Raw genomic sequence first — 144,179 nt, forward strand, 5'->3', positions numbered from 1 at the left:
TGGTGTTCTTTGCTTTCATACAGTGTCAGCAACAATCTTCTCACATTTTCTGAAACATGTCTGCCTTTTACAAATCCAGATTGGCCTTCATCTATGATATCCATCAGTGCATTCTCAATCCTCAAAGCTAATGCCTTGGCGAAAATCTTGTTGTCCGTGTTCAATAAACTGATCGGCCTATAGCTGCCGGTTTTCACTGGTGATCGTCCCTCCTTCAGAAAAACGGAGATTGAAGCATGTCTTGTTGAACTTGGAAGGCACCCATTCCTCAAAGAGGCGCGCAGCATCTCTAGCATCAAAGCAAACACCTCTTCTGGGAAAATTTTGAAAAGTTCAGCTGGTAGCCCATCCGGGCCTGGACACTTCCAGAATTCAGCGCATAAGCAGCCAACCTGAGATCCTCCACGTTCAAATCTCTTTCCATACACTCCAAGGATTCCAAACTCACTTTCTTCAGATGGCAGTCATCAATGAATTGACCAATTGTACGCTCAGATAAGTTGATCTCTGAAGAGTACAGGGTTTTATAATACGACAGAAATGCTGCATTAATCTCCACAGGATCAAAAGTCACCAACCCATCCTGTCTTTCCACTGCATTGACAGATCTGCCACTGTCCATAACCCTCAACCGATGTGCCAGAAGTCGATCACATTTTTCTCCTTTTTCATAGTAGTTGCTTTTGGTTCTAAAAAGCAACCACTCAGCCTTCGAAGAATACAAATCTTCCAATCGTCTCCTTTTCTGCTTCAATATTTTAATAGTCTCATCTGAAAAGTTTTGCATATTATTTCTCTCAAGATCCTGAATGTCCACAATAAGCTTTTTCACTTCTGCATCTCTCATTTTTTTCTTTTTGCTGGACAAACCAATCAACAATCCTCGCATATATGATTTGAAGGCTTCCCACACAAACTCCACCCTGACTTCACCAGTCCAATTCACAGATATAAAGAATCTCGCTTCTTGAACAATTTTGTCCACAATTTCATCGTCGTCCAAGAGGGAGACATTCATCCGCCAGGTGTTAGACCTAGGAACCGGGAAGGTCAATCGCAAGTCTATGGAGATTGGAGCATGGTCCGAAACAAGTAGTGATCCGATGTTACCCCTTTGGAATGATTGTGTACAGAAGCCAGAGGTCATAAAGAGGTCAATTCTCGAATAAGCATTATGCCTTGCAGAGAAGAAAGTATATTGTCTCGTAGAAGGGTTTTGCAATCTCCAAACATCTGTGAGGTTCCATTCATCAATTAGTCTCTATAATGCTGTTCTTTTCAGAGCGTTGGCATTGTCCACATCCCCCACACTTTTATCAAGTCCAGGTTCTAAAACCACAATGAAGTCCCCTCCCAAAATCACATTAATCGCATTTACATTCTGCAACATTTGCGTTAAAGCTACAAAAAAACTACCATCACCCCCATTCGGAGCATATATATTGCAGAAACAATACTGAGCATCCTGAATATGTGCAGTGACACATACTATCCTTCCATCCCCATCCTTCACACACTTCACCCCAGTGATCTGGAGATTCTTCCTAAAAAGAATACACACACCCCTAGAACCAGTAGTGAACGATGAACCATAAACATCACCAACCCACTCCTTTTTCCACTTATATATATCCGCATCTAACAAATGAGTCTCCTGAAGCATCGTGACATCCACCCCCATCTCCCCTAGTTTACTCAAAATCACCTTCCTCTTGACAGCACAATGTGCACCATTCACATTCCAAGATACCACTCTGAAATTCCTCTGATAAGTGTAAGACTAAGTGCACCTGCTGCCTTTCAATATTTTATGAATGACGTTTTTCGAGAACTCATCGATGTTTGTGTCATTGTATATATTGACGACATCCTGGTGTACTCCTCCTCGGAATCCGATCACCGAAAACATGTTAGAACTGTCTTGGAGAAACTGCGCCAGCACAAACTGTTTGCAAAACTTGAAAAATGCCTTTTTCATGTTACGGAAGTTGAGTTTCTCGGATTCGTCCTAACACCTAAAGGAGTCCGAATGGACTCACGGAAAGTGGATGTGATCCTCAAATGGCCATCTCCTAGTTCTGTGAAAGGAGTTCAAAGTATGCTAGGTTTTGCCAATTTTTACAGAAGGTTTATCCCGGAATTTTCTCGAGTGGTTCAACCCATCACGGCGCTCCTACGAAAAAACAGACGCTTCGAGTGGTCTAAGGAGGCAGAACAAGCCGTTCTGGAACTAAATACCAAATTCACCTCCGCACCTGTGTTAAAACATCCTCGTCCGGACCTCCCTTACGTTGTGGAAACCGACGCTTCTAGTTTAGCCATGGGGGCTGTCCTTTCTCAAAGGGATCCAGTTTCAAATCAACTACATCCCGTAGCCTTTTGGTCCAGGAAATTCTCGGCTCCTGAAGTGAACTACGGAATCACAGACAAGGAACTGTTGGCTATTAAATCACCTTTCAAAGCTTTGCGTCACTACCTGCTCAGCGCAAGACACACCGTTACAGTGATTACAGATCACAGGAACTTACAATACTTGAAAACGGCCAAAGCTCAATCTTCTCGTCGACTCCGTTGGGCTCTGTTCTTTGCAGAATTTGAATTTATAATCACATATCGCCCGGGTTGCAAGAATGGCAAGGCAGACGCTCTATCTCGAATTGGAATGGGTGACATTGCCTCAAGTCTAGAGCCAGTTCCGATTATTCCCGAACAGAGGATGTTGGGTGTAATCTCTTCTCAAACTATTGAGGATGTTCAAGGTAGAGTTAAATTGCTTTTCGACGCTACAGCTTTACAAGAATGGAGCCAGAAAGGCTCAAACTATTCTATTAGTAATGATTTACCCTATTTCCAAGGGCGGTTATTTCTGCCTCACAAGGAATTGCAAGAACTCGTTATAGCACATTATCATGATACACTAATGGAAGGACACCCGGGCATCGCTAAAACAGAGGAAAATATCAAACGGCATTTCTGGTGGCCATCCTGGCGAAAGGATATTAAATCCTTTGTGATGACCTGCGGAGTGTGCGCCCAAAATAAAAGTCAGAAGCAAAAACCAGCCGGTCCTTTACGGCCCCTGGACATCCCTCCGGCACCGTGGCACACCTTATCGATGGACTTTATAACTGACCTGCCTCCTAGTCATGGGTATAATACTATCCTGGTGATTGTAGACCTCTTCTCCAAGATGGCTCATTTTATCCCATTGAAGGGGTTGCCTTCAGCCCCCACCTTAGCAAAGGAATTTCTTGAAAATGTTGTTCGTTTACATGGCTTCCCATCCATATTGGTTATCTGATCGGGGAAGTCAATTTATTTCTCATTTCTGGAAAAAGTGTTGCCAAATGGCCCAAGTTGATGTGCGATTATCCACCAGCCACCATCCTCAAACCGATGGTCAAACCGAAAGAACAAACCAGACCCTGGAACAGTATCTGCGGTGTATGTTACCTCAATCTGAGGGTAATTGGAAGGACATTCTATGGATTGCCGAGTATGCGTACAACAATTCTGTGCATTCTGGAACGGGTCAGACTCCTTTCTATACCCTATTCGGCCATCATCCCAGGACTTCAGACCTTGAAACCCCTCAAAGCCTTGAAATGCCCGCCGTGGATCATTTACATGCCACAATAACCCAAGCCGTCAAGGAAGCGAAGACTCATTTACAACAAGCCAAAGAAAGGTACAAGGAAAATGCTGATTTACATCGAAGTAAAGTACCTCCTTACAAAGTAGGAGACCAAGTGTGGCTTGCAACTAGACATTTACCGCTTAAAGGTCCACGAACTTTTAACCCAAGATATATAGGGCCTTATCCAATAAAAGCTATCATTAACCCGGTAGCCTTCAAACTCGATCTGCCACCTAATATGCGAATCCATCCCGTTTTTCACTTATCCCTGTTGAAACCAGTACCACCCGGAACCAGGTTATGCCAACCACCAGAACCAATTCCAATAGATGGGGAATTGGAATTCGAAGTTAAGGACATATTGGATTCTAAGATGTCCAAGTCAAAACTCTTTTATCTGATTGATTGGAAAGGATATGGACCTCAGGAAAGATCTTGGGAACCAAGTGAGAATGTACATGCACCTCGACTAATACGGAATTTTCACCAGAAGTTCCCAAATAAACCGAGGCCTCCAGGTTGGACACCCTTGGGAGGGGCCTTGGGGGGAGGTACTGTCATGATGCCTGCCTCCAAGGAGCCAAACCAGGCCCGGCACCCTCAGAGACAGACAGCATGCATTCAAGGGAAGTCCCAGCAGCCCCAGATGGGGGCCCTTTGGACTCATTCCTGGCGCCGTTGGCATCAGGCTCATAGTGGACATCAGTCCTGGCGCCATCGGCGCCAGGCTCATACAGAAGTAGGTTGGGAGTAGTGCTTGGGGTAAACTTACCTGTGCAGACCATGCTGCAACTTCCAAGACTGGAAAGAACTATTTTTCTAGGGACTACTTGATCTCGAGGGTGTGACCGGTGGAGGAATACATATTTCTGGGGGAAGAATACATACCTGGAACTACTTGAAAGGCTATTTAAGCCACACCCAAGCAGCAGACCACACTTCGCGTTGTTCTGCACTCAGCAGCTGGACGCTCACCGTGCCTGCTCCGGCCTTGGTCCTCCATCACGCCTGCCAGCATCCTGTAAACACCTAAAGAAGAAAAGGGAAGAAAACAGGTGAAAACAAGAACCTTACCTGATACATCTGCACTCCGGATTCTGCACGCCGACGATCCTGCAAAGAAGGCAAACATTTTAAACGCGCGTCGCGCGCAGCACGCTGCATTTCACTCACCTGCACGTGGCGTTTTCGAGTCCTGCGACGTCCATCCGGAGCTTCCACCGCCATCCAGCACCTATTGGAAGGAAGGAGAAAGAGAGGTGAGAAGGGAAACACGAATCTAAGTAGAACTTACCTGTGGTTCAATTCCCTCTCCGCCTTCGGGTTTGTGCCATACCTTCGGCATCTCAGCACCCCGGCCCCTAAGGGGAAAAGAAACAGACATTGTATTAGTGAGTGCATGTGAGAACATTAGCAATACGCTCACTCAAGACTTACCCATTTGCAAGAGAGACACAGCAGCTCTTTTCGGGTCGGCGCCTTACCTCCGGCATTGCCGTACCCCGGCCCCTATGGGGAAAAAGACATTGGACATTAAAGGAGATACTTAAAACTGCAAAGGAATCTCTCATCGGAATTCTTACCAGAATTTGGCTTCATCCAAATCGCCTGCAGCCCGGAATCTTCCCCAGCACCTGCGAAAGAAAAGAACAGATGAGTGAATATAAACCCAAACTTGCCATAAACATTTGCGGTACGACGGGAATGGACAAACTAGTTTAAACTCATCAATCCAGTGAAGTAACTGGAATCACAACGCGCCCCTGCATCAGAAGCAGGATGGAGAGCTCGTCATTTTGGTCCCTAAGGTGAGTCTTCGCAGGGAATCCCAAAAGGGTTCACGGAGGGAGAGAAGGGAAGTGGGAGGTTGTAACATCACCCGCAGACTATTAACCCTTCCTTTTCACACACAGTGGGATATTCCTCCGAGCCAGAAAAGCCAGGTTGGGGAATCCAGTCCAGTCCATCTTCCGGGTCTTACGCATCTCTGCAGAAGAGGTCACAGCAGTCCCAGCCACGCCCGCGCCTCCGTGGGAGCCAGGTGAGCGTTACAGACTCCAGTTCCTAACAGTTAGCCCATGAGGTACTTTTGGCTGGTCACTTGAGTTTCAAGAAGACCAAGGAAAGGCTCTCTTTGTACTTCTACTGGCCTAAGTTGGGGTCAGATGTAGACAAGTACTGTAGGAGCTGTCACACTTGCCAGACCTCTGGCAAGAGTGGAGCCAAGAATGTGGCACGCTTGGTGCCTCTCCCAGTGGTGGAAGTCCCATTTGAGAGGGTAGGAATCAACATTGTTGGTCCCTTACACCCTCCAACATCTTCAGGAAACAGGTTTATCCTGGTTGTAGTAGACCATGCTACTAGGTATCCTGAAGCAATACCTATGAGAGCTCAGGCTGTGGCTAAGACCCTACTTGGTGTTTTTTCCAGAGTAGGTTTTCCTAAGGAGGTTTTCTCTGACAGGGGATCCAATTTTATGTCCCATTACATCAGTGGTCTTCAAACTTTTTTGGCTCGGGCCCCCCCTGAGCCACGTTTAGGCAGGCCGGGCCCCCCTAAAAGTGCTGGATGGACAGTATGTAGAAATCGCTATGAACTTTTGCGTGCCGTCACCGCACCCTACTCCCAGTACAGACCCTGGGCTCTCCCCCACCCTACTCCCACCACTATCCCAGTGCTGCCGCCCATCCTGCTCCCACCACAGTCCCATAACACAAACATACACACATCCATACACATTTAAATAAAAAATAAATCGCCATAAACGTACCTTCTGCAGGGGCCTGCGTGTGGTTGCTATAATGCCCCGCTCCAGGTTGCTCTGCCCGTATGTGCGAGGAGGCGCAGGAGCACCCCCTCGCACATACATACATGCAGTGCCCCAGCCAGCATTTCCAATGAGCTATGCAAGGCTGTCGAAGCAAAACACCCCCAACGTTGCATGGCTCAGTGGTCATGTGCGGCTGGGGAAATTAACTGTCAAAGGCAAACAGTGTTTCCCTTTGACAGTTCAGCTGGCCCAGGAGCACTCCCTCAGCTGGATAAAGCAGTTGAAGGAGTGCTCAGTGTTTCACTGCGCTGGCTCCTCGGCTCCTCCATAATGGGTGAGGTGGCCAGTGCGTGGATGCCTCCTCACCCATTATGGATGAGTCGGGAGGCTTGGATGGCCTATAGGGCAATTGGGCGATGACTGTACCAAAAATGCAAAATGCTAGTGTAGGCCAATCAAAATGGGCCACTTTTTTGGCCAATGTGGGTCAGTATGAGGAGTTGCTTCACTATGCAGCTAGTAGTTTTGACCATTGTTGCTGAATAAATATTCTTTAAATATCACAATTTGTTTACATTTGAATAAAAAACAACCCCTTGGGTACTATTCAGTCTGTGACTAAAGGACTGAATATCCATTTGCAACTGCTGCCCATGTTTTCATTGGCGCCTAAGACCGTTTTATGGTCCATGTGATATTCCCCCTCCCATTTCCTCCAATCTAAAAAAAAAAAAAAAAAACATTTAATTTGTTTTTTTTTTTACACATTTCATGCTGGGCTCTGGCACCCCCCCCCCCCCCCTAGGAGGCGGCTGCGCCCCCCTGGGAGGGCGCACCCCACAGTTTAAAGACCTCTGCATTACATGCAGGCCATGTGGAAAAACTGTGGAGTAACTTACAAGTTCTCAACTGCCTACCATCCTCTGACAAATGGATTGGTAGAGAGGTTTAACCATACAATGAAGAGCATGATAGGTGCTTTAGAAGAACCCCTTCAGAGAAAGTGGGACCTTCGACTGCCATGCCTTCTCTTTGCATATAGAGAAGTCCCTCAGCAGGGAGTAGGATTTAGTACCTTTGAACTTCTTTATGGCCATCCAGTTAGAGCCCCCCTGGCCCTGATTAAGGAGGGGTTGGAGAGTGCTCCTTCCCCCAAACCAGTGAGAGTCACTGACTATGTGATAGGTCTCCGGAGGAGAATGTCACACATGATGGCAGAAGCAGCAGATGACTTGAAAGCAGGTCAGGCCCTGGTGATGCATTGGCATGACCAGAAGGCAAACATGGTTGAGTTTACTCAAGACCAGCTAGTTCTAGTTATGGTGCCTACAAGGCAGAGGGCCTTACAGGACAAGTGGATAGGACCCTTCAAGGTTGTGGGTAAACTTGGAGAGGTCAACTATATGGTGGATTTAGGCAATCCTAAGGAGGCTCCCAGGGTCTTTCAGACCAACCGTCTAAAAGCTTATGTCTCAAGACCAGAAGTGGGAGCTTTGCTTCTAGCTTCAGCTCAAGAGGAGGAGGAGAGTGAACCTCCACCTGACTTACTCAGAGGCTAGCCTTTAGATGAGAAAATAGAAGGAGTCAATCCCTCTTCTAATTTGACACCTGAATAACAGGAGGAGTGCAAGTTTCTGTTAAATCAGTTTGCCTCCCTGTTTTCACTATCACCAGGCGTGACTCCTTGGGGCCAGCATGATATTCTCACTGGTGACTGTTTACCTGTTAAAAGCAGAGGTTACAGGATATCATATCATGTAAGATCCCACATAAAGGAGGAGGTCAACAAGATGCTTGATCGCGGGGTAATAGAGCCCTCTACAAGTCAATGGTCTAGTCCAGTTGTTCTAGTACCAAAGGCAGGATCCAAGGAGTTGAGATTCTGTGTGGACTATAGAGCTCTTAATGCAGTCACAAAGACTGATGCCCATCCTTTACCAAGGACAGGTGAACTGGTGGATAAACTTGGTTCAGCCAAGTACCTCAGTACATTTGACCTCACTTCGGGCTATTGGTAAATAGCACTGACAGACCATGCCAGGGAGAAAACTGCATTCTCAACCCCAGCAGGCATCTACTAGTTTAAGGTAATGCCTTTTGGATTAAAGAATGGACCTGCTACATTCAAATGGATGGTTAACCAAGTTCTGAATGGGATGGAGGACTTCTGCATGGCATACTTGGTTGACATTGCAGTGTTCAGCCCTACTTGGAAAGAACATGTTGACCACTTAGGATATGTTTTGCAGGCTCTTGAGCAGGCCCATCTGACCATAAAGGCTAGTAAATGTCAAATTGGTAAGAGTAAAGTGGTCTACCTTGGACATGAGGTAGGAGTAGGTAAAATCAGGCCATTGCCTAGCAAAGTACACGCTGTACAAAACTGGGCCACCCCTACTACTCAAACTCAAGTGTGAACCTTCCTTGGCCTCACTGGGTACTATAGAAACTTCACAGAGAACTATGGGACCATAGATTCTCCCTTGAATGTAGTCTCCTCTCCCAAGTTCCCTAAAAAGGTGAGGAGGAATGAGGAGTGCACTCAAGCATTTGAAGGCCTATAGAAAGCCCTTTGTCAAGCTCTAGTCCTAAGAGCTCCAGGCTATAACCAAACTTTTATTGTGCAGACAGATGCTTCAAATACAGGTATAGGTGCAGTCCTTAGTCAATTGGATGAGAAAGGTAGCACCCCAGTTGCTTCATCAGCAGGAAGCTGAAGGACCCTGAGACAAGGTGGGCAACCACTGAAAAATAATGTTTTGCTATTGTGTGGTCATTGAAGAAGTTTAGACCATACTTGTATGGATCTACTTTTGTGTTTCAAACTGACCACCAACCCTTAAGATGGTTGATGTATATGAAAGGGGAAAACCCAAAACTACTAAGATGGTCAATCTGCCTGCAAGGGTTTGATTTTACCATTGAACACAGGTCTGGGTGTCACCACCATAATGCTGATGATCTCTCCAGGATATTTGACTGACTCGAGTAAGGAGATTCATCCAGGAGTGGATTAAATACTCTTGTCCCTTAGTCTGGGGGGGACGAGTGTTAGGTAGAATTCTCAAAATGTGCTTATTTCCCTTACCTTTTGAGACCCCCAGCAACTTTGGTGGATATCTAGGATTTGATTTTTCTACCTGGGAAGAGTGTGAGCCTTTTTTCCCACTCTTCCATGTATTTTGATGTGTGTTTTACTTTTGTGTTCTTTGGTTATGGTGTTTTAAACAAACTCCATGGCATCATCTTTTTCTGTGTGTCACACAGCACCTTCAGTGCAGTGGCTCGGGGGTGTCTTTCAGACTCCCCAAGGTTTAAATACCTTCTCTGGGACTGACTACTGTTTCCCAGAGCATGAAAAGTTAAATTGACTTTACTAATCACTTTAAATTTACTGACCCAGCACACACTATCTTCCTATAGAATGCTGGAGGGGTTGCCTAGCTTCCCCTGAGTCAGAATACTCATGTAACAGTCACATGTTACCCTTTCCTACTTGAAATGACTAGTGGCAGTGGTTTAGATCAAACTACCATGATTTTTCCCACCCACAGGTCCTTCTTGTGTTTGTCTCTGCGTGCCAAACCAGGTTTGGCCCCTTTGTTCGTTGGCATTTGGCGGGCTTCAGTGCTGAAGCCCTCCTCTGGCGCCAGGGTGTCTGGGGTGGACAGGATGTGAGGGAGGTGCCCGAAACCCCCTGTGCTTAGTCTCCTGGGAGACCTGAATGCACTGTGGCATGATTGGCCGGCTGGCTGTCCGGCAAGGACAGCCACCCTGCTGTGTGAGTGACAGCCAGGCTGGAATGAATGGTGGAAAACTGTTTAAAAGCAGGTCTCTGGGACTTGGAAAGCAGAGTCGACCACTGGAACGAAACAATCGAAGAGGAGAGAAAGGAAGGGAACTGCTGCAACTCCTGGACAATCGGTGAAGCCCAGCTGCAGGTCCAAATTGCCTGAAACTCCAACGACAGAGAAGCCCTTCAAGTTAACTTCTTCCCTTGAGTTTGGTGGGACCAACCAACTCACAAGCCACCTGGACACCGTCCCCATCTGGTCAAATTTTCATCAGAGTGTTGTTGAAAACTGGATAGCCAGAGGGAAAGAAACCAGCTTGTGGACTTTAAGGCACTCACACCTTACACCAACGTCTTGCTGCAGCTTTTGGCCTCTTCCCTGGGCAGTGCAGAAACCTCCCAATGTCCTCCTTCTTGTCCCCACGACTGAAGCTCAGGAATAGCGAGATCTGCAGGAACTGCCAGGGACAACTGCCTCAGCTACAGCTTTCTTCATTGACAAGGTACTGTGCAAACGCGGTGCGGAAATCTTTTCGGCCATCGAGAAAGTGTGTGAAACTTTCCTCAACTACAAAGGCTTGTCCTTCCCTAAACATTCGTCAAACTTTTTGCCTAGCCAAATTCTTTAAAACTCTGTGGCAAAGACTTAATCGTTACTTACCAGAACTGTGCTATCCTATACAAAATACTCTGAACCATTGACTTTGGCCCAGGCCTATTGAGAAGAATTGCTGGTTGTATGTAACGGAACCCCTTTGCCCTGCCTATGAATGTATTTGGGCTGTCTATTCTTATAACCTTGTCTTTTTCCCCCTTTATTAAGTATCTGAAGTGCCATTCTGCTCCCACTTCATTTTGGAGCTAAACTTGTTCATTTACTTACCGGTTGGATTTTTGTGGTTTATTAGTGTGTGATATTGAGCTGCTGATGCTAGTGTAATATTTTCTAACCGACAGAGTAAATAAATGCATATCCTTTTACTAAGAAACCTTTAATCTGTGTGTATTTGAATCACTTTATTAGTTGGCCTTTGTGCAACTTATTCTACTGCTCACTCAACTCTTGAGATAAGTCTGGCTGCTCAGCCCCTGCTACCTCATAACTGTGTAGTACAGGCTTGTACCAAAGGTGAAATTGTACTGACACTTGTAGTCTTAATTGCATGTAGTGTTCCCCAAGGGTACTGCATGTGATTCTGCCTAACAGGCCTGGCCGGATTGGGCATCGGCGTGACCTAAAGGAAGGGCAGGTGATAGTCAAGGGCTACCTGCCCCAAACAAACAAAACATCATGAGGCCCTGCAATCATATACTTTGGGCCACTTAGCACGGTCTCAGGTGGTCCTGTTTGCAACCAGTATGCATAATGTAAATAGAACACACCCTGGTTCAGTTTCCAAATACACTACTGTCTGTGAATAGAGTCTATTTCGGGATATAAGCGCTTCAATCAGCAAGTAAATCAGCTGAATTTTGTAAATAAATGACCCAGGCCTAATGTGCTTGATCATTTCGAAGTGCTCATTTAGGGTTTCAGCTCCCCTGCTGTCTGACTGTCCAGTGGTAACTTATAGCTATTAACCCCCTGCTACGAATGTATAATGGTATGCACACATTCCCTAGGACACCAGTCTTCTCAAACTAAAGGCCATGTCCCTTTAAATGTGCAATTGCTGACCAAAGACAGACCTCAACGTGTTAACTTATCCCTCACATCTTCAGCCATCCCTGCAATCACACATGAGAGCACCTCAGTAAAAGGGGAGGAGGGCAAATAGCACCAATGCAAACTACTTGCTACTTTACATAAAATCAAAGAGCATTTTGGGAATGTAACAATGTACACAATGTTCTAGTTTTGACATACCTGTGACAGTGATTCAAACCTGCAACCCATCTACGCACATAAATTAAATAAGTAAAAAGACCAGTGTGCATATGAGAAATTCAACCACCCGCATGGTGGGTGTAGGCGCGCCTGGGCTTTTTGAACGTTTTAATTAAATGGAATGATGGTAGACCAACCTCAAGAAAATGTGTGGTGCTAATCCACACCCATTTTGTCAATGCTTACTGCACAACAAACGCATAGACCTGTGGACACAGCCTACAGGCACAGTCCCCCCTGTCCTATGACAGCCAGGGGTACACGATGCATCTCCAGAAGGGGAGGACCACATCTTCCCACTGCCATGGCCAACCTGCTTAACTAAAAATGGCACCATGGGTCCGCCCTGCTCTTTTGTTGGGCCCTGCAGCTGGTTTCAGCGATTTGCATACCAATTAGAGGGTAATTCAAACAGGCCCACATGTGATCTGGCTGCAGAGGTTAACAAAGGAGGAAGGAAACCCCAACAACCTTTCATATGCCACTGTGTCAACCTGAATCCAGCTCCTGGCCTCAGTATCGATGACATTGAATTGTCATGTCTGGGACTGCGTGTTTACAGTAGTTCACCCCACAAGGGGACCCCATTCATAAAGTACGAGAATGTGGTTTGCAGGAGCCAGAGAGTCTGGACTCACCGCAGCTTCAAGGGAAACCTACCACTTTAATCAGGAACCACAGAGAGATCCATTAACCAGAGAGGCTCTTTGATCCACTGTCACTCACTGCATGGTATTCCTGGTGATGCTGCAGAAACCTGGCCCGTGACTTGATAGTAGAGCCCTTAGTTAGACCTAAACCAGGGCCTCCTCTCTGTTGAGGGAAAGAAAACTCTTTTTAGCAATATGCCCCCAGACTGTTCAGAATAGACAGTCAAAGGAGACTGATCACTCAAAAGAGCGGGAACACACACCACTATTGAAACCGGCTGTAAAGAAAACACCAATGTTTTAATATCAGGTAATGATAATGGGTTAAGCACTGTTAGATTGCAATAAGTAATACCTGCACTAATTAGTAGCTAAGTCTTCCTCTAGGTAACCTGACCATGGGGACAGAGTGGAAAATGTAGTAAGTGTTAAGCTCAAATAAGCAGAAGAAGGACAATGAGATAATTGGTATCTAGTAATGATCCTCGCTTCTTACCGTGTTGAAAGACAAATAGATTTAAAGGAGAAAAGAGAAAGTCCACAACGACTGGTACAAAACAACAAATAGGTATTGTTAGTAGGGGTACTAACCCCGACGGCACGCGGAACACATTAGAGTTGGGGTGGTGCACGTCCCTGCAGAGCGTCCTTGTGTGCACATGAGGAAAGGTAATGTTTCAGGAGGGTCAGAGGATGCAACCAGACTTGTAGGCAACGAAGACAACAGTAAAGTAACTTGTAAGCACGGGAAGACAACAGTAAGGTATACCCGGGTAAATAACAAAATACTTGCGGTGTTTCTTTAAGCTGCTGCAGAGAGGGAATGTTCAATGCCAATCTGTATAGTCATAAGCAGGGTCCGGTACACAGGAGGTAAAGACCAAAGAAAAATTCCTATCCAAATAGGGTAGTCCAAAGGCAGGCGGAAGGTCCAGTACACAGGAAGTGGAAACCAAGTACAAAATCAGTTCCAAAAGAGGGCAGTCCGTAAGCAAGCGGAACGTCTGGTACACAGATAGATCGATATAACCAAGGGAGTCCAAGATGAAGTCTAAGGGCGAATGCAGTTAAGAAAACAGGGGATGGTAAATAAGGAGGAGCCAAAAAGAGTCCAAAATAACAGGCAAGGTTCAAAGCAAGGTACGAGGTTCTGATCATAATTGAAGACGGGACTTCACAGGAAACAAAACCGCAGTAGTAGCTTCAATAGGAAGCAAACTTCCGCGTTCCTTAGAGCGTGAAATACAATTCCATGTGAGGCTCCATGTTTCCTATAGGAGGAAATGGAATGTAAACCCAAGGATGATGGGAATCGTAGTTCTGCCGCACTACAGCCCATATTACTGCAACCTCCAGCGTCTATGGAAAGGGGCTGCAAAGCGCCATATTCTCTGGAATAGAAATGCGCCATGCCTGGCTGAACGTCACCAGACATGGTAACGTTTAGATGTCACAGGAGGGGCCGGTGCCCCTGCATCATAACATCCACAACAAACAGGAAGACAGGTTGGACTTAGTATCATGTGTTTTCACCCCTTTACCTTTCCTGTTGCAAAGCACTCTGGTTATGACCTCACACATACAGGAGATTGTTGGTGGCTACCCCAGGATTGGTTCATTAAGGTAGATTTAGCCTTCACCAATAACTGTGACCCATTTGCCCTTATCAGAGGGCCAAACCCATCTTTTGGCAGATCATCTGAAGACTTTGCAAGGAGTAGCAAGAAGAACTCATCATTGGACCTTGGCTGAAGATACGGTCTCCCTTACATCTTCTGCCAGTGAAGGAAGGCCAGGATTTCCAAAGAGGGAAGCAAGATCCCTGCCAAAACAACTCCCAGTGAACAGAGGTAGATATTCCATCCAGATGACCCTCCACCCGCTACAGAACTGGTACCCAGCAAGCACACAGCGTGCCCTGCACGGCTCTGCAGGAAGCTTCCTAGGTTGGAAGTGCCAGAAGGTCTCTGAACCCTAAACCAAGAACAATGCAGCTGCCTGCAACACACTCCTTAGCTTTGAGCTGTCGGCCTTAAAGGATGACATGAGCCCATTGAAGAAGCTTGGAGAAGTACCTCGACAAGCATCTACCGCGTCCGCCTTAAAGGACATTTTGGAGCCAGTCGAGTTCCTCGAGCTCTCAAGCCGCAGTCATTTAAAGACATCCGAGAACTGCCGACCAGCACTGAGATGATGATTCCTAACCCCAAGCCGCTGTGTAGGCCAGCCTGCAGCTGTTCGCCCAACTTCACCCAACTTCACCGACAGCAGAAGCTACATTGTGATTCTGTCCCCTGTCACTTCCCGGAAGGCCCCTAGAGACATATTAAGACCCATTGCTCCCTTTGCGCTGAATCCAAGTAGCCTTAAACTGTTGTGGTTTTTAACCATACCTAATACCCTCCTGTCAGTATCCAGAGGGCATCCCTTTTCCTTCTTGAAACTGTCTGTCCTGTGCATTCCTTTTCAGGATGTGTTGTATTTCGTAGTGTTACTAGAACTGTCTGTTGTAACAAATATAGTAGATATTTTTGATACAGCCTTGACTGGACAGTCCCTTTTATCATTGGGTAATATTTGTATTTTCGCTGTGTTGCAACTAACCAAAGATCCATGACCTTTCGGAGATAAGCCTGCCGTTCCATCCACGTTGCCAAAATTGGACAAGGTTTTTTATAATTTGCTTGCGTTTCCAATCTGTTCGGATCCCTTCTGGTGTCCTAGAGGTGTGGGGCTGATTGATGGTTTAGAAACCGATATTCATCCCTGGACCACTGGTGCCCGGAAGTTGATTCGTCACAGTGCATTATAACACCCTACCAGTAAAGTGACAGCAAACCACAAGTCATGTATACACATTTGGAAGGATCAGACTTCGGGAGTCAAGTGCTGGCTGTCCTGATTTAGCAGGCAGTGTCCCTGCACATGTGTACCTCAATCCCTACCACACACGAGTGCTCTGCATTAAAATCAAGTCAGGTTCTACTCGTGGGGGGCTAGGAGAGTCCCAGGCAGCACCCAGCTGAATAAGTCTTTCTGGAGACTGGCAGGCCTCTGCTCCAGCTCACCCAACTCCTTGGGTATTGCTATTAGCTTACACTTCATCAACTGAAACATGAAAGGCTGAGTGTTATGTCTGGGATCACACTTGTCACCTGCTGATTTCAGCGATGACTGCAATAGTAACAAAGCACACTGGGGCTCATTTTCAAGTCCCCTGGAGCGTAAATAGAAGCGCTAAAGTCAGGCATAAAGGTCTTCTGCCTGTCTTTACCCCTCCATTCATGTGCTAGGGGACGTTCATTGTTTTTGAAGGCGGAGGGCATGAGCGAAACGTGAGTTATGTTTCCGCCTCCCACTTGCTATCCACCTTCAAAAACAGCCTGATTTTACGCCAGCATGAGACTTTCATTCTGGCGTAAAAACAATTATTTCCTATGGAATACACCTGCTTTTTAACAGCAAATAAAACAAGCGGATTCCATAAGAAATCCTTGTAAACGTTGCCTGCGTACATGGCTGGAGGCGTTAATGTACTTGCATTGTGAAGTGCAAAAGGGGTGTGACAAGGCTTTCTACAGTCTGTCTCTTTACTCTTCATTTGCACTCTGCAGTGCAAATGATGCAAATTGCCAGGTTGTCGGAGTGTGGGGGTGCTGTTTGTGCACAAGTAAAATGAGCTCCACTGAGATAGCTCAGTAATGGAGATCCGACAGGCAGCGTTTCAATTGTTTCACCTGTACTTCCTTTAAACCCAGCAGATGAGCGTGTGGGCCAGTAGCAACATCTAGTCCAGGAAAGGATGTGGGGGTTAAATAGTCCATCCTTGACTAGTCACCCCAAGTCCCAGGACTGAGGCAGAGGACCACAGTACTGCTTCCAAAGCGCGTCCTGCTTGCCTGGTAGAGTTCAAGAAGTGTAGGCCATGTGCTCTCTGCACCTGTGTTAATATTTAACTCACTGGTTAAGCATGATGTTGCTCTATGTTTTACTTCCGGGTTATTGTACGTATGAACCTTCATCCAGTGGCACCCGGGGAGTGACTATCTGGGAGCAGCTTGGTCGAGTCTGGCGTGTGTTAATCAAAGGTCATGTCTCACAGTGCCTGCTCTTGATTGCATCGCCAGGACCCAGGTCGGGTCGTACAGTGCCTGCTCCAGTCGCATAGCCAGGACCCAGGTCGGATCGCACTGTGCCTGCTCCCGGTCGCATAGTTAGGACCCAGGTCGGGTCGTACAGTGCCTGCTCTCGGCTGCATTCTGTGAGTATACCTGGCAGACTAACATATTGATATCAGAGCTGCAGTCAGGGACGTCATTTGGGGGTAATCAGTGGTCACAGCCACGACCCTGTGGTCTCCATTGCTACCCCTTCCGCCTCCCTTGCTACCCCAGTATTAAAAAGATATATATATATATATATATATATATATATATATATGTATATATATATATATATATATGTATATATATATATATATATATATATATATATATATATATATATATATATATATATATATATATTCTTTTTAACCGAAGCTCCTGGGCACTGGAGTCTCTGGAGCACCCGCAGCCTCTGCAGTGTGAGGCCTCTGCCAACTCAGTTCTGGGGGGCCCCAGCCCAGTCCTCACCCATCAGGGTGAAGGTTGGACCGTGGCTTGTAGCAGGAGAAGGAAGCGCTCAGTAGTGGTTGGAGCTGACTGTGACATGCCACGTTCAGCTCCAACCCCATCTCCAACGGCTTCCTTGCGGCTCATATACAGGAACCAGAAAGCTCTCCCAGTTTCCTGGTTCCTGTTTCCAAGCAGCACAGAACAGCCGAGGGTGGCTTGGAGGGATGGATCGAAGCTGGAAAAACACTTAAGAAGGCTTTTAAAAAAAATGGGATGTGCATTTTGCATGTGTGAAGTGCGTGTCAGATGTATGTATGTGCTATTGGGTAGTGAGTGGTAGGTGAATGAGAAGAAATGTGATAGTGTGTCTATTTAAATTATATGGGTGGATGTCTGCCGGTGTGGAGAATGCAGTGAGAGTGGATGTAAGAGAAGGTGTATGAATGAGTGACTGATGGATGAATGAGTATGAATGTGATAGTGTGTTTCAATTTTCTGGATGGGTATGTGTCTGTGTGGAGAATGCAGTGTGAATGGATGCGAGAAAAGGTGTATGGGTCAGTGAGTGGTGGGTGAATGAGTAGGAATGTGATAGTATGTGTGTTCTTGGTGGGTGCATCATTCCTGTGTGGAGAATGCAGTGCAAGTGAACATGAGAGGTTTATGGGTGAGTGAGTAGGAATGTGTCTGTGTGTTTGTGTGTGTCTGCGTGTGTGTGTGTGGGTGTGTATGTGAGAGAAGGTGTATGGGCAAGTGACTGGTGGGTGAATGGGTATGGATGAGATTGTGTGTGTGAATGTTCTGGGTGGGTGGGTGCATGAATGCAGTGTGAATGAGTGTGAGAGGAGATGTATAGGTGGGTGAAAGGGGATGCACATGTTTGTGTGTGTGTCTATAAGGCCCTTAGAGACTGGGGGTCACTAGAACATGTTTGACACATCCTTTATTGACTTCGCATGTTTTACTGGTATTTCCGCGCCAAGCCAAGTTCATGTGTATCATTACCTGGCTAGACTGGCATTTTGGTACAGCGAGTCTAGCCATTGCTTACTGTGGCATGACATTTATCACTCTGCACCTTTGATAAAGCAAGCATGATAAGTAGTTTTACGTCGCTAGACTGACATTTTGATGTTGCGGCCTGTATTTTTCTTACTGCAGCATGACTTTTTATTAACTGAGCATCTATGATGAAGCAAGGATGATAGGATGATAAGTGTCCTTATGGGTGTAGACTGGCTTACATCAGTGGTCGAAGTGGGCGGGAGCGATTGGGAGTGGTGCTCCTCTACTTTTATTATTTAAGTTTTACTGTTCCTATACTTTTATTTTATTTTAAAAAGAAACAGTTACAGAATGGTTCACTTTTAAAATAAAAGTGTAGGAAGTAGTTGAAACTTGCAGTTCAGTGTACTGCATTGGATATTCCCTTAAACAGCAGGCGTGTTTGTTTGCGGGTTTGTTTTGTGCGTTGGAGGGGTCGTGGCGATAGGATTTATAGTGATCCGGCAGGCCAGAAGGGAACATAGTTCCACTATTTCTTCTTGGACACTTCGACCACTGACTTACATTGGAACCAGTTTGGACATGTTTTCCTATTGTGACATGTCACTTTGAATGGCCAAACCAATGGGAGTATTTTCTTATGTAGGAGTATTGGCATATATTAGCAGAACCAGCTTTGCGCCTAGTGCCAGTAATGATACTATAAAAAACATTGCAAAGCGAACAATACGTTCTTATATGGGAATACTAGCATATGTTGGTGGAGCCAGCATGGAAGTGTCTGGGCACAGCCAGTATGAAAATAGTTTTTACACTGGCATATATTAAAGGGACCGGCATGACAATACATTGGAAATGTACTTGTGCACTTTTGGTTACTTGAATGTACTGTACTTTTTTTGATGAGTTACCCTACACACTACAAAACCTATTGCAAACTGTGCCTTTTACCCAAATGTTCACAGAAAGTGTGCCGTGTAATGCACCATTTTAACCCATTATTAAAAAATAATTCTCATGGCATGTGGACGAATCCCCCAAACTCGTTTTTGTTAGTTCGGGCCCCCTCACTATGCTCGGTCGCAATCACATACGTGTCCATATTTACACCGTCACCAACCACCAGTGGTGACTGGTATATTTGGGGACCCGGCACTGCCCCCTTCTTTCTATGCTAGGTGAAACATTTAAGCTTTGATTAAAATATATATGTACTTCTTTCACTTGGAGTAGTGCATGCCCTTGCAGTGGCATAATCTTCATGGACATTGGACACATGAGGAGGTCCGACCGGCCCGGGGTGTGGCATGCCCTGTGCTTTGTTAAGGAGCTTGGGAGCAGGAAGGAAGGGCCCCCATATTTTGTGCTATACTACTGATTGGGCTCAGCTCACCTTGAACGCATTCAAGTGTGATGTGAATGGTTGAGTGGGGCTGCAAACTCAACCAGGACACTGCTCTGGTGCAACACTGTTTAAGAAAATAAGCGCTGGACACAGAGTTTCAGAAGTGAGAGAGCCATTAAATTACCCACCCCTGCCCACCCAAACTCCTTCTTGGAAAGGGCTTTGTGGAAGCTTCATTCACGGGCCAGTCCTGGGGCATCATTGAATAGCGCACCTCGCACATAGAGCTCTGAAAATCATAGATGCATTGAGCCTCACTCTTGAGGGAAGTTCAGCCTGCCTCCCCACACCTCACCCTGTTAAAAAAGATTGAAAAAGAGTCATGTATCAAAGCCTAGGACATTAAGGTGTTATGTTCATATCTGGGTTGTGGAGGACAACATGTGGTTGCTTGTTACATAACTTAAAGATAAATGCACACAGAGACAGATGGCCTCAGCCTATCACCACACAACAGTTTTCTTCTATCTCAAAGCAAACTCAAAGATACATTTATACCAAGGGAATTTTGTTGATATTAAATTCTGGCCAATGATTTAATTTTCTGGCCTTGCTCGTGCAGCATTTTGCTACTGGGTAAACAGAGAGTGCACACCTCCCCAGGTCAGTGCTTTTTTTGGCTCAAGGTTACCATGGTTCTAGTTGGGGTGGCAAGACAGGCCGAGTGGCATCCCTCTCCCAGTCTCTGACATTGGCAAATCGTCGGTGCCTGTGGGGAAATGGTATACTCCATTGGGGGACAGACTACATAAGCCACCAGTCAAGGAGTGGTGGTGGTTAGGTAAACCATACTAAGTTGTCTGTGTTTGTTGGTCGTTGTCCTAGGTATTGTGTGTCTTGTGGTGGTCTGCAGCTACCATTTGGGCAGGTGTCCAGGTGAGGCTTACTGTCATTACAAAGGCAAGGGAAGCCCTTACTCTAAATCCACAGGGTTGAAATTAAGAAGTGCCAGATGACCGGAAGGGTAACTTGGAAGCCACATTCATTATTTATTTATCAAATGTGAATGAACTTGCTCCCAGGTGACCCAATTGAAGCTATTTAATTATTTATTTATCAAATGTGAAAGTACTTGCTCCCAGGTGACCCAATTGATGCTATTTAATTATTTATGTAATAAATGTGAATGAACTTGCTCACAGGTGACCTGACTGATGCTAGTTAACTATTTAGTACCTGAGATAATGGAGGAAGGACATTTAAGTATTTATTTATTCATATACTATTGGAAAGCACCTCAACTAGGGGGCCTTGTGGTGTAATGTTGCCCGTGTATACGGAGGATCTGTTAAATCAATTCAGTTATTTATATAAAAGAAAACAAAGAAAAAGCTGTTCAAGCTTATCCAATGAAATAAGACTGTGGGCCTCATTACACGGTAGGTGGTGAACCATGGCGCTATTAGCGCCATGGTTCATGCCGGTAAAATACCGGCACCACCTTGGTGGAAAGGGGAATTACCGCTCTATTCCAAGGTTGGCGGGGCGGTAATTCCCCCTTCCACCATTGCCCTTCCCCATTCCCATTTTTGCCCCATAGGGCATAATGGGAATGGGGAAGGTGCTAATTACGGTACCGCAAATTTGCGGTGCCGTAATTAGCACCGAGGTCCCTTTGCGGGTTGGTTTTTAACGCCTGCAAAAAGCAGGCGTTAAAGTACCAAACTGCAAAGGGACCTCGTAATAAGGCGGTAAGGGTTAACGGTCACCGGTACCATTACGTGTAATGAGGCCCTGTGTCTGTTTATTTAACCAAGTGCACTAGTGCATCGGTCAGTTATCAGGGCTTGTCTGCCTTGCGGGAGGACCAATTCTCTCTCAGGGCAGCTCTCATCTACGGAGGTCTGCCCTAGGCCTTCATAGTAGGTTCCATCAATCATCCCCCTGGCTTTCATTTGCACATGTGTGCAGTAGGTGTAAGTATCCCCATACTCAGGTCTTCTACAGGTTGCTGTTTACTTATTCCTACAGAATCAAGGGGAGAAACACCTTACACCTTCGTTAGAGATTTTGGTTACCCTGTTACTGCATTATGTATATTTTAAGTACTGTATTATGTATGTTTTACATATAGACCGCACGTCAAATCGGGAAAATTACATTCCCCAAATGTGTGATCCTGGACAAATCACGCTTCCCTCTGTTCCTCGGTTCTTATATCTGGCTGAAATGGGAGCGCCTGGAAACACAGGTGTTAGATACATCTGAAGGTCATGTGCCATCGCTTCCTGTGATGTCACCTGTGCAGTCAAATGACATCACTTCCTCTGATGTCATCAGAGGTCAAGGGGCATGTGATGTCACTTCCGCTAGCCCCTGCATTTTGGTGAAATGACGTCCCTGGCTGCAGTGAGCCTGCACTGTATACTTTTAGGACTGTAGCAGGGGTCTCCATAAACTGAAAAAGATTTATTTAAATTCAGTGTTTTCTTTTGGTTGCTGCGACCAGGCCAACGTTCGATGTTTTATAAGCTATGGCCATTGCATTGTAAATAAGATGTTCTAATAATACAGCTTAATGATATGTATTATATCAATTGTGTAAGGATGAATGGAAGAAAGGGTCCTGCCAGAGCTCTAATATATGGACACAGGTTCCACATCTCTGGATATCAACACGTGTGTGAACTTGGCACTATGGCATGAACTTAGTCCATTTCACCGCTTCCCCACCCCCATGTTCCGATATACACTCTCCGTAGTCTTCCCCAAGGCTTAACGTGCACAAGGGCTAGCTGGAGCCGAGTCCTGGAAGTCTTCAAAAACTGCTATCATTCTATTTTGTGCACCCGCCTCTCCTTTTGTTTCTTAATCACAGACTCTGACCCCCTCAGACAGGTCTGCGAGGGTCACAGCCTGTGATTAAGAATCAAAAGGAGCAGCGTGTGCCCCGCCTTTCCTGCCTGGCCCCACTGACGGTCCAAGACGCCATGATACCCCTGGGCGCAGTCACCCAGGGGTATCATGGCGCGGATCTGCGTGATGTTTCGGTCACGGAAAAGTCAGTGACGTAAATGTTTGCATGGGAAATGTATGCACCACCAAAGGTTCGTACATTTCCCATGCGAACAAACACTGCAAATCACTACATACCCACACCCCAACCCACACCCACAACACACCCCCCACCCAAACCCTCAACACACCCCCACCCACACCCACAACATAAACAAACCCTACTTACCTATATATAAATGTATAGTGAGCGGGGTGTTGCGGGGACACCCCAACAGCCCCTGTTTATTTTTTATTGTTTACATTTTTCTCAGGTGTGCTGCGGGGCTGTCCCCCGCAACACCCCGCTCACAATACCACACAGTATAGTGAGCGGGGTGTTGTGGGGGACGCTCCCACAGCCCCCATTTATTTTTTTATTTTTTACTTACCTGCAATGTATGTCACCAAAGGTTCGAAGTTTTGGTGTTCGGACCTTTGGCGGTGTACATTTTCTGACTTTTTGTACAGTCAGACCTTTTTTTTCGGTCCAATCGTACAATTCCTCATGGCGCTAGAGAGGAAGGTCACTCATCCACCCGCCCATCAGCATCAGAACAGATGTGTTTTTAGAGCCTTTCTGAATACCAAATGGTTGGTAGATTTTTCACTGCCATTGGGAGGTCATTCCATAGTTGAGCAGCAGCCAGCGAAAGGGCCCTGCCAACCAATACATGAATGGTTAAACAATAGCACACAAAGCAAGCCAGCCGACTCTGATTGCAGTGAGCGATTCGGCAGATAGTGGGTAAATTTAGCCCGCAAATATTCAGCGCCCTGATTATGCATTTCCCGATGGACAATGCACAGCACCATAAACACAATTCGGCTGAGCCACAGAGACCCAGTGCAATGAACGTAGCAGTGGCGAAATGTGGGCCCCATAAGGTGTGCCCATTGCCACTTGCACGGCCAGGTTTTGCAGGCGCTCGAGCCATTGGACTAAGCCCTTTGGCTGAGCCAGATAGAGGGCATTGCAATAGTCGAAAAGGCTCAATACCATAGCCGCAAACCACTGGCACCTGCAAAACGGCCGGCAGCAGGGGGAGCACCGTTTTCAATATATGGAGATGGAACTGGCCCGTTTGACACACCGCTGACACTTGCCCATCCATCAAAAGAGAAGCCAGCATGACTATTTCCAGATTCTCCACTTTAGCCGCTGTGACAGGAAGGCCGAGAGAAGATGGCTAGAAAGAAGACACCCAGAGTGAAGTATCAGGAGTGGATCCGACCACCAGCACCTCCATCTTGTCTCCATTCAACTTCAGCCAATTGCGGTTCATACAATCTCCCACAGCCGTCAGGCACTGATGAACACACAAAGACACCTCAGCCTGATCAAGATCTAAACACAACAGGATCTGAGTGTCGTTGGCATTCGAATAGCACCTGATGCCAAGGAAGTGGATGAGACACAACAATGGCCAAATATAGATGATTAAGAGAATGGGAGATGAGGCGGAGCCTCGCGGAACCCCGCAACCAAGGTGGCTGGACCCAGAGAAAAAAGGAGGGAGAGAAAGGATTTGAGTTCTGTTGGCCAGGAATGACGAGAACCAGGCTAGCTCCTGACCAGAGATTCCAATATGGGCCAGGCGTGGGCCAGCAGGGTAGGGGGGTCAACGTTATCAAATGCTGCTGACAGATCAAGTAAAATCAGGGCACCAACCCCCCCACCCCCAGCGTCCACCAGCCTGGCAAGGAGCGGGTATTGAGCAACATCACGGGAAGAGCCATTGTTCTCTGAACCAGCTGAGCCAGTCGATGCAAGCTAGATGGCAGACCTACATCAGGGCAATCCTTCCAACCGCAGAGAAACTAAATGTCTGAAAGTGCTAGCATCAAAAGTTCCCTCGTAGAATAATATAGAGCTTCATCCTGCACGGCCGTTGCACAGACGGGCACTGACCGACTTGCCTTAAGCGCGCCTTTGATGCGCTGACGGCGCAGCCCTGCACCCGTCCGCTGTGCGGGCGATCGATGCAGCACATATGATGCAGATGAGTAAAAGGGAGCGAGGCGAAGAATGCCCACTTACGGAGACAGAAAGAGGACTACACACGAGCAGCATAAGCACAATGAAAGCAGTGCTGAGGGGCTTTATATGGCAGTCCTCAAGGTAGGAGCAGCCTCACCTCTCTACCAGACCCGCAATCATGCACATAGGCTGCTCCCCCTTGTTAGAGCCACCCCACCTCCCACGATTGCTTGTCCAACTTAAAGTACTGGTCTTCCCCTTTTTTTTAGTTTTATTTATTAGGTGGTAGGGGGGCCAGATAAAAAAAAGGGACAGGCTATGGACATAGAAGTATGACTAGAGTAAACACAAATAGGACTCTGATAAAACTGTAGTCCTACTTCAATGTCTCTGGCCTATTGCGGGGGTGTGCTCACAGGCACACTCCTCTCCTTGGAGGAGTGCGGCCAGGGAGGGGAAGGGGGAGGAAATAGGGGCGTGAAAAGCATTCATGCCCCCATTCATGTGCAAGAAGAGTCACGCCGGGCCCGATTTCGGGATTTTGGAATCGGTTTCCAGTAAAAACGGGGATCCTAGCCACCCATCCATCCAATACCGGGACAGGTTTTATAAAATTAAAAAACTCCCTGGAACCCGGGACAGAGGGCGCTTTCCCAGGAAAACCGAGACGTCTGGTCACCTTATAAGGTGGTGATAAAGTGCCACCTATAAACTGAAACCATAGCATCGGAATACAGCTATGAGGGATGTGGGATCTGAGAAGAGACTCAGGACTGTTGTGGTGTATGTATTTACCCACCCATTGACTGCCCACAGCCATGCTGATCGCAATGGCAATTCCAATATGCTACTGCCCCAGCCCCGAAAAATATCATCCTCTTAGGATTTCTTTGAGCTTGCTTTATCAAGCTGTGTGCTGTAACTGCCTGCACGTGTTATTTCAAAGCAGTCTCCTGAGATAAATAAATCCATAAAAGCATAATATACATTAAAGCTGATTACAAAATACAACTTTAAAATATAAAAAAGAGTTCATCTGACCAATGGCACAATTCCTAATAAAAACATTTATGATGGCTTATACAAATGTATTAACATTTTTGTTGAGAGGTAAAGATAATAGCTTCTTTTAAAATTAGTTTTCGTCAATAATTAACTGATCATTTGTATAATAACCCCATAATGGACGGCCGATTGGGTTTTTGTTGGTCTCTGCGGAGGCGTTGGGGCATGGTTGCAGCCCTCCCTGAACTTGAATCACCCCCTTCAGGCCTCTCCCTAAGTAGAAAAGCTGTGAGCGGTGGTACATGGCGATACTGCTCCTGTGAATTATGGAAGATAAGCTCTCCGTCCTGCTACTTCTGGTAGGGGCGCGTCGAATGGGATCTAGTTCCTTCACTGATCCCTGATAAGGATTAGTCCAGTCCAGCTGCGACTATGCTTCTTCTTATGATTGGTAAGTCTTTCTTGAGCTCTTGTGATGCTGTTCGTTCTGTTTAATGTCTTTATATGTTGCTCCTATTTATGCCCGCAATAATGTCTCACTTCTGTTTTCTTTCCTTAGATGGAAATGCAGACTCAATGCAGTTGTGAGACGTGAGACACGGCCGGATGGACAATGGATGCTACCGCAATGTTCGACAGCAGGTTTAAGTGATGGTTTAAGGAAAAGCGCGAAGTATGGCGAAGGGCAACCTTAAACTGACTGTTTTTTCGATGTCTTACCTTGTCTTCTGTTTTTCTTTGCAGGCGCTGCTGTCGACGATGGAGTGTGTCGTGCTGCGGTGCCAAGATGAAGATTTCAGCGTTCCGGAAAGTGTAAAGATGAATACTTGGTTCGCTGAAGAGATGTACAGGTAAGAACAGCTTCCCCCAGTTGGTAAGTATGCTGGCAGGAAGCAGGATGTCCAGGAAGCAGGATCTTCAAAGGTAAGTCTGACCTCAGGCGACGGTGAGCGTTACGCTGCTTGCAAGTGCAGAATAACGCGAAGCGTCTGTCTTGAGGATCGGGGCAGCTTATATAGCTGAGATCGTGGGCACACCCATTAGAGCCGGCTTACCAGCCACACCCTGCCACTCCTAGAGAGTGATCACGTGCGAAGGAAATCCATTAGCAGCCACACCCAAGAATACACTTGAGGCTGCTTAATGGATGGAATGTTCAAGGTTAATGCATCCTACTTAATGGATGGAATGTTCAAGGTTAATGCATCTGAAGTGCTATGTCCATAATAAAAGCTTTTTGGTGTTAAATGGATGTTCTAGTTTACTTTTGTTCATGAGCCTGGCGCCAAAGGCGCCAGGACAGTGTCCATCCAGGTCTCCTGTGCATGCGACCCCTGCACGCCTGTGCCCCTGACTTCATGACCATGACAGTTTTTGCCTTATACACTTTATAGTAGGTTCCCTGGCACATCCCCAAAGCCTTTTTTAGATGCTTAATGCACCAGCCGAGCGCCTTTTCAGTATTATATTAGATTGCTTTTAAGAACTGGGAATGTGATCTCATCGACCCGACTTCTCTGCTATCTTTGTATTGATGCCCCACTGTATTGTGCCATGTGTCACCAAGTGGACCAATAAAGAAAGTAAAAAAAAGAAAATAATAGAATTGGGAATGCCAATATCCATTCTTATTATTCCGGTGTCCAAATAATCAAAATGGTCCAAATTTTCAATTTTATCACCATCCAGCACAAAAACAACTGAGTGGGCAGCTTTTTCCTACAACACATCGTAATCTTGATCTTCGAAGCATTCAGAACTATGGGCCTCATTATGAGAATCGCAGTCATTACCGGCATGGTGGTATTAGCGCATCTGTTCACCCTCAACGCCACTAATAGCGGCTGATTACGAGAGCGCGAGCACGCACAAACCCCCATGCCGGTAATGGCTGCACCGCCATGCCGCTAAAGTCCCCCCAATCCCCCAATAGCGCCATCACGGGACCTGCCGATACCGCCTCTGCCCAGGAGCAACCCCTTAATAACGGACCCGGCAATACCATCGTGCAAATACTGGGCTTGTAATACCGGACCCGGAAGTAACGTCATCGCGCCGGAAAGGGAAATGCGCCAGCGGGCATCTTAAAAAACACAATCAATTGCAATCCTCTCAACACAGCAGTGCTACAGAATGGAGAGCAGGCCCAATCATCCCATCATGTCAAAAGCAACTCGGAAGTCCACCCACCGCTTGTGCAAGAAGCGCTTCTCTGACGAGGAGCTCAACATGCTTGCGGATATGCTGGCAGCCCATGCGGATGAGGTGTTTGCACATAACTTGAAACATGAAGCCCAACTGCGAAAAAAACAAATATGGGAGGAGGTGGCATGGAAGGTGACATCGGTTGGAACCACCCCCGGCATGGTAAAAGACTGCAAAAAGAGGTGGGACGATCTACGTCTCCGGGTGTGAAACATACTAGCATCAAACCGCAGGGAGGCCATGGCCACAGGTGGCGGGGATCACTCACCCACCAAATTGATGCGATGGGAGGAGACCTGCAGCACCATGATAAATATGGAGTTGATAGAGGGTTTTGGTGAAATAGAGACGGGTGCGACGACATCGGGAGATAGAGGTGAGAGACCCCGTAAACCCCAGTAAACTAAAGCATGATGCAGCACAACAGATGTGAAAGTGAACCAAGCCAATGCATGGGCCATCATACACACATATAGACATCCATGTCCAGGTGGCCGTCCAAACCCTGGCACAATGAAATGCATGCTGCGTGCCAATACCATTACCAACAGACACCCAATACACAGGGATCAATCACATGACACACATCACGCAAACTGCAATACAACGGTATGCAACCTAGAACACAACAGTCTAGAAATGAGAGTGCACAGCGTATGCCAAATGGCACCCCCACATTGCAAGTACCCTGAGCGTCACACCTACAAGAAAGCAATGCATGAAATGTGAAATACTGAACAGCACCAAATCATGCATCTTGCACGTACCACCATCACTGATGTCCTGCATCTCTTGTACCCCCACAGGCACAGAAGCAGAAAGTGATGGCCAGGAGTCTGCCCCAAAGGCCACTACATCCACTAAGGGTACCAGGGCCAGACAAGCAGCCAGTGGATCTTCCACTTCCAGGGCAACAACAACACCCAGAGTGCAACTAAGGCCAGCAGTACAGGCCAGGGCAGCAGAGGAGGAGACAACACCAGGCAACGATACAGCCACAATTAAGTCAACTACTCCTGCAGAGGCAGAGGGTGATGGAACCCAGTCAGCTACCACAAGTTCCATAGGGGAGGTAGCAGCCATTGCCCCCCTCAGCAACGTGGAGGGCCACGCAGAGGAATTCTCTGACATGGACAACAATATCCAGGTTGAAAGTCTGCATACACCCAGTCCCCAGCCCACCCCCCTGCACTCCACACAGGGAACACCAGTATGCCCCATGCTAGAACATGCCACATTACTGGCCAGTCCACATCTGTCCACGCATCAGAGGGCAGTCCAGCATTGGGCCACCCTGCCGCTGCACCTTCCACCTCCACAGCCCCCACAGACATGCAGGCCCGCCTCACGAGGGTTGAGGCCCGGCAGGACTGTTTGATTGAGCTGGTCAGCCAGTATGTGGTGGAGGGAGAACAGACCCGCCGCGAGATTCGGGAGGCAAATGCGGCTTTCATCACTGCCATGAATGCCAACACCATAGTGATCAGGGACAGCTTAGCTGCGGTCACAGAGGTCCTTGGCAGGATCTTGGAGAATATGCAGCAGCAACAAACAGCGCAGGCAGTGGCACACCCATCCACCTCCAGCCCATCCACCACACCTGCCAGCTCGACTCCCTCTAGTCCTGTGCGCATGGTCAGGCGCAGTGCACGCTAAACGGACATGCTGCCCCGGACCCGAAGAGAGGCCGGAAGTAGCAGGACCATCCTGCATGTGCCAAGTGCCACCTTGCAAAACTCCTGAATGGAACATTGTGTGTTTGATGACAATGGGTGAGGGGGGGTGGTGTTGGGGGTGTTTAGGGTGTTGGAGGGGGGTATGGGGTGTTGGAGTGTTGAGGATGGGGGAGGGGGAAGGGTGTGTGTGAGGTGGAGGGTTCTAGCACTATATTGTTAATATTCCAATGCACCCGTTGTATTAAAAATCATTTAATGACTGGACATTGTTCATTTTGTGTGTGTTTATTCAATTCTTGACAGCGCACAGTGCTCAACTCCCCACACACCCTGTGTCCATATCCACACGACCCCAGTGCCCAGTGTAGTACTAACACAGACCCATCAGCATCCCTGTGGTTCAGAAGAAATCATCAATCAGTGATTGGCGCACAGCACAGCCATCCTGTGCATCGCGAACTGGCAGGGGTGCTGCTCCTCCTCCATCATCATCATCATCATCATCTTCCTCCTCACCCGATGCATGCAGGTCAATGTCAGGTGGCATTGGTACGTTTCTCCGAATGCACATGTTGTGCAGTATGGCACAGACCATGGTGATCTTTGCCACCTTCTAAGGCCTGTAAAGGAGTGCTCCACCAGACCTTCTGAGACAGTGGAACCGTGCCTTCAACAGGCCAAAGGTCTCCTCGATCACAACACGGGTACCGGTATGAACCCGATTGTACTCCTCTTCGTGCCTGCCCTGCGGGTTCCGTACAGGGGTAAGTAGCCACGGCTTCAAGGGATAGCCACCATCACCTGCATGGGGGCACAATGAGGTATGTGTCAGTTGATATCAGACCAGTCGCCTTAGTGATCACTACCATGGCTGCAGCTATTCGGTGTTGACATGCACGTGTCCCTGGATGCATGCACACAGGTTCATTTCACACAATGTGTATGGTAATATGTTCTGCTGGTGTGCTTTGCTTTGTCACTTGCATGCTGATGCAGATGTACTGTATCACTATGGTGTTGGCATTCATGGCAGTGATGGAAGCCGCATTTGCCTCCCGAATCTCGCGAATCTGTGGATGCAGGACAATGTTTAAACACCCATGTTGGTGATGTGTGGTACTCTGTATGTATTCCCAATAGAGGCATTGCCACAGGTGTGATCATGTTCTGTCATCCATCGCTTGACATTCCCATGGTGGCTGGCTTGTACGTCTGGCATATTGTCATTGTTGTGCTGCATTGGTCTTATGTGTGGCATTGATGTGTCATGTTCAGGTTGGGATGTTCAGGGCTACAGTGTTTCGCTGTATGTGCATTGTCCACTCAACACCGAAACTCATCCAGGTGGAGTATGCGTCCCCCCCAATCCCACCCAGGTGGAGTATGCGCCCCCCAATCTCACCCAGGTGGAGTATGCGCCCCCCCCGTCTCACCCGCCCACTGCACTGCCATGGGTCTGTCAGGCAATTTACCAAGCAGCCAGGCACGCCGTCCGGCATGTCGCTCCAATGAGCGGGGTAGCGTGGAGTTCCGCAACACCATGGCATCATGTGTGGATCCGAGATATCGGGATATTGGGATATCGGGATATCGGGCACAATAATGTGTGATGATCTTGCTGGAGTCACATACCATCTGCACATTGATGGAGTGGTATTGCTTGTGATTGCGATACACCGCCTCTATGGCATGAGGGACCACCAATTCTACATGGGTGCAGTCGAGGGCACCAACGCAATTGGGCATGCCTGCCAGAGTGTGGAAGCCTACTTTAGTGTCAGCAAGCTCCTGGGCAGTCTGTGGTAGGGATATGTGGGTGCATGCGTGCTTCAGGAGGGCATCCAGCACTTGGGTCAGCATGCGTGAAAAGAGAGGTTGTGATATGCCATGCAGCTGCCCCACTTTGTGCTGGTAAGTGCCTGTGGACAGAAAGTGGAGCACAGTCACTATCTTCAGTAGAGGGGGGATGGCAGTGCGGATTTCTATCAGGCTGACAATGTCATCTTATATCATGTCCTCTATGTTGGTGATGGTGTCCCGGTCCAAGGGTGTGGATCTGCTCAGCGGTTAGATTGAATGGACTGGCTCTGATGCGAGGGATTGGTGGCTGCCTACGTGGTACCACTGGCTGCACTGGTGGAACTTCCTGGGCCTGTCTCACCCTCCTTCTCCTCCTGCGTCTCCTCTGTGCTGTCTGTTGTTGTTGTTGTTGTAGTTGTTGTTGTTGCTGTTGTAGCAGTAGAGGCATGTCCTCCAGCCCCAGGATTGCAACAGCTAGTGGGATCATTTTGGTGTGGGAAGGGGTGTGGTGTGTGGGTGTGCTCCTTTTGTACTGGGACAGGCTCCATTGACTCCACCTGTGGTTATTGTGTGCACCTGTGGCAGTTGACTACACTGCAGGTTGCTATTTGCGGGTGGTCCGTGATGCCTGTATTACCGCCATCCTGCAGGCCCTGTTTACCGCCTTTGGGATGCCGGTAAGTGCATGCCCGCGTTACTTGTAATGTCCTCCTGTCAGCAGCATCCCGGTATTTTCACCGCGAAGGGGCACGTGTACACGCGCATGCCGGTATGAAGGGGCACAGTACGGGCGGTGGCGGTATTGCCGGGTTGTCGGCTCGTAATGGCCCAGACCCGTTAGCGATGTCGGTAATACCATTCCACCTTCCTTTTTTCATTACCTCCATGCTCGTAATGAGGCAGTAAACCTTTAGCTTTGCACATGCAAACACAGGGCCTCATTACGAGTTTGGAGGCAGCCATGCCCTTAATAAGGGCATGGCTGCCTCCAAACTCGGGACCGGGTCCGGGTTCCTTGAATGAGGAATTACCGGGCCATTCCAACCTTGGAGGATTCGGTAATTCCTCATTCAATGTAACCATCCCCATTCCCATTTGGGCCCCCATAGGGCTCAATGGGAATGGGGACGGAGCTAATAACGGGCCCGTTGTTAGCTCCTTGGTCCCCTCGCGCAACTTGAGGCAGGACTGGGCCAACTATGGAAAATGTGTTTTACAGTGACATCCCTTGCCTATATTGATCAGACAGATATTGGACATTTGATAGGGAACTGGCAGCACGAAAATGTATTGCACAGTGGTGATGCTGGTATAGATTGGTGAGTCAGGGATTCATGGCCCTTCACAGTCAAACATGAAAAAATTGCAAACCTTTCAGAGTGAGGCAGTTCGAGCAGTTTGCGGGCTTGGGCAGCGTTCCCACGTGTCCGAGGCCCGTCCAAAGCTACATTGGCTTCCGGTGGAACAGAGAGTCTGGCAGAAGGCCAACACCATTGTTTACAAGTGTCTGTCAGCCAATGCCCCCTTCCTATCTCAGCAACTCGCATTAAAAAGGCAGCTATAAGATGAACGTTGCATTCCAACAAGGATGTCCTCTTGGAATGTTCAAGTTTCTGTCTAAAACAATTCGGGGGAACAAGGTTTGGTGTCTGGGCTCCCCTGGTTTGGAACGCATTGCCCATCTCTTTGAGGCAAATTCCTTCTTTGTCTCAGTTTAAGAAGGGCCTGAAGACTTTTCTCTTTGACAAAGGTAAATACTAATAAGATCTGAATGTCTTCTTCTTAGGTATGTGTTATCTCTTTGTTAGTCTTGTCAGCGCTCTGAGGCCTCTGGGTGTGCAGCGCTATATAATGATTCAATAGAATAAAATGGTGTTCTTTAGGTACATCCACCAAGAAAATATGTTTTAGAGTGGCACTGCTGGCATATGTTGTTGAGTCAGGCCTCATGAGTTTATTTGGGAACAACCAGTATGAAAAATGGGTAATGCTGGCACATATTTTTGAGGCAGGCCTCATTAATTTTCTCTGGGCACAAGCAGCACGAAAATGTGTTGAGAGGGGGGCATGGCTTGGAGCTGCCGTGATCGGCATGACTTCGTAGAAGCTCCTGGCTGGCCCGATGCGCGGAACGTAATATCGCCATCTCCAGCCCCCGTTTTTCGCCAAAAAAGGGCTGCAGCGTGGGGGAAGCTCTGGAGCTGCGGCACGGAGAGTGGCACCCTGAACGGTGCCCAGCCCTCCGCGATCGGACGCATTTACAGCCCGGAGATCCCCTGGCGGCAAGATGGCGGCCGCTCCACTGAACTACAAGATGCGGCGGAATGGCGGAGGGGCAGCCGTATGAACACGACAAGGGCTGCTGAGGAACTGTCTGACCCATGTGGTATCGTAGTGCTGTAACGAAGAGTGCCGTGTGCCAGCAATCCTCCAGCCAGTCCCGGGAGGCTGGGGGCATTTGATATCTTGCTGACGGAAGGCTCCTGGAAGATACTCGACAGCAGAGCAGTGAGGATTTCTGACGGGCGCGGATCGGAGGAGGACTCGAGAAGCCCTGGGTTCTTCCCTCGCACTTCGGAGGATCCCGTACAAGCATTAGCCCACATCCCTGGCCCGGGTTGCTGGAGGGAAAAAAGGAGATAAAAAGGTGAGGCAGCTCGCGCTTCCCAAGGCAACATGGAGGGGATCATGTCTACGCAGACCACGCTTGCCGCATGGAACTGTGGCGCGTAACCGAGCCTCATCCACAGAGGGGGCACTGCCTGCTCCGAGGCAGGGGTCGGAGGCCGTGCAAACTGCGTGATTGCGGAGCCATTGCACTGCACGTTAGTGCGCATAAAAGATCAGGCTCGCCGGGGCCCCCGCAGCCTTGGAGAATGGAGGAACAAGCAGCCCTAGGGCGAACACGGCAGTACGCCGGAGACAGGGTGAGGAGTGGGGCATTGAACGTGGCAAACCCCTCAATCGCAGGGTGGAAGAAGGCAGAGGTGGGGAATCAAAGTCCCGTACACGACCTGGAGGAACCATTCTTGAAGCTACATCATAAAGTTATCACCGGACCAAAATCACCAAAGAATCTGCTCGCTCTGACCCCTGGACACCTCTGGCTCACTGTCGCCCCTCACCCTGCAGCAGAGTAAACAAGCGTAAAGAGCACCAAGGGGGTGAGTCGGAGTCTAATCAGGGGCAAGGATGTCTAAAAGTGGGAAGATGTCCAACCAAACAGATATTGCAGCATTGATGGCCAATACCTCGAACAAACGCTCCAAGAAAGGGGAAACGCCCGAGACTACCCCCGACGAAAAGAACCCCGCCAACAAGCCATCGGCGAATAATGCAGCGCAAATGGTAACTAAGAATGACCTGCAGGAACTAATTGCGGCATTGACGAAGGAAATTCATAAAAGCACAGAAGAAGTAACCAAAAAATTAAACTCCCTGGACAAGAGGGTGATGGAGGTGGAGAGAAGGACAGCTGAGCTCGAGTCTGAAGTTTGCGACCAGCGGTTTGAAGGTGAGATCGGCAGGGATAAAATCAGAGCTATGGAAGAAAGGTGTGAACTCTTATAAACGAAACAAGAAGATGCCAAAAATCGATCGCAGAGAAACAACATCCGCATCCGGGAGATACCAGCATCCATACCAGACACAGAGCTAAGAAACTACGTCTCTCAACTGCTCAGATTCATCATAACCCTGCCGGATGAAGCAGCCCTGGAGTTGGACCGGGTACACAGGGAAGCTCTGAGATCAACTTCCAACTTCCCCCCAGATGTCCTGGTAAGGGTCAATTTCTACCAAATCAAGGAAGAAATCATGAATGAAGCACGACAAATGGGCCAAATAACGTTCCAAGGATCCAACATATCACTATATCAAGACTTGGCAAACTCCACGCTCCAGAAGCACCGAGTCATGAGAACATTCACAGAGTGGCTGAGGGGGAAAAAGATTACCTATCACTAGGGATTCCCGACGTCGGTCAGGTTCACTTGGGAAGGGACTCAGAGACAAATCCGTTCACAGAAAGAGGCTGACAAATTCATGGGCATCGGAGAAACAGCAGGAGGATCAGACTCTGAGGAACCGCCCCAATCTCAGCACAATAAACCTTCCGATGGAGAATGGTCGAAACCTGCACGACGACGCAGACCCCGAGGGCCACCTAGAAAAAGCTCCATTCCTGGTTGATATCTAGCTACGTACATACATCAAAATCCCGGATGGTAGATCTTTTACAATGGAATGAGCTAACTGAAAATAGGCAAGAGGGACGGATCCTTGGGTCCAAATGAAGATGAGAGTCTCAACAAGGCACAGGAATCGACACCCCAAGCAGGGGGGCACGCAGCATTTCTTTTCTAAGTTTACAGTTGACTCGGCGGCCCAGTTGGCCAACATATGCGCATCGGCGCCACCAGTTCCCGGTGGCAGTAGGACATTGTTCATCCTACATGTTTGTTCTATGGGGGGTGTGGGGGAGAAGGGACTTTCGAAAGACAAATGGATACCCTGGGTCTGGAGGCCCCAGCTGTTCAGCCCAGGACTCAAGATCATATCACGACAGGTCAACAACAGCAACAATGAAACATTACCAAAGCATCATAGCTGCTTCAGATATGGAGGATCATTCTCAGCAGACGGACATGAGCTCATTCTCAGATAAAAAAGGAATAAAAGAATATGGCTGATACGAGTGCAATAACAATTCTCTCATGGAATGTGCAAGGGCTCAACTCGCCACGGAAGCGGAAATCCGTAGAACACAGGCTGGGACAATTAGCAGGAGACATTGTGTTGCTTCAAGAAACTCATTTACTGCAGGAAGACGAACACAGAGTAAGATTTAACAGGTACCAAAAGGCATATTTTGCCACCTCGGGCCAAAAGAAAAGGGGAGTGGCAATACTCTTAAGCGATAGGATACCCCTAACAAAAGTCACTATAAAAAGAGATCCAAATGGGCGATTCCTCCTACTCAAGGGGATGTTTGAGGAGCTCCCAAGCACCATAGCGTCAATTTATGGTCCCAACACTGCTCAAGCTACCTTCGTCGCAAATTTAATCCCAACCATTTTAGCATTCCAAGAAGGGCATCTGATCATGGGCGGGGACTTTAACTCAATGCCAAATCCCCAGATGGACAAGACCCTTCCGCCCACTAAAACTGACTATACACAAGCACTCTCATTAGCCAAGCTATTAAGGGAAACGGAAACAGTGGATGCCTGGAGGCTCTTTAACGGGACCTTAAGAGACTACTCCCATTATTCTCAGGTGCATAAAGGCTTCTCAAGAATCAACCTTATTTTGATCTCGGGGGTCATTTACCCATGTTTGGAAGCAACGGCAATACACACCTGTATGATCTCGGATCGCGCCCCAGTGTCGGCGAAACTAGCTATATCGGGGCAAAAGCTCCCGGCACAAAGGCACTGGAAACTGAATGATGCTTTGCTACTGGATGAATGCATCAAGATGGAAATAGAGAACACAATAGTCAACTACTTCAAAGAAAACACCACGGAGACCTCTCCCATTAACATCATCTGGGATGCAATGAAGGCAGTTGTCAGAGGCTCTCTAATCAGTGCAGGTGGGGAACAACGAAGGGTCTCTAATATAGCCGCAGCCAGATTGGAGGAGAGGGTGAATCACCTGGAGACCGACCTGAAAAGACGATACTCCAGAAAGGCTGAGAGAGAGTTAAGAAAGGCCAAAACAGCCTTAGAAATGCACTGCGCCGACCGCACTGCTAAATCCTTAGCCTTCACAAAACAGTTTTATTACATGAAGGGGAACTAAGCGAATAGAGTACTGGTACAAAAATTGAAAAAGACTCGAGCCAGAAACAACATCCTCACAATAACTGGAGCGGACGGCAAAGCCCTTTACACCGATGCGGATAAAATTGCGGAATTATTGAGATACCATTCAGAATCATTAGAGGGTCACCGACAGAGCTAGATAACTTACCAAAGTATCTACAGTCCATACCCAAGCAGAACGCGAATCAGCTGGAGCACCTCGAGAGGCCTATTTCGGCGGAGGAAATAATTGATGCCATCAAATCATTGAAACCCACGGCCCTCGGACCCAATGGCATATCCGCATCCTTTTATAAGAAGTACTCTAGGCTCTTGGTCCCTCAGCTAGTGGAACTATTCAACTCTTTCCTGACATCTGGCTCTGTCTCCAGATCTATGGCGGAATCATTGACAGTCCTGTTGCACAAACCCAGGAAGGCTCCTGAACTAGCTGCCTCTTACCGCCCGATCACGCTTATGAACAATGACGGTAAGATTTTTTGCTAAAGTCCTGGCTGGCAGGTTGGGTATGGCTCTGCCGGGTTTAATTGACTGTGACCAGACAGGGTTTATACCTGGGAGAGGGACTCATGACAATATTCGAAGAACAATAGACATTATTGAACATATAGGTCTGGGGATGGAATGGCAGTGATTTCATTAGACACTCACAAAGCATTCAACATGATGGATTGGGGGTACATGCGGGCGACCCTGGAACATTTCGGATTCGGCCCAAACTTCACCAAATGGGTCATGGCCAACTACCAAATTCCCTCAACACAATTACGGGTTAATGGCAGGAGATCCGAGGCAATACAGATATCAAGGGGCATCAGACAGGGGTATCCACTATCCCCACTGATTTTTGCTCTTTCTATGGAGCCCTTTACAGCCAAGATTAGGCAGAATACCAGGATAAGGGGGGGGTCCAAATAGGGGGGCGGGAATATAAAATTGCGCTATATGCGGATGATGTTCTAATAACCGTATCGAATTTGGCAACATCCCTTGATTCCCTATGGAAAGAAATTGACGAATTTGGAGTATTATCAGGGTTTAGAATTAACCTAGATAAAACATCAGCCCTAGCGATCAACGTCCCTAAACTGGAAAGAGCAGCCCTCCGCCCGTTAATGCCTATTCCATGGGCAAGAGAAGCGATAAATTATCTGGGGATGAGAATTACTAAGGACCCGGCCCAACTATACGCCGCAAATTTTCCGCAACTGATTACAAATCTTAAGAATGACCTAAAGTCCTGGTCCTCCAAGGAAATTTCCTGGTTCGGCCGTATTGCAGCCATAAAAATGAACATTATCCCCAGGTGGCTACACTCCTGCGCCGCAATACCGACCCGTATTCCGGGCCCGGTACTTGTGGACATGCAAAAGAAACTGCAGGGATTTGTCTGGGGTGGGAAAAAGCTGCGCATCAGTAAACGAATAATGATGCGGGACAAAAACCATGGGGGGCTTGGGGTCCCAGACATAGCCAGATACACTCTAGCAGCTCAACTATCACATGCCTTCTCATGGGTGCAAGAGGAGGATGCCCCGAAATGGATGCAGATAGAGGAGACCTGGTGCCTGGGCAGCCCCGCGGACCTCCCGCACCTGCCAGAAAGGAAAGGGCAAGCTAGCACAGGCCCTCTGGCTGCTACAATCACAACAGCCCGATGTTCTAAAGCAGTGGCTCGGAAGTGGGGCGGTAGGGGCACGTTGGGCCCTCTATCCCCCATTTGGAACAACCCAGAGTTTTCCCCAGGCTGTACCCCCAATAATTTCCAATCTTGGAGGGAGGGCGGATTACTTAAAACGGGTGACTTTCTGGAGGAGGGCGTGCCCATCTCATTTGAAAGATGCAAAGAGAAATTTGGGGTGGGGGAGAGGGAAAGATTTCATTATACCCAAATAAGACACTGGTTATCTAATAGGGCGGTTCGCGAGAAGTGCTCGAGAGAGCTAACGGCCCTGGAGAGCACCCTTACAACCCCTACAAAAAGAAGCAAAATCTCTACACTGTACCGTCTCCTGGACAGGGTGGACCCCACGAAAAAAGAAAGATACGTGATTGAGTGGGAGAGGGACCTGGGGAGGGAAATAGAGGTGGAGGAATGGGCAAAAATATGGGCCAGGCTGCATAAAAGCTCACAATGCATTATAAACAGGGAGGGGGGCTATACATTTTGTTAAAGATATTATGTGACCTCTGTCCAAATCAACAGAGCTAATCCACATCTCTCGGACCAATGCTGGCGGGGCTGCGCCACCCCCGGTTCACTATTTCACATGACATGGGCCTGCCCAAAGGCGGAGGCATACTGGAGGGAGGTGATTAAACACATTAAGGACATTACGGGACTCACTATTCCTTGGGACCCGGGGATCGTTCTCCTAGGGGAAACAGGGGGAGGGGCATTACCGATTTCAGGTCACATACCTCGTTTGTGTACGCACTTACTCCTTGCAGCGGAAATTGCCATGGCCCATCTGTGGAAGCATGAGGAGGGACCCTCAATAGCATTATGGTGGTCCAAATGTTGGAACATTGCAGTAGCAGAAAAGGTGACCGCGATCCAGAACAATTCACTCACCAAAAACTTGAACATCTGGGATCCTTTCATGGACTATGCAACGTGATTTCCAGCCCTGTCCAGAAGGCCACCACTCACCAGATGGCTACAAAGCAGCCCCCTCTAGTGACCAACCCATAATCCTCAATCACAGTAACCCTTCCCAGAACTGTTGACAACTCCGCTAAGCCCAAATAAAATATCGGACATTCGAGCTAGGCCGTCCACAGACTAATTTCTTATCCTCCATATGAACTTATATTTCTGAATATTGCGATTATTGATCAAATTCTGTTGTTGATGTATTGATCATTTTGTACACCTTAATAAAATGTTGTTATGAAAAAAAAAAAGAAAATGTGTTGCAAAATGCTTTGTTCTTCTGTTGATGAGCCCGGGTTATTTTGGAGTACTTGAGGAGCTCCCCTCCAGGAAAGCTTGTACATTGCATGTCAGTTTACACAATTTTTCCAGCCATTTGTGCTTTCAAATGCGCTATTTATTTTAAAAACCTTTTCTTGGGGACGAATCCTCCCCAACCGCAAAACAATAGTTGGTTTGAACAAGCTAGTGCATCAGATAAAACATTTACATCGACCCCACCACTTTACAAATTCATATTTCATGTCCCGCCAACATGTTCAGCAATGTTACTCCACTGCTCGTGTACAATTACGCCAACCATTGTGTCATCTTGGTATTAAATGTATGAGTTGTAAATGATTTATAGTGAAACATACCTAACAATCAGTTGTGTAGACAGGGTGTTGCCTGAGGGGCCTGAATTGCACTCTTTTTCCCAGTGCCTAAAATGCTACACTTAGCCTGCTTGGTAAAGGAAGAGTGTGCAGGGGGGCGTGGCTGCTACACTTGCAACACTTTTCCCTGTTGCTCCCGGGTGATGTGTTGTAGAGTGGGAAGGCAGGAGAGCCCAAGACTCTGCCAACAGGAACTGTCCCACCCATCACCATTGCAGTGGTGACCAGCGCAGGAGGTCACCACTGCCTGTCCCCAGCACCCGGTATGGGAATGGGTAGTTGTGTGTCGTGTCTATGCGATAGCACCCAAGACGATGCACAGCAACAGCATACCCGGTGGCCCTAGCACATGGTGAACCCCAGTGGCAGCCTGCAAATAGAACTGCAGCCGGAACATTGAGTTGGAGGCATCCTGCTCTGTGAAGCAGTGGAGATGCATACTGTAAAATTTCAATAAATAATAATTCATAACTATATGTTGTTGAGTCTAACAAATAATGAAGCACCCAAACAGAGTATTTATGCTTGGCGAGCGAGAGTTCATTTTGGAACAGCTGCAGCTATTTAGTCAGTTCGGTGTAAAGACACCCTCTGAACTGAACTCTCGTTGAGTCTGATCATTCACAAAGCATTTACATACAAGTTGAAACACAGATTACATGTCAACAGCTATTCACTTTGCTATAATTAAACTGCAGCTAGGGTCTCACATTCCCCGCTACAGCTGCTCCTAGCGATTTTAACATTATCCTGTACATGCTCCAAGACCCCCAAGCCCACGAGTTGTGACCTGGCATGGACATTCGGTGTGTTTGCAGGCTGAAGCTATTTAACACATGTTCGCAGTTAACTGTTTCAGAAGAGAATTTATGTTAAACTCTTTACAAAAACTACAAATATAATGCTTATTGCTAACAATACAGTTGGAGGCGACAGCAATTATTCATGGAATTGCCTATGCAAAGTAACCGTATGCGCAAGTCGCGGCCGTAACACCCTCGACACGCCCACACACAGAGTCATTTCAGCAATTGGAAACAGACCTTTGCGCACTCCTCAAGCTCAAAGCAATTCAACCCAGAAAAACTGCCTACAAACACCCCCAACCAGGCCAGCACCCCAGCAGGTGTGCAAGGGGTCCCCTGTCACTATTACCGCCTCATAATTCGTACCACATATCGCAAAACTCATCATTTTCAGGTACACATGCTTTCAAATGTTCCTGCATCCTGCTGCACTGCTTACGAGCACCCCCAAGTGCGATCGGAACCCTGAGTATGTGAACTCACCCCTAAATCCGATGCCCGATCTTACCACTCCAAGGAGATTCCTATGCACAAGTGTCTGTATGCCTGCCTTTGGGTGGCGGATAGATCGAGTGGATTGCATGGCCATTTCTTTGACACGAGGTTGCACACACTGAATACGCTCGGTTATGTGCATTTGTGGGTGTGCGATGGATTGCTTGCGGCCGTCCCTTGTAACGCCCACATTTTCCCTTGTTCTTCCCCATTTTGCGTGTTCCGCCCCCTACTTTGGTCTATGCGTAGGCCACAGCCATGCTCTGCGAGGTGTCTCGCGCAAGGCACTCGGTTGCTGGCAGAGACGTGCCGAGCCTGAGTGAAATCCCTGCGAAGTCCGAAAAAGTCCTGCGCAGATGATTCCATGAATTGACAAACTGAGTTTGGTGCACGGTTTGGCGCGCAATGTACCGATTTACTGTGCAAATTATTCCATGAATCAGGATTTTAGAGTCACATAGGGGCAGAACACTATGCTCATAGCCACACAAGGTATTCCAGGGACAATGAATTACAAAGAGCATAAAGGGGCATTGAAAAGTACATGGGGCAGATATGGGGCTTTGAGAGCCACATATGAGTGAAGTGAGGCAGGGACAGTGACGTGGGACAGAACTTGGACAGGGAGAGACACATGGTACTGATCTAGTGCCACAAGCAGCATGAAAATGTGCTTCAGTAGCAATGCAGGAATATTGTCGAGGCAGGTCTCATGTTTTCTCTGTCCATCAGCAGCATGAAAATATGCTTTAATGTGGTAATGTTGGTATATGCTAGTGTGCATCCACACTACATCCTAATGCCCATTTACTTTCAATCCCTTTCCCAAAGAAATGCAGAATAGTAAGACAAGCCTTGTCTGGGTTCACACCATGGGCCGCATTACGACCCTGGCGGAACGGGTTAAACGGCGCCGTAAAAGGCTACAGCGCCGTTCAACCCGTTCCGCCACATTACGAGGTCCCCTCGCGGGACACGTTAAGCACGCCTGGGAAAACCAGGCGTGCATACCGGGTCCCGCGAGGGGAAGAGGGAGCAAACAACGGGCCATCTCGTAATGGCCCGTTGTTTACTCCCTCTCCCATTCCCCTTCAGCCCTATGGGGGCTGAAATGGGAATGGGGATGAACCGTGTCCTCGAGTGAGGAATTACCGGGCCATCCAAACTCAGAATGGTCCGGTAAGTCCTCATTCCGAGGACACGGACACAGATGCGGTTTTGCCAGCAGCCATGCCGCCAATAGCGGCATGGCTACTGGCATACCTCGTAATGAGGCCCCCTGTATCTTGAAGCATTAACCTGGATTTAATAAAACTGCTGAAACACATTTCCTCACCTGTTAGTACCCGACTACATTAGAAGCAAGATGTAATTTAACTCTCTGTGTAATGATTTTATGAAGGTGCCCAGTGTCTAAGAGTTTGATGCAGTCATCAGGCTCAGAATGGGACAAAAAATAGTCACAGGCAGCCAAAAACATGCCACATTGACAAATCACAATTCATGATTTTTTTTACTGCAAACAAACGGCATTTTTGTAAATAATTCTGGCAAATTGTGTAATGTAAAAATTGTTGATCTGGAAATATTGTTTAAAACTACCAGCTGCAAAGTGCAAGAAGTAATTAAAGTAACCCACATTGACTAAAAAATATGTCCCACACTCTCCTGTCACGCCGGACGTTCAGGCATTGCCCTGCGGGCCAGCATGAGGCTGGCAGTCTTTCAATGAAAGAGTTATGCAGAACTTTTAGAGAGCTTAATGTGTTTCGCAGGTACTAGTTCCTTATCCCAATCAGAGCAGTAAGACATATATTTCCTTACATTTCAGTGTAACCCCCTGGAAACCAAAAAAGCTTGAGGGGACTGGTATAAGATCCTTGCCACTGAGCTTTTGTGTAGGTTCCGTGGTTAGGAGTTGAAGCTTGGAAGCATTTGTTTTCAGTCTGTGTGAGATTACATTATTTTTTAGATTAGATCGCTTAAGAAAGAAAAGTATTCCTACATATTTAATTTCTACAATTGCTCCACGCAAATACATTTGTATAATTATATGGGGAGCAGGATTGGTCCCAAAGAACCGTCGTGTGTGGAATTATTTTTTAAAAGTGTGTATATACAACCATGCCTGCTTTGATTTTTATTGTAACGTGGTGTTTTTAGAATGTTACTGTTATGGTATGAAAGAAGTAATGCTGAAGTCATAGTAAGGATGATGGTTCTATTTGCTGGTTACCCCTGGATATAAGCTCAACCTTGTTCATCTTTGTATGCTATGTTATGTTATGAAGCTTTTATACTGTGCCAGTCACCACCTTAGTGGTCTTAAAATGGCACTGGTACCTTGTCAGAGAAAATGGTGTAGTGTGCCCCCACACGAGATAACATATGCTTATTGTGTTTCGGTACAGTTTGTTCTCAGAGTTCTCCACGTACATTTCACAGTGTGTATTTCAAGGGTTTTATTCTTTCTCTTTCTCCCACTACCCAGTTTGATCTGTTTCCACCATGCCGCAGCTACAGTACCTGTCTAGGGGAAGCCGCCCTCGCTTGGCATACCAGCAGCTTCCCGGACGGTCCCCTGGCATCGTGTACTTACCTGGTTACCAATCTGACATGAATAACGAAAAATGCCTGGCTTTGAGGGATTTTTGCTGCTCATCAGGGCAAGCATTCCTAAGGTATTAAAAAAAGAAAATGCGTATCAGTCTGGTCCCAACCAATTGGTCAGTCCAGCACCGAAATGCTAGGCATTTCTCCTCTGAATAAGAGTACCAAGAGCAACACCAGACACGTGTTTCGGCCTAGCCGGGCCTCATCAGTGAGCCCTAGTCGGTCCTCATCATGTCAGTCTGGCCCCACCCAAGTGGGTGGGACCAGACGTATATGCATATAGATTTTTCTCCTCTGTGAAAAGTACATTGAGCTAAAACGTGGTTGTAGTCCCTCCCGAGTGGGCACCTACCTACAGAACGGGTTATTTGCCCGTGTTTGCTCTGGGTAGAGGGGCTCCCAGACCCTTTTGTGTATTCCTAAGGTATTAACCTGTCTTCTTTCATTACAAAGCATCCTACACTAACTAGATGCCACCAACAAGACTAGTGAATGGGCGGTTGCTTCCATCCTCAAGAAGGTCCTTGTTCCCTCCTCATTGCAGAATCTACCCTTGGATCCAGGCAGTGTAATCAGCAAGAGACAAATGGGTTGCTCTACAGATTAGGCTAACTTGATTTTGATGGTCATTTCTCCACAGTTTCAGGAATATTTGCTGTATTTATTTATATTAACACTTCTCTTTTGATCACTAAAGAACCTACGATAAATGAGAAATCAGATTTGACGGGAAGCAATGAGCTTCTTATAATAGGGTGAGTTTGAGTGACATTCTGACCAGGTTATTGAGGGGAGTAAATGGAACAGTCACCGGGGACAATACATGGGTGGACATGCATAGATTAAGGACAACATTAGACATGTTTAAGTGCAAGTAGGCGGTATGGGCAGCTGTGTTAGAGATGTGACCATGGAGGATGAAGTGCTAGAGTGGAGGCAGAGAAAGTGAGAGACAAAGGCAGGTTAGAGGCATGAGAAAAATGTTAGCTGAAGGCAGACAATAAGTATCTTAAGAGGGTAACTCGTAGGCAAGGAGGTAGGCTTTTAGTTTGGCTTTGAACAAATCGGTGTGGACTGTTTCTCGGATGTCCGGGGTAAGAGAACTCCATGCAAGTGGAGTGAGAAAGGGAGAAAGAGTGGAAGTGAAAGAAAGCACATTGAGGGCAAGGTGCCACGAGTCAAGGAGGCAGAGTGGAGAGTTGTTTATTGTCAACGGTTATTGGGTTTGTAGCTTGGTGAGAGAGCTATGTGTGGTTTGTGTGTTTTGTTGTGTTGATTCACTGGCACACTGGGGGTGTTTTATAGGTGGGTAGTGTGGGTTGTGTAGAAGAGAGAAGAAATGGTTAGTGGGTTTTGGGTGATCTCTGGGTTTTTGTATGTCATTGTTTTTCATTGTGTATTTATCCCTTGTTTCCGGCTTACGCTTTCCAGCAGCAGTCATTGTATGGGTTGGGCAGACTGCTCAGGAGGGTGCTTGTTGTATAGTTGGCCTATGTTTATCTCAGAGTTGAATAGCCAGGTGTTTAGTTATTTCCTGAAGGTTAGGTGGCCTTCCATCATTCTTTTTCCATCGGGATCGAGTTCCATAGTTTGGCTATTAGACAGTAGAAGGTGGTTCCTCCGAATGTTCTTTTCTCAAAGTGTCTTGTTTCTATATGGAGGCAGTGCTAGTGATGAGTGGGTATGCCTCCATTTACGCAGCAGGCAGCACGGTATTAGTATATTTGTTCAGTTTTATTTGACCGAATGTTACATTTGACCAAATTTGGCCAGTAAGATTCGATCTAATAAAACTGATCAATTAGGCTAATGAGTGCCGAAAATAGCAGGTGTTGCAGGGTGTCGCACGCTCCCTATGTTCTGCATGTATTAGCATTTGGAGGATGTGAGGGTGTCCCCCGATCCTTAATATTGGAGGGGGGGGCCTGAAAAAAAGAAGAGAAAAAAAAGAAAAAAGGACCCAACGGCGTCAGATCCGACCCGCGTTGGAGGGACCGATTTGACACTGCAGGGCTGAAGTGAACCAGGCGGCGAGATAACAGGTAAGTGGGGGGTGGGTGGTGGCGATTGAAATACATATTTTTTCAAAACCCGCAAAGCTGACCACATGCAACATCATACGATATGATGTTACATGCGGTCAGTTTTTTTTGGATCTATTTCTTTCTACCGATTTTTTTCGGTCAAACTTTCCCAAACCGCCAGCACATGTCTCTGCGGGGGCAGCACATGAATACGGCGACCCATGGTTGAGGATGCTGAGACTCTGGGGTGAAAGTAAGCAGTGGGAAGTGAGAGGAGAATGAGTCATATAGCTGGAGTTGGAAGCTGAAGAAAGCAGTGTTGGAAGAGGCATTGGGTGTGAAGGACAAGGGTGAGAACTGCAGTTCAGTGAGGAAGTGAGGAATGGTAGAAGGTTTAAATCTCCTTTTAGTAATGGGTTAGGCAAGTGGTGAGGAGGGGTCAGAGGGTGGAAAGGAGATGATGGTGGAAACAATGGAGTGATCAGCCAGGGATGTTGAGACAGTAGTGTTAGTGGCTGAGAGAGAGGTGGAGATGAATAAGAGATCCAAAGAGTTACCCCCGATGTGGAGCTTGGTCACATCAAAATGACTGAAGTTCAGATCTCTGAGAAGTGATTGGGAAAGGAATGTTAAAGTCACCTAAGGGAATGAGAGGATGTTTAGTGGAAAGAGAATCAAGGAGTAGCCCAAGTCATTCAAAGAATGGTCCACTGGGACCAGGAGGGCAATAGATGTAGTTGATGTGAGGTGGAGCAATAGTAGAGTTGGTAAATTCAAAAGAGGTTGGAGAGGACATGGCATTCGGGATTTTTGAAGCATTGAGGCAGGAAGAGACTAGGTGGCTGATGCCTCCACCTCTACCAGTTAGACGAGATGAGTGAAAGAAGGATTGTTTGGAGTCATGTAGGGCCGACAGAGTGGCACTGGCAGATGGAGAAATCCAGGTTTCAGTAATAGAAAGGAGGTCTAGGGCAGGAGAGCAGGTGACAAAGTAGTCAGTGATAAATGAAATTTTGTAGAATACAGACTGAGCATTTCAGAGTGCAACGTTTAGTTGATGCGGTAAGGAGGAGTAGAAAAGTTGAGTCTCAGAGGAAGAGAGGCCAGGTGGATGGGTTTTAGAGGAGGTATGGTTAGCTCGCATTTTTATTTGTTGAAGTAGGTGAAAGAGAGATGGAGTAGTGGTAGCTTTGAGATGTGAGTTTTATGATAGGGATTAGAAATGGGGAATTTATAGTGTGATTGGAGAAAGCGTAGAGTGAGGTGAGTAGGAGAAACAGCAGGAGTGAATGCACAATAGGTGAGTACCGCAAGGTGGAGAGACAATACAGTAACTAGCATGCTAGGCGTACTCACCCAAAGGCAAACAAAAGGATCATAGGCAAAGAGGCTGGTCAACGGCTGGTCTTCCCCTTTCACTGTTCCTCTCTTAACTTGGACTCCCCTAGGGAATTCAGAAGTGAAGTCACATGCTTTTGTCACCTGATTGCCTAGTCCATCAGTGGTTGGTCTCTCTGATTTTGTCCCTGGTGTTGCTGGGATGTGGGGATTACTTCCCTATTGGTATTTTCACAGGAGTATCTTGTGACCTTCAGCTGGAGAGTGGCCTGACTCATGATGGTGCAGAAGTGATGTCACTGGTACAAGATGGCCACAGGAAGTGACATAGCTGACTCAGGATGGCCATCGGAAGTGATGTCGCTGATCCAAGATCGCCGCAAGAAGTGATGTTACCGACCCAAGATAGCCAATCCAATATCTGTAGACTGGTGCTTTCTTGGGTAATGCCCATAAAATATAATTCAGGATAAACTAATTCGGGGTGGTACCCAGACTTTTCCAAAAACCTGTTGATAAATGGGTAAGATGTCATTAACATTTGGATTTGCCATGATTACTTTTAACAAAAGTGAGGCAAAGGATTGTGGTTGTGACTTCAAGAAGAGGGATGGGCCTATTATTATTATGGTCCTCCTTAAATCTTTACTACAAATTGGAATAAGAGATTGTGTCCAAGAATACAAGAATCCTGAATAGTATTACCATACAGAATATGCAAAATGTAGGTAACAAGTTGGCTAGACCATCATGCCTAGGTGCTCTCGATTTATTTTTTAGTATTTTGATGGTTTCCAATATACCTAATTTAGAAATAGTACCAGACCAGGACACAAGATCAACCATATGTAGACCACTAACAAGCTGCTCTTTCTTCAAAAACACTTCACTAGGTTGTTACCCATACGGTCTCACAGATGGGGTTACTCTGGGAACCGTACATTTGTGTGTCTTGAGCAGAAAGAATGGTCCAAAGTTTTTGAGTCAATCAGTTCTAAAATGTTTACCATTTGCTGCCATTTCAAGCTGGTTGTGCCTTTTTTGTGCAATGAGCCAATGTTTACAGCATTGCTTAGTTTTCAGTTTTAAATGTGCATACTGCAGCCAGGATAGACCAACTTTCGCATGAAGGCATCTCAGTTCCTGGCGCATGATCTTGATACGTTCATGTACAGCTGCATTATAATTTGCAACCACATGATTACCACTCATTTGATCCGACCTGCGGCAAGCAGAAGATCATTTTGAAGTCCAGGCTGCAGTGGTTTGCATAAAGAACTTTAGCTGTAACCAGAATAAAGTGGCCATCATCCCTGGGATTTACTGCATCCATCTGAATGTTAATTAGGTGGTTTTTGTGTTAGATTACGTTCTCATCAACTCATACGGTTTAGGACCTATACCAGCGACCAGATTTCTAACTTGCATTTGTTCTTGTGTTTCACAAAATGAGATCCAAGTACCTACCCAGCCAGTAGGGCATCCCACCAGTTTGAAGGAAGTTAGTTTAAGGCAAAGAGAAGCAAAGACAGAAGGATGGAGACCGTGAACCTTTTCAGTACTGTAGGCTATCTGGTTCTTCATGGATGGCAGGGATCATTAGAATTCTATATTGACGCTGCAGATAGACTTCCAGGACGCTCCCCCACTCCTACGAGTATTCCACTGTAGAGCAGCCTGTTTATTAATAGGTACATTGTCAGCCAATAAATTAGTCCATTTACTTTGCGTTCCTTTTCTAGGTTTGATTACAGAGGGTGCGGGAACTCTGAGGGAAACTTTGAGGATTCCATCCTTGGGCACTGGCGAGACGATGTCCTATCAGTGCTGGATGAACTCACCACTGGGCCGCAGGTATTAAACAAGGCTGGATCCATGCTCAGTGTCTGCCTGAATCCATGAGTGAGAGGAACACTGAACATTGTCTCAGAAGTGTGTATCTCTACCTCTCTCTTCACCATCCTCTCTCTCTTCACTATAACACTTTCTCTCCTGCTCATCCACTCTCTTCTCCTCCCATTCTCTTTCCATTCCCTGCCTTTCTCCTTCCGTTCCCTCCACTAGCCTCTCCTTCTATCACTATCATCCTTTCTCCACATCTATAGCTCTCCTCTCCCCCTCCTCCCTCTATCAATTCTGTTCCCCTCCTCTCCTTCTGACTCAGCTTTCTCCTCTCCTTGCAAGCAGCCTTTCCCCACTCTCACTGCTCTCTCTTCCCTCTGCTTTTCATTTTCTTTGTTCCCCCATACTTTTACTATTATGTCCTGCCTTGTTCTTTATCCACCCATTCTCTGTGTTCACAGATTCTTGTTGGCGCCAGTATGGGCTCGTGGCTCATGTACCTGGCAGCTTTGGATCGACCCCAGAGGGTAGCTGGATTAGTCGGCACAGGAACGGCAGTCAATGCCTTTATAAACCTGTTTCATTCGCTGCCTGAGGAGGTAAGGAGCTCATTTTGCCAGGGTGTTAGAAAGGGATATTGGGTAGTTGCATTGTTGAAATCTCCATCGCCTTACTTTATGGTGGTGACAATTGAAAGAGGTGCCTTTTGGGAGAACATCAGATTATGGGAAGAAAAAAAGTCTGTGAAAGGTGGTATAGGCAGGGCTGTAAGTGGGCTGGGGCTAGGTAGGGCACTGCTGGCTCTCCCAAAACTCCTATGGTAGCCCTAGCCGATCAGGCTACTAAAAACCAAAGCTTTTTTTTAAAGCCAGATGCTCTCGTGCATAAGCAGATCAGGCCACTAGAAGCCAAAGCCTTATTTTACTAAAGCCTGATGCTCTCGCGCATAGAGGAGAGCTACAGAGTTTAGAAAAAAGGCATCATTATGACCTTCGCGGAACGGGTTAACGGGCTCCGCTAATGGAGGTGGACCCGTTAAACCCGTTCCGTGAAATTACGAGGTCCCCTTGCGGGACCCGGTAAGGACGCCTGGTAAAACCAGGCATCGTTACCGGGTCCCACGAGGGGAAGAGGGAGCTAACAACGGGCCGGTCGTAATCGGCCCGTTGTTAGCTCCCTCTCCCATTCCCATTGAGCCCTATGGGGGCTCAGATGGGAATGGGGAAGGTCCGGGCCCGGGTTCCCAGAGGGAGGAATTACCGGGCCCTCCGAACTCAGAATGGCCCGGTAATTCCCCATTCTGGGAACCCGGTAAAGGAGCCTGGTTTGGCGGCAGCCATGGAGCTAATAGCTTCATGGCTATCGCCAAACTCGTAATGAAGCCCTATATATTTTGCCAGTTGTAGAGGGAGCTTTTGTAGTTTGCATACTGTTTAGATTATGTCAAGCAGCAAAGTCAATGTAGACTGATAAAGGCAGTAGGGTCTGTATCGTCGCATCACGTGTTGCCACGTTTAACAGTCCCTGATCATGTGAACAGAGGGTATCACTACATATTATCCCCACCAAAAATATCCCCATATATATGGTCGTCAGGAAAGGCCAGAGGCGATATTTTTTGGGGGGATAATTGTTGCGGTTTTTGGGAGCGGGTGTTGCAGGGGTCTCCCCCCTGCTTCTTTAAAAATAATGCAAGGGTTTCGGGGGTGGCGATATTTTTGTATGGCGATATTTTTGCGCGGATGTTAACACATGGACCTGAACAGAGTTGAGGTGAAAATGTGATTGATGAATAAAGGACAGTATGACATAGACAGTGTTCCAGCGTTGGTTTTATTATTGATTGCTTAGATCGAGTGTTGCCCATGAGGCAAGACAACACATTGGCCATGAGGCGGAAAGATATATCACATGCACCATACGCAGTGCGTCTCCCTGATGCCCTCCTGGGCGATGCGTCCCATGTTCGAGACTGCTGGAGTCACCAGTGGAGGAGAATAGGGCCTCAGAAGGGGCGCACAAAAGCAGCTGCACTGTGCGATTCTAGTGGAGCTGAAGGGCTCTGCGCCGGTTACCGGGGCAAAGGTCTGAAGGCCTGAAATGTTCCCTGCCAAGCGCACAGGGCTCCTGTGCGCTAACACTGCCCCAGCAACTCACTCCAAAGAAGGCTGAACACACTGAACACTCTTGGAGAAGAGGGTGAGGGCTCAGAACAGAGGGAGAGCAGGAGCATCATCCCGCCTCCAACACAGAGACCAACACACACACGCTACAGAGGTAAGGAGAGCACAGATAGGCACACGTGGGACGAAGAAAACCCGTGTTATAGGAGCCCCTGCCCTGGAGTACCAGTGAACAAGGAAAATTAAAGTGGACCGCCTTCTGACAAGGCCACAGAGAGGCCACCCATGCACCTACAAGGCACTCATCAGTGCACCTGCCATGGTGTTCAGTCATAACACAGCAGACACCAAACCAAAGCACACGAGATTAAAAAGATGGGTGACCAAGCACCTGATCTGCCCCTGCAGCATTAGCACAACACGTAAGGACTCTTTTCCCATACCTACACTATTCCCCTTCAACATGACAGATACCACAAACCTGGGCCCCAGATGGTCCCGGTGGATCAAGGAATATGATGTGTACCTAAACGCCCTTGGCCCACAGGAGGACAAGTGCATAACAAGTCTGCTCGCCCTAACAGTCGCCCCAGAATTAAGAGACATCGGGCCTCATTCCGAGTACGGCGCTAACCAATGGCGCTATTAACGCCTTGGTTGACGCCGTACCCGGACCGGCAGCACCTTGGTGGATGGCGGAATTACCGCCCCATTCCAAGGTTGGCGGGGCGGTAATTCCCCATTCACCAAGGCTCTTCCCCATTCCCAAATGAGCCCCCATAGGGCTCAATGGGAATGGGGAAGATGCAAATAACGGTGACCGTTCATTACGGTCACCGTTATTGGCTTGGAGGCCCCTTTGCGCCCTCGACTTTAACACCTGCTCATACTCGGAATGAGGCCCATCGTCTTTGAGTTGACTGAGGACATCAACTACACCTACCTTGACCTAGAGCGTAATCTGAATGAACACTTTGCCATCCACAAAAACGCAGGCTGTGAATGTCATATATTTCACACCACTATGCAGCTACAAGGTGTAACTATGGACATATTTGTAACACGATTAAGGGCCAAGGTAAAAATTGTGATTTTCACTTGCACTTGAACGAGGAAGCCATTAAGTCACAAGTCATTGCAGTTTGAGAATCCGTACCTTTCAAGAAAAAGCTGCTACAAAAACCTCACATCCTCGCCTAGAACGACCACGGCGCTGGAACTCCGAAGTTTCCACCATGAGCAAACTCCATATCACATGAGCAGTGACGGTTAAATAAGAGTCCCTACATAAGATCGTCATGCAATCGACCTCGACAAAAGACAATAAATCAGAGAAACTCCAAGGCTTCTGTTGCGGTTATGAATTTCCACATGAAGGAGCATGCCCAGTAATGGCACAGGAATGCTCTGTGTGAGGGAGTAAAGACCATTTCGGGTCTATGTGCCGCACTCCAAACATACCCTGATAACGCCATGCAGAATCCAAACCTCACAAATACAAGTCGCCTCTGCGGCAATCAAGGGATGAGAGACCAAGTCAGAAAGAAGGTACTACACTCAAGAAAGACATGGAACCAGATAAAAATGTTCACCATCGCCGGACGCATGTCGGAAAGGTAGGAGGCGTGTGCAACATCTACGCATAGCTACTCGATCCACAAGTAGGTTGGAGACCACTTCGAGCTCAGAAAGAAGAAGGAGGGGATATCTTTATGCCCTCGGCAACCCAACGGACGTGGCGCACAGGCCGATTCTGCCACTTACAGTGCATGAAAAACATACAAGTTCCTAATAGACTCAGGAGCAACAGTGAACGTGATGTCAGAAAGTGAATTTCCCCACCTAAAAAGGGCCCAAGTGGACATAAATGCATACAAAGGCAAACAAGTACTACCATGCATAGGGGCCTTCACCACGATCTGCAAACATAAAGATAAGTGTGACCACATCACCATCCATGTCATAGACACAGAAGCAACCTGTGGATACACCGAGCTTCCAATCGCCGATCCAGATGGGGCTCATTCACATTGTCTACCGCCTCATGGCAGGCAAGTGCATCTCACCTGCTGCGAAAGTCGAAGCGACATTCCCATCGCTATTTAGAGGAATAGGGAAACTAAATGGGTGTAAAATATGGTTGCACATCGACACCTAAATTAAACGAATGGCGCAACACTACATGGGCATACCCTTCAATATACAACACAAAATCAAGAAGGAACTACTTTCACTTATTGATGCCGAAGTGATTGAACCAACCACTGGGCCCATTCCACAGGTTTCACCAGTTGTACCAGTCCTAAAGAAAGGCCCTGAAGGGCAGATATAACCCTGCATCGACATATTTGTCTCTAACTGAGCCATACTGAGAGAAAACGGCCAGCCTCAGTGGTCGAAGTGTATGAAAAGAAGTAGTGGAACTATGTTCCCTGCTGGCCTGCCCCTGTTCCTCCACAACCCCCATCACCACGCCCCTCCCACGCGCAATTCAAACCTCAAAAACAAACACACCTGCTATTTAAGGGAATGTTCAGTGCAGTGCCCTGAAGTGCAAGTTTTAACTTCTTCCTACATTTTTATGTTAAAACAATACCATTCTGGAATGGTTTCTTTTTAAAATAAAAGTATAGGAACAGTTAAACTTAAATAAAAGTGGAGGGGCACTGCTCCCAACCGCTCCCACCCACTTTGACCACTGACCAATTTCCAAGCATCACTGACACGATGCATCTGTTAATGGTGCCAGAGTATTTTCCCGACTGGACCTAAACAAAGGGTACCATCAGGTTGAGATGAGTGAAGCATCTAGTTATATTACAACATTTACGACACACCTGGGGCTATTCCGTTATAGGAGGCTGAACTTTTGGATATCTTCAGCGACGGAAATATTCCAAGAGGCGATCATAAAGGTCATATGCCACATACTGCACCGTATCAACTATAGTGATGACATACTTATATTTGGAAAGTCACAAGAATCCCATGATGCCACCCTGCTGAACATTTGCAAAGCATTGAATGATGCCAACCTGACGCTCAACAAAGAGAAGTGCGCATTTAACAAATCCACGTTGAAATTCTCCAGCCACACATTTTCAGAGCAGGGTATTGAACTTGACCCAGACAAAATCAGAGCTTTGACCAAGGCCCCACACCCCTCGAATATAGCACAGGCCTGCTCATTTCTAGGACTTGCAAGCTACTGCATGCGCTACCTCCCTGACTTTGCCTCTACCAGCGCCCCATTAAGGACGATGATGAAAAATGACAACCTATGCACCGAGCGGCTTTCAACAAGATCAGGAGAGACATCACAACAGTTGTGTGCATGTCGAACTTCGACCCCAACCTGCACACCGAAGTGACAGTAGATGCAAACAACATTGGGCTTGGTGCCATCCTAGCACAACACTCCAGAAGCGACCATGCTCCGAGAAAGATCGTATCGTACGACAGAAGAAGCTTGACTGATGCCGAACAGCGCTGAAAAATAAAGCCTTGCAGTCGTGTGGGCGTGCAAACATTTTCATTTTTTTTTTCTTCGGCAAGCCTTTCACTATCATTACAGACGACAAGAATACAGTTTCAACATTATTTGCAAACCGTGTAAGCATGATAACCCAGCAGATTTCCTGTCCCGGTCATCCCCAGACATGCCCACAATCATCGAGTGATCGAGCTGAAGGTTATGTCAACTACATAGTACACCACGAAAGGCCACAGACAATCTCACTAGAGCAACTGACACAGTGTACATCAGAAGACCCAACACTGGAACTAGCCACGTCCTGCATTCACATTGGGAGCAGGCAATTGATATCAGACTTCTGAACATGATAGCGCGGGTGAAAGACGAGCTAACTATCTCTCCATCCAACCTGATCCTCAAAGGTGGAAGGATAGTAGTATCGGTACCCCTTCAACAACAGATAGTGGATGTAGCACATGAAAGCCACAGAGGGACAGTATTGACGAAAAGATAGCTAAGGAAGAAAGTATGGTTCCCTGTAATGGACAGCATGATCGAAAGCACACGCCACTCGTGTCACATATGCCTCAGTCTACAGCCACACACTTCCCCAGAGCCCCTGTAAATAATGGCACTGCTCGACTAGTTCTGGGAGGAAATGGCCAATGACTTCTTAGGTCCCCTTTGATCAGGTAGCTACACTCTAGTGGCCCTAGACGAACACTCCAGATACACGGAAATCGAAATTCTGCCATCCACCACAGCCACACCTGTATTAGAGGAATATTCTCAACATACGGCATCTCAAAAATAGTGAAATTGGACCCCCGTTCACAAGTAGCGATTTCAAGAACTTCGAAATATACATTGGTTTCCACCACGGGAAGGTCACCGCGCTGTGGCCCCAAGCAAACGGAGCAGACAATCTACCAGCTCCTACACGACTATCATAACACACCACACAACTCCACAGGGGAGTTGATGTTTGGCTGCTCTGTGCATATGAGACTTCACACACACACACAGAAAAGAGATGAACGAGGATCATGAGGTCCGAAGAAAGGACAATGAAGTGAAAGAGAAAATGAAGGAGTACGCAGACCATACACGAAGAGCCCTTGCGTCACACCTCCAGCTGTGTGAAAGTGTCCTAGTGAAACAAACCGTCTCTCACAAAGGCATGACATGATTTCACCCGCGGCCACTGGTCGTGACATGAGATCCATGATCCGTGAGGAGATCCATGATCACTGCTACGAGAGCAGACAAACGAGTAACATGCAATGCTTCCTTCTTCAGGAGGGTGAAGTAAGAGCTACAGGAGGGAGAAAGAGAAGGAAGTAAATATGAGGAAGAGGACAGGAAGAGTCAGGATATACAGTTGATGAGGAAGAGTCATAGGTCGAGAGGAAGGTCAACCCAGGAGGAGAGCAAGGTTAAGAACATCCACGATCAGATAGACCACCCCACTGGGTCATTAATCCACCCAGAAGATGGATTGAGGAAATGGGCAAGGACATTGATATTTTGGGGGGGGGTGTAGTGTTGCATCACAGACAACACGTGATGCTAGTCACGTGTGACAGTCCCTGGTCATGTGACCCGCATTGAGTTGATAACATCATTGATGAATAAAGAGCAGTACAACATGGAATGTGCACCAGTGTTGGTGTGATTATTGAGTGCATGAGCGAGTGTTGCCCATGAGACAAGACAACACAGGGTCGGTGGAGGCTTCAGAGGCTGTGGGGCTTCTGTAGGCTGCAGAGGCAATCAACACTAATGTAGGTAGAAATGTTCTACAGAGGCTGCAGGGGAACAGCATAGTCTATTTAGGAAGGATGCAGCAGCACCACTGAATGTTGCTGTAGGCGGAGAATGGCCTGTGCTGGCTGCGGTAGGGAAGAGTTGTCTCCCTCTCTAACCCTGGATTCAAACTGTTACCCATTGCACAGCAGTGCATAGCTGCTGCAATCGAGTATGTTTTCTTCTAATGGCTTTGTAAATACCTAATGTTTGGAAAACCAGGTTGCTGCGCAGGTCAGCCTTCCCTGTCTAATCTGCTTGCTATCCCAATGGTAAGGTACAGCGATTTACTCAGAGATTTACCTTATAGGCCTTCAGTCAAATCTGTAATCGTTTGATGACTAAAAGTGTCAGGATTGCAGGGGAATCTGTGAGATTGCACTGCCCCATTAACTTCTGTAATTATTGTCACCCGCTAGGTGCAGCAAGACGTTGCAAGCAAAGGATTCTACACTTATCCCATGACTGGTAGCGAGACCGGATACTCCAAGTTTACATACGCGCTCTTGCAGGAAGCGGAGAAGCACGGCATCACGCAAAGCCCCATCCCAGTCACGTGCCCGGTGCGAATGCTGCATGCATTGGATGATGACGTTGTCCCGTGGCGCAGATCCGTGGAGGTGGCAGAACGGCTGGAAAGCCGGGACGTCAGCGTCATCTTGCGCACTCATGGTGGCCATACTTTAATCGACAGCAACAGCTTGGGGCAGCTTCTGGCTATTGTCAAAGAACTTATCAACAGCATAGCCACCAACCAAAGTTGATTGTGACAACAAAATAAAAGAAAAGTGGTTTATCACATGCAACGAAACACATTAGGGACAAGGAGAAACCGATGCGATATTCAGAAGTGGTAATGTGGGGAATCAAAAAGCAGGGCAGCACACACAAGTGTACGAGTTCAGTGGAGAGGGTAACATTTAGAATCTGGGGCAAATAAAAGGTCAGTGTTATGAGCAATACAACTGCGACTCAGTTAAATCGTAGGCAAACTGTCACTTTAATGCACAAGGGGTCACTGCTGCAAATGGACAGAATGTACTCTGAGAACCCTCTGTGCAGTGCCGGCCCCAGGTCTGCCAGGGCCCGGTGCAAGATTTTTTGGCGCGCCCCTGCTGGGTGACGTGATTCTTTATTAGGGGCTGGGCCAGACCTATATTTAAGTTTACAGGACAACGAGCTGGAGGCAAGGCGCCCTTTATTTGCTGCTTCAGGGGGGCACCATGGTGTGGACGCACCCCCTGGGCACACCTTTAGCCGTCGTTGCCTTTGTGCAGGGTGGTTGGGGAGCCCCAGTGCAGATCTAGCAGAGCAAGACCTCCTCAAGGTACCAAATGAAGTGTAGCTCAGGGACAGAGTGCTGCGATTTGCATAAAAGCAAAGAGCATTTTGGGAACATAAGAATGACCACAGAATTGTGCATTTGAAACATGTCTAGGCTAGTGATTAAAACATGAAACCCTTATTAGCAAGCAATACAAACCTGTCTCTCTGCTAATTTAATTTGTCACCATTCCCACTGTAACCGATAAAAGTCTGTAAACCACAACATGTATAGTTTGGCCAGTACACATCCATGGATGTGGGGTTTGGGCGGTGTCCATGCAGAGCTGGTAAATCCCTTACAGTGGGTCTACTGAAGAAACACTTATGGGTGACAGAGCCTCAGCTCAGAAGCAGATTTTGGAGACTGCTATGCTAGCTAGGTGGGTTTGGCCTCAGCACCTCAGAGCAGTGCTGTCTTGTTCCTGCCCAATTCCTCCCCTGGGAATAAGTGAAACACATTAAGTGATCGAGCAATGGAAGTAGATTAAAGAGACACTGTATTCACTGGTTTTGTTTGTGATCAGTTAGAAGACCCACACAGTGGGTCTGCATGAGCCAGCGTTATTTCAATTGATTCTGTTATAGCTATAGCAACTGGACAGTGCTCCACAGCTGATATTGCCTGGCCCACCCTCATGAAAAGTACGTTAGTTCAGCAATGTTGGGGGACTACAGGACACCGCATGGTTGCTGATCATGTTGTTCTCCAGATATTGTGGACACGATTACATCTCAAGTGGGCTACCAATGAATCATTGCAATGTTCAAAGTTACAGTCCCTGCTAATGAGAAAACTATTCAAGATTTTGAGAAACAGACAAGGAGTATGTCAATGCTGACAACTCAGATTTTCCATACTAACGTTATAGAAAGTCATCATTCTTATTTATATATTATTGTGTTGCAGTTAAACTGTGTACAATATAAAATATTAATAAACATTCCACATATAAAATATTATTAATTGTTACAATGTGTGGACTTCCAAATACACATTCTAAAATTCATTTCAAAATCATACACGTGTGCATTAGTCATAATTTGACAGAATCGAAAGTGCAATAGTACATAGCATGAATTTCACAAGGTTAACATCTCTGTTGCTCCGTGTTCGTGATCTATCAATTTCAGAGGTCAATGGTCAATTTGTAGTCTAAATCTAACAGTTGAGAGACGGTCAACCATAGTCGATGCATTGCTATATGCATACCTTTTTCCTTGAAGTATTCACGCAGGATCTCCAGAAAGCTGTAACTTTAATGGACTCTAGGTCATGAACATATTCCCTAAAATTGCTTCTGTGCATTGGACCTAATTTACAGCACTCTGTTAATACATGCCTAGCCGTTTCTAATATCTTTGGGATCCTGCAGATTCGACAGCATCCGTCTGTAATTGGCAGTTTTAAAGCAGGTCCCAGAACTGAGAGCAAGAAAAGTCTTTTGATACGAAGTAGTAGGACAAATCTGTGTAAGTTCTTAGACGGGAATTGCACCAGGTATGATTGCGGTTTCTACACCTTGAGTAACCAAAAATCCTTTCAGTGTTAGTCTAGGGCAAAACAAAAAGTGTACCCCATTGCACTGCATTGTAAGAGGCATTGTACAATGATAAAAGTTACCAAGTGAAAACACGTTACTGAAAGTAGTAGCAAAGTCGCAAGACTAAGGGAAACAATATTTCCCAGTACTGACAGCCTTAAGGACTTGTCAGTTTCAAAAGTCAGTACTGCAAAAAGAGCAGGTCAGCATCAAAATAAAAGCAAAACGTTTGGGGGTCCATAAAGATGGAAGGAAAGGTGCAGTAAAGAGAAATCTTTCCTAACACATGCCCACAATGCTGTCTGGACTATACTGCACTGATGATCCCTAATAAGGGTGAAACCAGGTATGTAGTTGTCTTGGCAGCCTTGCAAATGTCTGTCTTGGTTTGATTAAGCTTTGTATAAAGTAGCACTGCCTTCTTAGACAAAGACAATTTCGTGGAGAAAAAGGACTGCGATTGAGCTAATTTGCATACCCACAATGCCTTGCTGTTGTGGCTCTGAAATGGAGGTGAACTTCCAGCGTTTGCTTTTTTTTTTTTTTAACAGGACCTGAGGTAGGTGCACTGTAGTTATGGTTAAAAGTTGGTCAACCCATAGGAAGAACACTTTTTGGATGGCTTATAACTTTGGTATCGTTCAACGTATCCTCACCAAACTTAGCAAAAAAAAAGTATATGACACCCCCGGAATGATTATGTGAAGTTTGGGGCAGTTTCGTCCAGGGGGACAACGTTATAGGGAGGATCCCAAAATGTGTGGTAATTCCAATAGACGCAATGGCAAAAAAAAAGGTTTGCTAATGCCTTCAGCCCAAACTGCTTGACAGACTTTCACTTATTTTTCAGCCAGGATCAGCGGGTTGGTCCCAAAGTGTGCTTTTGTAAATTTGGTATAAATCCATCCAGTGGTTTTTTAAATAAATTACCAAAAAGTAGGTTGAAAAAAATTCATAATATCTGGGGCTGCTCCGCAGAGTCACTTCCTGATTCGGAGTCCCCGAACACGTCTGAACCAATCAGGGGGTGGCGTGATGTCTAGGGACATCGTACGCACCCTCTGATTGGATGTTGAAAAACGTGAACGTTTGAAAGGGGTGCCATGTTGGATTTGCGAACAGCGCCCGTAGTTTGCGGACATTGCGGTAAAAACATATTTAAAAACACATTGCACTTGTCAAACAAATGAAACTATCTCTGGGGAGGTGAGGGGTGATGAGAATGGGATGCGATATGGGCATAAAAAGCCAAAAATTGGGGTTTCTTTCCAGTGGCGTCGCCAAGAATCAAATTTAGGAGGGGCACAGAGGGGGCCAAAGACAAAAGTAGGGGGGCACAGACAAAGATAAGGGGAGAACATGGTCACTGCTTGTCTTAGGTAGGGGGGGCACAAGGAGGGCACAGAGTTTCACAGGGTGGGCCCCGGACCCCCCAGACCCTTCTAGCAACGCCACTGTTTCTTTAATCTCCAAAGTCTGTAAACAACTCAGAATTTCGGGGACATTCCTGTGATGTTCGCCATGACCCGGACAATCTAGCAACTGGCCATGGCTAGCTACTGGCCATGACCACGAGGGGCCAGCAATGGGTTTAAAGTGGGCATGGCCACAAGGGTCCGGCTATGTGGTAAGGTTTTTCGAAATTGGGACAGGTTTGAATGGGAAAATAAATTCTACCCTTGGCTACAGCCCGAAGTGCTGGATAGGATTGCAGGAAACATTCGCGAGGAGCATCAGCAAGGACCTCAAAGCATGGTTTTGCAAATCTGTGCTGTGTTTTACTCTTTTGAAAGTGTCAAAAACTAAGTACAAAAATAGTGATATAACTTGGCTGCCTGGACAGTGGTCCTGGCCCTCGGCAAGGTTTAATGTCTACTCTGATTTGCCTGTTGGGGAATGTGGCATGGCCAAAGCCCATGCCCCATGGATTGTGAAGACTGGTCATGGCTGCAAACCATGAGCACTGTCCATTGGTCACATTATGAAGCTATAGTGGACACTGATCTTGGATGCAGGGGTGGTTTGGTGGGGCTGGGGTCATGCTCAAGCCTCATGCCCTGGGCAATTCAACCATGACTTGCATTCCCAGCATGCGCTGCTGATAGCGAGCGACACACATCAGTAGGCATTGCAAAAAATATGTTTCTTAAAGGAGGTTTACAATTCTTTGATATATGTTAAAAGAGGAACTATTAAGAACTTATATACAGTGATGTAACATCATGACACATTTTCATTCATAAAAACCTATGAAATTCACAGAAAAAAACATTGTTAAAGGGATGTTATGGATCAGTTACACTAATAAAAACCTATGAAATCCAGTGAAAAAAACGTTGTTAAAGGGACGTTATGGTTACAAGTAAAACCAAAACCCCCCAGAAATGTACCATTTATGGTAAGCTAAGCAACCATAACTCCTGCCACCACCGTACACTGCTAAGACTAACACATGGGACATCAGAGATGACATCACAAATGTAATTGATGACATCACACTATCCTTCCTCAGCACCTGCCCCACATTTGCAGATTTTGGGCCTGATCACAACCTCGGCGGTAACGCTAACGCTATTAGCGCGGGGGCTATTAGCGCGACCGCCATAGCCCCCGGCGCTAATAGCACGGGATCACGAGTTCGGCGGACTTGGAAGTCCCCATTCCCCATTGAGCCCATTCGGGAATGCCCCATTCCCCATTGGGCTCAATGGGAAAAATTTGCGCTCTTACCGCCGGCGGATTTCCCGCTGGCGGTAATAGCGCGAATTTTCAGCGGATTTCCCCCCAGCCAAGAGCTGCGGCGAAATCCGCGGAAGCCCTGATTCAGAGGACCCTTAAATCCGGCGGTAATAGCACTACCGCCGGATTTAAGGGTTACCGCCGAAGACATGATGAGGCCATGTGGGGTACCACAGGGCTCTTCATTGTCTCTGCTGCTTTTTAACTTATATGTGCGTCTTCTGTCTACTTTAATTGAGTTGTTGGGTGTTCGTTTCACTACTTACGCCAATGTCATTCAATTGATTTTTGAATTGAACACCTTAGCGTCTGATCCTCTGTCTAAGCTTAGATTCTGCCTTAGTGAGATCGACCGCTGAATGTCACAGAACTGGCTGAAATTCAATGGCTACAAAAGCAAGATTATGGTGGTCGGCCTTCCAGAGTCACATGCTCTTTGGCAGTGTGATTTTTTGCCTGGCTCATTGGGACCTTGCTCTTCTCCGAGCCTCTTGGTTAAGAGTCTATGGGTGAAGCTGCTGCCTTCAGGCTCTAGTGAGGGACAGATTGCAGCAGTTTGCAAGACAGGTTTTTGCAAACTGAGGCTTCTCGGTAAAGTACTCCCCTTCGTGAATGTGCAGCTCCGGACATCCGTGGTTACGGCTTCCATTGCAGGTGCCCTAGATTATTGTAATGGGATTTATTTGGGCCAACCTGATTTCTTGGTTCATAGGCCTCAAGTTCTTCAAAATGCTCCTGCACTTCTGGCGTTAAATGCCCCATTTCGGTCTTCGGCTTCGCAACTGTTGGCCAAACTCCATTGGCTCCCAGTTAAGAATCACATTAAGTTTAAGATATTGGGCCTCATTACACGGTAGGCGGAGAACCATGGCGCTATTAGCGCCATGGTTCATGCCGGTAAAATACCGGCACCGCCTTGGTGGAAAGGGGAATTACCACCCCATTCCAAGGTTGGCGGGGCGGTAATTCCCCCTTCCACCATTGCCCTTCCCCATTCCCATTTTCGCCCCATAGGGCTCTATGGGAATGGGGAAGGTGCTAATTACGGCACCACAAATTGCGGTACCGTAATTAGCTCCCTGGTGCCTTTGCGGGTTGGTTTTTAACGCCTGCAAAAAGCAGGCGTTAAATTCCCCAACCCGCAAAGGGACCTCGTAGTAAGGCGGTAAGGGTTTACCGGTACCGGTAAAATACTGGTACCGGTAAACCCTTACCGCCTACCGGGTAATGAAGCCCATTGTGTATGGTTCATTGTGCTGTTGCTCATTCTGGGCCCTCTTTTTTACAATCTAAACGGATCCCCTATGTGCCTGTGCGATTTCTACGATCCTCGTCGGCCAATTTACTGGAAGTCCCTCGGTTTCGCAGAGCTTGTGCCGGAGGCCGTTCTCATTGCTTGCCCCACTTCTGTGGATTTCTCTCCCAGGCACTTTAAGGGAGATCCCCAACCATCTTTGGTTTCACAGAGCACTCAATACTTTTTTGTGTTGATTTAGGTGGGCCCTGTGTCTCCTCGCTTCGTAGTGCTCCTTCTCTTTACCTCCTACTGGTTTGGCTAGCACCCAGATGCCTTTTGGCCGTGTTCTCATGCTCTGCACATCTCTTTACATTACATTACATTACTGGTGACAACACATATGAAATTAATTTTGATGAAAAGTCCCTACAAGGGGTTGTGTTTGTGATGTTGGTAACAAGATGTCATTGGTCATCAGGAGACCTATCATGAACTACTTAATGTATTAACGAATTTACTCATCTAAACAAAACATTATATTGGAGTGTTGTTGTTAATACCGGAACCTAATTATACATACAGATAGGCAATGGCTGCAGCATGCACCATAGTAGTACAATATTTTTAATCTGGTAATTTTGAATAGTAAAATAATGAATGGCACCTTATCAGAGTTTTGAGTAATGTTAAACATGGAATAAATCGCTAATAATTCAAGATTTACTACATACTTGTGTTACTACAAACAATACATATGAAGACCCAAGATCAGAGGCACATCAGAGGCACATACAGTGAAACTAAAGAAAGGAAAAAAGAAACAACATCACCAGAAAATGCCAATAACATTAAAGTTCATCGTCATGGATACAAAGGAATTGTTTGTTTGAGGCCTGCCTATTGCCCCATGTATGTGCACCTTGAGCTGAGACCAAACCGTAAGGAAAGTACTTTGACTGTCAGCGAACAAAAACGCCTGGCTTAGATATGTCAGTGAACAAAAGCAAGTGACCCAGATATGAGATGTCGTCAGTGATGTCATCAATGCCATTTGTGATGTCATCTTTTATATCCTGGATATTAGTTTTAGCAGTGCACAGGGATGGTGCGAGTTATTGTTGCTTAGCTTACCATAACTGGTGAATTTCTGGGGCTTTTCGGTTTTACTTTTAACCATAACGTCCCTTTAACAACGTTTTGCCACTCAATTTCATTGGTTTTTATTAGTGCAACTTAACTATAACGTCCCTTTAACAAGGTTTTTTCACTGAATATATATATACAGGCCCTGCAGTAGTGGCCCAGTAGTTATGGTTAAATTGCTCAACTCAAAGAAAGTTACATTTTTGGGTGGCTTATCACCCCTCCCCCTGGACGGATCTTCACCAAACTTTACCAAAAAAAAGTACATGCCCCCCTCGAAATTATTCTGCTAAGTGTGGTGAGGTTTCGTTCAGGGGACGGAAAGTTATAGGGGGTCTCAAAATGTGTGGAAATCCTCATAGATGCAATGGAAAAGAAATTTTGCTCACGCCTACAGCCCAAACTGTTGGACAGATTTTCACCAAATTTGCACCCGGAGCGGAGGCTTGGTCCTGAAAGCATGCTTTTGTAGATTTGGTGTAAATACGTCCAGTAGTTTATTTTAAAAGGATAAAAAGTAGGTAAAAACAATTAGTGATACCTGCATCCGGTCCGCAGACTCACTTCATGATTTGGGGTCCACGGACACGTCTGGGCCAATCAGAGGGTGGTGTGATGTTCGCAGACATCATAAGCACCCGCTGATTGGATGATGAAAAACGTGTGGTGTACCATATTTTTGGAAACGGTCGCATGTTGGATCCGCGGACATTTGGAAAATACATTTGGGGTTATTTGGTGGTCGTAAGAGGGGCTGGAAAGGGTGGGGGGTGGAATATACTTGATATGGAGCTGTTTTTATAGGTGAAAAGGGGGTTTGCAGGTGCAGCCGCAAACGCGCTCAATTCTTACTGTCCGCTGACATTATATGGATGGCAGGGGGTATTGGGTGAGTTTTGTTATTTGAAGGTGTATTGTACGTACTTGTTATATGGTTTAATTCAAGTGTGGTGGTTGTGGCCAGTGGCCAGTGGCAACACATAGTATAGTAATATGTGTATAGTAATTATAGGTACTGTAGGGGGAGTATACAGTATTTGTAATATGGTGAAATTATACAATTAAAGTCTGTATGGTATTTATGATTGTAGTACAATTGAGGATAGTGCTCCTTGATGTGTCCTCCGCCTTTCACACTGTCAACCATTGTATCATCATTAAACGGTTACATGATATCTCTAGCATTATGGACCAGGCACTGAACTGGCTGATCTGTTTTCCTCATTAACCACCCTTTCCAGCTGCAACTGGGTTGTTTGTACTCCACCACTACATTGTGTACCCACAAAGTACCTCAGGGTTTTATCCTATGATTGTAGCTCTTCCATAACTATTTCGTTCCTCTGGCTGACTTGATGTTCTTCTTCTTTTCTCATTTCCAGTGTTATGTTAATGACACACAGCTTTTCTTAAACTTCCCTGAACTCATTTTTTCTCCTTGTTTGTTATCCCTGATTGTCTGCCCGCCATAGAGGCATTGTGTGCGGCTAACAATCTCTGTCTCAATGCCAGTAAGACGGAGATCTTTCTTATTGTAACACATGCGCCCTGTTTTTCTCCTACCCTCTAGCCGCTGTCTTTGGGTCCTCTACTCTCAACATTCTGTGAGGCCAAAAACCGTGGGCCATTTTTAAGTCTCTGTTTTACTCCTTACATTTTCGAACTTGTAAAGAAAGCCCATGCTTTTAGCCTGACCTCCTTACAGGCATTGTACCATTTCGGGAGGATAGCTCAGGGGCAACGTGCTCACCTTGGAAGCAAAACGACACGAACATCACAGGTTCGAACTCCGGGTCCGCGCTTAGAAACCTCTGGGTATTAAGCACGTTATAAATAAGCTATGATATCATATCATTTCTCACCTTCCCCCAGAAGCTAAAGGTATGAAGAGCCCTGGTCCTCTCTAGGCTGGACAACTGCAACAGCCTCTTCCTTAACCCCCCCCCTTTGTTTTTTATGCTCCTTTCAAATAATGTAGAATAGGGCTACAAGACTAATCATTGGCGTCATGCCCAGGGAATCTGTCACTGCAGCCCTAAAATGTATACATTGACTTCTGCTAATCGCAAGGATGACATTTGAGATCCTTTGTATAATTGACAAGGCTTTCTGGGGCCTGGGACTACAATATTTCGCTAAATACTGCCCTGCTAGAACCCTCCACTGCTGTAACTCCAATACTTTGCTTGTCCAATGCTTTTTGAAACAGAGAGCGGGAGGCATGTCTCTCTCTTCGGTAGGTGCCTCTGTTTGGAACAGCCTTCCTATTATACTTGGGCTGGAATTCCTTAAGTTTTGGAAACTTCAGAAAAAACTCTGCTTTTGTGTTCCCGTTTTACTTAATCTCCTCCCTGCTAACTTACACCACTGCCTCTAATACCGGTGGTCTGGTCCCTCGTGAACCTCACTGGTTCCAGGCCCTATGTCTAGTCGACACCAGTTCCCCCCCTTCAGCACTGCCCTTGCTGGTCTACCGCCTGGCAGTTGTGCACCATACCCTTGGGACTCGTCTGCCACAGCATGTAGCTAGTGGTGTGCCACCTTGGCATGCCTTGTGTAAGGAATTTATGGTGGCAACAATAAAGACAGACACAAGTGATCACAGTTCAAGGGTGTTTATTAAACTGTATAGGTAGGTTGGAAAAACACCTAATCTAAACCTAAATCTAAGATGGGAGAAAGCTACGACCATCAAATAATAATAAGGCAGTCCTAGTGGCGTCTTGTTAAATAAAAAGGCCTATACTATAAAAAAAATGATTGTCAATCCTGACAACTAAATACAACAAAGAGTGTGGGATAGGGTTCACACAAAAGAAAAAAGTGTTCACAAATGATAAGCCAGGATGTGGTAGCCGGGGTTCTCCCTTCCCCACGTTTTGAGCACGGGACTAGGCGGGACTCGTGAGCACAGCACATGCTCAAGCTTTCCCAGCATGAGACTGCAGTTCCGTTCTCTGGCATCAGGACCTTCGGTGGGTAAGTCTCTTTTCTACAAAAAGTCTCTTGCCTCTGAGGACCTTTTTTGTTCAAAATAACAAATAAAAAGTTCCTTTCCATATGGACGTTGGGGGATGACTTTTCACCACTAGATCCCCCTCTTCCGGGCTCAGATCCACAAAGGACCTTCAGTGGTTAAATCTCTTGCTTCCGAGGGCCTGATATGTTCAAAATAACAAACAAAAAGTTCACGTCTGATTGCACTTAGGGTGATAATTCTTCACCCCTGGGCCCCCCTCTTCCGGGCTCAGACCCCTCTCACATGTTAGCCTCCTTCCATATGGTTTACTATGGCTTGTATTAAAAAAAATGTCATTGGTTATATTCACGTGTTGTTGGGTGACGGCTTTACACCCCTGATTCCCACTCTTCTGGGCTCAGACCGTTCTCGACTGTTTATCGGGTTCCCTACTGCTTTTACTCCAAAATATTTTCACCTTTCGCATTCACAAATCTTAACGTCTTTTTAAACAATCCACTGTGGACATCCCTCCATCTAGTTCACTCTTCTCTACACAATGTTAATTTGGGGCATCAGGCTTCGCCCCGTTCTATTGACATTCCTCCGTCGGGTTCACTCTTGCCAACCACACAGTTCTTTCTCCTTTCTCACTATTCGGGATTCATCTCCCTTAGCTTTCCAATTACATGTAGGTCAAAGACCTTCAACTGTACAAGGGGTTTTGCTGACCCATGTATGACCACTTTGACCTTTTTGTTGTGGCTATCCTAAGGCTTCTGGTATTGGTAGTCTCAACAGTAGGGGAATCAACCAGAGTCTCTCTATTGAGCACCCACGTGGTGCCGGAAACCTCTGCAGCTGTTTTCCCCTGAGATGTTAACTTGAATTTCCCTTAATTTGCCTTTTTCCACTTTTATTAAAAACAGTTTGGTTTCTTATCGGTTCTACCCTCGACTTACCGGCTGTGATGAACCATTTGGCTTTTCTTGTCTCTGGAGTCAAGGATGGTAACACGATAGCAAGCGTCTCTCCCTGTCCTGCTTATTAGCTTAGGAGGGCTTTGTATACTGTTGACATCTGCTGCAACACACGCTGGCTACTGTTTGCGGTCTTATGATTCCTTCCACGGAGACTTTGCTGGTGTGGGTCGGAAAGGCAAGGTAGCTTTGCTCCTTGTCGCCCCTTCGGTTCTCGACGCCTTTGTCCTCCTTTTAAACTGCCGCCCTGGGATAGCTGTTTTATCGCGCTGTCTGCCTTGCTCGAAGAGTGCTTTTGTGCTCTGACTTTTATTCCTGTGATGAAGGGAAAGGGTTGTCAGGTGTGGTAGCAATTGTCATCTGACTGACTCTGCCTGACCCTTGTATTGGGACATGTCAGGTAAACGGCTGTTGTTAGTCCGTTGTTTTTCACGGTATGAGAAAGTGTTCGTGTTGGAAAAGGGGGTGGTAGAGTTTCCAAGTATCTTACAGGGTAGGATGGGGAAAAGGTGTTATATGGAATTATAGCCCTCATACTGGGGGGTTGGTAAATTCAGAAGGGTGAGAACAGTATGGTTTGTGAAACAAACAGAAATTACCAGAATTATTATCGTGAAACGAACAGGCGGGATTGTCGGAATGGTAGTGTTTTGTCAAAGTAGACTGGGAGTTCGGGAAAGAATAATCAGAGGGATGTGGAGATGAATGATTGGGAGTATTCGGGTAGGAAACAGGAAAATAGGAATTCTAGGAGTTGTGGCTTTTGAGTGCAATAGGATTTGGGCTCCTAGGGAATTTACCAGATATGGAGGGGCTGTTGGATTTGGCGAAGGGAGATTCTTTGGATGGAAGGGAGGTAGATGTGGAACAACTTATAAAAGCCTAATTGACTTCGTCCTCCTCAATGGAATACCACGTCTCACCAGGGGTTTTCCCCTGAGCACAACCCTGGGCTCCCCTACCCAGGTGATCCCCCCTCGTTCGTCCGCCCCCAGGGTTGGGATCTGAAAGCATCAGCACTTCCATGGCCACCTGATTAAGGGATTCTCAAGGTCTACTCTCAGGTTTCTCACACTTGACACTTTCCTTCTGGGCTCCTCTTTGCACTTGTTAATATGTACTCCTCTTCCCATTCATGCACTTCTTTTACTGCACAATGCATATGTCTATTTATAGCAGCAGTGTGTACAATATTTTGGGATAAGCAAGGGAAATGCATATGCAAAAATTGTGTAGAACATTTTTAAGTGGCAGTTGGTGTGTGGAAATGTAATATGTTGATAGGGTTATATGGAGATTTTTTTTTACCTGGAAGGAGGTGTTACAAACATAACAGTAAACAGGGTAGAAGGACTTGCATAGTATAAAATGCTAAGGGAAATGTTGGAGAATCTTATTGGGTGTAACTATTTTCCTGAAAAATGTAAAGTACATAGAATCTATACGCTTATGTTCTTTTATTTCTATTTTTCAACTGTGAAAGGTGGTTCCTAAAGGAACCTTTTTTTGTGTTTTTGATTTTTGATTTGGAAATAAGGGAAGGGACACCAACCACAGATATGGAAGGGCAGGTGAACAGGGGAAGATGTTGGGCGTGCATTAAATCTAAGGTAGGGGACAGTGTTTTTCATGCTCCTTGATTACTGCCTCGAAAGCACTTCAAAACTGCTCCCCTCTGCAGAGTGGTGTGTTGCAGTAGATAGAGAGTACTCTTGTCTTGGAAAGATATGGATCAACAGCCTCTTTTATGACTTTCTAGGTAGCTGATGGGATTTTGTGCCCCACAGATATATCCCTTTTGGTGGCAGTATTAGTTGAGGAAAATGAGGTAGAGGAAGACAGCGTACTACTTCCTGAAAAAGGAGCAGCCTTTCTGAGAACATTCCAGTGGTTGGATTTGGTGTGATGCAGAGAGGTGGTCCTGAAGGAGTACTGCCCAAGTTGTCCACAAAAAAGTACAAAGTTGCACTAAGTGCATTTCACCTATGTAGCCTTAGCCTTTGGTACACCCCCAACGGTTTTAAAGAACTGCCACACCCATGATTCTCTCTGGGTGCTGGAGGTAGGTATTTCTTTTACCTCATCTTCCTGGTCCTTTTGATTGTTTTCTCTATTATTGTGCTTTTTCCATTGTCTAGGCCCTCCAGCTAGTGGTGGTGGTGGCTCCTGGGAAGGAGATGGCAATGGCTGATGCCATTTTTGAAGATAAATAGCAGTTGTGCTAATATTCATGCAAGTATGTGCTCTGTTCTAGATTGCAAATAGATAATAATTAAGAATAGGTGTGGGAGCTGTGCAAAGGTACATTTTCAGCTTGAAACATCCTAGACCAGCTAAAAATGCAGTTTTGAACTGTTTGACAAGCACAGACCCGTCCACGAAGTGCTGGCCCGTTCATAGACACATCATCATGCCACATGCACGTGTAGTCACGTCACACTGTCTCAGAAGTCCGCAATGATTCAGTTGTTGGCGAACATTAGCGAAAACAGAAACAGTGCAAAAAGTTGTAAAAACTTTATAGTAGTGTTAAATGTTTTGCTAGGAGGTGGGGAATGGCACAGTTTTAACTTCAAACTTTTTATATGGGCCGAAAATGCTGCTATATTGGGGGTAAGTATAATATTAGGAAGTTGTAGCAAATTATGGTGCACTGGTAAAAACCCATGAAATACAGTGAAAAAACTTTGTTAAATGGACATTATGGTTAAGGTGCACTAATAAAAACCTATGTAATTCAATAAAAACACTTTGTTAAAGGGATCGTTATGTTTACAAGTAAAACGGGAAAAAAAATGAAATTCGCCAGTTATGCTAAGCAACCATAAAGCATGCACTGCTAACACTAACACTCAGAACATCAAACATGACATCACAAATGTAATTGATGACATCACTGATGACATCACATATTAAATTAATTATAATGCAAAGTTTCTACAGGGGGTTTTGGTCACAATGTTGGTAGCAAAATGTCAAGAGTGATTAGGACACCTATTATTATGTAGTTGATCTATAACATAACGTACTCATGTAAACAACATTTTATATTGCAGTGTTGTTGTTAATATAGGAACCTAATGATACATAAACATAGGTAATGGCTGAAGCATGCACCGTAGAAGTACAGTATGTTTAATTTGGCAATTATGGCTACTAAAATAATGAATGCTACTTTAGCAGAGTTTTTAGTAATATTAAACATGGAATAAAAAGTAATAATTCAAGACTTACTACATAATTGGGTTAGTACAAACAATGCATATAAACATGCACAATCTATACAAATTAGAGGTACATTGGGCCTCATTACGAGTGTGCCGGCCTGGCAACAACGGTGCCGGTACGCCTACTGCCGCCGTTGTTACCCGACCGGCACACTCCAACCTGGCGGGAGGGGTGGCACCCACGCGCAGACTTTCACGGTAGCACCGGCACCGTTATTCACAGTGCCGGTGCTACTGTCATCCCCATTCCCATTGAGTCCTATGGGAATGGGGATTAACGATTTTCCGATGCCTGACTTCCAGGAACACCAGGGTCGTAATCCCCGGTGTTTCCGTGAAGCCAGGCGCCATAAAAAATCACAACTCCGGCTCCAGCCTGCCTGTTTTACCGGCACGGCTACCGCCAGAGTTGTAATGAGGCCGATACAGGTAACGAAAAGAGAAAGCAAAAAAGAATCATCACCATACAAAGTCAATAATATTAAAGTCCATCATTGTGAATACAAGTGAATTGTGTGTTTGAAGCCTGCTTATTGCTGAATATATGTGCACCATGAGCTGAAATCAAACCCTAAGGAAAGTACTTTAAAAACATACAGGGTTAATGTCTACATATACACCACCTTTTTAGTTTTCATATTTTCACTGTCAGTAAACAAAACTGCCTAGCCTAAATATGTCAGTGAACAAAATAAAGTGGCCCAAATATGTGATGTCATCAGTGATGTGGTCAATGACATTTGTGATGTCATCTTTGATGTTCTGGGTGTTAGTTTTAGCAGTGCACGCTGGTGGCGTGAGCTATGGTTGCTTAGCTTACCATAACTGGTGAATTTCTGTGGTTTTTTGGTTTTACTTGTAACCATAACGTCATTTAACAATGTTTTTTATTGAATTTTATAGGTTTGTATTAGTGCAAACTAACCATAACGTCCCTTTAACAAGGTTTCTTCACTGAATGTATATATAACATTTCTGATACATGTGTGCATAGGATTTTAATGACGCTAAATGAGTAAAATTACTTCGCCAATCCGAGTGCTCTAATTTTCTTTCAAAGATTGCCTTTAATTCATGGTAATCCTTGTTCCAGTCTGGATGCCATTCAACAGTAGTGACAGATTCCAGGGTTAGCCTAACAATCTGCTGTTCCCTTGGTTTTCATCTCTAAGCCTAAAGTATGTAACAGTTGGCATTTGTGATCAGTCATGGCTTTGATGTATAACAGGCCTCGTTTCTTCATTACAGTGGCTTCCAAGGACATAAGGCCCAACTCAAGTCTCAATACCTCCATTGAAGTACACTTTGGAAGCCCTAGTATCTGTTTCCAAAAGCGACCCTCAAATCTTTGAAACCATGGCATATCAGCTATAGTGAGGCTTTCTAACTGATCGACAATACATGGACTAAAGCACTATTTGTACAGGTACCTTGTACCTTCTAATGTAAAACCTCCAGTTTTCCTAGTGAATTTCATTATGAGGGCAGTGAGTTGTAATGCCTTTCTACGTCTAGCAGTTATACATTTTGCAGACCTGTGTCGTGCCTCCACTTCCACACCCAGATATCATAGGAGTGGGCATAATCAATATTATCTCCACTAACTATTAATCTAGGTCTCCTTATCTTCCTTTTCGCGAACCGGACGATCTGGATTTTGTTTCCGGTTTATTCTTAAATTATTAACTTCAGCATATTTCTACAATTCTTTGGCTGTTCTGGCTAAGCCAGAGAAAGTGTTGTTGAAAACCACCAGATCATCCACGTACGCTAGGCATACACAGTGATGTAGTCCTATTTTTGGATGGCAACCCGAAGTCCCAAACAAACACTTTGGGAGGTGAGCCAGATACAAGTTGAACAGGATAGGTGCCAGGACGCAGCCCTGTTTAACCCCTCTTGTTATCGAGATGGGGCCCATCAAGGCCCCACCCCCATCCAACTTGATCTGGGCCACATTATGCTCAAGGAATTGCATTAAAGAATACATTGGACATCCATACCCATCCATTTTTGCCATAGTCTTTCCCTGCTCACAGAATCAAAGGCCGCCTGGAAATCAATGAAAAGAGCATACAGGCCTGGATTTGTTTTTTTCTCAGCTCTTTCCTTCAATAAATCCATTAGCCTCAGATTATGAGTGGTTTATGACCCCGATCTAAATCCTGTTTGGAACCTGTCTAATAGACGAGACGCCTGCAACCATTTCTGGAGATCATGAAGAATGAACGATGCGAATATCTTGTCTGTGATGTCTAGCATAGATAATAATCCATAATTACCATGTACCACATAATCACCTTTTTTGTGAACTGGTATCAAGATCGCCATTTGTTAGGATCATGGGATCTTGCCTGTATTTTTGACCTTGGGGAACAGAATTTCCAAGATATTAGCCCAGGATTTGAGGTGACTTTTTAACACTATGCTGGCTATTCCATTCAGACCTGTTTTTAACCTGCCGATTTTGCTTACTATATCAGATTATTCAATCCGGGGCATGATTATCCCAATGCTGTATTAAAAATAGTATGTATTTTCTAGTTTCTCATAGGCTGAGTAAATTTTTTAAGTGGTAACACCATTGGGACTCGATTATGGGATTGATGATCTTTTTACTTTTATTTCCATTGCTTTTCCCAGTAGCATCCTGTTATGAAGACGAATGGGACTCAGGTAAGTGTTCATATAGGTTGTTTATTTAAGTAACAGGATGAAAAGACCCCCCACAACTGAGGACCCTTCTGCTTCAGTCCAGAGACACCAACTGACAAACATAGAACATTGAGAACAACATCAAGACTTGCAGGCTGGTTCTATGAAATCACCAGAGCAAAGTGAACCAGATTAACATAGCATTCCATTTCATGCTTACCATGCAGCACTACTCTTAATAAGCAACTTCACAACACATCTCCCCTTTTTTTTTTAAAGATGTATGTGTATACAAAACTCATTTTCTTAAAGGTGTGTGTGTGTACAAAACTAATTTGCGTTACCACATCTCCTCACTTCTGACTCTCCTCACCTCTGACCTCTCTTCACAGTGGCAACTCTACTTTTGTTCCAAACCTGACCACCATCTACTCGCATAACTGCAACTACCCTAACTGGATCAGAGTATAATGGCTCTCCCTTCCTCTTTACCACACCCTTTTTTATCCTTACCCAGTCACCTCGTTCCACATGCAATTCCTTTCTTCCTCTCTTCTTGTTTTCCCCCATGACCCACTCACTCTTCTTCTTCTTCAAGACATGCCTCACTTGATCAATAACCACATCCAAATCTCTGCTCCTCCCTAACCATGGAGGACATGCTATAGAGGACGGTTTTCGACCCCTCATTAGTTCAAAAGGACACAATCCAGTAGTTGTGTGAGGTGCCATGCGCAAAGCCCACATTCTGTTTTGAATGGTTACCAACTTGTCGAAACCACACTGTTCACCCATGTGCACACTCTCCATCACACACCTATTTAACCTTTCTACTATTCAGTTAGTTTCAGGATGGTATAATGCTGCCCTCTTATGGGCTACTCCACACTTCTTTAAATATGCAGGAAATACACCTCCCACAAATTGAGTTCCATTATCCGTGAGAACACTTTCAGGTAAACCTTCACTCGCAAACCTTGGTTGGGACACCTACATCAATAAGAGGTTGTTTTCTAGCCTCCACCCCCTTCCCACTCTTGATGCAAAAATGACATTCTGCCAGGCGATTCTCAACCTCTTTGTCAAATCCCGGCCACCAATAATCCGATCTCAAAACCCCCTTGGTTTTGGTAATACCAATATGACCACTATGAGCTAGGTCAATAATCCTTTTCCGTATCCCTGCCGGAGCAACTGCTCTCCCCCACCTGAACAGCACACCATCATTAACAGACAATTCATCCCTAACCTCCCAATAAGGTCTTTCCTCCTCGACCAATTCAGATTTGTTGGGCCAAACGGATGTCAATATATAAGTAATTACCTTGCTAATTATTTCGTCCATTCTAATCTCCACCAACCACTCTTCCTTAGACACAATTCCTTCAGTGTTCACAAACACCATTTCCATTTCCATCTCCTCAATTAACCCTTCCTGGGTTGTAACTCTCACCCTTGAAAGATTGTCTGCTAACATGTTCTCCTTCCCGGGAATGTCCTCCATAGAAAATGTGTGCGCTTGCATCCTGGTAACCCACCCGGCTACCCTGCGTGACACCTTATCCAAACCTTTACTTTCGAAAATAACCTTTAAGGGCTTATGATCCGTGCGTAAAATAAATTCCATAACCCACACAAAATTCCTGAACCTCTCAACTGCCCAATAACATGCTAGAGCTTCCTTCTCAAGCACGGAATACCTCAACTCTGCACCTTTCAACCCACGTGATGCATGTGCTATCACTTCATCTGAACCATCATCCTGTTTCTGCGAAAGTACTGCACCCAGACCACCCTCACTGGCATCTACTGTGATAATGGAACATCTCCTCGTGTCAAAACATCCCAATGGCCGGGCCATATCAATCTCTTGTTTGATCCTTGCAAACTCCATATCACACTTTTTGTTCCATATAAACTCAGCACCCTTTTTTAGAATCTTCCTCATTTCCAACACCTTGGATGCATAATTCATGACAAACTTTTGATAGAATTCCGTCATGCCCAAAAATGAACGCAGTTCACTTTTATTGGTTGGCTTCTCAATCACCTTTATCGAATTTACAATGCTCTCCTTGGGTTTCACCCCTTCATGTGAAACTTCATGGCCTAAGTAATCAACTTTGGAAACTGCAAATTTACACTTTTCCTGCCTCAACGTGATTCCTCTCTCCTCAAAGATTCTCAACACCTCGAGCAATCTTTTGTCATGTTCTTCCAGCGTTTCCCCACATACTAAAACATCATCTTGGAAACAAAACACCCCCTTCACACATCTGAGCAACCGATCCATCACTTTTTGAAAAACCGACGAGGCCGATGCCAATCCAAAAGGCATCCTTCTAAACTGAAAAACTCCCTCGTGAGTGATGAAAGCAGTACATTTTCTACATCCCTCCTCCAACTCAATCTGGTGATAAGCTGAGGCCATATCTAATTTTGAAAAGAATTTTCCCCGCCCAACCATGGTTAACATTTCACACATGTTAGGCAACGGGTGCCTATCAACCATGACGCATTTGTTGAGTTCACGCATGTCTATGCACAATCTTAGATCCCCTGAACTCTTTTTAACAACGGCTACCGGGGGCACCCATTCAACACCTCCTGCCTTCTCAATTACACCCGACTGTAACAAATTCATCAACTCCTTTTTGACCCCTTCCCTTAAGGACAAGGGCACTGGCCTGAGCTTAGCAGCCACGGGTGTACTATTCCGCTTTAATACGATTTGGTGTATAAAACCTTTCACTTTCCCCATGTTCCCATTGAACACACCTCTGTGCTCTTTTACATATTTGCATGACCCTACACATGGTCCTGACACCTGGAAGACCTGCTCGTCTTTGTTGGGATCTAGCCTGATGGCAAGAATTTTCTGCTCCCTCCATCCTAATAAGGTCTGACCCCTTTTTGTTATGTAAACCTTGCCATTACACTTGCGTCCCTTGAACTCAAATTCGCACCAGACATACCCCAACAAGTCAATCTTATCTTGATTATAACCACCTGGATTTATATCAGGTTTAGATAGGCCGGACACTTCTCCTTGCATGTCCTTCTCAAACACACTTTTAGGCACTAAGGTAATTTTAGACCAAGAATCTGCCATCATGGATATCTCATGGCCATTCACTCTAACTAATGCATACGGATGCTCACAATCATCCATGTTTTCACTCTCCGACACAACATTAACAGTGTTAATAACAACACTCTGCAATGGAATAGACATTTCCTCCTCAGACGATCTTCCATCCTCTTCTTCTTTCACATATAAGACTTTCCTTTGATTACTCTGTCCAAATTGAAAGTTTTTACAGCAGTTCGCATCATGCCCCTTCCTTTTACACCTAGCACATGTAGCCCTGCGACCCGGGCATACAACAGATGATGCAAAATGTGTGTTGCTAGCACAACGGAAACAAAGTCTTTCCTCCTTCTTCTCCGTCTTCTGCACTGTCTCTTGACCTCTTTTCTCCTCCACAACTCCACGACTTGACTGCCGATTCCTGGACTTTTTCTTTGGCTTCCCATCATTCACACGTAAGACTTCAGATTTGTTCTCCTTTGGACCTCCCATCTCATTCTTAGATAACTTGGCTACACACGCTAAGGAATGTTCTACTCTTCTAGCAATGTCCAACACTTCATCTAAATTTGGCTCATCTCTCAGCCATATCTCCTCTCGAATTTTGTTTGCCCTGCAATGTATCATAAACTGATCACGTATGTGTTCATCAAATTTATCTTGAAATTTGCAAGACAAGGCAAGATGTCTCAACGCCGTTACATATTCTTCCACCGATTCTCCAGATGCCTGCACACGCATGCGAAAGTTATAACGCTCCAATATAGTGCTGGTCTTGGGGTTGAAGTGCTTATCCAACTTCATTAAAGCCACGTCAAATTCGTTCATGTCATCTCCAGAGCCATCACCATGGGGTTGTGGGAGCGTCTCGTATACTCTCGGACCCTCATACTCCAAGAAATGCAGTAACAAAGCTAATTTTCTCTCACTTGAGTAAGATGTTCCCCCAGCTGCTCTCAAATAGTGCAAGAACCCCTTGCGCCATTGGGCCCATAAAATTTTAATAGGTCCTGGAATTGGCATGAAAATTGGTGGACCTGCGATGCCCGGTAAACCTGCCATGCTGCTGAGCAATGCTCCTAGCTGGAACAGTAGACTGTTTCAATGAACACCTCTTGGCTGTGAGAAAAAGACTCTTGGCCGGCTCTCCACTCTCGTATAGTTGCAGTAGGTGCTCAGTAAAATCCTAAAAGTACAGCTCCTAGTTTTGCAACAGAAAAAAAATGCACTGAGAAAAGAGTTCACCGTGTATCAATGAACCACCATCAGTTTCTTCTATATGTCGAACCTTCACTTGTCCATACGGTAGGTTGCACTGCTCATGTGTGACCGCTGGGCCGTGCGTTTTTATTTTTTTTATTTTCCTTTGTGCCGTGCGCGCTTTACCATCAATACGGTATTACTCTCAACTGTGTCCTGCCCACTGCCTGCCCGTCAAACAACCCGGCGTGCGTTGTGCGGGTATGAAAGTCCAAAACGCAGTGTCGTTGCCGCTCACAGACACTGTGAGCCTCCTTGCCTCACATGGGTGAGCTACTCCTTCACGCGTCTGTGCCTCAGAGCGAGACAGTGCTGCTCGGGCCCGCGCACTTTTCCCCCCGTAATATACGGCACGGGGAACGACCTCGTCCGGCCCGGAAGGCACAAGGATCGATGGGACTGCGCGGCAGGACTCAGTCGGCGCTGGCGGGGCAACATGCGCGGCACTTACTTGAGTGTGGGCGGCAGGAGCTCACGCTGGAGGCAACGACGTCCAATTATCTCGTATCTCGTTCAAGGGCCCACTCCCAGCCAAATGAGTCGGGCGGCCCAGAGCACCGGACAGCAGGAGAGGGCACGGCGGGTCGCGGGTCTTCACTCCCTCGGAGGTCACTACAACGCTCAAAGAAGCGGAGCGACTTACGCGCTGGAGACAGGTCGTGGGAGGTCTCCTGTCATCCCATCCTTGTCGCCATTGTTATGCAGACGAATGGGACTCAGGTAAGTCTTCATATAGGTTGTTTATTTAAGTAACAGGATGAAAAGACCCCCCACAACTGAGGACCCTTCTGCTTCAGTCCAGAGACACCAACTGCCAAACATAGAACATTGAGAACAACATCAAGACTTGCAGGCTGGTTCTATGACATCACCAGAGAAAAGTGAACCAGATTAACATAGCATTCCATTTCATGCTTACCATGCAGCACTACTCTTAATAAGCAACTTCACAACACATCCATATACTTCTAGTGTTCCTAGAGGAAAGAGCCATCACCATTCTCTGCCAATCTACATTGCAGTGTGATGACCCCTACCACCGAACCCAATTTCTGTATTTATTTTTTATCGTCTTGATATTTATTAAGGCGATTTGGAGGTCATGGCTTCCACTTTTAATCATACGAATTGCTTTAAGCATTTCCCGCCTCTATCTCTTATCATTCCATCAAAGTTTACAGTCTTACTGTCTTCATGAAATTCCCGAGTGGATTTATGGATTGCTGTATTTCTAGTAATTTCTAGGAGCCATCTTTCATTGCCATTGGGATTGAATGCTTAAAGATTAACACATTGGTCAATTTCAATTTCTCCTGTGAGTTTACTAGCTTTCCTTATGTGTTGGATTTACCAATTTCTTTGATTTCCCGCATGGTTAATAACTATTGCTCCAATTTATGCTGATAGTTGTTCCTCCAATCTTTAGCAAGTGAGATGGATAGCGTAGTGTGACCATTAAATCTGTTTGGAACCATCTCCATACCTTGTATTAAACGAAGCGTGGGTGCGTAAACAAAGAAATAATCCAAGGTAGCCTTTTTTGTGCCAGACTGCCAGGCATATTTGCCCGGCACATCAGCCTTTGCTTTTCCATTCAGCATACTTAAATCCCATTCATCCATACATCTCCACAAGTTTGAATTTAAATGACCCATAATGCTTTCACTCTTTATTCCACCATAGTTCCCAATGTCTTTGATGCATGTACAATAACTGTTTAAATCTCCCTCCAGTAGAACCAGATTCCTATATCCCACATTGGACCAACTAGCAATAAAACATGTCAGGGTGTTGAAGATATCTGCTGAGACAGAGTGGCATGGGGGTGGGGGGTCATAGATGTTGACAATCAACATCCGGTTCTCACGTCCCGGACCCACCCCTTACAACTCTACTTCTAGTATATAATCTTGCCAATCTTCTATGGGGACCCATCGGGGAGTATGTGCATTTTTTATTCCTACTTTCAAACCTCCAAAGGGGCTCCCCGTAGAACTCTTTTTTTGCCACAGTTTTGAATATAGTATAGCCATCAATAAGAAGGTTTGAGGTTAACCAAGTCTCTTGTAGAAGGAATATTTGGTTATTTTTTTATCTGTAACTGTAACTTATTACAAACCTTATGCAATTCAAACTACAAAAGCAAAACACAATCGTATTCATTCTCAACAATACACTTATAAAAAAACACATAAAATTCATAGTTACAATATTGAATAAAACAGAAAACAAAGAAGAATAAGAAATATAATTATACTTAACATCCCCAATTATTTCTACCACTCACCTGCCCCCCTCGGGTTTCATATGATATGATGTGGCATTTATAACGTGCCTGTAGACAAGTGTTTCTAGGCACGACAAGACAAGGAGGGGGAAACAAAGGGAGGACAAAATAACAATCTTACTAGGCCGTGTGTCATTCAGACTGTGCAAGTGCAGGGAAGATGTAGGGGAGAAATGCCAGGAGGGATTTTATACCTATCTTATATGATCATATAATCTTCGTGATCTTCAGAAAATTAACTAGACTAATCAGGAGTGTTAATTGCGACCCTTGCAGAATATATCTCCCAAGTTTTCAGAAGTCAGAGAATTAGTTTTGTGCTCAAATCTGCCAAAAGGATTTTCCCTAACTTCCTGCACAGAATCGCTAGTTATTTTAAGATTTTCCCTGTACACCCACAAAAGTGACAGAATGCTGATTCCCTAAGACCTTGTACTAACAACACTTCCTTCGTCAACAGGAGATTAAATCTAAACCTTATACAGGTGTCTGTATAGCGACTGTCTGGGCACTTTGTTAGGTACTTCTGGAGAACTCCTCCCTCTTTACAGTCCATACTTATTTCCCTATACAGACTATAATTATCCCTTCTTTCGCCCACAGATATTCAATCTTTGTCCATAATTTTCTGTTTTACCTGACCAGGATTATTCAACAATAGATCCAGGGGCAGCTCATAATAATCCATGATTAGCTTGTAAGACCCGTTAAAGTCAGAAAACACACCCACCCTTTCCCCCTCTTTAACATATGACTTCCCATTAGGGCATACAAGACATTTTTGGCACCTAACAGTAATTTCCGATATAAGAGAATTGCTCTTAAATGGACTATTGCCAACAGGGAATTAAACCCCAACACAAAGCGGACCAGCGTCAAGGGGACACACGTAGGTAGCCTTAAAGCGTTTCTCAATATAAAACCATTGAGTTTCTCTAACTCTAATTTGTCCCACCCAGAAATGATATCCAACCCATAAAATAACACGGGAATCACCTTGGATCTAAAAAACTGAACAAGTGGCATCAGAGTAAAGCAGCAATATGTCCTCACAATAAACAACATTTGAGCAGCAAGTTGATACCCTTTAACGCACAGTTTTTTAAAAATATTTGTTAATTTCCTCTGGCCTCATTAAACCAAACCCCACATATTTCATAGATAGAACAACAGGTACACATAGCCCCCCCATTAACCACTTGAATTTCGTCATTTTCTGTTTGTTTCCTTTGAAGCACATAATATTAGATTGTTTGGGGTTAACCGTCAGATCATTTACTGTTGTATATTGCTCAAAACATAAAGCAACCTCTGTAGTCCTACCTGCGTTCTGTCTAACAACAGAATATCATCAGCGTAGGTCATGCAAAACCATCTTTCGTCATTAAGCTTATGTGTAATAAAGGAAGCCTCCTTCAAGAGATCCCAAAAGTCCGCCAGATACAAATTAAAGAGGCAGGGGACAAATATGCACCCCTGCCTCAATCCACAATACATATTTAAAGGTTTAGAAACGTTGCCCCTTGAATTCAGCCTTAACTTTACAACCGTGCCCCTATGCAGTTGAATAAGTATATCCAAAATGTATTCCAGTATACCTCAATTTAACAGTTTTGACCAGATATTTGGTTCTTAAACAGGAGGGCTAGTGAATCCCTGTACCCCATAACGTGTGCAAATCCACCAGTGTTCCAAGAAGAGTGAATCCTCAATGCATACTGATCACCAATGTAGGTGTGGTTTCAACTAACCACTTCAGTACCCGCTGAATATCATCCCACTTTGCACCTTCCCCACTTTGGTCTTGTTCGCTTTTGCTTAATAGTGGACATATAGTATTAATATTAAGATCCTTCGTAATCAGGGTAGGATCAAGTTTGTTAATGTTCACGTCCAATTTCACTCCCATTTTCAGCATCTGACTCTGATGGTTACGTATTAGCAGGGCCATTTCATAGGTGTTACAATGGGCCCGCGTGACATTGGGATTAACGTATTCCAAGGGTTCAATACATCCAAAATGATCTGTTACTAGGACCCTTAGTTGGAGAATTTGAGCCAGTAGTTTCAACAGCGCTGTGCAATTCAGCCATCTATTTCTGGTTTTCTGATTCAGATTTTTGATGGTGAGGTGTTGTCTTTAGTCTCGAGTGAGATTGTGCAAGGGTCTTCTTTGACCTTTAATTTACCAGAGGATGCGTGTTCAAATATTCAGGCGTTAATCTATATCCCATGCTTTTAATTCTGTCTGGTGTTAGTTTATCCAAATCTTGTACCGGAGAGCCCAGGTCTTCAAATGGATTAATGCTGGCTGCAGTCTGGTCTGCATTCAGTAGCCAGATCTTCAAGGTCCCAGCTTGGTTTTACTGGCGCTTCTTTTTTCATGACATTTTGTTTCTCATCTTTTTTGACAGCTTTTCCATCTGGTAAGGCTTTTCTTGATTTGCTTTAGATTTCTGTTTAGCTTGGGCTTCTCAGTTTTAAGCAGCTAGACTCCTCTGCTTCTGAGAAAGATACATTTTGGGCTGGTTTCGATGGAAATGCACTTTTTCCAAGAGAGATGGTTGTTCTCTCGCTTCCCATTCGGCCACAGTCTCTACATGTGTCTGACTACCGGTTGTCCTCATTAAACATCTTTCCTCCATGCAGGGAGTACTTGGGACTTGCTCACAGTTAAGCTTCTGCCCCAGTGGGATATCGGGAGGTGCAGGGATTGTCGGATTTATTGCACCGATGATCTTTTGGTTCTCATGAATATGGCCACATAGCTTTAACAGAATCTTCATGGCGAACTGAATAGTCGCCATGTACGATTGAATTTCAGAAAATGGGTCGAGACAGGCATTTTCTTCAACTCTGATTTAATTGAGGCAGAATGCAGAAATAGATTGGGCGATGCCGGCAGCCTATTCGGGTATTTAATGGTAACAGTTGTGGCCACCTCGCACGTTGGTGATGAAACAATTACATTCTCAATGTGCGTCGATGGTTTGTCTACCGCCACAGCAATACTTGTCTGTAGCGAGTGGCACAAGTCAAGTAGGGAGTTATTGCCAATTTCCCCAAGGCCTGAACTCTCTTTGTTTGTCTGTGTGCTGCTGTTTTGTGTCGAAACGATCGAAACAGTTGTCAGCTTTTCTTCACACAAGCAATCTCCAGCATTAGGTTTTATCACTTGCACTTATAAAAAGGATGTGATTTTCCCCCTTGATTTCAAGCCGGGATCTGCCATCTGTTTTTAACGACTGTTTGCTCCAGAGAGGCCGCTATTTGAAGTGACTTGTTCGCAACGGACAGAGGAGTCTTCCATTTTCGGAGATTACATTTCAAATTCCCTTTGGCCGGCATGTTCGCTACATTTTATATCACTGTTGGTAACCCAGTACAATTTTGATGGGTAATTCAATGTTTCAGAGTGGAGGGGGGTATCTGTATTCCTGCTCTCTATATGGCAGAGTAGAGGCACAGAGCACCCCAGTCAAAATCTCTATTTGGTAAACGTGGACGAGCAATCAAGGTTTAAGCTCTCAGGAAGTGATGCAGGCTGGTTCTTAAGTACAGTGTAGTCCCCAAGCACCCACAAAGGAATGTCCACACACTATGTTAGTGAAAACACAGTTCTTTATATAAATAAGGTTCAAGTTATATATACAATCACAATAACACACGTTGTACTCTGGCAATACTGTAATGGCAAACATATATAGGTCTACGTGGTACCACGCTTAACTATCGATTCCTTTGAAATGCATCCACTGCTAACAGCTCAAATAACATACAAATCAGATGGTAAGAAGAATCAACGGTAGACCACAGAAAGAATGCAAGTTAAATCAAACGATGGCAGAACAGTCTATCCCACTACCATGAGACTGTTCTCTGTGAGGATACCCCCACCTGAGCAACCTGTAAATAATGCGTATTGACAAGCCCAGTCCAGATATCCTTAATATAGTCTTGATTCCTTCTAAAGGTTCTATGACCCCAATGTGCCTGGTTTCGTAGAGTTCTTCGATGAGTCATCGACGGGCCCTTCTTGAGTGAAATGCCTTTAAGGCAAAAGCCACGGATCGTTGAGATTCCAAGTGAAGAAAAGGTGAACGCTGTTGTCGGGGAAGCAGCCTCGATCCTCGTGGTGCTCGTTGACGAAAGTTTGTGAATGTCCTGTGAAGAGGAGGCATGCGGTATACCTTGTCGACGATGGTTAGTTGCTGCAAAGAGTCAATGAAGAACTTTGGCCCAGCAAGGGCGTCGTATCCTCAGCGTCTGGCATCGGCGATCGGGGCGTGACCACGGCGGGTTGTTGGATCTTTGGTGGCGTCATTGAGGACCTTGGGTGGCAGGAAACCCACCGGCGGATTCTCCTCGGTCGTCGACGACCATGACTTTCTCAAGCCGGACAAAGCGGTCGACGATGCTGAGCAAGGGAGTCCTTGAATAAAATGTCTTAGACAAAGGTGGAGCGTAGTAGCTCCGGTCGTTGAGCAGCACAACGTCAATTTGTCCCCGCGTCTGGGCAACACACTACGACTGGCTTCCAGCGGTTGTAGCAAACCTGCGATCCCGGGTCAACAACGATGGACTTGGATGTCCGGGTGCTTCATTTCAGATTCCGCGCCGGTCACCATCTCCGGTCGGCAGCCTTCCAAGGGTCTGACTTCCAGGGAGCTTTGCCAAAGATCAGCTGGTACACGATGGTCCCTCGTAGCTCGGGAAGAGGTCTCCTAGCCAGGTCCTCTCTTGGATCAGTTTCTTGAAGGCACAGCAGCTTTCAGATCGCATCGAAGGGAACAGCAGTTTACCTTCTTCTTCCGGCTCGGCTTCGAGATCAAGCATCAAGTTTCGACTTCAGCTTCTGAATGATTTCCATCAGTGGGAGGTCCCCAGATATACTGTTTGGTCTCTCATTCACTCTGCTGGGTCACACTCAGGCAACCAATCATCCAGAAGGGAATTCAGGCAGGCAGGCAGGCACCGAATCAGGCTCACAGTGCATTCAGGCCATTCACTTCCCTCAAGACACTGACAACAAGGAATGTGTATTGGGACAAATAGCCAGCCATTCAGCATTCCACACTGCATTCATACCAGTTTCGGGCAGGACTGTCTCATTCATTGTCAATATTACTAGAACATACTAGAAACCAGACACCCATAGCATGAAGTGCATATTGGTCACACACTCCATTCACCCAGGTCCCATACCAAGGGTGTACCCACAACATACAGTCATTGGGAAGGCTCTAGCGGTCGGTCCTGGACTTCCCCACAATACCATATATGGAACTTCCAGCCAACAGCCAGTCAGGGGAAGGGACAGAGTCAGAGCTTCCCAGGACTTTGGGAAAACAAGGTAGCAGGTAATAGAAAGCAAGAGGCCACGGGGGCCATCTTGTCTCCTTTCAGGAAACAACTGATTCAAATGGCAGGGCCTGGGTATCCCAAAATGGAGGATGCTCAGAGCACCTGTAAAATTCAGCATGGTGCTGCCACCAGCCCATACCCTGCTCTGTGGGCCACAAAAACATACACTAGTGCTACAGAGTTGTACCCCCCCCCATGGGTGCCATAAGGGTATCCCAAGGGTCTGTACACCAAACCAAAAAGAGGAAGAGCTGCACTGCCAGGAGTCCCACATGTACTTCTGTGCAGAAAATAACATAGAACACACATGATAACAGGGGAAAATGACAAGGACATGGAGGCCCTGTCCCTCCAATGCATTTCCAGCATCACAGTCGCCCCCCCCATACTGATGTTAGGGTAGTCTAATCTCCCACAAGATTGACACCCTCATCCAGACGATCAACATACCTTCTGGAAAGGCCATCCGCTCAATGGTGAAGTCTATCCCTTGAAGGCTAATGGACCGCCTGAGCAGTTTCGGGTTCTCACCCTTCATCTGCATAAGCCAATTCAGGGGCTTATGATCTGTTTGGCCATTGAAGGTAGACCACGTAAGGTAGGGCCTAAAATGCTTAAGGTTCCAAACTATGCTGAAACATTCCTTTTCAACAGTCGCTCACCTAACTTCTCTACCCTTGCTTTGTCTACTGATGAATATGATAGGATGTTCCCTCCCTTTGTCATCTAACTGGGACAAGACAGCTCCAATTACAGTGTCGCAGGCATCAGTCTGAACGATAAAGGGTTTGCTGCAGTCAGGCGCACACAACACAGGTGCCCTACACAGACTTTCCTTCAAGCCAGTAAAGGCCCTCTGACAGTCTTCCTTCCAATTAACTTTCCTCGGCTGTTTGGGGGAAGTCAGAGCTGTCAGAGGGGCAGCTATGGTTCCATAGTCCACCATGAAATTACAGTGATACTGAGTGAGGCCCAAAAAGGCTCTCACCTGGGTTTGAGTAGTGGGAGTCTCCCAGTCATGTACATCCTGTACCTTACTGGGGAGAGGTTGGATTCAACCCCCTCCTACCTCATGACCAAGATACATGACTTTCCCCTGAGCTATCTGGCACTTGGTGGCCTTGATAGTGAGGTTAGCCCTTTTGAAGGCCTGCAACACCATATCCAAATGAGTCAAATGTTCTTCCCAAGTGGAACTGTAGACAGCAATGTCGTCTAAATAGGCCACACAAAAGGCCTCCAGCCCACTGAGCGCATGGGTGACTAATCTTTGGAAGGTGGCAGGTGTTTCTTCAACCCAAAAGCCATGACTCTAAACTGGTAGAGCCCCTCAGGTGTTCAGAATGAAGTCTTTTCCTTGGCATGGTCCATCAGAGCTATTTGCCAATAGCCTGAGGTAAGGTCAAAGGTGCTCAAAAATTTGGCGGCACCTATGGTGTCCATGAGCTCATCAGCCCTGGGCAATGGGTGTGCGTCAGTTTTGGTGACGCATTGACCCCTCTGTAGTCCACATAGAACCGCCAATCCTTGGTACCTGCCGACGGCGCCGTTAAACCCTTAACGCCTGACTTGTAATGAGGGCCAATGTCTCACATCCGGTAGCAACTGCTTTTGACAGGTACGCTGTCACCAGTCTCAATTTCGTGCCTGCACCATGGGGTGAAGCATGGTGTCAGCAAGAATAGAGGGACATACTGCCGGAGCAAAGCCCTGCAGGCCCTCTGCTGCTCTGGTGTCAGATCTGGAGAGAGATGCACTCCCTCCACTGAGCCATCCTGAGGGTTGCTATGCAGCAAATCAGGAAGGGGCTCACTCTCATCCTCTTCTTGCTCTGAAGCTAGCAAAAGACATGAGACTTCTGCTCGCCTATTGAAAGGCTTCAACCTGGTGACGTGGAATACCTGAGGGGCTACCCCAGGGACGCCCATGTCAACCAGATAATTGACTTCGCCCATCTTGGAGATGATGCTAAAGGGTCCAGTCCACTTATCTGCCAAAGCTCGAGGCTTGGTAGGCTCCATCAGAAGGATCTCCTGTCCTGGAGTCCAATCCACTTGTGATGCTGTAAGGTCATGCCAGTATTTGTTCAATTCCTGGCTGGCCTTGAGATTCGCTGTCACCTGGCCCATCATCTGTGTCATCCTCTGTCTAAGCCCTAACTCATAGCCCCCCACTTCTTTGGCAAGGGGCCCCCTCACAGGATGTCGAAAGCGCAACTTAAAGGGGCTGAAACCAAACCCTCTTGAGGTACTTCTCTGTAAGCGAACAGCAGGCATGGTAGGAGGAGATCCCATTTCCTCCTTAGGGGCTCTTCCAAAGAACCCAGCATGCCCTTGAGAGTTTTATGAAATCTCTCAACTAGACCATTGGTCTGGGGATGGTAGGAGGTGGAGAATTTGTAGGTTACTCTGCACTCTTTCCACATCGTTTTCATGTAGCTCGACATGAAGTTGGATCCTCCATCAGAGACAACTTTCGTAGGCAATCCAACCCTGGTAAAAATGCCCAGGAGCGCCCTGGCAACCACCTTGGCAGTAACAGTCCAAAGGGGTAAAGCCTCAGTGTACCTGGTGGCATGATCTACCAAGACCGGGATGAACCGATGTCCACCTGAAATGGGAGGGTCAAGGGGACCAATAATGTCGATGCCCACCCTCACAAATGGTGTGGCAACCACTTGGCAATGGCTGCAGTGGGGCAATGACACTGACTCCAGTCTTGCCGGACAACTAACAGGTGGGGCAGATCCTGCAGTGGGACTCCACTTCTACTCCCATCCGGGGCCAGTAGAAATGTGTAGAGAGCCTATGCTTTATCTTCTGGGTCCCAATATGACCAGCAAATGGCACCTCATGTGCCAACTGCAGTAGGAAGGGCCTGTAAACCTGGGGTACCACCAACTTCCTGAGGGCACCAGGTTCAGGCTTAGTGGGCTCACTACAAAGGAGCTCACCCTCCCAATAAATCCGGAAAGACCTAGGCACTTCATCTTGTGCCAGGGCCAGGGCCTGTTTCCTCAGACCCTGCGAGAGAGTGGCACTCTCTCTGTTGCTTACAGAAGTCTCCCCTAGAGGGCCCCCCTTCAGCCAGCAGGCATTGAGGGTCGGGGTGATCCTCTGGGTTGAGCACCTCTCCCACAGGAAGGTCTTCTGGCTCTTCTCCCTCATGAGTTGCGTTTGGGTTTACCACTGGACCCAGCCCGCCCGGAGCATGAATCCCAGTGGGTGCTGCTAAAGCAGCAGGAAGAGAAGGGGCCCCATTCCCAGAGGTGGCATTCTTCCGCTTCCTTCTTCTTGCCTTGGGTTGCCCCTTTGGCTTGGGGACCGGACTGGTAGTCAGACAGGTTGTACCTGTGACCTAGTGACTGCAGCAGTAGTCAGGGGAAGACCATTAGAGATCAACCCCAATTCCACTAGATCATGCCTAACAAAATGTGGTTTATGGTCATTGCATCGAAAATGCTATCGTTTACATGTAAAAGTGCATATCCATCGAAACCAGTCCATCGAATATATAAATTGACAAGTTTAGATGGATATGTACTTTAAAATGTAAAAAATAGCATTTCGATACATTTTAGGTAACGTTAAAACGTTACATGGAGCTGTCCAGTGCTGAAATTTCGGAACTGGCCATCTCCTTGTAACGTTTTAATGTTTATTGTATATTGGGGGATTCCCCCATAGCCCCTCAAACCCCACGCACACCCCCCTTAACCCTAACCGAACCCCAACCCTAGCTCCAACCCTAACCCTAGCCCTAACCTGAACCCTAAACCAACCATAACCCTTAATCTAACCCTTAATGTAACCCTAAATCTAACCCTAAATCTAAACCTAGCCCCAACCCTAACCCCTAACCCTAAATCTAACCCTGGCCCCTAATCTAACTCTACCCTTAACCCTAATTATCCATTGAAATTAACCATCAAAAATGATTCAATGAATATGCTTTTCGATGGAAAGGCAATTCAATGCATAATTTTTTCAATGGAAAGGTATTCGATGAATAATTTTTAGATGGAAAGTCCAGATACCCAAAATGTTAGCAGGTACATTGTCCTGAACCACGATAGGAAGCTTTGCTGTCTTGATTCCAATCATAATGTTGACTAAGGCTACAGGCGATAATTTGGGAGGCCCACCAGCTAACCTGGTGGTTCTCAGAGGAGCACCTACATAGTCCTCTGGCTTGCGCAGGGTACTGTCCACCACTGTCATGCTTGCTCCAGTGTATCTCAAACCAGTAGAAGGCTTGCCATTCAGGAGGACACTTCTCAAAAATCAGCAGGTGTTCTGTGGGATTGGAGCCAGTACTTCTGCGTACTGGTCCCAGGCCCCAAGGGACACTAGGGAAATCTCTACAGGCGCACCAAATGTGATTCCAGTAGACTAGGGGAGGACAGTTGCCTCCACCTCAGGCATGGGGTAAGGGTAGGTTAGGCAGACAGCCTGGACTCCAAGTGCCTTACCTTTACACTTGGGGTCACCCTTCTGGTGGTCCAGAGCCCCACAGCCCCAACAAATGTCAGGAATGCAGGGTACAGTACTGGAGCACTGGGAACGTGCTTTGCAGCAGATGGACCGCTACTCTTACTCCCACCCACATAGGACCTATCCCAACTAGATTATTGGATTTTAGGAGAGGAATGTTTTGGTTTACCCGACTGTGACTGCTTGTGGGACTCCTCAGACTTCTGAGAGGCCCCCTTTTGTTTGTCCTTTTCCTTCCCACTGGGTTACTTAGGGGACACCCAGTGGGAGACCCACTTGTCAGCCAGCCTGGCCAGCTTGAAGGGATCTAAAATGTTCTGGTCAGCAACATACTGACGCAGCCCTGGTGAACAGGCTTTAGAAAAATGCTCAAAAAACAAAAGGTGGTACAATTCAACTAAAGTTTTAATCTTGTAACCATCAATCCACCCCATCATGTTCATATGTGCAGTACTCACCCAGTCAATCCAAGACACATTCTCTCTTTTTTTGTGTTCCCTGAACCTCTTAAGGTACTAGGTAGGTGTCTTGCCAAACTTGGCAATCAAACCAGATTTCATGCACTCATACTGATCCCTTTCTTCCACACTCAGTTTCAGAATACAGTCATAACCAGTCTGAGGCACTCTGCTTAACAAAAACTTAGCCCAATCTCTTTGATCAACATCATGGATTCCACAAGCCATTTCAATTGCTTCAATCCATGGAGGATATCAGAACCCTCCACATACACACCAACCAAATCTTTCTGAAACTTGGTGGCAGGGGACCTGATACTCTTAATTGGTTTTGCTGAAGTTTCCACTCTAGCTTTCCCTAGCTGGATTCTCTGACATTCAGTTTCTGTGTTCTTAAATTCAAGGTCCCTGTCTTTGAGTTCAAGATCCCTATTTTTGAGTACCACTTGCTGTGCCAAATCCTCCTTCTTAAGCTCAGCTTCTGTTTCCAACTTTTTATATTCAAAGGCCAACTTCATCCTCAATAATTCAAGTTCTAAGGGATTCCCTGAAGAAACACTGCCAGGGTTCAGAATAGAGCCAGCAGGAGTGGTAGCACTCCCAGAAACAGATTAATTAATAACCCCAATAATCCCAGGAGCAGGGGCCTCAATGGTTTCACCCCCCCTTCATAAAGAGTATCACCATCAATCTGGTAGTCCACTAGGGCAGCTATCAGCTCAGCCCTAGATGTATCCTCAAAGTCTAACTCTCTAGCTTCACAAGCACTCTGGAGAGCTGCTAAGCTCATCCTAGTCAATTTACCATTTGCAATAGATTGCATTGCTTGTAATGTAGTTATCTAGTACACAACTAAACCTCAATTTAACAAAGTGTAGATATTTTGTAAGTGGCAAGGCTATGCATTAATTCTAAAAACCATTAGCATCCCACCGCTGCCACCAGTGTAAAGAGGGGTGTATCTGTACTACTACTCTCTATATGGCATAGTAGAGGCACAGAGCACACCAGCCAAGATTCTCCATTTGATAAATGTGGACGAGCAATCAAGGCTTAAGCTCTCAGGAGGTGATGCAGGCAGGTTCTGAAGTACAGTGTAGTCCCCAAGCACCCACAAAGGAATGTCCACACAGTATGTTAGTGAAAACACAGTTCTTTATATAAATAAGGTTCAAGTTATATACACAATCACAATGACACACTATGTACTCTGGTAATACTATAATGGCAAAAATATACAGGTCTACGTGGTACCACTCTTAACTATTGATTCCTTTGAAATGCATCCACTGCTAACAGCTCAAATGACATGTGTATCAGATGGTAAGATGAATCAACGGTAGACCACAGAAGCAATGCAAGTTACATCAAGCGATGGCAGAACAGTCTATCCCACTACCATGAGACCGTTCTGTGTGAGGATCCCCCCACCATGGCAACCTCTAAATAAAACGTATTGACAAGCTCAGTCCAGATATGCTTAATATAGTCTTGATTCCTTCTAAAGGTTATACAACCCCAATGTATCTGGTTTCGTAGAGTTCTTCATTGAATCATCAACGGGCCCTTCTTAAGAGAACTCCCTTTAAGGCCGGAGCTACTTGTCGTCGAGATTCCAAGTAAAGAAAAGGTGAACGCTGTTGTCGAAGAAGCAGCCTTGATCCTTGCGGTGCTCATTGACGAAAGCTTGTGAACGTCCTGTGAAGAAGAGGCGTGCGCTATACCTGGACGACGATGGTTAGTTGCCGCAAAGAGTCAATGAAGAACTTTGGACCAGCAAAGGTGTCGGGTCGTCGGCGTCTGGCGTCGGCGATCACAACACGACCACAGCGTGTTGTCAGATCTTCGGTGGCGGGAAACCCACCAGCGGATTCTCCTTGGTCGTCGACGACCTTGACTTTCTCCAGCCAGACAAAGCGGTCGACGATGCTGAGCAAGGGAGTCCTTGAATCAAATGTCTTAGGCAAAGGTGGAGCGCAGCAGCTCCAGTCATTGTCAGCACAACATCAAGTTGTCCCCGCTTCTGGGCAACACACTTTGACGGGCTGCCAGGGGTTATGGCAAACCTGTGAACCCGGGTCAACGACGATGGACTTGGATGGTTGGGCGCTTCACTTCGGATTCTGCGGCGGTCCCCTTCTCCGGTCGGCAGCCTTTTGAGGATGTGACTTCCAGGGAGCTCTGGCAAAGCTCAGCTGGTGCACAATGGTCCCTCGTAGCTCAGGAAGAAGTCTCCTAGCCAGGCCCTCTCCTGGATCAGTTTCTTGAAGGCACAGCAGCTTTCAGATTGCGTCGAAGGGAACAGCGGTTCACCTACCTTTTCTGGCTCGGCTTCGAGATCAAGCATCAAGTTTCGACTTCAGCTTCTGAACGATTTCCATCAGTGAGAGGTCCCCAGATATACTGTTTGGTCTCTCATTCACTCTGCTAGGTCACACCCAGGCAACCAATCATCCGGAAGGGCATGCAGGCAGGCACCCAATCAGGCTCACAGTGCATTCAGTCCATTCACTTCCCTCCAGACACTCAGAACAAGGAATGTGTATAGGGACAAGTACCCAGCCATTCAGCACTCCACACTGCATTCATACCAGTACCAAAACAGACCAGTACTAGGATTACAAAACAGTGGGTCCTCAAGGACCATGATTTTTGATGAACAGAATTCTTTGTCAGCCACAAGACCAATAGCTTGCTCTGCACGAGTGGATTTAGGAAGGGACATTGTTTCTCAGAGTCTGTTTAGAAGCCTCTCTGTTAGGCTCTTTTAGTTCATCTGCCGGTGGATCCTGACCACGTGGCCTATCTAGCTTGAAGGTAACTTTGCCGGTCCCTGCCTCTTGTTTATTTTTCAGCGAAAGAGTGACAAGGGACTGGCTCAACGATGATTCCTTGTGGGCACAGCCGATGCTGTGCTGTATGTCTGGTGTCTCGGACGCAGGTCGTACCTCAAGGCTCAAGGTACGGTGTGATCTGCAAACAGAGTGTCGTCGCTTCCTGAAGGAAGTGATGAAGCAGAAGCAAGATTGCTCAACGGTGAAGAAAAAACACAGAAGAACTTGAAGGCAAAGCAGCAGTTTCCCCAGGCCCCACTGGCTCATGAAGGGTTTCCGTAGACAAAACAGGCTTGTGATGAGTATCAAAGTGAACAATTTCCTTCTCTTCCCCTTTGTTGTGGGGCAGAAGAAAAGGTATCTTCTTGATGTGTGTTACGTGGATCCAGTGTCGTTTCCCTTCCACTCGTACAGCGGTCTGTGTGGCCAAGAGGACTTGGTACGGTCCTCTCCAGCGAGATGCGAGACAGGAGGCTCTTTCAAACGATTTAACAAGCACCCAATTGCCAGGTCGGAGTCAATGACCTGGACCCTTGTATTTTACTGGGAGGGCTTCTCGCACCTGTTGATAAATCAAATACAAGTTTTGAGTTAACTGGTCACAGTACTCAGAAAGGAGCAAATGCTCTACATCTTTTAGCCGCTTGGGTTTAGGTACATTCCAAATATTGGCTGATATCCTCATGATTATCTCATAGGGAGAGAGCCCTGTCCTAGACTGTGCGCTCGTCCGCATGGACAATAGAGCTATCGGTAAGGCATCTGGCCATTTCAAATTGCTATTCGCACAGATCTTCGCCATCTTATTCTTTAATATACCATTGTGGCGCTCTACAAGTCCGGCACTCTGAGCGTGTCTCTCCGAATGGAACCGTTTATCGATCTGCAATCCCGCGCATACTTGCAGGATAACAGCAGGGATAAAATGTGGACCATTGTCCAACCAAATGACTCTCGGCAAACCAAACCTAGGAAAATATTCCTTCAGCATGGGTTTCATCGTCGTCATTGCTGTGGCATCTTTTAAAGGAAAAGCTTTTACCCATTTACTGAAAACGAACATAACTACTAGAACATATTTGTAATTCTGAAAATGCTCCATTTCAATAAAATCAAAGTGTATAACCTCAAAAGGTATAGAGGGGGACCAAAACTACCCCTCGGTGTCGATGTACCTTTCCTAACATTATGCTTTAAGCATACCATGCAATTTTGAACAAAAGGCTCAGCAGTTTTCGAGATATTTACATTAGCCCAGACAGGTTCTAACAGTTTACAAATCTTTTTAGCACATATGTGAGTTGGACCATGAGCCATCGTAACCATAGCAGTGACATAAGCATCAGGCAGCATCCATTTTTGTTTTCCATTATCTATCCAACAACCTTCACCCTCTAAACTTGCTAAACCCTCAGCCCACTGTTTAAGTTCGTCTGGAGTGGCATCAGCCTGAATGTCTTTTATACAACCAATTCCTACGTCTATCACACATGTTAATGACCTCTTTTGTTATATACATTTTGGAACGCAAATCTGTGGCAGTCTGTTTGGTTATTCTGTCAGCAAAAGCGTTTCCTTTCCCCACATCATCTGCTACTTGCTGGTGTGCTGCGCACTTCATTATTGCTAACTGGGTGGGAAGCGCAAGTGCTGAAAGTAGCCGAACTATCAGGGTACCATGTTGTATCTTAGTTCTATGCGAGGTCAAAGGCATATTTACTGTCTGTAAATATATTCACACCAAGCCCTTCGGAAAGTTCACATGCTCGAGTCAATGCAATAATCTCTGTAGCTTGCGCAGAGTTATGCAGAATTCATTTGGTTTCCACAACAGTGCTTAATGTAGTGATTGCGTAAGCAGCAGTGGATATACCATCTGGAAGTTTGAAGCAGGAGCCAGTGCAAAACAGCTCCCCTTGTGGATCTTTTAGTGGTGTATCATTTAAGTCAATTCTGCCGTTAGTCTCTTGTTCTGTGGTATAGAGGCAGTCATGTGACATCTCTTCACTGCAAGCAATTTCTTGCGGAAGAGGCAATAGTTTGGCTGGATTTAATGAGCAAAATCTCTTAATTTGGATATGCGGTGCAAATAGAATCAGCTTGTATCTTGTTAATCGTGCTGATGTGAGATGTTGCGTTTGCTTTTTGTTTAATAGAACGTCTACAGAGTGAGGTACCATCACTGTTAAGGAGTGGCCCAGAACCATACCCTCACTTTGTTTTACAGATGCAGCGGCAGCAGCAACAGCTCTCAAACATCTCGGCAAATGCGCATGCAACAGGGTCAAGCGTGGAGGAAAAATAACTGCACAGTCTATTCTTTCCTCCATGCTCCTGCGTTAACACAGCCAAAGCGCATCCATCACATTCATGCACATCCAACACAATGCCTTGTCATAATTTGGTGCACCCAAAACTGGTGCTGAACACAACGCAGCCTTGTGCAGATCAAAAGCTTTCTGGCAATCCATGTTCCACGGCAAAGGCAAAGAAATGCCCTTCTTTGTCAATGCCAACATTGGTTTTATCATTAATGAAAAATTAGGGATCCACTGTCTACAGTATGAAGCTATGGCTATCAAGGCTCTGACCTCTTGCTGTGTATTTGGGACAGACATACTAGAGATGCTTTGTATCCGTTCAGGTGTCAGTCTTCTCCCCTTTTTTGACAAGAGATAGCCTAAATAGGTGACCTCCTGTCGACAATATTGAAACTTTTTTAATGAAGCCTTATGCCCATGTTCTGCTAGATGGATAAGCAGCAACACGGTGCCCTCCTTGCAAGCCACTTCTGAATCTGCAGCTAAAAGAATATCGTCAACATACTGCAACAGCGTACAGGTGGTCAGTCTGTTTTTCACAAGATGGCACCTCTGGATCTGGATAAGTATGTTGAGATTGCTCGGCAATGTAAATACCTACCAGAAAACGACTTGAAACGGTTGTGCGACTACGTTTGTAACCTCCTATTGGAAGAATCTAATGTGCAGCCTGTTTCAACGGCGGTCACGGTTTGTGGAGATATACATGGACAGTTTTATGACCTGTGTGAGTTGTTCCGAACTGGAGGTCCAGTCCCAGACACAAACTACATATTTATGGGTGATTTCATAGACTGGGGTTATTACAGCCTCAAAACCTTCACGTACGTTCTTGCACTGAAGGCTAAATGGCCAGATCGTATTACGCTCTTCAGAGGCAATCATGAGAGTAGACAAATCACCCAAGTATATGGATTCTATGACGAGTGCCAAACGAAGTATGGAAATGCAAATGCATGGAGGTACTGCACAAAGGTGTTTGATATACTCACAGTAGCGGCTTTAATAGATGAGCAGATATTATGTGTGCATGGAGGCTTATCACCAGACATTAAGACATTGGACCAGATTAGAACAAGCAAACAAAACCAGGAGATCCCTCACAAAGGAGCTTTTTGTGACTTGGTGTGGTCAGACCCTGAAGACGTCGATACCTGGGCAATAAGTCCAAGAGGAGCTGGCTGGGTGTTTGGAGCCAAAGTGACAAATGAGTTTGTTCACATCAACAATTTGAAGCTCATCTGCAGAGCACATCAGCTGGTGCACGAAGGCTACAAGTTCATGTTCGATGAGAAGCTGGTGACTGTTTGGTCGGCTCCTAACTATTGTTATCGATGTGGGAACCTTGCTTCAATCATGGTCTTTAAAGACGTAAACACAAGAGAACCAAAGCTGTTCCGTGCAGTTCCTGATTCAGAACGTGTAATTCCACCTAGAACAACCACGCTGTACTTTCTCTGATGCCTCTGCCCGGTTACCTGCGTCTTCCCCTTCCTTGTATTTATCCTTGTTTTTTTTTTATTTTTTATTGAGCACTTGCTGAAATGCTGCTTTTTTATGTTTAAATGATCTAAAGTATATTGTGGATTATGGTGTTTATAGCGATACTTACTGATTTCATTTATCCCCTCCCCCTTTTCATGCCCTCTGTAGCAAAGTTGAATGTCTGTGAAATGAAATTGAAGTGATAAAATATTATTGCCTTTTTTATGGTCTGGGAGTGTGAGAAAACATTAGTTTTTAATACTGTCTTGAAATCCACACAACCACTCATAGCATTTGATCTTGCTTCTTTTTTCACTTTGAATACTTTTAAGAAATTTCAGCAGCAAGGGTATTTAATGAGCACAGTGGAATGGACATTTTTCATTGTGTTGTGTGCGCACATCCAAATTGTAAAGCTTAACTTTCCTTTGTGGGGTGTTTTAAGTGGATGTAAAATAAAGTGGTCTAATGGGCTGTAACCTTTTCTGTTTTTATTTCTTTTTAATATCAACTCCAATACAGAAAACGATACAGCAGTTACATTTGTACTCTAAAATAATTTTATTGATCTTATTTCTTCAGATTACTTGTATTTTAATAAAGTATATATCTTGAATGGAACCCACATAGGTTAAATATTGGAAATTTAAAAAATGCATTTTCAAAAAACAATGTACAGGTGGAAGGCAACTCAAGTGTATCAAGCTGTTCCTTCAAAGCTCTACTATAAATGCTTGGACTCTCAGTGTACCCTTGTGGCACACGAGTAAATGTAAATGAGCGTCCTCCTAGGGTGAACGCGAACAAATATCTACTGTCAACATGTACAGCAATGCTGAAGAAAGCATTCTTTAGATCCACAACACTAAAATGAGTAGCTGAAGCTGGAATCATTGTCAGTATAGTAGTCACATCAGGCACAATCGGAAATTGTGGAGCAACAATCTTATTGATAGCGCGCAAATCAATAATGAAACGGAAAGTAATTGCAATATCCCCTTTTTTATACACCTGTAAAACCGGACTATTACACAAACTTCCAGCAATTTCTTCAATCACTCCTCGATGTACAAAATCAGAAACTATACTCTTCAAAGCTTGTTCACCGTCAACTGAAAACTTATACTGTGGAATATGTGGTAGTTTAACACCTGGTTTCAACACAATTTTTACAGGCTCAATGTGTAAAATACCAACGTCATTATCATCAACCGCCCATAAACATGCTGGAACCTTATCCAATTCAGTCGGTAAAGGCCTAGTCAAGAATTGTGAAGCAGATATTCGTTGAGGTGAAATCGTTAAATGCACTCCATCCGGAGAACAGTAAATTACAGCATTCAATTCTTTCAACAGATTCAACCCCAATATATTTTCGCCACAATTCGTCATCAAACGAAATGGACACAAATCAGTAAATGGCCCCAGTGAAATTGGTACCGGCTGAGAGACCGGACTAACTACTGGCGTACCAGAGAACCCTACAGAAATGTTGTTCTGTCCTGACAGTGCAATATCTCGAACGCATGAATGATCAACGGAACACTTCTGTGCTCTTGTATCTATCAAAAATATATGCTTCCTATTCCCCACCTCCATCTCAACGTAGGGCCCTTTCTGATCGACGGGAATAGGTACTGGTTCCAGACTCCGCTTCGGGCTGTCCTAACGGAACAGTACATCATCAAATACAAGATCCTCATAAAAATAAACAGTCGAAGGATTGTCAAAAATGTTCCCATTATTAACACTATGCTGCTGACTATCCCGTGAAAACGACGGTTGCAGGTCATTTGGTCGAAAACCAAATGATCGAATGCCATTTGATCGAGAGTCAAATGGTCGAACTTTTATTTTTTTTTAAAAAAATTTTTATGAGGGGTTCCGCCCCCAACCCCGCCGTTTTTCTATATTATTTTTTTTTACCAAACAAAACAAAAAAAATATATAAATAAATAAATACAAAAATGTGACCATTTTTTTTCCCGACCATTTGACATTCGATCAAATGGTCATTCGATCTTTTATTTTCGACCATTTGACCGGACACCGAAAACAACTATTGATTCTGAGCGAGCTGACTTCTACCAGGACCCCCTATCCCAGGACGGCCTCTGGATTGTCTACCCATGGTACCATATGTGTTATTCGATCGCTGCTGAAGGATCGGGCATTGTGCTCGCCAATGACCTTCTTGTCTGCAATAAGCACGTTGGTTCATGTGTACAAGGCCCAGTTGTGCATTACTCTGTTGTGCAAATTGACCTCTAAACTGTGTGTTCCCACCTCTGGGTACTCTTACTATTTGTTGCAACAAAACGTTTGTTTTCAAGTCTCCCTTTTTCTTTTCCATCTTCTCTTTTTCAGTATTAACCCTAGTCTCATAATACTGAGCCATGTGCAATACTTCAGACTGCGATTTAGCTTGCCAGGCACTTTCGGAAGTCATAATTTGTGATTGGACATCAGGCAACAATCCACGCACAAATTTGTCTACAAACAGCCTTTTTCCTGACTCAGTACTTAAGTCCTGACTGCTAAAATCTGAAAGCACTTGTTCAAACCGATTAAAACATTTGGTAGCGCCCTCAGATTTCCCCTAGATGCAAGCTGTAAGCTTGTCCCAAACTATTCTTGTCTCTGGAACCAAAGGTTTCAATTTAGTTACTATTCCGTCTGGCAATGTCAATATCACCTGTGGCGGTTTCTCACCAGCATTCCTTTCTCCATCTATCCGTACCATGTTAACCCATGTGTCACCCAGCCCTGCCTGGTCATCTACAGTCCTAATCTTTTTCCATGAATCAGCAGGTAGGATCACAGGGAACAACAAGTCTATATCACCCAGCGTGAAAACTGACAAATGCAAGACAGATTCAATTTCTTTATAAAATCCTGTTGGATTTTTCCTGATAGCTGGAATCGTTTGTCTAATGGTATTCATTTCTTGTCTACAAAATGGGACATGAACAAACTGTGAGACATAATGAGCTTCAATAGTGGTGGCTGCTGTGCCTGTTGCGGCATTACCTGGAATTTCTACTTTAGGAACAAATGTCGGAGGAACCTCCCTCATAAGCAATTGAGAAGTAGGCAATTCTGAACGTTCATTAAGCAACAAGGCTAAATCAAGTGACAACGTAGCCAAAGCAGTATTGGGCGAAAATGCCCTCTTATAAATGACCATCAAATCTGCGGGACAACAACCATTTTTCTTCCTATACTCATCCTGTAGGTACTCTACCATTACCTGTAACACTTTCCTTTGCATTGCCGGAGCATACTGACTGAACGTGTCATATACTTCAATGAGAGAAATTGAAACATCCGAAATCCATCTAAGCGCGTCTCTTTACTCATTGGTTTACATGAAAGAAGAAATTGTTTCTGCACATATGAGGCTTCAAATCTATTGCCATCTATTTCATCATTCCGTAACCGATCTAACTTCCTCTTAAACTCAAAAACCCTCTCAAAATGCTCATGTACTTTCTTCGCAATGTCCCTTGAGTGAGCTATGACATTCAAATCCCTCAACCCCTGTGGGACATTCATGTCCGTCAAATCACTCCAAATATCCGCCAAATGCATTCCTATCCCCTCTATCAAAATATCCTGTTCGGGAATAATTTCTTAGTCAGAAATCGCAGTTAAGACAGCTGATTTTTCACCTTCTTCTATATATTTCTTAGCCCATGCATCCAATTATCTTTTTCTAGCTTTAGATACTGTACTACGAATCACTATTCTTGAATCAGCACTTTCCCCTTCAATCGCTACAAGTAGAACAAAACCACTTGGAAAAGAAAGTTCAGACAAATCTTGTACAATAGGCAGTAGAGACACTACCACTGGCGGTAAAGACGGAATTAGGGGAATGGCAACTGTAGGTAAGGGCGAGGATGCAGAAGGGGAAGCAACAACTGGAGGAGGAGCAACAACTGGAGGAGGAGCAACAACGGGAGGTAAAGGAACAACAACGGGAGGAGGTGCAACAGCGGGAAGAGGTAAAACAAGAGGGAGAGACAAATGAGGAGGTGGTGCAGTGGCAACACACCTAAACTCATTCAAAAGCTTATCGATTAGCTCATCTGAGGTATGAAAATCTTGAGACGGATATATTTTCTGTACTCCAAGTTGAAAAGCCCCATCCATACTGCTAATAGATTCCGACTGTTTCTGTTGATCATATAATAATGCTTTTTCAGTGCTAGACATATGTCAATGTGCGTGTTTCTCTTTACTCTTAAATTGCTGCATAGCTTCCTTTCTCCAATCCTTAATCACATCAAATGCTGCGGGCCTAGCCTTTTTCTTTAACAATATAGACTCTAAATACTCTATACAGGCAATTTCAAAACTACCATGAACTCGCCACTGTAGTTCGGAAGCAAGTCTAGTTTGTCTGTGCCAAATATCATTAAATACAATACTATTGAGGCCGTACTTACAGTACATTAAACTAGCCGGTGAGCCAACAGGTGGCACCGGTTGACCTCGTCCCAAAGATTGTCTGTCTCTGTGGAATAAACCCCGGAAACAGGCAGACAATTTCCCAGGCATGTCAGATTACTGGTGTTACCTGGCATCGCTTGTACTCATGAGAACAAATCTGCAACCAATAACATGATTCTTAGGAATCGGGGCAGGACTCACATGATTTCAAAGACTAAGGAGGTCCGATCGGATTACAAAGGATCCTCGTGGTTGGATATTTTGGCAAAGAGCCCGTCTCGATATGGGGACCCTCGTCAAGATGCCCTCTCGAACCGCGTGCTCACCGTTCATGGATTGGATCGTGCAGTACTGTCGAGGTGTCACGTCTCATATAAAGGGGCCCCCTTTTTCTCACTCTCTGATCCCAGTCTGATAGACGCGTCTTCTTTTCAGTGAGGAGACATCAATCTTGAGGGTCCCTATTCGGGCACCATTTGAAAGACCGAAGAAATATCGAGGCTCAGTACCACAAAATGAAATACGCCAATCACAGGTCAAAAGATACAAGTACCTTTATTTTCAGTACAGAATTAAAAGCAAAACAGATAGCTATCTGGCTCCCAACACCTTGCAGTATTTACCAACAGACACAGTGAGGGGTGAGAGTGCTGGACGTCTTAAAGCAAGTTGTTTTATACATTTCACAATCATTGTCCAGCCCGTCTCAAAACTAATAATTTACATGCTAGGGTTCGTGCCCAGTTCATATGACAAATATTACAATATTGTTCAACGGATTTAACAAGTTTGCATGTCCATGAAGATACAAATGGCAGTATTGGGTCTCCGGCTCATAGTAAGTCTAGTTTCAAGAAAGAACACACTATATTACAACCAAAGCACACGGTTTGAGTTTGCTCTACATTGTTCCGCTGTTTATATGAGGATGAGGCTTGTGAGCGCAGACAACACTTGGATTGCAGTTCATACAAGTCACAAGGTTTCTTTGCATAGAACAAACAGTCTGCTCTCGGTCAGCCTAAATGTTGGCATAACTCAAAGGTCGTTTGGCTCGGCTGTAGTTGAAAACACAGTCCACCATTTTAGGACACAAAGCAAGAGTTAAAATCAAAATGGCGGATAGTTCTTAAAATGGCAGCGAAGTTGATTAGAAATTGGAGCATTTCAAACATGTTTTTCTGTGCAACACGAATGGGCTTAGGCCAATATTCATAACAAGGCAGTATTAATGACACCTGGTGGCATAATCTACCAAGACCAGGATGAACCGATGTCCACCTGAAGTGGGAGGGGCAAAGGGACCGACAATGTCGATTCCCACCCTCTCAAATGGTATGCCAACCACTGGCAAGGGCTGCAGTGGGGCAATGACACTGCCTTCAGTCTTGCCAGACAACTAACAAGTGTGACAGGTTCTCCAGTGGGACTCCACTTCTACTCCCATTTGGGGCCAGTAGATGGATGGTAGGATGGTAGGAGGTGGAGAACTTGTAGTTTACTCCGCACTCTTTCTACATTGTTTTCATGTAACTCTACATGACGTTAGATCCTCTGTCAGAGACGACCACCCTATGGAATCCAACCCTGGTAAAAATGCCCAGGAGCGCCCTTGCAACCACCTTGGCAGTAACAGTCCAAAGGGGTATAACCTCAGGATACCTGGTGGCATGATCTACCAAGACCAAGATGAACCGTTGTCCACCTGAAGTGGGATGTTCAAGGGGACCGACAATGCCCACCCTCTCAAACATGTGCCAACCACTGGCAACAGCTGCAGGAGGAAATGACACTGCCTCCAGTCTTGCCAGACAACTGACAAGTGTGGCAGGTCCTGCAGTAGGACTCCACTTCTACTCCCATATGGGGCCAGTAGAAATGTGCACAGAGCCTTTGCTTTGTCTTCTTGGTCCCGATATGACCAGCCAATGGCACCTCATGTGCCAACTGCAGTAGGAAGGGTCTGTAAACCTGGGGTACCAACAATCTCTTGAGGACATCAGGTTCAGGCTTAGTGTGCTCACTACAAAGGAGCTCACCCTCCCAATAAATCAAGAAAGACCTAGGCACTTCACCTTGTGCCTGGGCCAGGGCCTGTTTCCTCAGACCCACAAGAGAGTGACACTCTCTCTGTCCCTTACAGAAGTCTCCCCTACAGGGACCCCCTTCAGCCAGCAGGCATTGAAGGTTGGGGTGATCCTCTGGGTTGAGCACCTCTCCAGCAGCAGGGTCTTCTGGCTCTTCTCCCTCAGGAGTTGAGTTTGGGTTTACCACTGGACCCAGCCTGTCCGGAGCATGAATCCCATTGGGTGCTGCTGAGGCAGCAGGAAGAGAAGGGGCCTCCTTCCCAGAGGTGGCCTTCTTACTCTTCCTTCTTCTTGCCTTGGGTTGCAACTTTGGCTTGGGTACCAGACTGGCAGTCAGACCCGGTGGTACCTGTGACCTAGTGACTGCAGCAGCAATCAGGGGAAGACCATCAGAGATCAACCCCAATTATGCTAGATCATTGCCTAACAAAATGTTAGCAGGTACATTGTCCTGAACCAGGACAGTAAGCTTTGCTGTCTTGTCTCCAATCATAATGTTGACTAAGGCTACAGGCGATCATTTCGGAGGCCTACTGGCTAACCTGGTGGTTCTCAGAGGAACACCTACATAGTCCTCTGGCTTGAGCATGGTCCTGTCCACCACTGTCATACTTGCCCCAGTGTCTCTCAAACTAGTAGAAGGCTGGCCATTCAGGAGATCACTTCTCAAAAATTGGCGGGTGTTCTGTGGGATTGTAGCCAGTACTTCTGTGTACTGGTCCCAGGCCCCAAGGGACACTAGGGAAATCTCTACAGGAGCACCAATGTGATTCCTGTGGAGGAGGGGAGGACAGTGGCCTCCACCTCAGGCATGGGGTAAGAGTAGGTTAGGCTGACAGCCTGGACTCCAAGTGCCTTACCTTTACACTTGCAGTCACACTTCTTGTGGTCCAGAGCCCCACAGCCCCAACAAGTGCCAGGAATGCATGGTACTGTACTGGCGCCACTGGGAGCCAGCTTTGCATCAAGTGGACCACTACTCTTACTACCACCCACATAGGGCCTATCCCCACTATATGTTTTGCTCTTTGGAGATGAAGGTTTTGGTTTTCCTGACTGTGACTGCTTTTGGAACACCTCAGACTTCTGAGAGGCCCCCTTTTCTTAGTCCTTGTCCTTCCCACTGGGTTCCTTACTTAGGGGACACCAGTGGGAGACCCACTTGTCAACCTGCCTGGCCAGCTTAAAGGGATCTAAAATGTTCTGGTCAGCAACATACTGACGCAGCTCTGGTCAACAGGCTTCAGAAAAATGCTCAAAAAAAGGAGGGACAAGTCAACAAAAGATTTCACCTTGTAAACATCAATCCACCCTATCATGTTCATATGTGCAGCACTCACCCAGTCAATCCAAGACACATTCTCTTTTTTCTTATATTCCCTGAATCTCATAAGGTACAGGGTAGGTGTCTTGCAAAACGTGGCAATCGAAGCAGATGTCATGCACTCATACTGACCCCTTTCTTCCATACTCAGTTTCAGAATACAGTCATAACGCAGTCAGGCACTCAGCTTAACAAACACTTAGCCCAATCTCGTTTATTAACATCAAGGATTCCACAAGCCATTTCAAACGCTTCAATCCAGTGGAGGATATCAGAACCCTCCACATATACACCAACGAAATCTTTCAGAAACTTGGTGCAGGGGACCTGACACTCTCAACTAGTTTTGCTGAAGTCTCCACTCTAGCATTCTCTAGCTGGATTCTCTGACATTCTGTGTCCTTGTTCTTAAGTTCAAGGTCCATGTCTTTGAGTTCAAGATCCCTATTTTTGAGTATCAATTGCTGTGCCAACTCCCCCTTCTTAAGTTCAGCTTCTGTTTTCAACTTTTTATATTCAATGGCCAACTTCATCCTCAATAATTCAAGTTCCAAGGGATTCCCTGAACAAAAACTGCCGGGGTTCAGAATAGAGGCAGCAGGAGTGGTGGCACTCCCAGAAACAGATTCAGTAACAACCCCAGGGGAAGGGCCTCAATGGTTGCATCCCCCCCTTCATCAAGAGTATCACCATCAGTCTGGTAGCAGTCAGAGCAGCTATCAGTTTAGCCCTAGACTTATCCTCGAAGTCTAACTCCTTGGCTTCACAAGCACTCTGGAGAGCCTCTAAGCTCATCCTAGTCAATTTACCATTTGGAATAGATTCCATTGCTTGTAATTTAGTTATCTAGTACACAACTAAACCTCAATTTAACAAAGTGTAGATATTTTGTAAGTGGCAAGGTTACACATTGATTCTTAAAACCATTAGCATCCCACCGCTGCCATCAGTGTAAAGACTGGAGGGGGGTATTTGTACTCCTGATCTCTATATGGCAGAGTAGAGGCAAAGAGCACCCCAGCCAAGATTCTCTATTTAGTAAACGTGGATGAACAATCAAGGCTTAAGCTCTCAGGAGGTGATGCATGCTGGTTCTTAAGTACAGTATAGTCCCCAAGCATCCACAAAGGAATGTTCACACAGTATGTTAGTGAAAACACAGTTCATTATATAAGTAACCTTCAATACCATAATGGCAAACATAAACAGGTATACGTGGTACCACTCTTAACTTTGAAATGCATCCACTGCTAACAGCTCAAATGACATACGAATCAGATGGTAAGATGAATCAACAGTAAACCACAGGAAGAATGCAAGTTAAAACAAGCGATGGCAGAACAGTCTATCTCACTACCATGAGACTGATCTGTGTGAGGATCCCCCCACCTGGGCAACCTGTAAAGAGCGCGTATTGACAAGCCCAGTCCAGATATGCTTAATATAGCCTCAGTTCCTTCTTATGTTTCTAAGACCCCAATGTACCTGGTTTCATAGTGTTCTTCGATAAGTCGTTCGACGGGCCCTTCTTGAGTGAACTCCCTTTAAGGCAGGAGCCAGGGGTCGTTGAGATATCAAGTGAAGAAAAGGTGAACGCTGTTGTCGGGGAAGCAGCCTTGATCCTCGCAGTGCTTGTTGACAAAATCTTGTGAACGTCCTGTGAAGAGGAGGCGTGTGGTATGCCTTGACGACGATGGTTCGTTGCTGCAAAGAGTGAATGAAGAACTTTGACCCAGCAAGGGCGTCGGGTCGTCGGCGTCTAGTATCGGCGATCAGGACGTGACCATGGCATGTTGTCAGATCTTCGGTGGCATCCTTGAGGACTTTGGGTGGCGGGAAACCCACCAGCGGATTCTCCTCGGTCGTCGACGACCTTGACTTTCTCCAACAGGACAAAGCGGTCGACAGTACTGAGCAAGGGAGTCCTTGAATCAAATGTCTTAGGCAAAGGTGGAGCGTAGCAGCACCAGTCGTTGAGCAGCACAACGTCAAGATGTCCCCGTGTCTGAGCAACACATTTTGACGTGCTTCCAGTGGTTATAGCAAACCTGCGAACCTGGGTCAACGATGATGGACTTGGATGTCCAGGCGCTTCACTTTGGATTCTACGGTGGTCCCCTTCTCCGGTCGGCAGCCTTTCGAGGGTCTGACTTCCAGGAAGCTTTGGCAAAGATCAGCTGGTGCACGATGGTCCCTCGTAGCTCGGAAGAGGTCTCCTAGCCAGGTCCTCTCTTGGATCCATTTTTGAAGGCACAGCAGCTTTCAGATTGCGTTGAAGGGAACAGCGGTTCACCTTCTTCTTTTGGCTCGGCTTCAGCTTCTGAATGATTTCCATCAGTGAGAGGTCCCCAGATATACAGTTTGGTCTCTCATTCACTCTGCTGGGTCACACTCAGGCAACCAATCTTCCAGAAGGGCATTCAGGCAGGCAGGTACACAATCAGGCTCACAAGCATTCAGGCCAGTCCCTTCCCTCCAGACACTCACAACAAGGAATGCGTATTGGGGCAAGTACCCAGCCATTCAGCACTCCACACTGCATTCATACCTGTTTCGGGCAGGGCTGTCTCATTCATTGTGTTACATAACAGAAACCAGACACCCATAACAAGAAGTGTATATTGGTCACACACTCCATTCACCCAGGTCCCACCCCAAAGGTGTACCCACAACATACAGTCATTGGGAAGGCTCCAGCCAGTCTGGCCTGGACTTCCCCACAATACCATATATGGAACTTCCAGCCAACAGCCAGTCAGGGGAAGGGACAGAGTCAGGTCTTCCCAGGACTTTGGGAAAACAAGGTAACAGGCAATAGAAAGCAAGAGGCCAAAGGGGCGTTCTTGTCTCCTATCAGGAATCAACTGATTTCAATGGCAGGGCATGGGTATCCCAAAATGGAGGATACTCAGAGCACCTGTCAAATTCAGTATGGAGCTGCCACCAGCCCATACCCTGCTCTGTGGGCCACACAAAGGTGCCCAAAAACATACACTAGGGGTACAGGGTTGTAACCCCACCCATTGGTGCCATAAGGGTATCCCAAAGATCTGTACACCAAACCAAAAAGAGGAAGAGCTGCACTGCCAGGAGTCCCACATGGACTCCTGTGCAGAAAATAACACAGAACACACATGATAACGGGACAACAGGACACAGACTTGGAGGCCTTGTCCCTCCAATGCATTTCCAGCATCACAATCGCCCCCCCAGACCGAGGTTAGGGTGGTCTAATCTTGCACAAGATTGACACCCTCATCCAGACGATCAACATACCTTCTCGAAAGGCCACCCACATTATCATGACTCTTCAATGGCCTATGCTCAATGGTGAAGACTAGCCTTTGCAGACTAATGGACCACCTGAGCAGTTTCAGGTTCTCATCCTTCATCTGCATAAGCCACTTCAGGGGCTTATGATCTTTTTGGGCCTTGAAGGTAGACCCTGTGAGGAGGGACCTAAGTTCTCTACCCTTGAGTTGTTTACTGATGAATATGAAAGGATGTTCCCTCCCTTTGTCATCTAACTGGGACAAGACAGCTCCAATTCCGGTGTTGCAGGCATCAGTCTGAACGATAAAGGGTTTGCTGTGGTCAGGCGCACACAACACAGGTGCCCTGCACAGACTTTCCTTCAAGCCAGTAAAGGTCCTCTGACAGTCTTCCGTCCAATTAAACTTCCTCTGCTGTTTGGGCAAAGTCAGAGCTGTCAGAGGATCAGCTATGGTTCCATAGTCCACCATGAAATTACAGTAATACCCAGTGAGGCCCAAAAAGGCTCTTACCTGGGTTTGAGTAGTGGGAGTCTCCCAGTCATGTACTTCCTGTACCTTACTGGGGAGAGGTTGAATTCAACACCCTCCTACCTCATGACCATGATACGTGACTTTCCCCTGAGCTATCTGGCACTTGGTGGCCTTGATAGTGAAGTTAGCCCTTTTCAAGGCCTGCAACACCTCATCCAAATGAGTCAAATGCTCTTACCAAGTGAAACTGTAGACAGCAATGTCGTCTAAATAGGCCACACAAAAGGCCTCCAGCCCACTGAGCGCATGGGTGACTAATCTTTGGAAGGTGGCAGGTGCACTCTTCAACCCAAAAGGCATGACTCTAAACTGGTACAGCCCCTCAGGTGTTGAGAATGCAGTTTTTTCCTTGGCATGGTCCGTCAGAGCTATGTGCCAGAAGCCTGAGGTAAGGTCAAAGGTGTCCACGAGCTCAGCAGCCATGGGCAATGGGTGCGCGTCAGTTTTAGTGACGCATTGACCCCTCTGTAGTCCACACAGAACCGCCAATCCTTGGTACCTGCCTGGGAACCTGCCTTGGGGACAAGGATCACTGGACTGAACCAGGGACTGGTTGAGGGTTCAATTACAAACTGATCCAACATCTTGGCGACCTTGGCGACCTCAGCCGGATGTGGTTCTTCACAGTGTCTCACATCCTGTAGCATCTGCTTTTGACAGGTACGCTGTCACCAGTGTCAATTCCGTGCCTGCACCATGGGGTGAGGCCTGGTGTCAGCGAGAACAGAGGGGCATACTCCTGGAGCAAAGCACTGCGGGCCCTCTGCTGCTCCGGTGTCAGATCTGGAGAGAGATGCCCTCCCTCCACTGAGCCATCCTGAGGGTTGCTATGTAGCAAATCAGAAAGGGGCTCACTCTCATCCTCTTCTTGCTCTGAAGCTAGCAAAAGACAAGAGACTGTTACTCGCCTATGGAAAGGCTTCAGCCTGTTGACGTGGAATACCTGAGGGGCTACCCCAGGGACTCCCATGTCAACCAGATCATTGACTTCGCCCATCTTGGAGATGATCTTGAAAGGTCCAGTCCACTTATCTGCCAAAGCTCGAGGCTTGGTAGGCTCCAGCACACGGATCTCCTGTCCTGGAGTCCAATCCACTTGTGATGCTGTAAGGTCATGCCAGTATTTGTTCAGTTCCTAGCTGACCTTGAGATTCGCTGTCGCCTGGCCCATCATCTGTGTCATCCTCTGTATGAGGCCTAACTCATAGTCCCCCACTTGCTTGGCAAGACCTGGAGCGGTGGAATCCAAGCCTTCTCTGATCAAGGCAAGGGGCCCCCTCACGGGATGTCCAAAGAGCAACTCAGAGGGGCTGAAACCAACACCCTCTTGAGGTACTTCTCTGTAAGCGAACAGCAGGCATGGTAGGAGGAGATCCCATTCCCTCCTTAGGGGCTCTTCCAAAGCACCCAGCATGCCCTTGAGAGTTTTATTAAATCTCTCAACCAGACCATTGGTCTTGGGATGGTAGGAGGTGGAGAACTTGTAGTTTACTCCGCACTTTTTCTACATTGTTTTCATGTAACTCTACATGACGTTAGATCCTCTGTCAGAGACGACCACCCTATGGAATCCAACCCTGGTAAAAATGCCCAGGAGCGCCCTTGCAACCACCTTGGCAGTAACAGTCCAAAGGGGTATAACCTCAGGATACCTGGTGGCATGATCTACCAAGACTAAGATGAACCGTTGTCCACCTGAAGTGGGATGTTCAAGGGGACCGACAATGCCCACCCTCTCAAATCATGTGCCAACCACTGGCAACAGCTGCAGGGGGAAATGACACTGCCTCCAGTCTTGCCAGACAACTGACAAGTGTGGCAGGTCCTGCAGTAGGACTCCACTTCTACTCCCATATGGGGCCAGTAGAAATGTGCACAGAGCCTTTGCTTTGTCTTCTTGGTCCCAAGATGACCAGCCAATGCCACCTCATGCGCCAACTGCAGTAGGAATGGCCTGTAAACCTGAGGTACCACTGTTACACTCACCTGGACCCGACAGGGGTGTCGATCGGACCCGGACAGCAGCGGTCTCCTTCAACGTGATGCGTAGTGCAGAGATGACTGCCTGGACTGGCCCGCCCAGTCTTGTCTGCTGGACCCGAAGAAGTATTTTCCTGCAAGTGGAGACAGGGATTAACCACCTTTGGGTTTTAGTGATGGCCTCCCAACTGTTCTCGCTCTCCCCCACTAATCACCTCCGATATCCCCTTAGTAACTTCACCTTATGTGCGTAAAAGATGAGCTCTCTATCCTGCGTGTCTTGCAGGGGCGCGTAGATACCAGCTACTTCACTGGTTTGAAGGCGTTGGTAGAGTTCCGGTAAGTATTGACTCTGAAGTCCCTGGCGGGATTGGTAAGTATCAAGTTCAAAGAGTTCAATGTGCCCGATGTTCACTCTTGTCCCCTTCCTTCCTTAAGTTGCAACTGAGTTTGTGAGAAGAAGGTCTCGTAGCTGCTGCTGGCGTTCAGGTAAGAGTCTGTGTTACCCAATGCTGTCCGGTAACTATTGCATGCGTTAACGTGTTGTTTTTCTCCCTCTTTACAGATGCGGCATATGAAAATGTGGAGTGTTATGGAATAATACCGCTGGTGGTAAATCAGGTAAGTCTATGGTGGTAAGAGGTTGTATTTGTTGATTCCCTTGGCTCACCTTGTTTTTTCTTGTGTCCCCTAGGTGCCGGATTATGGCGAAGAAATGATGGAGACAGTGCCGGATCAAAGATGCAGTGAGAACTGGTGAGTATGGCGCCGTGCTGGAGCTGGCGAAGCGACGCGTGCAGGACTGATATACTTTCCAAGTCCGGAGATGAAATGGTTCCGGAATTAGGTGAGGAATTTGAAATAAGTTTGTTTTCTAACCTTGTCCTTTTCCTCTTCTTTATTCTAGGAGCTCCGGATTCGAGGCGGGCATGGCAGAAGACTTGATGCTGGCTGCAGGCACGCGGGCGTGGCAGAAGACTGGATGCTGGCTGCAGGCACGGTGAGCGTCACGGTGCTGGATGCAGAATAACGCGAAGCATGTGCTGCTGTTCGAGTGTGGTTTAAATAGCCTTCAAAGTAGTTCCAGGTAAGAAGTTCCCTAGAGCCACGCCCAAGTAAAAAATAGTCCCTGTAACAAAATAGTCCCATCCAGGCCTCATGTAGCCTTGGACTCTTTTGCAGCATGGTGCATGGTCTGCATCAGGTAAGTAAAGTCTATGAGCCTGGCGCCTATGGCGCCAGGACTGATTTCTATGATGAGCCTGGCGCCTAAGGTGCCAGGACTGAACCGAGACAGCCCCTAGCTCCCGGAGCTGAGGGCCTTGGTCCTGATGCCCGGGGGTAGGCATCATGACAGCACTCCCCCCCAAAACCCCTCCTAAAGTTGTTCTTCCCCCTGGCCCCGGTTTGTCTGCAAACTTCCGATGGAATCTTTTCACCAACCGAGGTGCATGAACGTGGTCGCTAGGCTCCCATGATCTTTCTTGTGGTCCGTAGCCCTTCCAATCGATCAAATAAAAAAGTTTTGATTTAATCATCTTGGAGTCCAGGATGTTTTTTACCTTGAATTCAGGTTCTCCATCTATCAAGATGGGGTCAGGTGGTTTGGTTAATCTTGTCCCTGGTTGAACTGGTTTTAGAAGTGAAACATGAAAGACAGGATGAATTCGCATATTAGAGGGTAATTCCAATTTGACGGCCACCGGGTTGATAATGGCCTTAATGGTGTAAGGTCCCAAATATCTAGGATTAAAAGTCCAGTTCGGGGGCGCTGTTGCGCACGTTACAAATGGCCGCTTGATTGCTGAGCTCCCGCTCCACTGACAAATCCTGTTAGTAGAAATCCGTCTTGGACCTACCCAGCATACCCCGGACGCAGGCATCGCTGGCCCGATTACCCGTGAATATCCCCTGCAACTCCTGTGGTCCGGAGCCCGGAGGGGACGGAGCTGTCCCGACCCGAACATTGGCCGGCCCCTGCGGCAGTCGAGACCCGGAACCGGGTACCAGGGCAGCTCACTCGAGCGCCGCGGTTTTGGCGTGCGGAGAGGCCGCGGGTGGGAGGAGCCTGGGGCCTATCCGGCGCCGCTCTCCGTGCTGAGATCGCGCTGCTGGGCTCACTGCCGGAAGACCGGATCCCGCGGCCGGTTGGGCGCTCAGCCTGAGGCGGCCCCGCGCTCGGAGCTCCTGTGAGTCCATCGCCGGGCTGATCGCTTGGCGGGTGTCCAGCCCGTAACGCGGCTTGTACGCGGCGCCGAGAGGTGATCTTAAACTCCATATCACCGTGAGAGGGGAGACCGGAGCTGCCCCGGCAGAGGGAGAGTGGAAAAACGGACGTTGGTGGCGACGAGGGGGCCCCCAGGAACGGAGACTTACATCTGAATAAGGTGAGGTGGACCCACCCGGCGCTCTTACACTTTTGAAGTTCGCCACGGCCATCCCCCGGTGAAATAACTTGCGGGGGCCGGTAGTGCTGACATACATTCTCAGACCCCTGCATAAGATCACGAGTTGGCACTGCCGCTGCACAGTACGCGGGAAGACACAGTTCATTCGGACATATTGGGTGGCTCCCCCCAGGTGTCGGGGGTGGATCACCGCATCCCGTTCCTTTTCATACACACTGCACAAGGGCGAGCCAACGGACCGCTCCACCGGTACAGCCAATATAGCAGATACCATTATGGGGGAAACAGCCAAGGCGGGAAGGGGCTCCAAAACCCCGGCAGGCAAAAAGAAGGGCCCGATGGATGCATACACGGGAAGTCAAAACCCTACCACGATTGTGGAGCCTCATTCTCCCACTGATGTGACTTCGAACCCTGAACCTGGCGATCAAGTTGACAAACTAACAGAGATAGTTCAGAGTGGCTTCCTTTCTATTAATACGAAACTAGATGACATTGTTTCCACCATGGGCTCCCTTAAGGCCAGAGTGGAAAAGGAGAGCTCACGTGTCACAGAGGCTGAAAACAGAATAAGCACCAACGAAGACACCATCACACACCACACCCGAGATATTGCCCAGATCAAAGGAGACCTGGCCAAATTGAAAAACAAGTGCGAGGATCTCGAATCGAGATCAAGGAGGAACAACATCCGAGTGGTGGGGGTTTCTGAATCCTTTGGGAAAAGCCAGATGGAGCGGCAATTGGAGGAGCTACTTAAAACCCTGTTTGGACGTGAGGCATTCTCAGATCACTTTCTGGTCGAAAGGGCACATCGCACTTTGGCCCCGGCTCCTAAACCGGGTGCCCCACCACGCACTATCATTGCAAAACTCCTGAACTACAGAGACAGGGACACAATCCTGCGCAGGGCAAGAGAGATCGGAACACTTCAATTTGAGGAAAATCGCATTCATATATATCCTGACTTCTCTGCTGGGGTACAGGCAAACAGGAGATCCTACGAGCCGGTCAAGAAGCTTCTGCGAGAGCGTCAAATCCCATATGCTCTCATTTTTCCTGCCAAAATGCGAATCCAGCACGCAGGCAGGGCGCATTTTTTTGAATCTCCGGCTGAGGCTACGCACTACATCGAAACCTCTATACCTCTTCCTCCCAAGGGGGGCAGACCGGCGCAAAACAACAGTCCCAGACCGGCAGACTGAAAGGGGATTTTGATCTCATGAGACGAACGAAGATATAACATAAGGTGCTTGAGGGGCGTAACTTACAAAAAAAAAGAGATTCTGTAATACTTATTGGTCCAGGCACTCGAGTAAGTGGAGGCTGGGACCCAGTCGGCGGCCATGTGAAGCAACACGGCTACCCTCGGAATGTTCCACGAGTTTGGTTTGATCCATTGTCAAGTTGGGGGTGACAATGAGGGTGGGGGGGCGGAAAGGGGAGTTGGGATTGGACGTTACAGTTCTGGACTAGCCCTACTTTGGCACAAAGTTGGTAATTATGACCTGAAATGTAAAAATGTGCTCACATTTGGACCGGTACCGAGCAAAGCATATGAATACTATAGAACCGTCGTTCGTGATGATGTCAGATACTTCCTCATGATGTACAGGCGAGGGGTCTGAAGGTTAAATTGTTAACATGGAATGTTCGGGGGCTAAACAATCATATGAAAGCAAAAAAAATTGGTAACTACATCGCCAGCCACAGCCCCCAGATACTGATGTTACAAGAAACTCATATGGTGGGGACCGATAATCTGCACATATTGCCTAGATGGGGATCCCTTAGGTACTACACAGACTATTCCTCTCAGTCCAGGGGGGTCATCACACTCATACATCCAGGGCTGGGGTTTAGGCCAGAAAGCCACAGGGTTGACCCACTGGGGAGGTATGTTTTGGTATGGGGGGAGATCGCCTCCCAACGCCTTCTCCTAGTTAACACGTATGGGCCCAATGTCGACGACCCTTCCTTTTATTTAGAACTGTATCAGATAATAGTTTCGCTTGAAATTTCAGGGGTCATTTGCGGGGGGATTTTAATCTGGTCCTTGACCCGAGCCTGGTCAGGGCCTCTAAGGCTGTTAGAGCTCCCAGTAAAGCCGCCCAAACTCTGGCACATATCCAGTCTCAACTTCTGTTAGTGGATTCCTGGAGGGAGCTACATCCTGATGGTAGACGTTACACATTTTACTCTTCAGTCCACGACTCTGAATCAAGAATTGATTACTGGTTGGTCTCTTCATCAATGACGACGGCACTTAGGGGCTGTGAAATTCTTCCACACACTATGACAGACCATTCCCCAGTGTTGTTAGATCTATTACTCCAAAATGTTCCCGCACCCGCCAGAAGGTGGAGAATGCCCGGCGGAATGCTTGCAGACCCCGGGGAAGTTGAGACATTGCATGTTGAAATTGTGGAATATTTGGTGAACAATGTGGGATCGGTTGATAAGATCTCAACAGTATGGGAGTCCTTTAAGGTTTGGTTAAGGGGAGTGTTGATATCTAGATCTGCTGGTATGCTCAAAAGGGTGAGAACCGAGTTAACGGAGGTTGAGACCAAACTAGATAGGTTAGAAACAGAATTCACACGTACTCAAAACAAAGACATATTGGTAGACATACAGGCACACCTGCAAGAGTTTAACAAATTGGCCGGCAGAGAGGTGCAATATATTGCGGCACCCATAGGAGCTCGCAGATATGGAGAAGGGAATAAGGCGGGTAGAACCCTTTCCAATTTACTCAAGCAGGGCAGACAACCCACCCTAATCACTAGTATTCACACAGCACAAGGCGATGTACGCCTCACTGATGCAGATATAAATGGGGAATTCGTGAACTTCTATAAACACCTCTACTCAAACCAAGATTCGAAGTCACTCCCGGAAATTAGGTCATATTTAGAAGCCCTCTCACTCCCTAAGCTCCCTGAGGAGGAACGCCTCGCCATGGACCTACCGATAACCCCAGACGAGGTCACGGAAGCAATCAAGGGGCTTGCGTCAGGCAGGGCCCCTGGGTCGGATGGAATTGGTGCCGAATTTTACAAAGAGTTCCGCGAGGAACTTGTCCCTGTATTAATGCAGGTGTGGGAGGAGGCTCTTGAAAATAAAATCCTGCCTCCAACCATGAGGGAAGCTGTAATAACGGTCCTCCCCAAGCCACGACGACCACCACAGGACGTATCGTCATACAGACCCCTGTCACTTATAAACACAGATGCAAAAATATTTGCTAAAGTCCTGGCGAACCGATTTCTCCCGGCTGTTCCCACCCTTGTCCACCCTGATCAGAATGGGTTTATTCCCACAAAGTCCACCGCCCTGAATCTGCGTAGGCTTTTTGGCATCATGGCACAGATAGATCCGGGAAGAAGCGCGGTGGCCATAGCCCTCGATGCAGAGAAGGCATTCGACTCTGTCTCGTGGGTTTACCTTCTTGCGTTCCTTGTGGCGTTCGGGGTGGGCCCCAATTTTGTAAACTATGTCAGGTTGCTATATACAAAACCTGGTGCACGAGTATTAACCAATAAAACCATCTCTAATATGTTCCTATTGGGCAGGGGTACCAGACAGGGATGCCCGTTCTCGCCCCTACTGTTTGCTTTAACCATCGAACCAATGGCGGCCGCGGTCAGATTGAGACACATACACCAAGGGATCGGGATGAAGGGGTCCACCCAGCTGATTTCACTCTATGCAGATGACACATTATTATATATCAAAGAACCTGAGGTAAATATAACACTTATAATGGAAGAGATACATGAATTTGCAGCATACTCCGGGTACACCATAAACAAGACCAAGTCTGAGATCTTTCCACTCACCCCGGCCACTGGGCGGGCCCCCACCACGGGAGGGCTTAAATGGTCAGAACACCACATCAGATACTTAGGGGTTCTGGTATCTAGAGACAAACACACGCTGTACTCCGACAATCATGAGATTGCACTACGTAACATATGCACGAAACTCCAGATTTGGGGGCGCCTCCCGCTATCGCTGGCAGGGAGAGTCGGGGTCCATAAAATGGTGATCCTTCCCAAGCTGCTGTACCTCTTGTCAACATCCCCATATGGCCGGGTAGAGTCTTTTTCACCAAACTCCGATCCATAGCTGTCACATTTCTCTGGGGCGGAAAAACGGCTAGAATAAGCTGGGAAAAAATGACGGAACCGTATTCCATGGGAGGCATAGCGGCCCCCGACTTCGAGCTTTATTACTATGTTTCCCACGCACAGTTTGCAAAACACTGGTACGAGCCCCCAGAAAACACACCACACGCATGGATAGAGGAGCGTACTACACACCCCACAAATATACAATCTGTCCTTTTTGACACAAAGTATAGAGATACTTGTGATTACAACCCTGTGAGCTGCACTGTAAGAGCATGGGAGGCAATATTTAAAAGGTTAAAGATTGAGACACCCTACAACCCGGAGGTCCCTCTTTGGAACTTTCCGGGCTTGCCTCCCACTCATGACACTGGCATACAGGAATCGTGGGATCCAAATGGGGAAATGAAAGTGGGCGATATGTTTGTGGAAGGGAAGTTTGCGGATCTGAAGTTGTTCTTGAATGCACTGGGAGATGGACCACTTAAAACCCTCCAATACTACCGTATGAGGTCTGCATTTATTAAGCGATGGCCGACGTTCCCGGATGAACCGGTGGCTCATCCGTGTATACAGTTAATAACAGCTACTAAAGGATTGGGGATCTCCAGGTTATACACCATGGTTCAGGCCAGCACCCCTACACTGAACCACGTCAGGGTGAGGTGGGAGGCAGACCTACAGACACCAATTGAGGAGGACAAATGGGCAAGGTATTGCATGCTTACTAAAAACATCTCACTTAACTCTGGTTTGCGATTGATTCAATTCAAGATTCTAAATAGGTTACATTATACACCCGCCAAGGTGGCTAGGTTTGTTCCGGGTGCTTCCGACTCCTGCCCTAAATGCGATACACCTCAGGCTGACGCCTTTCATATGTACTGGAAATGTCCGGTGGTGGCGGGGTTCTGGAGAGAAGTGGCGGAATTGCTGGAAGAAATAACACAAGTTCCCCCGGTTATGACTCCTCAGAAATACTTATTTGGCGACATTGGCAAATGTTCCGAAAAAATTCGAAGATTATTCAATATTATTTGTGCCATGGCCAAGAAATGCATACTCCAGAAATGGAAGAGCCCCGCCCCGCCCAGTATGAATTATTTTTTGAAAGAATTAACACATGTAAATGAGACAGAGGAACCATTTGTTATGACCCAACCTACAGCATGCAGGCCCAAGGACATATGGGGCCCCTTCAGGGTCTATTTATGTAATATGATTGAGAATGATGACATGCCATTGTAACAGTATATATAGAACTATGGTTAAATGCACTCCTTGTCATATATGCAAGCTTGCACGAGGTGTGGTGCCGATGTACCTTTGTGACCATCAATAAAGAAAGTTTTAAAAAAAAAAAAAGTCCAGTTCCCTTCAGAGGTATATGTTTTGTAGCCAGCCAAACTTGATCCCCAATCTGGTATTGTGGAGTTTCACTTCTATGTTGATCAGCATTTTTCTTATATTTCTCTTTTGCTTGTTTCAAATGTTCTGTGGCTTCCTTAAAGGCTTGTGTAATAGTAGAGTGCAAATGACTAACTGCGGGCATTTCAAAGTGCTGAGGCGAATCGAGTTCTGAGGTTCGCGGGTGATGTCCATATATGGTATAAAAAGGGCTTTGTCCGGTTCCTGAATGTACAGAGCTATTGTATGCGTACTCGGAAATCCATAAAATATCTTTCCAATTGCTTTCGGTCTGGTGTAGCATGCAGCGTAGGTACTGTTCAAGGGTCTGGTTGGTCCTTTGCGTCTGACCATCGGTCTGGGGATGGTGACTTGTTGATAGCCTCACGTCGATTTGTGCCAGTTGACAACATTTCTTCCAAAAATGTGAGATAAATTGACTACCTCGGTCAGAAACCAATACGGAAGGGAATCCATGTAATCGAACAATGTTTTTGAGGAACTCCTTGGCCAGAATCGAAGCAGAAGGTAACCCCTTTAAAGGAATAAAGTGGGCCATCTTGTAAAAAAGATCCACAATAACTAGGATGGTGTTAAATCCATTACATGGAGGTAGATCTGTAATAAAGTCTAAAGACAAGGTGTGCCATGGTGTAGGTGGAATATCCAAAGGTTGTAAAAGGCCAGCGGGTTTTTTCTTCTGGCTTTTGTTTTGGGCGCAAATGCCACAAGACATCACAAATGACTTTACATCTTTTCGCCAAGTGGGCCACCAGAACTGTCTCTTAATTTTCGCTTCAGTTTTTGCGATACCTGGGTGCCCTTCCATCAGGGTGTCATGGTAATTGGAGATGACTAGTTCTTGTATTTCCTTGTGTGGTAGAAATAGTCGTCCTTGATAGTAAGGTAGGTCAGTGACGACTGAGTAGTCCAGGCCTTTCTTTACCCAGTCCTGCAGGGTTGCTGGATCGAAGAGTTGTTGGATTTTTGAATGAATATCTTCTAGTGTCTGTAGAGTAGTTATGCCAAGAATTCTTTGCTCGGGAATTATTGGCACCGGTCCCGGGTTTGCATATGCTTCTCCCATCCCTATTCGGGATAAGGCATCTGCTTTGCCATTTTTGCAGCCTGGTCGATAAGTGATCACAAAATCGAATTCGGCAAAGAACAATGCCCATCGAAGTTGTCGCGATGATTGGGCTTTGGCTGTTTTTAAATACTGCAGGTTCCGGTGATCGGTGATTACGGTAATAGTATGCCTGGCACCAAGAAGATAGTGATGCCAAGCCTTGAAGGCGGATTTGATGGCTAATAGCTCTTTATCGGTAACTGCATAGTTTAACTCAGGTGCTGAGAACTTTCTGGACCAAAACCCTACTGGATGAAGTTGACAGGTTTCAGGATCCTTCTGGGACAGGACAGCTCCCATGGCTAAACTGGATGCATCAGTTTCTACTATGTATGGAAGCTCAGGGCGTGGATGCTTTAAGACAGGTGCTGATGTGAATTTCGCTTTCAGCTCTTGGAAGGCGTTTTCAGCCTCTTCGTTCCACAAGAAGCGTTTGTTTTTTCGCAAAAGTGCTGTGATGGGGTGTACAACATGGGAGAAGTCTGGAATGAATCTGCGGTAGAAATTAGCAAATCCGAGCATGCTTTGTACCCCTTTGACTGAACTGGGTGATGGCCACTTGAGAATTGCGTCCACCTTTCGAGAGTCTATTCGGACTCCTTTTGGAGTCAGGATAAATCCAAGAAATTCAACTTCTGTAGCATGAAAAACACATTTTTCCAATTTTGCATATAACATGTGCTGGCGTAGTTTCTCAAGGACTGCACGCACGTGCTTAACATGGTCTGATTCTGAGGAGGAGTACACTAGAATATCATCTATGTATGAGACGACTCAGACGTCAATGAGTTCACAAAGGATATCGTTCATAAAATACTGGAAGGCTGCTGGTGCATTGCACAACCCGAAGGGCATCACCTGATATTCGAAAAATCCGTACTTGTTGCGAAAGGCAGTCTTCCATTCATCGCCTTTCTTGACAAGTACCAGATGATATGCCCCTCGGAGATCTAACTTAGTGTAGATACAAGCATCCTTTACTTGGTTTAGTAATTCGGGATCAGAGGCAATGGGTATCGGTTTTTTACCGTAATCTGATTTAATGCGTGGTAATCTATGCACGTTCTAAGGTCACCTTCCTTTTTTGGCACGAAGAATAAAACTGAGAATGCAGGAGACTTGGAAGGATGAATAAAGCCATTAGCAAGGTATTGGTCCAAGTATTGCCGTAGGTGACGATTTTCAGGTTCCGTGAGGGCGTAGATTCTACTGCATGGGGGTTGTGCACCGGGTAGGAGGTCGATTTGACAATCGTATGATCTGTGAGGAGGTAATGTATTGGCCTGTTCTTTTTGAAAAACATCCTGAAATTCTTGGTATTCCTGAGGTAACTGCACGATTGGGTTAACGACTGTAGCCAGGCCTTTGTTCAAAGTTTTCTCCGGGTAACAGGTGTGTGCACAATCCGGGAAGGTTATTCTCTTCTCTCGCCAATCTATACAAGGATTATGTGTTTCCAACCATGGCATCCCCAGTATTATCTGGAACTGTGGGGCTTTGATTAGATCAAACACAATAGTCTCTCGATGCCCATCTTGACTCAACAGTGTCATCTCAGTAGTGGAGTGAGTTACAGGCCCCGAGGCAATCTCTGTTCCATCAACTGTGGTGATGACATCCGAAGTGGTCTTTTTGCAAAGAGGTAGATTCACCCATGACACCAATTCGTGGTCCATATAGTTTCCTACGGCCCCGCTATCTATGTATGCCCTTACTGCATGCATACGTGATGGCTGCCTGGGATCAAGTAGGACCATTGGGATGATCAGATGCGAGGTCTGAGTGTCCTTCTTTAAGCTCGGCAAGCGGACCTCTACGCTTGTCGGGCGTGGTCGTTTCCCGAATCAGGCTCTATGTGGCTTTTATCAGCAACTCCTACCACCTTCTTGGGTGGTTTTGTAGGGCAATCCCGTAGAAAATGTCCTGATGTTCCACAGTACAGACACAACTGCATCTGTCGTCTTCTTTCTCTTTCCTTTTGAGTTAAGGGTCCTTTAACCCCCCCGATCTGCATAGGTTCAGATGCATCAGTTCCTTTGGGGGCAAGGTTGGGTTTAACCAATACCCGGTTCTCGAACTTAGCTCGATCAGTCTTTCGGTTCTGAAGTCGGTGGTCTAGCTGGACCACTAAGTCTATCAATTCTGTGCAATCCTGAGGTGGGTTCACAACTTGAGCCAAGACATTTTTGAGTTCTCCCCGAAGTCCACGATGAAACAATGTAATTCGTTTTTCCTCCGGCCACCCGGTTTCCACCACCAACCTATTGAAGGTTGCAATATAGGTTAGCAGATCCTGGTTACCTTGTCCTAAGGATAGAAGTTTGTTGCCCAGGGCTTGACCCTGTGAGTGTCTGGCGAATAGTTTTTCCACGCTCCTTTGAAAACCCTGAAAATCCCGGAGAAGAGGATCATCCTGGTTGACTAATGGAATGGACCAATCCGCTGCGCTGCCACTAAGATATGGCAATACAAAGGCTACTTTGGCTTGGTCATTTGGAAAGGCTCCCGGTCTGCATAAAAAGTGCAAGCGGCATTGGTTCATAAACACAGCGAACCTTTTGGGGTCCCCAGCAAAGCGTTCGGGTGGAGCTAACGGAATATTTCCTGGTAAAACCACTTGCACAGGATTGCTTGATGAAACGGGGGTTGGGTTTCCCCCATATCCAGGTAGGGGCGTTTGCCCAGCTTGGTTTTGCAGTAGTTGCCTAGCCAGATCATTCGTGCGCTCCTTTGAGACAATCAGTTCTCTCCTGAGGGCATTAGTCTCTTGGCGAGCGGCATGTACTTCCGCCCTAAGTTCCCCCAATAATTGGGCCAGTTGGTCGGTTTCCGAGGTTTCCATAACACCCGGGTGGGTATTTGTAGAGAGACTTCGCGTTCTGTTACGCTCACCTGGACCCCACAGGGGTGTCGATCGGACCGGGACAGCTGTGTTCTCCTTCAACGTGATGCGTAGTGCAGAGATGACTGTCTGGACTGGCCCGCCTAGTCTTGTCTGCTGGACCCGAAGAAGTATTTTCCTGCAAGTGGAGACAGGGATTAACCACCTGTTGGTTTTAGTGATGGCCTCCCAACTGTTCTCGCTCTCCCCCACTAATCACCTCTGATATCCCCTTAGTAACCTCACCTTATGTTCGTAAAAGATGAACTCTCCATCCTGCGTGTCTTGCAGGGGCGCGTAGATACCAGTTACTTCACTGGTTTGAAGGCGTTGGGAGAGTTCCGGTAAGTATTGACTCTGAAGCCCCTGGCGGGATTGGTAAGTATCAAGTTCAAAGAGTTCAATGTGCCCGATGTTCACTCTTGTCCCCTTCCTTCCTTAAGTTGTAACTGAGTTCGTGAGAAGAAGGTCTCGTAGCTGCTGCTGGCGTTCAGGTAAGAGTCTGTGTTACCCAATGCTGTCCGGTAACTATTGCATGCGTTAACGTGTTGTTTTTCTCCCTCTTTACAGATGCGGCATATGAAAATGTGGAGAGTTATGGAATAATACCGCAGGTGGTAAATCAGGTAAGTCTATGGTGGTAAGAGGTTGTATTTGTTGATTCTTTTGGCTCACCTTGTTTTTTCTTGTGTCCCCTAGGTGCCGGATTACGGCGAAGAAATGATGGAGACAGTGCCGGATCGAATGATGCAGTGAGAACTGGTGAGTATGGCGCCGTGCTGGAGCTGGCGAAGCGACGCGTGCAGGACTGATGTACTTTCCAGGTCCGGAGATGAAATGGTTCCGGAATTAGGTGAGGAATTTGAAATAAGTTTGTTTTCTAACCTTGTCCTTTTCCTCTTCTTTATTCTAGGAGCTCCGGATTCGAGGCGGGCGTGGCAGAAGACTGGATGCTGGCTGCAGGCACGCGGGCGTGGCAGAAGACTGGATGCTGGCTGCAGGCACGGTGAGCGTCACGCTGCTGGATGCAGTATAACACGAAGCATGTGCTTCTGTTCGGGTGTGGTTTAAATAGCCTCCAAAGTAGTTCCAGGTAAAAAGTTCCCTAGAGCCACGCCCGAGTAAAAAATAGTCCCTGTAACAAAATAGTCCCATCCAGGCCTCATGTAGGCTTGGACTCTTTTGCAGCATGTTCTGCATCAGGTAAGTAAAGTCTATGAGCCTGGCACCTATGGCGCCAGGACTGATTTCTATGATGAGCCTGGCGCCTAAGGCGCCAGGACTGAACCCAGACAGCCCCTAGCCGGGGCTGCTGAGGTTTAAACAAATGTCTGGATGCCTGCTCCCGGAGCTGAGGGCCTTGGTTCTGATGCCCGGGGGCAGGCATCATGACAACCACCAACCTCTTGAAGGCACCAGTTTCAGGCTTAATGGGCTCACTACAAAGGAGCTCACCCTCGCAATAAATCCGGAAAGACCTAGGCACGTCACCTTGTGCCTGGGCCAGGGCCTGTTTCCTCAGACCCTCGAGAGAGTGGCCCTCTCTCTTTCCCTTACAGAAGTCTCCCCTAGAGGGCCCTCCTTCAGCCAACAGGCATTGAGGGTCGGGGTGATCCTCTGGGTTGAGCACATCTCCCACAGGAGGGTCTTCAGGCTCTTCTCCCTCAGGAGTTGAGTTTGGGTTTACCACTGGACCCAGCCCGTCTGGAGCATGAATCCCAGTGGGTGCTGTGGAAGCAGCAGGAAGAGAAAGGGCCTCCTTCCCAGAGGTGGCCTTCTTACTCTTCCTTCTTCTTGCCTTGCGTTGACCCTTTGGCTTGGGTACGGACTGGCAGTGAGACCCGGTGGTACCTGTGACCTAGTGACTGCAGCAGCAATCAGGGGAAGACCATCAGAGATCAACCCCAATTCTGCTAGATCATTGCCTAACAAAATGTTAGTAGGTACATTGTCCTGAACCAGGACAGGAAGCTTTGCTGTCTTGTCTCCAATCATAATGTTGACTAAGGCTACAGGCGATAATTTGGGAGGCCTACCAGCTAGCCTGGTGGTTCTCAGAGGAACACCTACATAGTTTTCTGGCTTGAGCAGGGTCCTGCCCACCACTGTCATGCTTGCCCCAGTGTCTCCCAAACCAGTAGAAGGCTTGCCATTCAGGAGGACACTTCTCAAGAATCGGCAGGTGTTCTGTGGGATTGTAGCCAGTACATTTGGGTACTGGTCCCAGGCCCCAAGGGACACTAGAAAAATCTCTACAGGAGCACCAAATGTGATTTCTGTAGAGGAGGGGAGGACAGAGGCCTCCACCTCAGGCATGGGCTATGGGTATGTTAGGCTGACAGCCTGGACTCCAAGTGCCTTACCTTTACACTTGGGGTCACCCTTCTGGTGGTCCAGAGCCCCACAGCCCCAACAAATGTCAGGAATGCAGGGTACAGTACTGGTGCACTGGGAACGTGCTTTGCAGCAGGTGGACCGCTACTCTTACTCCCACCCACATAGGACCTATCCCAACTAGATTATTGGATTTTAGGAGAGGAAGGTTTTGGTTTACCCGACTGTGACTGCTTTTGGGATTCCTCAGACTTCTGAGAGCCCCCCTTTTCTTTGTCCTTGTCCTTCCCACTGGGTTCCTTATGGGACACCAAGTGGGAGACCCACTTGTCAGCCAGCCTGGCCAGCTTAAAGGGATCTAAAATGTTCTGGTCAGCAATATACTGACACAGCTCTTGTGAACAGGCTTCAGAAAAATGCTCAAAAAACAAAAGGTGGGACAATTCAACACAAATTTTCATCGTGTAACCATTAATCCACCCCATCATGTTCATATGTGCAGCACTCACACAGTCAATCCAAGACACATTCTCTCTTTTCTTATATTCCCGGAACCTCTTATGGTACTGGGTAGGTGTCTTGCCAAACCTGGTAATCAAACCAGATTTCATGCACTCATACTGACCCCTTTCTCCCACACTCAGTTTCAGAATACAGTCATAACCAGTCTGAGGCATTCTGCTTAACAAACACTTAGCCCAATCTCTTTTATCAACATCATGGATTCCACAAGCCATTTCAATTGTTTCAATCCATTGGAGCATATCAGAACCCTCCACATACACATCAACCAAATCTTTCATAAACTTGGTGGCAGGGGACCTGACACTCTCAACTGGTTTTGCTGAAGTCTCCACTCAATCATTCTCTAGCTGGATTCTCTGACATTCTGTGTCCTTGTTCTTAAGTTCAAGGTCCCTGTCTTTGAGTTCAAGATCCCTATTTTTGAGTATCACTTGCTGTGCCAACTCCTCCTTCTTAAGTGCAGCTTCTGTTTCCAGCTTTTTATATTCAAAGGCCAACTTCATCCCCAATAATTCAAGTTCCAAGGGATTCCCTGAAGAAACACTGCCAGGGTTCGGAATAGAGGCAGCGGGAGTGCTGGCACTCCCAGAAACAGATTCAGTAACAACCACAGGGGCAGGGGCTTCAATGGGTGCATCCCTCCCTTCATCAAGAGTATCATAAACATTCTGGTAGTCCACCAGGCCAGCTATCAGCTCAGCCCTAGAATTATCCTCAAACTCTAACTACCTGGCTTCACAAGCACTCTGGAGAGCTTCTAAGCTCACCCTAGTCAATTTACCATGTGGAATAGATTCCATTGCTTGTAATGTAGTTATCTAGTACACAACTAAATCTCAATTTAACAAAGTGTAGATATTTTGTAAGATATTTTGTAAGTGGCAAGGTTGCACACTGATTCTTAAAACCATTAGCATCCAGGCATGTCATTTCTCCAAAATGCTAGGGGTAGCGGAAGTGACATCACATGACCTTTCACCTCTGATGACATCACAGGAAGTGATGTAATTTGAACCCCCTAACCCCAACCTTGAAGTGACATCAGAGGAAGTGATGGAACACAACCTTTCAACTCCTTGACAAAACAGGAAGGGACATCACATATTGTTCCTAAGTACACTACGAAAAATATGGTTACGATATCACTATAATGTTATATACATTTCATACAAGAATGGATCACCATATGTATCGCTAATATCAGTGTGTATAGGCCCATATTACCAAATGACTGTGAATGCAAGCAGAAGTCCAAGGCCAACTGATAATATGTTATTATATAGCACTTACGCTTAAGCACTTTATATAGATGAAATATACATACAATATCACCCAACCTGTGTTGGTACTCGTTTATCAACGTCAGAAGGAAGAAACGCTGAGTTGAGGTGTTAAAGAACAGACTAAATCAGTGACTCACCCGCTGAAGTGTGCCTGGAAATAAATCTTTATGATTCTAGCAATTATTGGATAGAATTCCAGAAAGACAAATTATGTGTTATTCCTATGCTTTCTTATTTAGAGTCACTGCTCAAAGTAATACACTTGTGGGAGCCCGTTTTTGAACAAGAAAGTCACACTCCAAAAATAAAGAGCCACATGACACTGGCCACAGCCCAGGAGCATGCATTTAAAAAAAAAAGTTAAAAAAAAGAAAATCTTAAAAAAAAAAAAATATTCTAGGGGTAGCAAGGGAGACCCCAGGGGTCGCAACTGCGACCCCTGGTGACCCCCAAATGACGTCCCTGTTAGCATCCCACCACTGCCACCAGTGTAAAGACTGGAGGGGGGTATCTGTACTCCTGCTCTCTATATGGCAGAGTAGAGGCAAAGAGCACCCCAGCCAAGATTCTCTATTTGGTAAACGTGGATGAGCAATCAAGGCTTAAGCTCGCAGGAGGTGATGCGGACTGATTCTTAAGTACAGTGTAGTCCCCAAGCACCCACAAAGGAATGTCCAAACACTATGTTAGTGAAAACACAGTTCTTTATATAAATAAGGTTCAAGTTATATACACAATCACAATAACAAACTTTGTACTTTGGCAATACTATAATGGCAAACATATACAGGCCTACGTGGTACCACTCTTAACTATCGATTCCTTTGAAATGCATCCATTGCTAACAGCTCAAATGACATACAAATCAGATGGTAAAATGAATCAACGGTAGACTACAGAGAGAATGCAAGTTAAATCATGCGATGGCAGAACAGTCGATCCCACTACCATGAGACCGTTCTGTTTGAGGATCCCCCAACGTGGGCAACCTGTAAATAACGCGTATTGACAAACCCAGTCCAGTTATGCTTAATATAGTATCGATTGCTTCTAAAGGTTCTACGACCCCAATATACCTGGTTCCATTTATATTTCAGTTATTCAGCCTACATCCACTCCAGCCCATCTCCATATTTGCTCTTGTTTATTAGTCATCAGGAATGACATGGATCTGGCTCTAACAAAAACTGGAAGAACATTTTCCATTGGACTTTTCTTGAACCTTCAAAAGAGACACCAATTTCTTTTTTTTTTTGGGCATGACTATCCTGACCACAATTTACTTACTTTTAGGCACATTCCTGGCCCTCGGCAGAATGGTTTTAGTTTGTCTTATAAGCATAATAGACTGATTGGGAACATATTCCACTTCTGGCTCATGACTGATCCTTATTTAGTTTCAGAAGTGGGATCAATAGATAACGTAGACAACTATCCAGAGGTGGTGCAAGTCCAGACTGACAAGACCTGTAAGCCAAGCAAGTTAGACACAGACCACAAATGCGAGCCAAGCCAGGGGTTGACCCAAAGAATAACAGGGTTGTGCTTTACATGCCTGATCTCCAAAGCTTGGATGCCCATCAAACAATTGACAGAGAGTTGCATCAACACATTATTTGTTGCTACAACTATTGGATCCCTGGAGGGAGAAAGTCTTGATTGAAAATAAACTGCATTGTGGTCCTGCAGCTGCAGCCTCAGTCGTGCTCTATGCAAACTCTCATTTTGTCATTTTATACAGTGTAAGCTGCTTTTACGTTATATGTTGTTGTTCTTTCTGTTATAATCAATCAAATGTAATTGGAAAGAAATAAAATGCTCAGGGCATTCTATTGTGTTGCTGTATGATCCTGTCCCCCAACCAAACTCTATGTTCAGACAACAAGCCAAGATTACCTGTGCTCAACACCCAGGAGACTTGGTAGTGCTGTTCTTCCAAATAGATCAAGGTGTTATCACCCACTTCTCCTGGGAAAATATGTGGTTCAGAGAAAATTCAACAACCCCATTCACTGCAGAACCTCATGAGAGCAATGGTCCTGATCTCCTGGATTATGGCAAGTAAATACAGACCCAATTCCTCCTGGCTCCAAGTATCACTGCGGCAGTATTAATCAGCTCTTTGTGGAATCAAAATTAGCTTCTGGTAAAGTCTCCATTCTTCTTTGCCCTTCTGCAGTGCCACCATGGAGAGCAATTGGTCTTTATTCAGCTGAGGAGTTAGCTTTGGTTTCCAAATCAGCTGCACAATGAAGTAACTCATCAAACTAGCCTACAATGGCCAAAAAGGTGGCCCATTTTGACTGGCCTAAACTAGCATTTTGCATTTTTGGTATGAGCATTGCACTATAGGGCAGTCCAAGCCTGGCGGCTCATCCATAATGGGAAAGGGGGTGTTCACCCAGTGGCCCCCTTACCCATTATGGAGGAGCTGAGGAGCCAGCCCAGTGAAACACTGAGCACTCCCTCAGCAACTTTTTCCAGATGAGGGAGCCCTCCTGGGCTGGCTAAACTGTCAAATAAATATTTGTATGGATGCGTGTAGGCCTGTGTTATGAGTGAGTGTATGGTGATGGGTGCTCGTATGAATGATAGAGTGATTGCCTTGTGAATGTGTGTGTGTGTGTGTGTGTGTGTGTGTGTGTTTTGGTCTGTTGAGTTGATTTTGGTGAGTGGGTGTCATGGGAGCCAAGTCCAGGGAGGGCTCCAACCGTGCTCCAACGTCCCCGCAGAGACCAGGTGAGCGTAACAGAACACAAAGCCTCTCTGAATCTCTGCCTGGGCGTTATGGAGACCTCGGAAACTGACCAGTTGGCCCAACTACTGGGGGAGCTGCGGCTGAAGTGCTTGCCTCTAGACAAGAGACCAATGCCTTGGGGAGAGACCTTATTGTAGCCCATGAACGCACAGATGATTTGGTAAGACAAATGCTTCAGGCACCCGCAGGACAGGTTCCATTACCTGGGATTGCACCAACTCCTTTGCTGTAGCCATCACCACCAGTGCAAGTGGTGCTTCCAGGGGCAGTTCCACTGGCCCCACCAGAGCATTTCACCGGCGACCCCAACAAATATGCCATATTCATGAACCAGTGCCGCCTTCATTTTTTGTGTCGACCTGGGGCCTTCCCTAACGATAGCGCCAGAGTTGCCTTTGTACTTTCATATTTGGGAGGCAGCGCAGCTGACTGGTCCATAACATTAGTAAATCAGGATGATCCAATACTTCGAGATTTTGGGGAATTCCAGTGGGAATTGGAAAAATTGTTTGCCAGACACACCCAAGGACAAGCCTTAGATAACGAACTGTTATCTCTCAGACAAGGAAGCCACGATTTGTTGACTTATATTGCCACCTTCAATCGTCTCATAGCACAGACTAATTGGCCTGAGGAGAAAAGGACCACACTGTTTTACCGAGGGCTACGTGGTGAGCTAAAAGATGTGTTAGCTCAAGTAGTCAATCCTTCCGAGTATTGTGCGGAGTATATCAATCTGACAGTGCAATTGGACCATAGGTTACAGGACCGAACAATGGACCGCACGAGAACCGAAGGGAGGTTGGTTTACATGCGACCCCGAGATCACCAAACCAAGGCTCATGAACCCACTGATCCCATGCAGATTGGGGGATTACGAGCCCCTATTTCCAAGACTGAAAGGGTAAAAAGGAGGCAGCAACAACTCTGTTTATATTGTGGAAAAGCTGGACATTTCCTCCGTGATTGCCCCATGAAAACCCCCTAAGAAAATAGTAGGCGCCACAGACAACGACAACGAAGAGAAGGAACTGAATCCGTAAAACTCTGACGCCTGGCAAGTGTAGAGGTCCACCTGTCAAGCGGAATAAAGAAAGTTGTACAGACCTCACACCTGGTCATCCCGGTACTATTGATCCACCACCAACAACCATCAAAGGTGAATGCTTTAGAAGACTACATTGATAGTGAAGCGGTGGGAAACTACATCGATCAAAATCTGGCTGCCCGGATAGGCCTTCCTCTCCAGCAAAAACTACAATCGGAAAACGTCACTGCAATGGATGGCTCTCAGTTATATTCCGGCCCAGTAACGTGACATACCGACAAAGTGATGCTAATGTGTCAGGATGATCATCGGGAGCACATCTCTTTTGATCTTATTGGGGCCCCCCCAGTTCCGAATGATTCTAGGAATGCCGTGGCTAGAAGCCCATAACTCTAGGATTGACTGGCGCACAAGGGAGCTGACCATTCCTCAAGAATGTGCAAAGAGTTGCTACCACAGAGACGCGAGGAATCTACAACTCAAGGTGAAACCAATTCTAGGAATCTCTGGTTCGTTACCCCTCGAATATCAGGACTATCTGGATGTGTTCCAAAAGGAACAAGCAAACACCCTGCCTCCACACAGACCTTACGACTGTCAAATGGACCTGGTTCCTGGAGCACAAATCCCTTGCAGTCGAATTTACGCTCTGACTGAGCAAGAAAATCAGCACCTGAGGATGTACCTAGACCAGTACCTAGCAAATGGATTCATCTGCTAATCCAAGTCTCCCGCCTCCTCAGCTCTCTTCTTCGTACCAAAGAAAGAATCACTGTCAAGAATAGATGACCTCTGCCACTCATCCCTGAGCTACTAGATCAGGTGAAGAATGCTCAAATCTATACAAAATTGGACCTACGAGGAGCTTACCATTTGGTGGGGGTAATAAAGGGCGACGAATGGAAAACCACATTCCAAACCAAATACGGGCTCTTCGAATATCAGGTTATGCCCTTTGGGTTATGCAGCGCACCAGCAGCATCCCAGTTCTTCATGAACGATGTACTTCATGAATTATTGGATGTTTGCATTCTCATGTACATCGACGACATTCTTATCTACTCAGCGTCCAAGGAAGATCATGTTGGCCATGTAAGGGCAGTTCTAGAAAAGCTTCGTAAGCATCGGCTGTTTGCCAAACTCGAAAAGTGCTTCTTCCATGTCACGGAAGTCGAATTTTTGTGCTTCATGCTTCCCCCATGAGGGGTTCACATGGACACTCGCAAAGTGGATACTATTCTTCAGTAGCCATCTCCAACATCGACCAAGGGAGTGCATAGCATACTCAGATTTGCCAACTTTTACAGGCGGTTTATTCCGGGGTTTTCTCAGATCGTTCATCCAATCACTTCTCTATTAAAGAAGAATAAAAAGTTGTCCTGGTCCCCTGAAGCTAAAAAGGCCTTCCAGGAATTAAAACTGGCCTTCACCTCAGCACCAGTTCTCTGGCACCCCCGACCTGACCTGCCCTATGTAATTGAGACAGACACCTCCAGCGTGGCCATGGGGGCAGTGTTATCACAAAAGGACCCGGACACGGGGCAATTACATCCTATAGCCTTTTGGCCCCGTAAGTTTACTGCACCAGAAATGAACTATGCCATCACCGACAAAGAGCTACTGGCAATTAAAGGAGCTCTTAAAACCTGGAGACACTACCTGCTAGGAGAAAGACATACAGTCACAGTTATCACAGAGCATCGTAATCTGCAGTATTTGAAAACTGCTAAGGCCCAATCTTCGCATCAGCTTTGCTGGGCTCTTTTCTATGCAGAATCCGACTTTGTTATCACTTACAGACCAGGAGTGCGTAACGGAAAAGCTGACGCTCTGTCACACATGAGAGAGGACAAAGACGCGTTTATACCATCTGAGCCAGTACCCATCATTCCCAAAGAGCGGATTCAAAACCAGATCGCAGTAACCGCCTGCGGGAAGACTTGAAGGTCGATCACATGGACCAAACAACCCAACGAGAATGGTTTGCTAAAGGGGACCATTACTCCATTAGGGACAATTTACCTTATTTTCAGGGAAGACTGTGGGCCTCATTACAAGGTAGGCGGTAGCCATGGCGCTATTAGCGCCATGGCTACCCCCTTACGGCATTCCGGGTCCGTGTTCCCGGAATAGAGACTTACCGGGTCATTCCAACCTTGGAGGACCCGGTAAGGCCCCATTCCGGGAACCATTCCCCATTCCCATTTGAGCCCCCATAGGGCTCAATGGGGAAGGAGCTAATAACGGTACCGCAATTTGCGGTACCGTTATTAGCTCTGATGACCCTTAGCGGGTCCCTCCCCTAACGCCTGGTAAAACCAGGCGTTAGGGGAGGGACCCGCTAAGGGACCTCGTAGTAGGGTGGTAAGGGATTACCGGCACTGGTGCCCTTAACAGTGCCGGTAATCCCATAGCGCCTGCCATGTAATGAGGCCCTGTATATTCAAGACAAGGAAACACAAAACAAAATTATAGCAAACTACCACGAGTCATTAGTGGAGGGACATCCTGGAATTACCAAGACTCGGGCTAAAATTCAGAAAAACTATTGGTGGCCAACCTGGAGAAAGGACGTGGCCCAGTTTATTGCAACCTGTGGTGTTTGCGCACAGCAAAAATCTCAAAAGTTAAGTCCCACAGGGTTATTGAGTCCGCTGGCTGTACCACCAGCACCATGGCATACGTTGTCCATGGACTTCATTATCGATCTGCCACCCTGCGACGGCTTCAACACAATTCTAATCATAATACACTTATTCTCCAAAATGGCACATTTTATTCCACTAAAGGGGCTTCCCACTGCTGCAACCCTGGCCACTGTATTCTTGGAACAAATAAATAAACTACATGGCTTTCCTTCGGTACTGGTTTTGGATCGTGGAACTCAATTTTTTTCAGCTTTCTGGAGGAGATGTTGTAAGATAGCGCAAATCGATCTTGGCCTATCCACAAGTCAGCATCCCCAAACCGATGGTCAGACTGAAAGGACCAATGAGACGCTAGAACAATACCTGAGATGTATATTGCAGCAGACAGAAGGGTCTTGGAAAGGCATTCTCTGGTTGACTGAATTTGCTTACAATAACTCCATTCACACCAGTACTGGACAAACCCCATTCTATACCATGAATGGTCGGCACCCTCGGACATCCTCCTTTGATCCACTTGATGAACTAGAAATGCCAGCGATCACCTCCTTACATAAGACCATTACTCAAACTCTTAAGGAAGCAACCAAGAACCTGATCAAGGCCAAGGAACAACAAAAAAGGTTTGCAGACAGGCATAGGAGGGTAGCCCCGCATTACCAAGTCGGTGATAAAGTATGGTTGGCGTCCAAGAATATTCCATTGAAGGGACCGCGGGTCTTCCGTCCAAGATACCTCGGACCTTACCCCATCAAGGCCATCATTAATCCTGCTGCCATAAAATTAGATCTACCTGCCAATATGCAGATCCATAGAGTATTTCACGTTTCCCTCCTAATACCTGTGAAACCAGAGACTAGGATTAAAAAAACACCTGAGCCTGAGATCATAGAGGGAGAACCTGAGTACGAGGTTAAAGACATCCTGGACTCTAAGATAGTACGATCAAAACTGTACTACTTGATCGAATGGGAGGGTTACGGACCTCTGGATCGCACATGGGAACCTGTTCAATTTGTTCATGCGCCTCGACTAATCAGACGGTTTCACCGTAATAACCCTGCCAAACCAGGACCGGGGAGAAGAACGCCCGTGAGAGGGGCCTTGGGGGGGAGTGCTGTCATGGCCACTGGACAAGGGCCCATGTTTCTACCACCTACAGGGCACACTTTATTCCTAAGGCACATGCATCCAGGCTGGGCGTGGCCATAGGAGAACAATGGGGAGCATGTGCAAGAACCTCTGGGAGTGGCAAGGTGGAGCCACAAGGCGGGGCTAAAGGGAGGGGCCGGGGCCAGCCTATTTAAGGCCAACCCACCCGCATCCTGGCGCTTCACGTTAGTCTGCTTTCTGCAGCGTAACGCTTACCGCCACCTGCAGAGTCCTTACCTGTTTTCTAGCTCATCCCCTCGAAGCATGTCTTACCCGGCTCCAGCTACAACATCGCTGAAAGCGCATCTTACCTGGGTCCGGCTACACCATCGTTGAAAGCGCATTACCTGGCTCCAGCTACACCATCGCTGAAAGTGCATCTTACCTGGGTCCGTCTGCACCATCGCTGAAAGAGCATTACCTGGCTCCAGCTACACCATCGCCTGCAGCGCATCGCATCTTACCTGGTTCCATAGTCATCGGAGTTGGAGCGCATCCTTACCTGTTCCGGACATCCAGCTACGCAGGATCTTCTTCCATCCATTCTCTTCACAGAGTCTTCCATCCTGCAACCGCGGACAGGCCTTTGGACAGCCGCGTCCCGCTTGACGTTGCCAGGCCATCCCTACAAGATAAAAGAACGCACAAGGTTAGAAACTACATAGAAATAACTTACGCTTGGCCGCGCAACACCTGAGTCTTGCGTTCTACCCTGAAAGCCAACTTACCACTTACTTGGGAGCTTCGCCATTCTCTTGGGCTTCATTGGGGCTTGCTCTAAACACTGCGACTCTGTGCAGTCATCTTCACACCTATAGAGGAGAGAAAAGACATTGCAAGAATTACGAACTATAATCACAGCAAAAGGACATTTCAATAATTATGAACTATAATCATGGCAAAAACGACATTGCATTAGAACACGGACAATAATCATTGTTAAAAGACTCTTATCTTCCAAGTGGTTGGTTGCAGCCGGTCTGGGCCGCCACATCCATGACCCAGTGAAGCAACTAGGTCCATCCAAGGCGACCCTGCTAATGAGAAGCAGGACGGAGAGCTCATCCTTACAAGAAATCAGGTGAGCGTACATAGGCAAACGCTTACTCATCTAGTTTTGGAACAAAGGGTTCTGGGGGAATCGCAATACGACCACACCATTCTCATTGCCTCTTGTATTCCCTCAGAGGCAGTACCAGCAACCGGAGCAGTCAACATTGCAGCAGCTGGGGGAGAGAACCGATCCAGGGGAGCCAAGTCCAGAGAGGGCTCCAACCGTGCCCCAACGTCCCCGCAGAGACCCGGTGAGCTTAACAGTGGGGAGTTGAGGGGGGAAGGAGGGTTGTACAACAAAGGCATTTTAATAATGCCTTTGTTGCACAATCCCCCCACCCATCTGCCAAAAGCAGCTCTGCTTCTGAGGCACTGTGGAGCCCAGGGGACAGCAATGGTATTGTTTTTACTGGATATCTATAATAAATGTCCAGTCAAAAATACCATGCTTTCCCCCTTGGCCCCCCAGCGCCAATTGCAAACTGTTTGGCTTTTTACCCAATTTCTTTTTAAAGTATACTCTAAAATGAAACATTTTAACTCATTATTTTTAAAAAATTCATGGGGGGAAACACCCCCGAACCTCCCCTTAGTTGGGGGTCGCTATGGAATTTTTATGAGAAATATTTATGCCACCTCTGACTGTGTTGGGATTGAGGTGGGAGGAGCACAAGGACTGTGGTGGGCGCAGGATGGGCAGGAGCACTGGGATAGTGGTGGGGGCTGGGTGGGGAGAGCCCAGGGTCTGTGATGGGGTGGAAATAACCCAGGGACTGTGTAGGAGTGAGATGAGGGAGCCCAGCGACTGTGATGGGAGCAGGTGGGGGAGCCCAGGGACTATACTGGGAGTAGGGTGCGGTGACGGCACGCAATAGTTCATAGTCATTTGTACATACTCTCTATTTGCCATTTTGGAGGGGAGGGGGGCAGCCTGCCCAAATTTTGCTCACGGGGTGCCCAGGCCGTAAAAGTTTGAAAACCACTACTTTAGGGAGACTGCTGTTTTTAAACAATCATTGTGGAAAAATGTTTGAACCCGTTTCAGGAAAAGAACTGGACAGAAGGAATGGTGAAGGCCTTGTTGGGTAGAAGAGGAGTTCTAGCCCCTAGTTGAAGATGCCTGTTTTAAGTTTGTATTTTCTTAAAACTTCCCTGATCCATTCAAGCCCTTGTATCAAGAAACCCTGAATAAACCATGCAATTTAAGTTAATGCTCAGGTCCAGTCCCATTGTCCTTTGTGCATGTGCTGACATTTGGCGTTAAAGTGGAAGAAGACATACCCAACATCAAGTGATGAGAAGGTGGCATCGGGGAAATCAACCATGCCCCAAAAAGCTAAAAGGAGGTGGAAGGGCAGTCCATTGTGTCTCCTTTTAGCCCTAGAGCTAATCACATTCCCTGTCCCTTCAAAGATCTGGCTCCTGCGGTGGACAAGCCTTCTGTTAAAGCTCCCAAAGATTATGAATTTTCAACCGCCAATTCTAATTAGAACTTTGTTGATTTAGACATTCTTGAATTCTCATGGGATAACAAACAGTAGTCTGATCGTCTCTGGTTGTGGTACTTTCTAAATAAGAAAAGAACAACTATCCAATCCGAGGGATGGATTTTAGAAGGGCAACCCTCAGAGCCAATGATCCAGGCATTGATAACGGAAGTTCCAGTCCTTGAAGACCACAGCACGTCTTGTTGCCTCCCCACTGACCATAGTTCATGCCATCGAGATGGCTTGGGGACACAGAAGCCCGGGCATAATCAGCTCAGTACCTCTCTACTGCAACAAAGTTCCAGAAGAGGAGGAATGTATTTTCCTGGATACACCAGACCCGCTGAGAGTTGACATGATCGAAGCAGGAGCTGCAGCCTCAGATGCTGGTGTATCCACTAGGCCAGTGGATACATCATCATTGGGCACATCCTGGAGAAATTCAGGATTGGCCAATTTACAGTATTGAGACAATTGAACCGACTGTAGTCCTTTTCCCCATGTTTTACTTTTGAAGGGGTTTGAGCAGAATAAGACCCTGAGGCATTGTTTGGAAATTTGAAGAGAATCACTGAAGCAGCAAAGTGGGATCAAGCCTTTTGACCACTATTTTTTTTTTTAAAAATTTCATTTAGTTTATACAAACTTTTTGAAAATAATTCCCATCCCCCACTTACATAGTGTTAGAGAAGCAAAGTAGAAACAAGCTATTTCATATAAATCAAAAACACATTGACCTACACGTCTTTACAATTTTCCACCTCATACTTAGCCATGATGATTCAGCTTCTCAAGTCTATATTAACTTTAGCGATCTTGTTTCTTCCATATGGGGTACCCCAAATAAACTTCCTCGTTACCCCATACATACATCTCTGCTTCTATAACACACACATATCTTACTTCCAGATGATAACCACCTAGCTTATTTCAAAGCTTTAACATAATTTCCAGTTTTTGTAGAAAGTTTGTCAAACCAAAGACATCTTTTTCTCTAAGGTTAAAATATTTTCGCCACAAGTCTTCTCCACACGAAGTGGAATATTGTTTGACTATATCTCCTAAATGCAGGGATCTCATGTGTTTCAGTCCAACGTAGTAAAATGTAAGATGTTTTAAAGTCTCGTGATGTTTATTACAGAAGCAACAAATTAGTATTGCTGCCGATTTCCGAAATCTTAGCGCTTGGCTTACTCTTGTGTTGAATAAATTCAGTCGAAATTTCATGAACATTTCCCGATGTTTAGCGTTGGCTGTTCTCGTCAGATATTGCAGCGGTTTATTTTCATCTTTCCCTTCAGTTGCCGCATCTTCCATAAGCTAGTGGTGATTTCTATCGTCAACTGTTAAACATCAGTCTTGTTCCCATAGTTTTTTTTTTACATAAATCGGATTCTTTTTCAGTGTTTCCTGATCAGTGCCCAACTGCGCTAGCTGTTTTCCACATCCGGTTTCCCATTTTCTTAATAGGGTTTCCGGGTTTCCTTTCAGTGTGTCTTGTAGAAGCCTGAACTGTGGTGTGCAGTCATCTATAATTATTTTTCTGTATGTGGATAACTTGTTCCATAGCACTGGGGTGTTCATGGATATCAGATTGAGTTAATATCGCACACACGCACTAGATATTCCCTTTTGTAGCTGCAGAACACGTCTCCAATACTGATTTTCTAGTTGTGGCCATCGGTTTGCAGATACTCCTAAAGCACTTTCAGCATAAATCAGTGTTGGCACAACTTTTTGGTTATAGTGGGCTAAGACGGGCAGCAAGGAGAATTTCCCAAACTTTTTGTTTATGATTACTTCTTGACATGCCAGTTGTTTACATTTTTGTTTAGCGTTCTCAGCCCAAGGTGCATCATTTATGTTGCTGTTGATCCACATTCCAAGATACTTAGCCTTTTTCACGCAGCTTAAATTTTCATTATTCAGTCTCCATTGTGGGGCGAATTTTTTATTCTGTTTGTTGGTACGTGTGAGATCTTGAAGAATTATTACTTCAGACTTAGCAGGGTTAATTTGTAATTTGTTTTTTTGCACATAACCTTCAAGAGCTGTTAACTTTCTTGTTAGGCCAATTGGTGTTCGATCAAGTAACGCAATATCGTCTCCATATAACATCCAGTTTACAGTCATCCCATTAATTTTAGGTGGAAAAGAAATTACAGCTTCTAGGGATTCTCTGATGTCAGACAGAAATAGGCCAAACAGGGTAGCTGCCAACGGGCAGCCCTGCTTTACACCTTGGTTTGTTCTTATTGACTTTCTCAGGGTTCCACCAGAGTCTAGTCTGACCTTAATTTCAGTGTCCGTATGCAATTCTTTAATAGGATGTAATAGGTTTTTGGGATATTTCCACTTCTTCATTTTAGTCCAGAGCATCTCTCGATTAATTGTGTCAAATGCGCTGGACAGATCGACAAACGCTACATAGATTTTTCTATTTTGGTGAATTGCTTCCATCTTTATGAAATTTAGGATTGTCAAATTCAAGCTACATCCGACACCTTTAACAAATCCTGCTTGCCGCGGATCATATCGTTTTGAATCTTGAATCCATTTTAGGAGTTGTATTTGGAGCTGAGTTGCAAACATTTTCCCGACCACATCCAGGAGTGCTATGGGCCGGTAGTTCTTAGGGTCAGTACGCTTGCCTTTTTTAAAGATCGGTACAACAATAGCACTCCGCCAAGATGTGGGGATCTTTCGCTTCTGTAAGATCAATGTAAACAAAGTGTAACAGAATTCCGCCCAAAGTTCTGGCTGTTGTTTTAGCAATTGATTTGTTAGCCCATCCGGCCTAGGGGCTCTTGATGTATTTAGTCTTGCGATGTTTCTATATATATCTTCTTTCTTTATTTCGATTGACCATTCTGGCTCCGGAACTGATGGCATATCAGGATTAGTGTTCTGTACTTGATGGTCGTGCAGATTAATGATACCTCCGTCCCCAAGTACCACACGGGTAGAAAAGCAAAAAAACACTACCCGTGCAATCTTTGAGGCCACAGGTGTAGAGGGCCGTCAATCTGGAACCAGGAACGCCGGAAGGACCCCCTGACCAGGCAATGAATGATTAGTCAAACACTGCAAATGGACAGTAATGCAATGGGATAAAGAATTTGTAGCAAGGCTTACCTAAGTGTGATGAGAACAAGACCCTTAATGGAAAAGGATAGTCAGAAGGGGACCAACAGCATAAACAGTGTGGCGGGATTCCAGCAACACTCTGGGTAATGGAAGACACCTGAGCCAAATGTTCAGTACACAGGATGATCCTTGAGCAGTCCAGTTAACAGATCCGAGGTCGAGAACCAATAGTAGCCTAAAGTTCAAATGTTCAGTACACAGGATGATCCTTGGCCAGTCCAGTTAAACAGATCCGAGGTCGGGAGGCAGTAGCAATAACAATGTCCAAAGGTTGATATTCCAGAAGGTAACCAATGCGAGGAAGTTACAGGGACAAAGACAAAAGCAATCCGTGGAACATTACATGGTCGTAGTACCTGAAGAATCCAAGAGAATCCAAAATGCCAAACAGTCCTTGAAGAAAGCAGATGTGAAGCGTCGCTTCCATGTTTTCCCGACCCTTTTAAATGCGTGGTGCAGTCACATGACGCGGGTCACGGGGAAACGTGCGGATCTGCGTCACGTGACTCGCGATGTTGACGGAGGCTGTTGTAGACGCCTCGTCACGTGACGCAAGGTTCCTCGTGCGCCCGGGCGGCAGCACCAGCCATGCGAAAGTCTCCATGGCAGCTGCCAGCGCAAGGAGGGTCGGAAAACTCCCGGATCGCCAGCAATGAATCTCCCCTGTCTGGCAAGACGTCGCTGCCGCTCATGTGTAGGGGCACGGAAATCACAGGGGCCCTGGTGGGTGGTGTCTGCTGCATCAGGTAGGTGGGGACTAGCTGGTGTTCCAGCTGTACACATACGAAGATGTGTGCTGGGAGACATGACAATTAGTGTAATTGTTGTAAAATATTTCCGCATAGTGTCTTACCCATACTTCTTCTGGTACCATGTTTTTTATAATAGCTCCTTGAGGTGTTGAGACGTTGTTCAGATAGTCCCAGAAGGCACTTGTATTTCTTTTTACAAGTGTTTTCATCATTTCTTCCGTGTCTCGTTGTAACATGATATGTTTGTGGCTGATCAACCAGTTCTTGTAGGTTTGTTTTAGTTGTTTTTCCCTGCTTTTACTATTTAGGTCCGGTTTATTTTTGAGCATTCTTAGTGCTTTGTTCAGCTTTTTTTTCTTTAAGTTAAGCTCTTTATCCCATACATGTAACTTTATGAAGTCCGGTCTTGCTCTCGCAGTTTGCCTCTCTCGGTAAGTCTCTAGGAGGGTAGTATATTCAATTTTCTCCACCTCTGATTTTTCCTCCAATGATTTTAACAAGGATTTAACAATGTTTATGTTGAGCCATAGCCGATTACGGCCAGGTCCCACCCCTAAGTCTCTACTTGCGAGGACAGCTGTTCCTTCAGTTTGTTGTGACTTCAAGTACATTTTTACTACACAATGATCACTTGACTCCATTTCGATAATTTCTAATAGCATGACTTCACATCTTAATCTTTCGTTTACAAACATGTAATCGATAGTTGATCTTAGTAGATTCCTTCGCCAAGTTGGTTGTGCTGGAATGTCTCCAGTGATTTCTCCATTCAACATCTTTAAATTCCATTCTTTCATTTCAAGCATCCAGAGCGCAGCCGCTTGGTCACCATGAGTTTTCTTGTCATCATGGGTGATTCCGATCTTATTTTGCAGGCAATTTGTGTTGAGATCTCCGCATATCAGAACATTAGCCTCCTTTTCGCTGATCTTGATGTCACAGATAATTTCGGAAATGGATTCAATAAAAGTTTCCAGTTGGATTGCAGCATGTTGCCAGTAGATATTTACCAGTATTCGTAAATTCTTTGCTTTTAATGATGTCATCGGGAGTTTAACCTTGGTGACTTGTATGTACGGTGACACATTAGTCAAGGAAAGAATATGTATAGCACTTTTAATTTGAGCAAGGACAAGCATCCCAGACATGGGACATCCTTTGTTCCCTTTAATCGCTTGATTAAAGGCAATCTCGAAGCCCTCTGCTATTGGAGTCTTCATTAACCACGTCTCTTGCAGACATAGTAAGTCTATATCCTTTAATTCATTGGGTTTGTCTTCGAAAAGATCCATATGGCCTCGTGTATTCCAAGAGGCAATGCATATTTTTCCCAAATCATTGGTCTTTGAACATTAGCTGTTTTTTGGGATATTTATAGATTTGGCAACCCAGGTCCAATCAAGATCCTCATTTGATGGTGAGGAATTAATCTGAGTTATAATATATGCTTTCCCAATCATGATTTTGATCAGATCTTTTTCCAACGTTTGTTTGTCACCATTAATTTGTCTCTTGGGGCTGACAGTTTTTCCCTTTGGACTGCTTTCTTCATCTTGATTTGCAAGTCCATTATATGTTACAGATTTAGATTCTAGGGATGAGGCACTTTCCATAAGCTGTTCCAACTCCTTTGGTTTCCAGATTTCATTTATATCGAACCCTAAGGAGTTCAATATAGTACCAGCATTCAGCAGAGAATCACGAATAATTTTTGAGGCTATGTGTAGTATTACACAGTCGTTATTTTTTTCATCTTCAAATTATACGACTTGAATGTCTTCTGAAACCACAGTTCTTAATTGCGAGATATGATGTAATAACATCATCACATTTTTCCTATTTAGTATGAGACCATCTTTTTCTCTCTCTATTCGCTCCAATCGCAAAAGATATTT

General features: G+C 46.3%; 1 protein-coding gene and 1 pseudogene across 1 annotated transcript; both read left to right on the forward strand.

The window, feature by feature from the left end:
• The first annotated feature begins 16,777 nt into the window (after window positions 1-16,777).
• Window positions 16,778-59,392, forward strand: LOC138487869 (palmitoyl-protein thioesterase ABHD10, mitochondrial-like). The gene is made up of 5 exons (XM_069614481.1): window positions 16,778-16,999; window positions 44,358-44,547; window positions 49,584-49,695; window positions 50,145-50,282; window positions 57,507-59,392. Exons 2-5 carry the CDS (start codon window positions 44,375-44,377, stop codon window positions 57,849-57,851), a joined length of 768 nt encoding a protein of 255 aa, XP_069470582.1. The 5' UTR covers window positions 16,778-16,999; window positions 44,358-44,374; the 3' UTR covers window positions 57,852-59,392.
• A 38,147-nt stretch (window positions 59,393-97,539) lies between these two features.
• Window positions 97,540-98,499, forward strand: LOC138487870 (serine/threonine-protein phosphatase 6 catalytic subunit pseudogene; annotated as a pseudogene).
• The last annotated feature ends 45,680 nt before the right edge of the window (window positions 98,500-144,179 follow it).

This window comes from Ambystoma mexicanum, chromosome 9 (assembly GCF_040938575.1).
Source record: "Ambystoma mexicanum isolate Mex_15411 chromosome 9, UKY_AmexF1_1, whole genome shotgun sequence".
In the NCBI taxonomy this organism is placed as follows: domain Eukaryota; kingdom Metazoa; phylum Chordata; class Amphibia; order Caudata; family Ambystomatidae; genus Ambystoma; species Ambystoma mexicanum.

Excerpts from the sequence above, each read along its gene's own strand:
- LOC138487869 (XM_069614481.1), top strand. The coding sequence starts at position 44,375 with ATGCCGCAGCTACAGTACCTGTCTAGGGGAAGCCGCCCTCGCTTGGCA. Across the intron at positions 44,548-49,583 it reads TCAGGGCAAGCATTCCTAAG|GTTTGATTACAGAGGGTGCG; the intron begins GTATTAAAAAAA and ends TTCCTTTTCTAG. Across the intron at positions 50,283-57,506 it reads TTCATTCGCTGCCTGAGGAG|GTGCAGCAAGACGTTGCAAG; the intron begins GTAAGGAGCTCA and ends GTCACCCGCTAG.